The 144,179-nt window shown below is 39.5% G+C and overlaps 1 protein-coding gene and 1 long non-coding RNA gene across 17 annotated transcripts; one reads left to right on the top strand and one right to left on the bottom strand.

The window, feature by feature from the left end:
- Positions 1–25,234: 25,234 nt before the first annotated feature.
- On the bottom strand, positions 25,235–53,460 carry LOC102150322 (uncharacterized). 2 transcript variants are annotated; one of them, XR_002809162.2, is made up of 3 exons: positions 53,326–53,460; positions 28,075–28,155; positions 25,235–26,957 (listed from the first exon to the last, which is right to left on the bottom strand). It is a non-coding gene; the product is annotated as an uncharacterized lncRNA (long non-coding RNA). The 2 variants fall into 2 exon arrangements; XR_011440568.1 differs by having other exon boundaries at positions 53,238–53,378.
- ZBTB44 (zinc finger and BTB domain containing 44) lies at positions 52,340–128,534 on the top strand. Of its 15 annotated transcripts, none has more exons than XM_070272978.1 (8): positions 52,727–52,967; positions 70,619–70,752; positions 93,893–93,984; positions 97,482–98,555; positions 114,192–114,276; positions 116,714–116,877; positions 118,518–118,818; positions 121,177–128,534. In XM_070272978.1, the coding sequence occupies exons 4-8, from the start codon at positions 97,538–97,540 to the stop codon at positions 121,457–121,459; spliced, it is 1,851 nt and encodes a 616-aa protein (XP_070129079.1). In that variant the 5' UTR covers positions 52,727–52,967; positions 70,619–70,752; positions 93,893–93,984; positions 97,482–97,537; the 3' UTR covers positions 121,460–128,534. The 15 variants fall into 15 exon arrangements, with proteins under 15 accessions (XP_023500910.1, XP_023500913.1, XP_070129084.1 ...); XM_070272982.1 differs by lacking the exon at positions 93,893–93,984 and adding an exon at positions 81,286–81,453 and having other exon boundaries at positions 52,835–52,967; positions 118,518–118,601; positions 121,177–122,972; XM_070272983.1 differs by lacking the exon at positions 93,893–93,984 and having other exon boundaries at positions 52,411–52,967; positions 118,518–118,601; positions 121,177–122,972.
- The last annotated feature ends 15,645 nt before the right edge of the window (positions 128,535–144,179 follow it).

Genomic DNA, 144,179 nt, shown 5'->3' with positions numbered 1-144,179 from the left:
ATTTTAACCACGCAGACTTCTCAATTTTAATTTAGAGCAGTTGGCCAGCACCGATTGCCCTAACAGACAGTGGCCATCAGATACCTTGACGGTGCTTTATCAATCAGGTGCTCCGTGTTTGGCCAGCACGAATCTGGGCAAATGCCATGGAGGGATTTGGCATCTGCAAAGCTTTGGTCAGCAGACCTGGGACCAATGGTGATTGATGGTGCTGTGATTCAATATTTAGGAACCGTCGAGCCATCAGTTCAGAAACAATTAAACCATTGGTCAGGGAGTTGCTCTGCTTCTAGGTTCTCTGAAGGATAACTGAGCTATGTGTTACTCTGAGCATAAACATTATGCTGACCTTGATCCAGGAATTTAAACAGTGTCACTTAATGTAAACGCTAGCAAATACCTTCTTGCTGAAGTGGTCTATTTTCAGGATGGGTAGGGTTTCTTCTCTACAAAAGTACTTTGGGGCATTGGATTTTAAACTCAGTCAGATCTGCATGTCTTCTCTCAGTTACACTGCTTGGCCTTCCAGGCATCAATACCAGCTTCTAAGGTTGAGGGAGCCCTCTGCTGATGGCTTGGGTGTAACTTCACAGCACACAGCAAGGAAAACTGGGGGAAGCCCAAAGAACTCCTTAATCTAAAAACTGTAAGTGTCTAGACCTACAGCAGACTTTCGCTCTGAAAAGCCAGGCTCTAGAAACGTCCTTAATTTCCTCAAAGTATCCACCTCGTTTCAGGTTTTATTCTTTCGGGAAATAGAAGAAAAAAGGTCTAGGAGGAGGTTCTTGTCCTATGCATTGAGAGAGCTACACACCTCTGTGTGCATATGCACACACACATACACACACACACACACTCTCTGCAACCGTGGTGCTATGATCCACTACAGGAAGCCTCTGCTCTGTTATGTGTGCCCTGGAGTAGAGGAGTGGGAGGGGCCTAAGTATATATAGAATCGCAGAATCATGGGACTGGATTTAGGAACATTTACCCTTTGTAGCATGTCCAGATGAAGAACTCTGATGAAGCCACAGCTTGAAAGAGGAATTCTTCCCGGCAGCTGTGGCCTTGATGCTGGAGGTTAACAGCTTAACACCAGGGTGTGGTGCCCAATTCCGAACTCTGAAAATTAATGGTGATAAGGGTGGGCTGCCTGCCAAGGCTTGTGGTGTGAATCCCAAGAGAAGCACCATCTATTTTGAGACCACTCTCAATCCCTGGCATGCTGTCCTGTGCTTTGATGCATGCTCCACCTCTTTATCTATATGTCTTTCTCCAACTCTTTTAGTCCTAAATTTTCTTGAGCTTTCAACCCATGGAGAGTGATGACAACTTACTCTCTGGTGCATCTAATTCACCAAAAAGAATAATCATAAGGTAACATGAATCAAATACCTGACCCAGATGTCATTAGGAAGAACCAGTGGTATAACTCTTCCTTGCCAAAAGCATCAATGGAAAGAGAAAGGAAATGGCAAATAGAATATCAAACCTGGATGAAAGAGGATAAAAGCCATAAGCTCCTTTTCCTTGAGAGGGCTCTCCTGAAAAGGGAAAATAAACGTGCAATATTGTGCCACATAATATAGCCAACGCTGCCCGGTAACTATACATGCAAAAGGAGCCATCTCTGGAAAATCAAAAGATCAAAGGGACTATCCCCCGCTCATTGCCCCTATGCAATCTAAAGTCTAAGAGGATATTCCAGCTTCCTTACCTCTCCTGCCGCAACCCCTCCCTCTGCTCCAGTCTGCCCTACTCTCACTTTAGCTGTTAGGTCACTTTCACTTCATGGTTTCCCTGCTACTATTCCTTCCTTCTCCATTTGTCAGGGGCCCGCCCATCCTTCAAGAGTGAGCTCAAATGTCCCATCCTCCAGGAAGCCTTCTCCAGCTCTCCCAGACAGAATAAACTTCTCTCTCCTCTGTGTTCCCAAAGGACTTTGTTTATACCCTCCCTCCACCCCAACCACTATAGTGCTTATCAATAGTTCTTATAGTTCAGCCTCCTTTAAAGTTTATAAATTGAGATCAAGCCACATATTCATTTTTGCATCCTCTCTCAAATTCTCACCTCCACCATGTCACTCCATGCCTCACCCCCATTCCCCATACTCATTCCTCCTGTCAAGAACCTATTATAGCATCTTCCACGAAGAAGATTCTCAAGACATTGTTTGTTCCATTAAATTAAATTAATACCTAAGAAGATTAGGAGAGAATACAGTTCACTCCAAAGACAGAAGAAAGGCAGTACCATGATAACAGGCAAGTGAGATATCACTTCAGATCCTAAGTAATGAGAACTCTTATTTGTCAGTTCCAAGATGGCTCATCTGGGAGCTGCTCAAAATGTTGAATTTCTCCAGTTTAGGGTCTCTGCCTTCTATATATGACCATAGAGCACTGAGAACAATTTTTGAGCAACTGTGAATTAGGAAACCTCAACCCTTGCTTAAGACACCTTACTGCCATCTGCTAGAAATTTGTCGTGAAAACCATCCAAATATGCTATGAGCAGGAGGCAAGTGCCACTCCCTGGAGCTATGCAATGAACAGCCCTAAGTGGCCTTAAACATGGGAAGTTGTATCCAGTCCGTGTTTGTCCTTCCAGGTGCCCATGATAGTGGTGCATGGACTTTGGAGTCTGACAAATCGGAGTTCAAATCTGGGTTCACCATTTTAACTCTTAGTTTCCATGCCTCTAGAACGGAGTTAATCAAATCCTTCTTCACAGGGTTGCTTTTAGGATTAAATGAGATTTTGAATATCAAGTACTTAATGGCTCACAACAAGTGCTCAGTAAGTGGAAGCTATTATTATTACAGTAATGCTTCTATAATTTAATACATTTCTGAAAGTTCTCTTTTCAGATTACTTTCAAAGCCCTTTTATAAGCCTCATGCAAAAATCATAAGGTTTTTAAAAAATAGTTTTATATTCCTTATATTGTGCTAAAGTATTACCATGTGTGAGTTTCCATTTAATTAATCAGATTTAGCTAAAAATTATATTTAGAGGTTTACAAAAGTCAAGTGCACTGTTTAAAAAAAAAGTTTTGAAACCATTGACAGTATGTTTCAGGTACTTACGGAATTCCAAAGGCATTGTTCAAAACCTAAATTTTGTATAAAAAGCATTTACGTCTTATACAAACATCCCAGACATTCTCCACAAAGGTTAGACGCACTGTTCCTTGCTTAATTCAAATCAAAGTACGTATTGAATATGAATATGAAGGCATTTGAGAGATGACAATTTTAAAAATGAGGTCTTCTGAAGCCATAGCATAGAATCCCAGGAAACTTAAAACTATGGAAACAACCCAACGTGGAAGCTGTTAAGCTGACGCTCTAGATGGCTCCAGGGAACTTGAGTGGAGTGATCGTCTCTGAACGCCCTTTTGTACCTGAGAATAACTTTAATTATTACTTCATATTCCAATTTTCCACTGCTTAGCCAAAGAATCCTTGAAAGGTCACTGGATTCATTAATAGATACTGCCAAAGCTCTGCTTTTTCAAGAGTGTATTTTTATTCATTCAATCAATAAGAACTTCCTGGCTACTGTTATATATAGTACATAGTACTTAATACTGTAGGAGTTACAAAGAAGATAATGCATAGCCCGTGACCTCATGGGGTTTCCATTCTAGGGGAGAGAATCTAGAATTTCAATCCAAAATCTGTCAATTCTAATCAGTATATAAGACTATAAAGGATAGATCATAGGTAATATAATTACTCATTGAGTAAATAGCAGAAACAATGCATGCTATGGAGAGAAAGATACCTGTGGATGGGAGTGTTCATGGGGGCCCTGGAATGAAACTCAGCCTCAATGGATAGAAAAGCCTTCAAAGGCAGAGAGAAGGGAAATGATTTTGGGGGAAGAGACGACTACAGTAATGGAATAGTGGTATAAGTGGCCAGGAAAACAAAAAGTAGACCAATCCACTTAAATAAAGGCTAAAATAAGAATGCAGTGGTCATAAGATGGGAAATGTAGTTTAGGACCAGACCGTAAAGAATCTGAATGGCAGGAATTCATACTTCCTCCTACACAGACTAGGAAGTGACAGACTCCTTTGTACATTATAGGAAGTTGGGCAGGAGATATGGAAATGCTGAACTTCCAGTGGGCCCTTTTGACGTTAGCTCCATAGTCAAAGCGATTCACAGGCGATGAGTCTAAATCTTCTGCCTTAAAAAAATTTTTTTTTAAAAGGTTTAGGGATTAGCTGTACATTTCAGTCTTCCATGTTCACCCTGGCTTCTCTGACCAAGGGTCATCAGTAACGGGCAGCTGGAGCAGGAAAGCCGAAGAAACTCAGAGCTGCTGGTGGCTGGAAAGAAATTGTTCCTGGCAGTGAACTCTGCCCCATCTACGCCTGGGATAAAGCAGTGGGATTAGGTGGTTTGCTGGGCCCCACAGTGTGGTCTGTGGTGCTGTCAGCAGCCTTTCATCAAAACATGACGGTGTAGCACACAGTGGTGGCTGGTTTATGTTCTGGATATTAAATGCAGGCTTACGTGTCCCTCTATTTATACATGCACCCAGGCCTGCTGGATGACTGCCATTCCATTCAAGGGAGGGAAAATGAAACCCTCCCATGTAGCACGCTGAGACACACACTATGCATTCCTGGAAGCAGCAGGCAAGAAAGGATTTGACCTCCAACTGCTAAAAGGAATCCAGTAGGGGAAACCACACAGTGGCCTAACAGACCACAAAGAAATCCATTCTCAGAGTGTGGAAAGCTGGTCTTGGTAAAAACTCTGGGTGGGATTTTGAACAAACCACACCGATTTTGAAGGATGGGAAGGCAAGATGAAGGGCACTGGGGGTACCACCTGTCCCAGTCACATCAGCTTCATTGTCAAACTCTTGGCATGGAGAGACCACATAGTTTACACTAACTTCATTTCCCGATTCATCAGGCATGTCCTACAATAGTCCTTCCCGAGAGGCTAGCCCAGTTTCAACCCAAAGGAAAGCAGACTGCAGAAGTTAATGTGGTTGGTTGTATGGGAACTGGCTAAACTGAGTTTGAAGGCCCCTAGAGATACAACTGGGAGGCAGCGCGCCCTGACAAAACCCACTGCAACAGAGACCTTTAGTTCCAAACCACCAGCTGCCCGTTCCTCTCTGATTCCCCACCCTTGCAGGTGTAGACAGACTCATATTTGGTTCTAGCAGCCACCTGCCTCCTAGTACTTTCAATACTTTCCCAGATCACTAGGACTACATGCTTCCTCTTTTGCTGAATTTGTTCTAATTTCATAGCACTTTTCACAAATCTTGTTTTATCTAAGTATTTACATACACAGCTTTCCCCCCACTAGTTTATAACCTCCTGTGGACAAGATATAATTTCCCAAGGAAAAAAAAAATTGTTTTCTTTTTTTTTGTATCTCCTTCTATGCGATGATGGATGTTAACTAAATTTACTGTGGTAACCTTTTCACAGTATATGTAAGTCAAGTTGTTACGCTGTATACCTTAAACTTATACAGCGCTGTATGTCAATTACACCGCAATAAAACTCGGAAAAAGAGGTAGAATGTCCCTCCTCCCCCACATTATCTTAAACATTAGAGATATTCAATAAACTCTTATTGAAAATATATACAAAATCTGAAGTCTCAATGGGTCTTGAAGAAACGTTGCTGATTCATTCATTGACTTTTAGAGCAAAGTATCACACACAAGCAAAACATAAATATGGCCCAAAATGAAATCATGATGCAAACAGTATTGCTGTTTGGCCAAACTCTGACTTGCCTTCAACGGATGATTGGGTACTAAAATCAGTGCTATTCAAATACGAACACGGAGGGGCAGTCAGGCCTTGGGGAAGCGACTGCCAACCTTCAGGAAAGAAGTCCATGTGAGGATTCTGCCCTCCAGCTTCCCTCACCTCCAGCCCTTCCTTTTCATCGCCTTAGTCATACTTGCCCAGGCCAGTCCTCACACCCCTTTTCTCCCCCACCCCTGAGTTCAGATGCTCCCTAACTGTCCCTTGAACAGTGGCAGTTGTCTCCTAATTGGTCTTCCACTCAAATAGCTTAGAAGTTTCCAATTTTTTTCCAGATGATGTATAGTTTCCCAAACATATCCCACACATTCCCATCTCCAGGTTTCTGTTCCAAATTTTATTTATTCTTCAAAACTCAGTTCAACTGCTTCATCCTTCGTTGAGTCTTCCCTGAAATTCCCTCCTGGAAGGAATTTCTCTTTTTCCGAACTCTTGTAACACTTGGCACCTTTCTTACTGTATTTAGCACACTCTATATTACAGTTTTCCACATGTCTTCTCTCTCCAATTAAAAGGGAAATTCCTGAGGACAGAAACTTTTACCTTATTTCCCATAGCATCATGCATTGTTAATTTCATATAATATGTCCTCAATGAATATTTATTGAGTGAAGGAATGTATGAATGAATGAGGATATAAAGCAATAGTAAATACTAATTGAATGAATGAGATAGATTGTCAAGCATTTCCCAGAATTACGGAAAAGGAAAGTCACTCCAGATATTTATCAGGTTTAACCTCTTGCCTTTACTTAGTTTAGTTATTATTAGCCTCATTTTACAGAAGAGGCAACCAAGGCCAACATAGACTACTTGCCTTATAAAAATCATACTGCCCAGTGTACAGTATTCTATACCATACTGCTTTGTTGTTATCGGGACAACTCTCTATTGTCCTATGTTAGTCTCTGTTGTTTCAATATCTGGCACATATGTCATGAGACTATCTTCAAGTAGACCAGAAAAGATACCCTGTTCTTCATTCTGTTCTCATTAACCCTTTCTTAGTCCAAGCCTTCGTAGGGGGTACAGATGAACACTTACTTATAACAGGAACATGTCCTAGTCATTATCAACAAGGTAGACATGGTCTCAGTGAGTCCAAAAAGCAAAAGCCTTTCAAGATCAAAAGTAATTCCCAGATTAGAGCTAAGGACGTGGCGAGGGGGGAACTTTCATCAAAAGCAGCAGTCTAATTGTGCAGAATGTGAGAAATCAATCAATCACAGGTGCCTCATCAGCAGGCAGGGTCAGGGAAACAGCTGTCTGCACATGTTCCCAGCTCCCCTAGCCACAACACCACCACGATCTCCTTGGTGGATGGCTCCCTGGTCTTGATCCAGAGCCCCGAATGGGAATTCTTAGGGTAGGCTCAGTCTTCTCGCTGCTGGCAAACTGCCACAGAAACATGCCACCCTCTGGGCCCCAGTGGAGGCAGGCATCAAATCAAAAGAGCAGAGCACCAGCTTCCAGAGACAGAAGGGGCCCGGCTTGGTAGTGGCCCCAGGCTCCAAGAAGTGTGAAGACCGCTAAAGAGGCTGAATCCCATATAGCAGGAAGAGCGAAGCCTGCTCCTGGGAAATCTCTGGCAAATGTTCTCACAGTTTGATCTGAGAGAACAGCACTTCCTGAGAAAAGTGCAGAAACAAGATAGTAGCTATTAACACCCTTGGGCTGAGGCCTGCAAGTCTTTGACAGTCTTTCTGCGCATCAGACAAACATGCACAGAAAATCAGACAGATCCACAGGCAGGTGTGGGCGAGAGCGGCAGCCTGGGATCAGGAGGTGGTTCTTGGCTGGCCTTTTGAAGAGATAAGAAGCTAAATGGTTTTGTGTCTCTGTTTCCCTAACTGTAAAATGGGGTTGCTCCTGGGCTAGGACTGTGGTGCTTGTTCGTAAAACACTGAATCTACACTCTGTGAGTATAGGCCAAAGGTCCTCAAGCCACATCAGTCCGGAGTGAGAAGCCTGACAGGACAGCTGGTCTAGGCTCAGTTCTCTCCAGTGAAAGGAGACCTCCTCACCCTGCTTCCTCCGGGCAGCTCCTACCACTTGCCCAATGCCTCCAGGACACTGTGCCCTTCCCCTGGCTGCACTGACCCCGCTGGTGCCCCTACTCTGGGCTGAGGGGTGGCGCCGGCCCCACAAACACAGGTGTGGCACACTGGCGGGGTGCTCTCATGCTCCCCTCCAACCCTCGCCTCACCGAGGGCAGGAATCCGCTGCTCTCAGAGTGGACCCGTTCTCAGGCTCTCATATCACACAGACCCTGGAGGGGAGTATCTGGTGGTCTCTGCAGTTCGTTAAGCTTCCTTGCAGAATTGGAGGAAAAGACCACTCAAATTTCACCGTGCTATACTCCTCTAGAGTGTCCTTATCATAATGTTAAGAACATTTTTAAACATAATCATCATGACTTCATCACACTTAACAAAAATAACAATAATTCCTTAATGTCCTCGCCTACCAATCCCTATGCATATTTCCTTGACTTTCTCAAATACATCTTTTTATTGTGGACTTGTTCAAATCGGGATCCAAACAAGAGCCTCACAATGCATTTGGTTGATATCTCTTCTCAGTTTATTTTATCCTATAATAACTCATCCTCCCTTTTTCTCTAGTGCCATTTTTATTGGAGCATAATGCCCATGTGTTGGAGAAACTGGGTCGTTTTTCCTAGAGAATGTACCACCTTTCGGATTTAGCCAATTGTATCCTTGTCATTTCATTAGTTCTTCCATCCCTCATATTTCCTACAAACTAGTAGCAGTTCTAAAGATTTGATTAGAATTGGGTTCCACTTTTTAGGAAAGAAACATCATAAAAGATGTTTAGGCCAGAAACATGATAAAAGGCACATGTCTGGGCTGTCCCGCTTTTAGGAAGGCTAAGGTTGATCACACAGCATAGGTGGTGTCAGCCTGACCCTTTCATTACAATGTTCCCCATCAAAATTTCAGCTTAATAGTTTTAGCCTCATTAATTAATGTTGCCTAGATCAATTATTTCATTAGAGGTTGCAAATGATGCATTTTATGTTTTTTGTAACATTGGTATGTAACATTATATAAATTTCAGATGTACATCATTATATTTTGATTTCTGTGTAGATTATATCATGTTCACCACCCAGAGACTAATTACCATCTACTAACATGCACACGTGCCTAGTCACCCTTTTCACCCTCTGTTCTTCTGGTAACCTTCCCCTCTGGTAACCACCAATCTAATCTCTGTATCTATGTGTTTGTTGTTGTTGTTGTTATTTTTATCTTCGATTTAGGAGTGAGATCATATGGTATTTGACTTTCTCTGTCTGACTTATTTCATTTACCATAATATCATAAAGTTCCATCCATTTGTCACAAATGGCGAGATTTCATCTTTTTCTATAGTTGAGTAGTATTCCATTGTGTATATATACCACGTCTTCTTTTTTTTTATTCTTTGGTGCCAAAATCCAGGGATGATATACCATAATTTCTTTATCCATTTGTCCCTCGGTGGGCACTTAGGTTGTTTCCAAGTCTTGGCTATTGTGACTAATGCAGCAATGAACATAGGGGTGCATATATCTTTCCTCATTAGTGTTTTCATGTTCTTTGGATAAATACCCAGCAGCAGAATAGCTGGATCACACGGTAGTTCTATTCTTAATTTTTTGAGGAATCTCCATACTGTTTTCCATAGTGGCTGCACTAGTTTACATTTCCACCAGCAGTATTTGAGAGTTCCCTTTTCTCCACATCCTCTCCAACATTTGTTATTTCTTGTCTTGTTAATTATAGCCATTCTGATGGGAGTGAGGTGATATCTCATTGTAGTTTTGACTTGCATTTCCCTAATAATTAGTGATGTTGAACATCTTTTCATGTGCCTGTTGGCTATCTGTCTATCTTCTTTGGAGAAAGGTCCGTTCAGATCTTTTGGCCATTTTTTTTTTAAAGATTTTATTTTTCCTTTTCTCCCCAAAGCCCCGCAGCACATAGTTGCATATTTTTAGTTGTGGGTCCTTCTAGCTGTGGCATGTGGGGTGCCGCCCCAGCACCCCCCGATGAGCAGTGCCATATCTGCACCCAGGACCTGAACCGGCAAAAGGCTGGGTCGCCAAAGCAGAGCACACAAACTCAACCACTCGCCCACGAGGCCAGCCCCAATCTTTTGGCCATTTTTTAACTGGGTTGTTTGTTTTTTGTTGTTGAGATGTTTGAGTTCTTTATATATTTTGGATATTAACCCCTTATCAGATATATGGTTTGTAAATATCTTCTCAATTGTTAGGTTGTCTTTTCATTTTGTTGATGGTTTCCTTTGCTGTGCAGAAGATTTTTAGTTTGATGTGGTCCCATTTGTTTATTTTTTCTTTTGTTTCCCTTGTCTGAGTAGACATGGTATTTGAAAATATACTGCCAAGACCAATGTCGAAGAGTGTACTGCCTGTGTTTTCTTCTAGAATTTTTATGGTTTCAGGTCCTACATTCAAGTCTTTAATCCATTTTTAGTTAATTTTTGTGCATAGAGTAATATAATGGTCTACTTTCATTCTTTTGCATGTGGCTGTCCAGGTTTCCCAACACCATTTATTGAAGAGACTTTCTTTTCTCCATCGTATGTTCTGGGTTCTCTTGTTGAAAATTAGCTGTCCAGAGATGCATGGGTTTATTTCTGGGCTTGATTCTGTTCCATTGATCTGTGTGTCTGTTTTTGTGCCAACACGATGCTGTTTTGGTTACTATAGCTTTGCAGTATATTTTGAAATCAGAGAATGTGATACCTAAAGCTTTGTTCTTTTTTCTCAGGATTCCTTTGGCTATTCAGGGTCTTTCATTGTTCCAAATAAATTTTAGGATTATTTGTTCTATTTCTTGGAAAAACATCATTGGAACTTTGATAGGGATTGCATTGAATCTGTAGATTGCTTTAGGAAGTATGGACATTTTAACTATCTTAATTCTTCCAATCCAAGAGCATGGAATATCTATCCATTTATTTGTCTTCTTTAATTTCTTTCCACAATGTTTACTGTTTTCAGTGTACAGTTCTTTCACCTCCTCAGTTAAATTTATTCCTAGGTATTTTATTCTTTTTGTTGTAATTATACATGGGATTGTATTCTCAATTTCTCTTTCTGCTACTTAATTGTTAGCGTATAGAAATGGAACTGAGACCCACAACTGAAAAAAGAAAAATGTACAACTATGTACTGGGGGGGTTGGGGAGAGAAAAAAAGCAGGAAAAAAAGAAGCATATTGGCAACAGTTGTTAGCTCAGGTGCCAATCTTTAAAAAAAAAAAAAAGAAATGAAACTGATTTTTGTGTTGATTTTGTGTCCTGCAACTTTACTGTATTCAATTATTATTTCTAATATGTTTTGGTGGATTCTTAGGGTTTTCTTTACATGAAATCATGTCATCTGCACATAGTGACAGTTTTACTTCTTCCTTTCCAATTTGAATTCCTTTTATCAATTTTCTTGCCTGATTGCTCTGGCTATGACTTCCAATACTATGTTAAATAAGAGTGGTGAGAGTGGGCATCCTTGTCTGGTTCCTGTTCTTAAATGGATAGCTTTCAGTTTTCTCTGCTGAGAATAATATTAGCTGTGTGTTTGTCATATATGGCCTTAATTATGTTGAGGTATTTTCCTTCCAAACCCCTTTTTATTCAGGGTTTTTATCATAAATGGATGCTGTATCTTGTCAAATGCTTTCCTTGCATCTGTTGAGATGATCATGTGATTTTTATTCTTCATTTTGCTAATGTTCATCTTGTATCATGTTGACTGATTTGTGGATGTTGAACCATCCCTGCATCCCTGGAATAAATCCTACTTGATCATAGTGTATGATCCTTTTAATGTATTATCCCATTTTATTTGCTAGTATTTTGTTAAGGATTTTTGCGTGAACGTTCATCAGTGATATTGGCCTGTAATTTTCTTTTTTTGTCTCATCCTTGTCTGGTTTTGGTATCAGGGTAATGTTGACCTTGTAGAATGAGTTAGGAAGTTTTCCCTCCTCTTGAATTTTTTGGAAGAGTTTGAGAAGGATAGGTATTAAATGTTCTTTGAATGTTTGGTAGAATTCACCACAGAAGTCATCTGGTCCTGGACTTTTATTTTGGAAGAGGTTTTTGATTACTGTTTCAATCTTCTTACTGGTGATTAATCTATTCAAATTCTCTATTTCTTCTTGATTCAGTTTTGGAAGGTTGTATGATTATAAGAATTTATCCATTTCTTCTAGATTATGTAATTTGTTGGCATATAGCTTTTCATAGTATTCTTTTGTAATCTTTTGTATTTGTGAGGTGTCCATTGTAATTTCTCCTCTTTCATTTCTGATTTCACATATTTGAGGCTTCTCTCTTTTTCGCTTGCTGAGTCTAGCTAAAAGTTTGTCAATCATGTTTACTTTATCAAAGAACCAGGTCTTAGTTTCATTAATTTTTTTCTATTTTTTTTTTTTAGTCTCTATTTCATTTATTTCCACGCTGATTTTTATTATTTCCTTCCTTCTACTGATTGTGGGCTTTGTTTGTTCTTCTTTTTCCAGTTACGTTAGGTGCACTGTTGGATTGTTTATTTGGGATTTTTCTTGTTTGTTGAGGTAGGCCTGTGTTGCTATAACCTTCCCTCTTAGTATTGCCTTTGCTGTTTCCCATAAATTTTGACATGTTGTATTTTCATTTTCATTTGTCTCCAGGTATTCTTTCATTTCTCCTTTCATTTATTCATTGACCCAATAGTTGTTCAGTAGGATTTTGTTTAATCTCCACATATTTGTAGCTTTTCCAGCTTTCTTCTTGTAGTTGATTTCTAGTTTCTAGTTGTGGTCAGAAAAGATGCTTGGTATTATTTCAATATTCTTAAATTTACTGAGAATTGTTTAGTGGTCTAATATGTGATCCATCCTGGAGAATGTCCCATGTGCATTCAAAAAGAATTTGTATTCTGTGGATTTTGGATGGAATGTTCTGTATATACCTACTAAGTCCATCTGGTCTAATGTGTCACTTATGGTCAATGTTTCCTTATTGATCTTCTGTTTGGATGATCTGTCCATTGGTGTAAGTGGAGTGTTAAAGTCCCCTACCATTATGGTGTTGCTGTCTATTTCTCCTTTCATGTCTGTTAATGCTTCACATATTTAAGTGCTCCTATGTTGGGTGCATAGATATTTACAAGTGCTATGTCCTCTTGTTGGATTGTTCCCTTTATCATTATTCCCTTACCTCTTGTTACAGTTTCTGTTTTAAAGTCTACTTTGTCTGATATAAGTATTGCTGCCCCAGCTTTCTTTTCATTGCCATTTGCATGGAGTATCTTTTTCCATCCCTTCACTTTCAGTTTGTGAGTGTCTTCAGGTCTGAAATGTGTCTCTTGTATGCAGCATATAAATGGGCCTTGTTTTTTCGGCCACCCTATGTCTTTTGACTGGCACATTTAGTCCAGTGACATTTAAAGTAGCTAGTGATAAGAATGTACTTATTGCCATTTTCTTACTTTTTTCTGGATGTTTTAGTAGTTCTTCTCTGTTCCTTTCTTCTTCTCTTGCTCTCTTCCCTTGTGGTTTGATTGCTTTCTTTAGTATTATGTTTGGGTTCCTTTCTCTTAATTTTTTGTGTATTTATTATAGGTCTTTGTTTTGTGATTACTATGAGGTTCATATATAATAACCCATGTAAATAGCAATCTATATTAAGTTGACGGTCCCTTAAGTTTGACCTCTTGCTAAAAGCCCTACTCTTTTACTCCCCTCTCCCTGAATTTTATGTTTTTGACATCACATTTAACCTCTTTTGTGTGTGTATGTATCTGTTAACCTCTTATCATGGAAATAGATAATTTTAGCACTTTTGGCTTTTGACTTTCGTATTAGTTTCACAGGTGGTTGACCTGCTACCTTTACTGTATATTTGCCTTTACCAGTGATTTTATTTTCTTTTGATAATTTTCTTACTCCTATTTGTGGTCTTTTCTTTCTATTTAAATAAATCCCTTTAACATTTCTTGTAAGGCTGGTTTATTGGTGATAAACTTATTTAGTTTTTGCTTGTCTGGGAAACTTTTATCTCTGCTTCTATTCTGAATGATGACCTTGCTGGGTAGAGTATTCTTGGCTGTAGGTTTTTTCTTGTGAGCACTTTGAATATATCAGGCCACTCCCTTGTAGCCTGTAAGGTTTCTGCTGAGAAGTCAGCTGATAGCCTTATGCGGTTTCCTTTGTATGTCACTTGTTGCCTTTCTCTTGCAGTTTTTAGGATTTCTCTTTTACTTTAATTTTGGACATTTTAATTATAATGTGCCTTGGTGTGGGCCTCTTTGGGCTTATCTTGTTTAGTGCTCCCTGAGCTTCCTGTACCTGGATATCTGTTTCCTTCATTATGTTAGGAAAGTTTTCAACTATGATTTTTTCAAATAGATTCTCTGCCCCTTTATCTCTCTCTTCTCCTTCTGGGACACATATAACACAGATGTTAATATGCTTGATGTTGTCCCAGAGGTCTCTTAGGCTGTCCTCGTTCATTTTAATTCTTTTTTCTTTTTTCTGTTCTGCTTAGTGATTTCCTCTACCTTTTTCTTCAGTTCACTGATCCATTCTTCTGTATCATCTACTCTGCTATTGAGTCCCTCTAGCGGATTTTTTCATTTCCATTATTGTATTCTTCAGTTCTGATTGGTTCTTTTTTATATTTTCAATTCTTTGTTGAAGTTCTCACTGTTGTTGTTCTCACTGAGTTCATCTATTCTTCTCCCAAGACCAGTGAGTATCCTTATTACTATTAGTTTGTACTCTTTATCAGGTAGATTGTCTACCTCTGTTTTGTTTAGCTCTTCTCAGGGATTTATCCTGTTCCTTATTTGGAACATATTCCTTTGTCTCCTCACTTTGCCTATTTCTCTGTGTTTATGTCTATGTATTAGGTAGAACAGCTACATCTCCCAATTTGGGGAAGTGGCCTTATGTAAGAGATGCCTTATGAGGCCCAGCAATGTGCTTCCTTCTCATCACCAGTTCCAAATGTTCCAGTAGTATCCCCTGTGGGGGCTATGTGTGTCCTTCTGTTGCGGCAGGTACACAGGAAGGCTAGGCTGTCCCCATGGCTGGTTGGTTGTAAGGCTCAGCTGCATATGGCTACTGTGGTCCCTTTTTGTCACTTTATTGGGTGGGAGAAGCCCCAGCATGGTTGGCTGCAAGTTCTAATAGCACACACCTGCTGCTGTTTTCTGTTAAGTGAGTAGGCCCCCAGCATGGCTGGTTGTTAGGCTCGGGGGCTCACAATTGCTTTAGGCCTCTGTCCTGCAAGGCTGTTATGAGCTCTCTCAGAAGTGCAGCTGGGTGCAGCTGGCCTCAGGCAGGGCAGCACACAAATGTTTCAGGCATTGGAAGGTGGGCAGATCCCCTATGTGGCTGTTTGAGAAGCACAAGTCTGCTACAACTGACAGGCCCTACCACCCACAGGCCCACACACATGGTCAACACAATCCTGCCCTGTATGTACACCCCACCCTGCTGAAGCATACCCACTCACCCCACTGCAGAGGTCCCACACACCCCATCTATGCAGGCCCACAAGTTGCCCAAGGGCTTGGTGGTGGGAGGGACCAGTCCCTAGGGTGGGCTGCCTGCCCTGATTGAGCTGGATTAAATTGGTACTCTAGTGGGTGGGACAGATCCCTGAGCTAAGAGGCCAGGGGAAGAACTCCAATGGCGTCTGCCAGCATCTGTGTCAGCATCCCTGTACTAGGTCACAGTAATGGCTGCTGCCAATGTCTCAGTCCCTGGGGAGGTGGTCCCAGCCACCTTCTGCTTCCCTGAGAAGCAACCAGAGCCTATCAAGTGAGTCTCTTTCACCAAAGGACTGTACATCTTTCTTTCTGGTGATTTTGTGTTGCATGCCAGAATGGGTGAATTTGTGCATGGGCCCTTTAAGAGTAGGCTTTTCTTTCTCTTATGTTCCATAGCTTTTCTGGGGCTTTCCCTATTGTTATTAATAGCCAGCAAAGCCAGATATTATGACACTCATCTCAGTTGTGCTGAGTTCAAAAGCCACTTACTGTAGCAAAGCTCTCCCTCTCAATCCCTCACTCCTCCAGGAAAAGCTTCCTACCTTAAGATTGCTTCCAGCCATGAAGCATCATGGCTAGAATGTGGCTTTTTCTTCTCCAGAAAGGTATTTCTGCCTCTTCCACCACAGTTAGAGCTGTCCCTTGTTGTGAGGGTTCCTTTTATCCAGTTTCCTGTTCTCTCTTGGAGGTAATTGTTCCAAGGGTAGTTGTAAATTTGTTGTGTCCATGAAAGGAGGTGAGTTCAGAGTTCTCCTAAGCCACCATCTTCCAAACCTATTGAAAATGATGCATTTTTTAAATTGTATCGTTCCTTCTGCATTTATTAGTTGAAATTCTTCTCTATAGAGTATTTTTATCAAATATTTAGTTATCCTGAAATATAGTTGGCATAGGAAAGTTAAAATAAACTGTCTCACTATTTATTCATTTTCAGAATAATAAATTATTACCCTAGCATCCAATGGCAAAGCTATTAGTTAAGGTTTTTGTTTTGTTTTGTTTGTTTTTAGGTATCATAATGAACTCTTGGTTTTTATATTTTTGACAGATTTTAATCCATTGTAATTATTATTGTTTTTTATGCAGAAATTACCCCTCTTTGGCCAGTGGGAGCCCCTTCAAAGTGGTTCCTGTATTGTGTTGACATGACCTCAAATAGTCTGGGACAGTTTCCTTGCAAAACAAGTTGTCCATGGCTCATCATATAGATTTCTTGCCTCAGACTTGGAATCAGCCATTTCACCAAGGGAAGTGGTATTTAGAGACCTGCCTCAGGATTTTTTTTAATTAAGCATTGCAAACATAATTGAGACTTCCTGTGTGGACATCTCCCTGACCTCATTGCCCTTCTTTTTCTGTTTGAGGTAAACACTACTATGAATATATTATTTATCATTCTTGTTCAAGTTTTCATTCTTTTACTATATTTTTTGTATACATGCATATTAAATGGTATTGTTTTGCAGATGTTTAAATTTATAGAATGGTATTACACTCTGTGCATCTTATTTCCACCAGTTTTTTTTCCCCACACAATACTATATTTTTTATATTTACTCATATTGGTAGATATATTGCTGGTTCATCTTAACGACTGCATGTTATTCCATCCACAATCTTTTCTCCTGTTGACAATACTTAGGTTTTCAAATTTTGCTATTACAAACAATACTACACTGAGTATCCTTGAACACATTTTCCTGTGCACAGTATGAGAATTTCTTTAGGATATATTTCTAAATATGAAACTGCTGGGTCATATGGTATGAGCACCTTCAAATGTACCAGCTTTTGCCAAATTGCTCTCCAAAATGGTTGTGCAGATTTATACTTCCACCAGCAGTGTACACAAGGTCCCATTTTCTTCCTATATCCTCACTCAAACTTGGTAATTTCATACTTACTATTTTGTCCAACTTATCGGTGTGAGGTGATTTCTCCTTGGTATTTTAATTTGCACTTCCCTGATTGCTAGTGAGATTGAGATTCTTCTTAAATGTGTGTTGGCTTCTTGGGATGGTTGTTCTATTGAGTTTGAGAGCAAACACAGTGGTTAAGACCACAGGAACTGGAGCCAGACTCTTAGGCTCAAACTCAGCTCCACCACACTAGCTATGCAACTATAAGCAAGTTATCTACCCCTTTCTGTGCCTGTTTCTTCATCTGTAAAATGAGGATAATAAATACTTATCTCACAGGGACATAGTAAAGATTAAATGAGTTAACATATCTCAAATGCTTAGGATAGTACCTGGCTATTATTATTATCATCATCATCATCATTGGCTTGTAGGGGTTCTTTCTATATTCTGGATAATATTTCTTCATCAGATTTTGCATTGTAAATATATTTTCCCAAATGTCTGTAATTTGTTTTTTTACTTTGTTTATGGTGTTTTTTGTCATTGCAGAAAATTTAATGTTCACATATTGTAATAAAAATTTATCCTTATTTTTCCTATGTAGTTTGGGGTTTTGGTATAAAGTCTAAGAAATCTTTCTATACACAAGGTCATAAAGACCTATATTTTCTTCTAACTTTATAAAGTGAGTTTTTGAGTAAGATTTCAACCCACCTGTGATGCAAGAGAAAGATCCAATTTTGGTTTTTTCCATATGGATAATTACTTTTCAAGCACCATTTATCAAATAAACAGTCATTATTTTGCTATTGATTTGTAATTCTATCTTTATCACATATTGAGTGTCCAGATATATAAAAGTGTGTTTCTGGGCTTCCTATCCTGTTCCATTGATTTATTTTCCAATTCTTGCACCATCCCACTATTTAATAATTTCTAAGACATTTTAAAATGTCTTCACATCTGATAGAAGAAGTCCCACCATCTTCTTTTTTTAAAATGGAATCTGGGTTCTTGGCCCCTTGCTTTTCCGTAGAGTATCATAGAGCTTGCAGGACAGTGTAGACTGTGTCTAATACCTGAGAAATCTAAATGATGGTCACTGGCTGGTAGCTGTTCTGATGGCAGAGCAAAGGGACACATTAGGAAGATCCCACATTCCCAGAATTTATTTGAGCAAAGTATGGAGATATTTCCCATGGGCCAGTTGTGGGCCATAAGAAAGAGAGTATTTGCCTTTGTGGGATAACTTTAAATCCACTTAAGAGGGCTAGCTTCTATAAAGAACAAGAGTTGCTATGGGAGGAATCTAAGTAACCAGGTAGAAAAATGCATTCTCCTACATGAACAAAATTGCAAGCGAGAGATGCCCAGAAATAGGAGGTCTTAAAAAAGGCCCACAGAAGAGCTCCATGATAGAAAAAGTCAGCTTTAAACTTCTGCCCAGCCCAGGGTATTCTGATGCCAACTCATAACAGTGCTGAGCATGTAGGATCTTTCCTATTGCCCTCTCTCCCTTCCCCTGCTTCAATCCCACAGGAATGGGAGATCACCTAATCAGTGCATGAGGAGGAGAAAATCTAGCCGAGGGAAAGAGATGAATAAGATAAATACTATGCTGGCCACACCCATTGCAAGCTTTCCACCTTGTGCAGACTCAGGTTGGGGATGATGGTAAGCTATGTGGGACTGTGCATCTTATTTCATAAACTGAGAGTATTTGTCATGGCCAGAGGACTTTTTACTTGGATTAGCCAGAAAAGTCAAAGATTTTTCATTTATTCAAGGGCAAGAAAGAACTAGCCCTACAATTCACCTTACAAGGACAATAGCAAGAGGAAAATAATGAAACTTCATGACTATATCCCCTGGATCCTATTTATTTGAAGTACTTGTTATTTTTAATATACTGTTGAATTAAATTTGCTATTACTTTATTTAGGTACCTTGTGTCTACATTCTTCAGGGTGATAGAAAATTTTCTTGTTTTGTCCTCATCTGCTTTGGTATCAAAGTTATACTAACTTCATTAACAGATCTGGGTAGCTTTCCTCCTTTTATATCATCTGAAACAGCTACATAATATAAGGATTGTATGTTTGTTGATGATTTTGAAACTTGTCTCTAAAACCATCTGAGCCCGGTGACTTTGGGGCACAGGAGACTGGATATAATCTATAATTCCACTTAAGTACAGACAAGGTCTCGATTGCCTGGAAGCTAGCAAAGGATTGGGGTACCATTCTCCCTCTACATTGTGGGACACTCACGCCCTTCTTAGGACACCTCAGTTACCATAGATGGCCCAGGGCTCACAGTTGAGGGAGAATGCCAGCGTCAATTTGGATATCAAATTTTAGTAAAGCTGCATTTCTTTTTTTTTAAGATAAAAATTAATTGGAAATGGAAAAAAATGTCACCTCCCCATACACCAGTGGAACCTCTTACACACCCCATCTTTGGAGACAATTGCTCTAGAGAGCGGATTGAGCATGCTCAGCAGCTAAAGCAACTCCCTCAGACCCTCTGTGGGGAAAGGGAGAGGACAGGAAAAGGGACCAGCATTGTACACTGGCCATTGGCACAGTTTAACCCGTGGGAGACAGCACAATATTGTGCATTTTCAAACTAGTCTGATCATAAGAATCACTGAGCATGCGTGCTAACAGAGATTCTCAGACTTTAGCCTAGACTTATTGAATCAGAATCTTGGGGGGAGCGGGAGCTTGAGACCCTGTATTTTTAATAATCACTCCAGCAAGTCTTATAAACGGGCAAGTTTGGGAAACACATAAAAGGAGAATAAGCATGGGCTTTGGAGTTAGGCCAGGGTTGAATAATGACTCACTCCTTAATAGCTGTGTGGCTTATAGCATGTCACTTAATCTCCCTGTGCCTCCATTCCTTTATTTGTAAGGGGGCCAACCAAACCTTCCTGTTAGGGTAGTCATAATGATTAAACGAGAGGATATGTGTAAAACACTCCGCACAAGGTCTGGCACTCGGTAAATGGTCGTCTTTATTACAGACAGGGTTCTAGGAGAAAATATGAGGTTTAAATTACCAACCTACAAAGACATTCATTCTTGAAGTTGAGATGAAAGTACAGTACCTCAGCTGTTCTTGTTCAGCATCCAGTCCCATTCTTCTGGTAACACTGCCCGTTTTTCCTTAGGGCTTCACTACCACCTTCTACTGCTAGTTCACGTGGTTCTGGCAGATGAATTTGACTCTGCCTTTCATCTCCGGGGTGAGCATGATCAAAGCCTGGCCAATCAGCATACGCCATTCCTCTTGGCCATCATGATTGGTTCAGAATGAGGACCATGACCCAAGTTGGTCCAATGAGATTCAATCTTGGGACTTCCACTAGAGCAGTGATCTTAGAGCTGAGCTGCTGGCTGCCATCTTGGTAGAGGAGAAGGGGGCTCTAACGAGAATGCAGCAATAAAGGAAAGAGCCAAGATGTGAAGAGCCTGGGACGAAATCGTGAAGATATTTTGGAGACCTGGATTCCAGACATGCTGAAGCAATTCCATTCCAGGACCTTTCAGTTATGTGAGCCAATAAAAATTTTTGCTTAAGAGAGTTTGAGTCAGATTTTCTATCTCTTGCATTCACAAGGGTCCTGAAAATGATTTTAAAGGCATTTCTTCTCATTTAGTCTCCAGTTCACTGTATAATTATGCAAGCCCTTTTCTTGTCTAACTTTATTAGGAAGAAGCAATCCCATGGTTGTAGCATTTAGTCTTGATGGATAATGGAAATTGCTAAGGCATGATCACTCTCTGGGGATTAGAAAACTCAAATCTTTTCCATCTAAATGGCTTCTTTTCTCTCAGGGTGGGAAGGAGCTGATATTTAGGTAGGTCTCTGTTTTTGTTCTCCAAACTCTGAGAAAGGTTGCCATTAAAGGGCAACACAACAATTAAAAGCTGTTGGATATGAGAATGACAAGCTTGGCTGGTATGCAATACTGTACAGCTGAGATGATTATTCTCAATTAATGGGCAAACATTACACAATTGTCTCTTTCAGGCCCAGAGTGCTAATATATAATACACAATCAGAGGGCATTGTGCTTTGGAATATAACTCATTAGCCAGTGCCAATTCTTTACCCCCTAGAAATAAAATAGTCCGTTGTCTGTGAAAGCCACAATTTTGAGTCTTTTAAATTTGCAGCTATAGACCAGGTGAAGAATTTCAATTTGCAAAGAATCCAAATGGAACTGAGAATAGAAATTCCTGTTGGAATTCATTATTAAGGCAAAACTAGTGGTTAGTAGCATGAGGGGTTGTGGGGGGGGGTGTGGAAGGTGGACTTTGACTGCCCATGCCTCCCACCAGGAGCCCCATTCAAGGACATTTAGTAAATCTGGCTGAGGCAGCATCTGCCCTGTGAGGAACGTCCCAGAATGGACATGTCCCTGTGTGACTGCCCAGCGAATACCAAATAGATTGGGTCATTTTATTCAGACCTGGAGAACTTGGCTGCCTAGGCAGATGCTCTGCGGATGAACTCACTTTTGCTTTAGTCCCACATGGCTGCTGAAGTCTGAGCAGCTCAGACAGCAAGGGACAGAGGTGAGGAGAACACAGGGCAGGCGATCAGAGAAATCTAAGGAAGGAGATTGGATTACTGTCAGATCGCAGGGTGTGGGCAACTGGGACAGACTGATGGGTGAGCCTAAAGCTGACAGGGAACAGTTGGGTGTGCTGAGCCAGCTGCCTTGTGTGTGCATGCAGAGTGCAGGCTAACTGGGAGAAGGAAATCTTAACAGTTATAGAAAATACACAGCAGTCCATAGGCCCACCTAACTGGAAAACAAAGCTTGTTCTTTGGACTCCAAATCCCCCAAACCACAGAGATATCTACAGTGTTATCTGGTTTCTTGCTTCACAGGGCATGTCTCTATCAGTCTTTCAACAAACACTTATTAAGAGCCTTCTAAATTTCAGGACTGTGCTTGGTGCTAGAGATATTGAGAAAATCTGTACAGTACTCCCCTCAAAGGAGCTCACCACCTAGTAAACAATTACAAAAAAGGAAAAATGCAGTCCGAGCAGGGATAAAAGAGAGCACAGGTGCTGGAGGAGCCCAGGACACAGGCAGCAGAGCATGTGAGTCGTGATCTAAAGCTAGAGAGTTTGTATCTTCAAACATGTCAACCACTCTTCAAATGCCACCCGACAGTTTTCTCTCCTCCACTCCAGTCTTAAATCCATGACCTCAACATGGTAAAAACATTCCCCAGACCATTCAGTTCTAGTAGTAATTTAATGTTATGTTCTTCTCCATGGATGTTCTCTGTATGTTTTCCCATCTTGGTTGTCTTTCTTTTTTAGTGTGTTATTTAATCTTGTTGGTAGAATAGGATGTTAAAAGTTGAGGGCTTTAATTTAATGTACCATTTAGCTTCATTTGAAAGGAGAATAAAGCCCCCATGACCAGCGGTTTACCCATTAATCTGAGCCAAAGGCGGAGCGAATGTCTATTGTGTCCCCGGTTATGGGGGATCAGAGCAAGGAGACCATAGACGGTTTGCTCCACTCAAACCTGTCATCATTACCAGATATGCCAGCAATAGGACACAGCCATTTGGCAGTGGTATCATATTCATAAATAAGCGTAAAAGTATGTGTGTGTGTGTGAGTGTGTGTACATGTGTAATGTTTCACAATCTTTTTGAAGGCTGCAGAATAATGATTACTATGAACCTATAAGCATAACCCCAGATACCAACAAGGCACACTCCCTCACATCTTTCATGTCTGTGCTCAAATATCACCTCCTTAAAATGCCTTTCCCTGACCACCTCTAGAATGTAAACTCACTGAGATTGTTGTCTATTTTTCTCACTGTCCATAAGCCTTGAACTTTTAATATCATATTCTTCCAACCACTTTGAACAACACACTCAAAAAGAAAGACAACCAAGATATGAAAATATATACAGACAACATCCACAGAGAAGAATACAAACATTAAATTGTTACTAGATGTGAATGGCCTGGGGGATATTTTTACCACGTTGAGGTCATGAATATGAAACCAGATGGGGTGAGAGAAAATTGTTAGACAAGCATAATGGAAGATGTGGCATTTGAAGAGTGGTTTATGTGACTGAAGACAATCACAGATTCTTTAGCTTTAGATCACAACTTCCCTGACCTGGTGCTATCTTCTGGGTGCAGTTCCCAGAACAGTGTCTGCCACATGATAGATGCTCAGTAACTATTTATTGAATGTCTAGTGAATTAAACAATCAAGTGCTCCTTAATGAAGTTTTCTTCTATTTCTTTTCATTTAATTTCATAAAAAGTTAGTATGATGACACAGTTCAATATTTATTTCAGTGTAAAAAGATAATGCATAGTCTTAATCTCACCCCATTCCCTACCTATCCACTTCCCACATCCTGCACAGCTACCTCCCCTCATAACCATTTTTCTTAGTTTCTTATTTATCCTTCCAGGTGTTGTTTATGCAAATCAAATACAACAATATTTGCGTTTTATTATGCAAAAGATAACATACTATACAGTCTGATATTAACCTTGCTTTTTTTCATTTAATAATGTAAGTTGATGAAAGCATAAAGAAAATGTGGTGTGTATATATGTATATATATATATTCCTACACAATGGAATACTATTCAGCCATTAAAAAGAAGGAAATTCTACCATTTGCAACAACACAGATTAACCTTGAGGGCATTACGCTAAGGTGAGATAAGACAGACAAATACCATATGATCTCACTTATATGTAGAATCTAAAAAAATTGAATTCATAAAAGCAAAGAATAGATTAGTGATTGCCAGAGACGAGGTGTAGGGGGTGGGGGAAATGGATGAAGGGGGTCAAAAGGTACAAACTTCCAGTTATAAGAAAAGTAAGTTCTGGGGCTCTAATGAACAGCATGATGACTATAGTTAACAAAACTGTATTGTATATTTGAAAGCTGCTAAGAGGGTAAATCTTAAAAGCTCTTATCACAAGAAAAAGAAATTTGTAACTAGACAAGGTGATGAATGCTAACTAAACCTATTGTGGTGATCATTTTGCAATGTGTACATATATCAAATCAGTATGTTGTACACCTTAAACTAATACAATGTTATATGTCAATTATGTCTCAATAAAAATGCGGGGGAGTATAACTTGGAGATTCTTCCATATTCAACACAGAGAGTGTCTTCAATTTTTTTTATAGTTCCAGTCAATTCCATTGTATGAATGTTCTGTAGTTCATTAAACCAGCCCACATGGGTAGACATTTGTGTTTTTTCCAATCTTTCACTTTTAAAAAACAAAAGCGCTCCATACCACATAACAGGATAAATTCCCAGAGACAGGACTGCTAGATCAGTCTATGTTATGGTAATTTTGCAGATATATTGCCAAATTGCCTTCCATAGGGTTATACAAATTTATATCCTCACCAAAAATGTATAAGAATACCTGTTTCCCTCACAGTCTCACCAACAGACTATTATCAAACTTGAATGTTTGCTAATCTAATAGCTAAAAAATAATAGTATGGTTTTGATTTGTATTTCTCTTGTGACACAGAGCACCTCTTATTTCTATGAATGGATACCTCATACATTTCTTATGTTTCTATTAGGTTAATAGTCTTTCTACACTTGGCTTATAGGAGCACATTATATATAGGGACGTTAGCCCTTTCTCTGTAATGTGAGTTGCAGAAATTTCTTTCCAGTGGTGTGTTGGTTAACTTTTAACAATGGCCTCTGGGGAAAACAAACCCTGGTTTATAGCATTTGCCAAGTTCCGTGATGTAAATAGTCCCATCACAGCCTATTTCAAGCTACCAATATGACATCACTCAATGTGGAGCTGGTAAGAGATGTGCAGCAACTGACCTTTATAGGATGTCTCCGTGATACAGACACGGTAGGCATAAATCACCCCAAGAGCATGGATGATAGTAAAATGTAGTTAAACAATTAGATGAGTTTTGAGTATTTATTATCTTTGCTTGTAACATATTTTAACTATAAGTTTATATAACAATTTTAAATAATGGCTGTGTTTGACAACGAGCTTGCAAAATTCCTGAAAACTTAATAATCATTTCCTGTGAGCCAGTGCAGGCCAGCTCCAACACTCCACTGCCTTTTATTCCATTTGTTTTTTGCCTTTTGACTTTTTTTCAAATTATGCTTTTCACCATACAGAAGTTTGATTTTGATGTAGTTTTATCCATCAGTAATACTCTTTATGAGTTCAGAATATTGAATAATGATTAGCAAGACCTTCCCCATTCCAAGAGTTTTCTCACATTTCCTTCTAATTCTTTTATGGTTTCATTTTTACATTTAACTCTTTAATCCATTTGGAGTACATCCTAGTGTAGGTGGGAGCTGGGGCTCCTACTTTCACTTTTTCCCAGGGGCCTATCCAGTTATGCAGTTTTCCCATGCTAGCTGTTGAATAGTCCATCTTTTCCCACTGATTTGTAAAGCCATCTTTATATGATGCAGCATTCTTGATTTTAATGATCATGGTATTTATCATTATTTGAATGATAAGTTTTATTTATGATCGTAGTTCATAACGGCTTCCCTGTGTCCACTCCTTTGATTCTTTAACCTGCAGTGGTAGGTTTGGTAGATTACAATACTTATAATATTTTTATGTCCAACATACTTTCCCATCCTCTGCCTCCTGAATCCTTCAGGGACTTCTCCTTCCATGCAATGTGATCCTGGAAAGGCCGTCAGTTATGGTTTACTGGCCAAGTCACCGGGTTATACATGTGACCTAGGCTAGCCAACCAAAACATCCCACCACACAGTGATTGGCTAGGGTTCAGACATCCGACCTGAGCAAGGCAATATAATCTTCCCTGGGAGTGATATTTGAACACGATTTTCTGTTGGAATTGTTAATCTGGGAGACAAGTTTTTTAAATCTTCTTAACTTATATACAAATTAAAATTGTCTAAGGATAAAAACAAAAACAAGCAGAGCCAAGAAATGGAGAACTGGAAAGTTCTGAAAGTTTCCTTTGGGTCTCTGGATCCAGCCTTGCCCAAAAACAAATGCCCCTTGGACATCCAGAAATGAAAGCCTATAAATTCCTTTTTTCCATTTTTTTTTTTTTTTACCTAACCTATTTCAATATGGCTTCTTGTAATTTCCAATCAAAAGAATTCCAACTCTCTTCAATAGATATTACTGTTTCCACATTGTAGAGGAAGAGGCAGGCTGAGAGAGGTTAAACTCAATTACAGTGATAATGTGTTTCCCACTCTTAGCTCTTACTTTCTGGTACCCATCTTTCTAGCACTGGCAGCTCCCCACTTTGTGTACTGTATCCCAAAGAAGATTCTCCAAAGATGACTAGGAAGAAAGGCCACATAGAAGTTTGAAGTCTGCTTTTTAACCTCTAAAAGAATCAAGACTCTAAATTAGATCTATTCTCTTCCTGCTCATCAGCCCTTCTTTTCCTGTAGCAAGGTGAAAATCTCCCTGATCTGACTTCTCAATATGGTCAAGGTCTTGGCTTTATCCCGGGTGTCTTTGGCTGGAAAGGTGTAAATGGCCATTCTCCAATGATGTCACACTCAAATCAGCTCCAGAGCTTCTTTTCATATTGAGAGAAGAAATTTGGTTTTCTAAAGCCCTTTTATAATTTGGAATTTCTTCATACCATCTGGAGTAGAGTATACCTGGAAAACAGCAAAATATTCTGAGTTGGAACCAGGTCCTCTAAAAATTCTCTTTCCTGTGGAACAAGTAACACTTAGAGCCTCACAACTAGAATTTTATTCTTTTAGCTTGAAATATAAACTTCTGTTAAAATGCAAATAGTCCCTGGGAGGGTTTACACTCAAGTCTTTTTGGCCATGTGCACCTTAATGTGAATTCACTTAGCAGGTTATTTCTTTGGAGCATATTTTCACTCAGGGAAAAGGAGGCAAAGAAGGATAAATAGTCAGAGAAGAAAACTGAGAGGAGAGGAGAGGTACTGATGGGGGAAAGAGTGCAGAAATGGAGAGATGGAGACAATCACTAAAGGTTTACCTCCCCAAGTCACTTCTGAGTTACAGCTGTGAAGCACAGTGAAGGCCAGAGCAAGCTGATACGACAGCTTCCATTAGGAATGAAGTGAATTAGACAGATTCTCTAAGCCCTGAGGGGAGGCTCTAATTTAGTGCCAGAACCAGCCATCTCACTCCTTTCACATATTCTTCTACTTGGTCATTTTTGGCATTGCTTAAGCCCCTTCATGAGGTGGAATTAATTTGCGTCCAGAAATCAGACCCAACCATTCGTAGCATGTAACTGCAGCTGTCCCGTACTGTCAGCCAGCACCAGCTCCCTCAGCAATTTCTACCTGGACAGAACTTCATTTCATAAGCTTATCTGTTCTCCACTGTCATCCAATATCCTTGTGTATTCCTCATCTATGAAATTTTAATTCCACAAACAAGTTCTTATTCCAAGTGTCTTTACAGTGACTAACAGTGTCTTTGTTCCCATCATTTTTTTTTGTGACTGTACACATCTTCATTTTGGTTACATGCCAAGTCCTTTGATGCCCTTTGGTGAAAGTCCAAGTGAAGGCAAAACTATGCTGAAGAAGATACCAGCAAAATGTCAGACTAGGAACTCCAAGCTTTTACTTCCCCCACAGAAAAATTTTTTTAAAAGGCAGAAAATGTCTGACCCAACCTTACTGGAGCTCTGGAAAACAGTCAAAGGTTAACAGCCAACAAGCAAATACCCCATCAGAAAAAAGCCATCCTCAAAATGGTAGATAAGTTTTGTGGCATTTTTACTCACCTTTACTCTACCCTACCCCAGCGTGGCAGTGGTTTTGGTCTTGAAGTGGTGGCAGCCTGGTTCCCAGTACCATCCCTCGAACTAGGAGAAGCAGACTTTGTTTGCAAATTATTGTATACATCTTTCTAAACTGCCTGGTGGATACCTGAAGGGCTGATGCAAGGAGCTTGTCTGTTATGTCTAACTCAGAACTTAGGTGGGGAAAGTGGTGGGCACTACTTATAAAACTTGCAAGATGAGTGCAGACACAGACTTCTGGGTCAAGAGACTACAGGCGGACACATACAACAGACTATCTCAGGCCCAGAAGAAAAGTTGAGGTGAGGCAGGGAAATTAGGACATTCAAAAGCAGCCCCATATATGGAGGAAACTTGGTAAGCTCCACGCACATGCAGGCAAAATGTATGCTCAGAAAAGACCTGAGGGACCAGCCCGGTTGCGCAGTGGTTAAGTGCACATGTTCTGCTTCAGCGGCCCAGGGTTCGTGGGTTTGGATCCCAGGTGCAGATGTGGCACCGCTTGTCAAGCCATGCTGTGGTAGGCGTCCTACATATAAAGTAGAGGAAGATGGGCATGGATGTTAGCTCAGGGCCAGTCTTCCTAAGCAAAAAGAGGAGGATGGGCAGCAGTTAGCTCAGGGCTAATCTTCCTCAAAAAAAAAAAAAAAAAAAAAGACCTGAGATGATCTTAGGCTTTCACCTTGGGCTGACTGCTAGCCTCAGAACAAGCCTAGCTAAGTGTCAAAGGGACACCTTAGCACGGAGCCAACCTGCAAACACTAGGAAAGTTCCTGACACTCAAGGACATCTCTGTGAAAACATCAGCTGAACGCAGGCTAAAGGAGCAGGCTTCAGTGATCATACATGACATGTAAGAGTCTCTGAAAAAAAGAAAAAAACAGCAAGCCCTGGAGAAGGAAGTGAATATGATTTCCAGGGTCACCACGTTATAATAGTTAAATGTCCAATTCTCAGTAAAAAATCACAAGGCATAGAAAGAAACAGAAAAACATGGCCTTTTCAAAGGAACAAAATAAATCCACAGAAACCACTCCTGAGGAAGCACAGACACCAGACTTACTAGAGAAAACTTAAATATGCTCAAATAGTTAAAGGAAAACATGAATAAAAACTAAAGGAAATCAGGAAAATTGTATATGAACAAAATGAAATATCAACAAAGAGATAGACACTATAAAAAGAAGTCAAAGTTCTGGAGTTGAAAATGACAATAGTTGAAATGAAAAATTCACTTGAGGGTTTCAACAGCAGATTTGAGCAAGCAGAAGAAAGAATCAGCAAACTTGGGGATAAGATAATTGAAATTACGGAGTCTGAGCAGCAGAAACAAAAAGAATGAAGAAACGTGAACAGAGCCTAAGGAACCTGTGGGACACCATGAAGCAGACCAACATACAATTATGGGAGTCCTAGGAGATGAGAGAAAAGGGAAAAAAGATTAATTGAAGAAATAATCACAAAAAAATCCCAAATTTGATGACATTTAACCCAAAACAGTGCCCAAATAACATGGGTTTATAATTATTTTTTATGCATTTGTCTCTTAAATTCTTTACCAGAGATCTTTATTTCTTCATGCAGCTTCAAGTTACTGTCTAGCATCATTTCATTTTAGCCTGAAGGACTCCCTTTAGCATTTCTTGCAGGGCAGGTCCCATGGTAATGTCTCTCTTATTTTTGAAGAAAAGTTTTACTGCATATAGTGTTCTTAGTTGAAAGTTTTTATCTTTAAGCACTTTAAACATTTCATCCCACATCCTTCTGGCCCCCAAAGTTTCTGGTGAGAAATTGGGTGATATGCTTATTGAGGATCCCGAGTACATGAGGATTCACTTTTCTCTTGCTGCTTTCAAGATTCTCTCCTTAACTTTGGACATTTGATTGTCCAAATGAGTCTCTGCTAAATCTTTTTGACTTTAGCCTCCTTGGAGTTCATTGGACTTCTTGGAGTTGTAGATTTATGTATTATCAAATTTGGGATATTTTTGTCTCCTTTTTTCCCCCTAGTTTTTCTGGCTAGAACTTCCAATACTACTTTGCATAGAAGTGGCAAAAGTGGGCATCCTTGTCTTGCTCTTCCTCTTAGAGGAAAACCGTTCAATGTTTTCAGCATTAAACATGATGTTAGCTGTATATTTTTCATATATAGACTTTATCAAGAGGAAATTTCTTTCTATTTCTAGTTTATTAGTTGTTTTTATCATTAAAAGGTGTTGAATTTTGTCAAATGCTTTTTCTGTATCAATTATGTTTTCCCCTTTATTCTATTAATTCTATTAATAAAAGGTATCCAAATTGGGGGAAAAAGAAGTAAAATTATCTGTGTTCACAGACAAAATGATCTTATATAGAGAAATCCTAAAGATTCCACACAAAAACTGTTAGAACTAATAAATGAATTCAGAAAACTTGCAGGATACAAAATAAACACTCAAAAATAGTGCATTTTTATACAATAACAACCAAAAATCCAAAGGAAATTAAGAAAATTGCATTTACAACGGCATCAAAAATAATAAAATATTTAGGAATGAACTTAATCAAGAAGGAGCAAGAATTGTGCACTGTCAACTATAAAATGTTTCTGAAAGAAACAGAAGACAGAAACAAATGGAAAGACATCCCGTGTTCATGGATTGGAAGACTTAAGATTGTGAAGACATCAATACTACTCAAAGCAATCTATAGATTCAATGCTATTCCTATCAAAATCCCAAAGACACTTTTTGCATAAATAGAAAAATTCATTCTAAAATTCATATGGAATCTCCAGGGACCCCAAATAGCCAAAACAATCTTGAAAAGGAAAAACAAAACATTGGAGGACTCACACTTCTTGATTTCAAAACTTACTACAAAGCCACAGTAATCAAAACTGTGTGGTATTGGCATAAAGACAAACATGTAGACCAATGGAATAAAATAAAGACATCAGAAATAAGCCCTCACATATGTGAGCAAGTGACTTTCAACAGTGGTGCCAAGACTATTCAATGGGGAAAGGACAGTCTTTCAACAAATGGTGTTGGGAAAACTGGATATCCATATGCAAAAGAATGAAGTTGGACCCTTATCTTACATCATACGTAAAAATTAACTTAAAATGGATTAAATACCCAAACATAAGAGTTGACCCTATAAACTCTTAGAAAAAAATCCAAAAAATCATGATATTGGATTTGGCAATAATTTCTTGGATATGATACCAAAAACAAAGACAAAAAAGAAAAACCAAAAGCAAAAATACATAAATAGGACTTCATTAAAATTGAAAACTTTTGTGGGGGGCTGGCCCCATGGCATAGTGATGGTTAAGTTTGGCACACTCTGCTTTGGCAGCCTAGGTTCCTGGGTTCAGATTCCAGGTGTAGACCTACACGACTCATCAGCCATGCTGTGGCAGTGACCCACATATAAAGTGAAGGAAATTTGGCAAAGAATTTTAGCTGAGGTCTAATCTTCCTCAAGCAAAAAAAACCCAGGAAGATTGGCAGCAGATGTTAGCACAGGGCAAATCTTCCTCAGGGGAAAAAAAAAAAACTTTTGTGGATCAAAAGACACTATCAAGAGAGTGAAAAGGCAACCCATAAAAAGGGAGAAAATATTTGCTAAGCATATGTCTTATATCCAGAATAAATAAGGAACTCCTACAACTCAACAACAACAACAAGCAACACAACTTGAAAATTGAGGCAAAAGACTTGAAAAGAAATTTCCCCAAAGAAAATATTCAAGTGGCCAAAAAGCATGTGAAAAGATGAAAAACATCTCTAGCCATTTGGGGAATGTAAATTGAAACCACAAGGAGATAGCACTTCATACTCAAAAGGATGGCTGTTATCAAAAAAGAAAAAGAAAAAAGTGTTGGTGAGGATGTGGAGAAATTGGAACCCCTGTTCATTGCTGGTGGGAATGTAAAATGGTACAGCCACTGTGGAAAATGGTATGGTGGTTCCTCAAAAAGGTAAACACAGAATTACCATACGACCGGCAATTCCACTTCTAGGTATATATCCAAAAGAATTGAAAGCAGGGACTCAGATACCTGTACACCAAGATTCATAGCAGTGTCATTCACAACAGCCAAAGGGTGGAGGCAATCTGAGTGTCCATCAACAGATGAATGGATAAGCAAAATGTAGTATATACACACAATGGAATATTTTTTTAGCCTTAAAAATGAATGAAATTCTGGTATATGCTACACATAGATGAGCCTTGAAAGTATTATGCTAAGTGAAATAAACCAGTCACAAAAAGACAAATATTGTATGATCCTACTTATTTGACTTACCAAGAATAGGTAAATTCATAGGAACAGAAAGTAGAATAGAAATTACCAAGGGCTGTGGGGAGGGTGAAATGGGGGAGTTGTTTACCAGTTACAAACATGCTGTTTGAGATAATGAAAAAGTTCAGGAAAGAGTTAGTGGTAATCCTTGCACAACAATTTGAATGTATTTAGTGTGACTTAATTGTACACTTAAAAATGGTTAAAATGGTCAATTTTATGTTATGTATATTTTATCACAATAAAAAATTTTTAACTATATTGAAGATAAATGTGTTTTCATAGCCATCTCAAACACCCATTAAGCGTCATTTGCTTCCCTTTATTCAACTAAAATTTATGGAATGCTAACCAAATGTCAGCTCTCTAGTAGGTCCTCAGCTTTCAAAGATACACAAAATAGTCTCTGTAATAAAATATTTTACAATCTGCTTGGAAAGGCATGAAGGTAAAATTAACAGACAAAAGCATGTGATAAGTACCATGCTATTCGTAAATATAGGGAATTTAGGAAGCCTACAGGAAGGAGCATTTAGCTCAGACAGGAAATATCTGGAAACACTTTCCAAAGGATATTAGTAACTGAGCTGAGTCTCAACATGTGTGAGTCAGCCAGGGGAAAATGGAAAAGGACTTCTCAGGCAAGAAGAGCAATATATAAAAGACACAGTAAAGAGAATATGAGCAGATTGGGAAGATATGATAATATATTAAATGAAATTGTTGGGGATGGGGTGAAGAGAGGAAGATGAATATTGGAGAGCTGAACAAGGTTCAGAAAATGGATATCTTATATAATATGGGAGTTTGTACTTTATCCTAAGGGCAATAAGTAGCCATTGTATAAGATTTCAGAAAGAGGAATCACGTGGTCAGCTCTGTCTTTGGAATAGACCTCCCTGGCTATATGTGGAGAATGGACAGAGGAGGGCTTGACTCTAACCATACAAGTGAGAACTGACGAAGGGCCTGAACTAGGGCACTGGGATTGGCATGGAGACTAGTAGACAGAGTCTAGAAATGCGCGTGATAATGACTCAGAAGACTAGCTACTGGTTGGATATGGGTGAGAGGAAGACTCTCAGGTTTCTAGCTTGGGAAATTTGGTGAATGGTAGTACAATTCACCAAAATGAGAAACTCAGATGAAGAAATAGGTCTGGGGCAAGAGAGATCATCTCTCTTTGGAAATATTGCATTTGAGATGATTGAGGGACAGAAACAGACAGCTATTTAGGTGTGGAGTTAGGAAAAACGTTTGATGTACGGATACAGATTGGAAAGCCTACTGAATAGAAAGGATAATTTGCCTTAAGTCAAAGGAATTGGTGTCTAAATGTACAATCCCAGTATAAAAGTAGGTATACTCCTCCCACCAGAGGGTAATTTAAAGAATGAAGCAGCTCCTGCATATGACATCAAAATCAGTTGCCCACTCCACCTTGTCTGTAATAAGGCTTATGAGAATAAACCAATTACTGATAAACCTGGAAGCTTTCCAAACTGCTGTTTGTTTTGAAGCAAAAAGGGACTTCTAATATATATCTTGCCTATGGCAAATCAAAATCCTAAATCTCTTTTTATATTTGAGATCGATCCTTTGGGAATCTTGTCTACAACCAGAAAATAGAAGCTAACAAACAAAATAAAACAAGTGTTAGTGTGCGCTATTCTTTTTTTTTAATGGACATTCATCAATTTTTCCCATATCTGTTCTTCTTTCCTTCCACTGCTGACAGAAATTCTTCTTCCCAGCAGAAGATTCTATCTGCAGAATTCCTAAGGAACTGGATCACATCATACATGGAGAAGAAGACTGGGCTTTGAAGTGAGAAAATCCTGAGTTTGAATCCCATTTCCCTATTACGTGATCATGGACAAATTTACTTATTCACTCATTCATTCATGCAACAATGCATAGTCCTGTGTAAGTCTGTGATAAGTCCTGTGATAAGTCCTGCACTATGTACATCTAATACTGAGCTAAAAATGCATCTTTTTTGTTCATAAACCAGTAAGGAGGCAGACATACAAACACAGAATTATAGAACACTGTAATTCCTAAAGAATTGGGGAAGTTGGTACACCTAACTCTGCTTTTTAGGAAAGCTTTACTGAGACTTGAAGGAGGAAAATGTGTTTGCCAGGTAGGAAAGGTGGTAAGAAGTATGAGAGATTAAAGAGCCCTGGAGAGAAGGGAAAAGAGAATTGGAGGATTCCTAGTAGAAGGAATACAAGACCAAAGTCAGGGAGGCACTAGACAGTAAAAAGTTGGGTTCTAGGAGCTTCAAGTCATTTTTTACAGCTGGAAAATAGGGTGGGAATGTGAGTGATAGAAAGAGGTGATAAGACTTGCCACATAGGCAGGGGCCACATCTCGCACATTCTGCCTTCTTCGTTGCCTGGAGGCACCACTGAAGCATCTTCCTCTCTCCATTTAGACTCAAGAAATACTACTCTTTTGGGTAAATAACATGTTTTCGTACTATTGCTGTCTCCCACTCTTTACCTTGGAAATTCTCACTCATTATCTGGGGACTTTGACATTGTGTTCATAGGCTCCTCTCTAAATTCTGTAGCATCCTGTATTACTCAGGGTTCTCCAGAGAAACAGAACCAATAGGATATATATTTTCAGAGAGAGAGATTTATTTTAAGGAAGTAGCTCACACAGTTGTGAAGGCTGGCAAATCCAAAATATGTAGGGCAGGCCAGCGGGCAGGAAACTCAGGCAGGGTTTCTATGTTGCAGTTTTGAGACAGAATTGCCTCTTTTTTGAGAAACCTCAGTCTTTGGTCTTAAGGCCTTCAACTGACTTGATGAGGCCCACCCCCATTACAGGGGGTAATCTCCTTTAGTCAAAGTCTCTAAATACACATATACGGTAAATGTTAATCACATCTAAAAAATATCTTCACAGCAACATCTAGACCGATGTTTGACCAAACATCTGGGCACCATAGCTTAGCCAAGTTGACACACAAAATTAATCATCACATATCCCTTGAGACTTTGGACTGTCTAGATATATCAGGCAGGGGCCCAGCAGGAAACAGAATTCGATGAGATGGATTTTGTGAAGGGACTACCCTTAGGGGTATCATCAGGTTTAAGGAAACAAACAACAGATGCCAAGATCAAGAACTGTGAAGGATCTGACATTTCACCCCATTTGAAAGCTAACAAGATAGCCTGCTACAGTTTCACGGGTTCTGAGAGAAGACATGATACTCCTGGGTCAAAGATGAAGGACAGTTTATCACTCATAGGAATAAGAGAAGCTAGAGCATCAGCATTTTTCTTCTGGTTTCCCAAGTCCCAGTTCTCACAGAATGACATGAAGAGGGCTAGATAACATCTGCACAAGCAACGGGCTGAGTTACAGGACAGGAAACCCTGAGCTTAGGAAACTAAATCTTTTCTAATGGGCACTAAGTATGTGTGCCCTTTGCTTCAGAGGGAGACATTATCTTTATTATACTGGATAGTAATTATGACTGCATTTTGCTCTAGAGGGAGACATTTACTTTCTAAGGCTATTCAGTATACAAACATCCTTGAAAAGACAATCAGAAACAAAGGGCAGTTAGCACCTTGTTCACAAGATGTGCAAATACACGAGAGACTCACAGAGAATTATCTCCTGATAGTACCTAGAAACCAGTGGTGGTAAAAACCTGTTATTCATAAGGCCAAAACGCAAGAAGAAATAGAGTTATCTGAGCCCCATGAGAGCTGGAGCCATGGGAAAGTAAGAACTTCGGTCACAGAAAGACAGCTGCTACTAGAAAAGCAATGCTGAAGCAGGGAGAGAGTGGGAAAGGAAATCTGATTTCTCTCTCTCCCACTCTGATTTTTGGCCGGTGACTCCAATTGGCCAAACTTAACATGAAGCCAGCTAGCAAGGAAACCTGAATGACACAAAGGGGTCTGACTCCCTTCTCCGAGGCAGCACTGGGAGAAAATTAGAGAATCTATCTGGGATGCAGTGGAGGAGAATAATGAGCATAATATCCCTCCAATGTCTTAGCTTCAAAACTTCTTAACTTTCTGGGATCAAATTATCTTCATTCTACTCACTCTAGTCAATCAGTTTCAAGGTTATGGGGAACTTACCAAGACACAGGACTCTTCACCTCTGAAATATTAAGCCTCAGTATACCAATCCCTGACCATACTTGTTAAACCTCCAGCTGGTTCACGCCCTTTTTCCCCAGTAGACATTCTTTGCTTACTTGAGCACCACTTCTTCTTGCATTCCATTTATTTCTTCTGCTTCCAATTTTCTTCTTATTGAACTACTACCTTTAACAATGCTTTCAGAAAGAGTCACTGAGTGATAAATTCTGTCTTTCGACTATCTGAAAATGTTTTTATCCTATCCTCAGTACTGTGTGATGGTTTAGCTGGGTATATAATTCTCGTGTACCGGTTATTTCCTCTCAGAACTCTAAAGATACTACTCCAGTGTTTTCTGGCTTCCGTTCCAGTTGATGAGATACCAATGCTTTTTCCTCTGTAAGTGACCTGTGCCTTGTCTCTGGTATCCTGTAGTTTTTCTATAATGTGTTTACATAAAGACTGCTATTGATTTATTTTACTCATCAGTCATCTTTCTTCAATTTGAGCAATCCAGTCTTTTATAATTCTTGGAAAATTCTCAGCCCTGTCTTTTCGGTATTGCCTTTCCCCCATTATTTCTACTTTCTTTTCCTGGGAACTGCTATTAGATGTATGTTGGATACTAGTGTCCATATCTCAACATTTCCTTCATATTCTCCATCTCTTCTCTTTATGCAGTCTTCTGGATAGTTACCTTATAGCTATGTCCTAGTTCACTAGTCATTAACTAATGTGTTAACCCATAGTTTAACTCACTTATTCAGTTTTAATTTCAATAAAAATGTTTTTCATTTCTAGAAATTCTATTTGGTTCTTTTTCAGATCTACCTGGTCTATTTTCACAGAGTCCTGTCCTTTCCTTATGATTTCTATATCTTCTTTCTTCTCTTTAATCATTTTCAAACTATTTATTTTCTAATCTTTTCAAAACTGTTCTATAAAAACAAGGTTTTAGAGTTCTAATTCTACAGTATCTGATAAATCTTTGCATAATGGATCTTTTCCCACGTGGTTTGGAATTTCAACTAAGAGCTCAACTTCAACAGGGATTAGTTTTCCCATGTCAGTCTCCTGGATTATGGACGTGAACTACACAGTGGCTTTATAGTTGCATTTTCCAGGCACAAAAAAAAGGATTTTACCATCCAGGATAACAAGCTGTCCACAATCAGCTTTTTTTCCAGTATCTCTTCTTCAGGATTCTCATTAATGAGAATAGGGTAAATTCAGATGCAAAATCTGAACATGGGGCAGAAATACATTTTCTTGTTACTTTTCTGGGAAGTTTCTAGTTACCACTTTCACTGACGGGTAACTCTTTACTAGAGTCCAGGCTTGATTTAGAGATCTCAGTTCCAGCTTCCTGCCTTGTTCTTTCTTAAGGCCATATCTCCTATCCTTATGCGGGTGTTAGAAGCCCAGAATCCAGCCTCCTGTGTATACAAACTGTTTTGTTATTTCCCTGGCTGATGCATCAGGTTTAGATTTCATTTCCTCTTTCACTTTTGTCATCCAAGAACGCCATTTCTATGTCTTCACAGTGGAGAAGGGGTAGCAGAGATCCTCATTGCCTCATTCTGCCATAATGCAAAGACTGGCAGTCCCCCTTCATTACTAGTTTATTCATATCTCTAATTCCTCTGTTTCTCCATTTGCTTCTGGGAACCTTACTCCATTCATGGCTATCATGCCATCCCTATCCAGCCTAGAATCCACAGTATACCATTCAACCACTCTACTTCCTGCAACCTAACATTGTAGACCTCTTTTATTCTGCCTCACCCACCTCACAAACATTCAATATTGGATCTATCTGAACATGCCCGTTCTTATACCACACTCATGACAAGCATAGTGCACAGTGCAAGCATGGACTTTGGGGTAAAACAGCTAAATTTGAATCCAAGCTCTGCCATTTACTAACTAGGTAAACATGGGCAAGTTATTTAGCTTACCTAAGCCTCCATTTTCTCTCCAGTAAAATGTAAATAATAATATTTATCTCAGAGTTATTGTGAGGATAAAATAAAACAGTGAAGGTAAAGCATTCAGTACAGCTCCTGACACTTTCAATAAATGGTAGCTATTATTAAGTTCTGGAGAAAATCTCCAGATTGATACCTCAAAAACACATTTTCTTCAACCTCAGCAAGACCCTCTGTGAGGCTTAGGAAGCTTTTATGTGCTGCCTTTCCCACTTCCCACAACTGTTTTTGCAAATCTGTCACATTCTCTTCAAGCCAAGTATCACAACTCTGACCCTGCTCCCAGAGGGTAACTAATTCCTGTTTCAATGAAAACATTGAGAGTATCAGGTGCCTTCACCACAACTCAGGCAATCAATGAGAGCAATCAATCTTACTGCCCTCATGTGTGATGCATCAAATTTGGTCTTTCATCTCAGAAAAATTTTTTGAGTACATGCTGTGTGCCAGGCAGTGTTCTAGGTCCTATGGATATATCAATGAACAAAAGAAAAAAAATCCCTGCCCTATGTAGTTTACATTCTACTGGGAAGAGAAAGTGATAAACAAAATAAGTAAGTAAATTATACTGTATCTTAGAAAGTGATAAGAGCAATGAAGGAGAGCAAAATGCTGACAGAGCTGCAATTTTAAATAGGGTCATCAGGAAAGCCCTCACTGAAAAGTGGCATCTGAATAAACATGGTGAGGGAGTGAGGAAATAGAAAGTGCAGGGCCAGGGCTGGCCCCGAGGCCAAGGGGTTAAGGTTTCCCACACTCAGCTTCAGTGGCCGGGTTCACAGGTTTGGATCCTGTGCATAAACCCACTCCACTCATCAGCCATTCTGTGGAGGCATCCCACATACAAAGTAGAGGAAGACTGGCACAGATGTTAGCTTCCTCAAGCAAAAAGAAAGAGAACTGGCAACAGATGCTAGCTCAGGGCAAATCTTCTTCACAAACAAACAAACAAAAAGGGGCCAGCCCCGTGGCCAAGTGGTTAGGTTCACAGGCTCCACTTTGGTAGCCCAGGCTTTGCCAGTTTGGATCCTTGATGCAGACATGGCACTACTCACCAGGCCACGCTGAGGCGTTGTCCCACATAGCACAACCAGAAGGACCTACAACTAGAATGTACAACTATGTACTGGGGGCCTTTGGGGAGAAGAAGAAGAAAAAAAAAGGAAGTGCAGGGCCCTGAGGTGTGGACATGCCTGGTGTTTGGGAAGAGCAATGAGGCCAGGATGGCTAAAGAGAAGTGAGTAGGTAGAGAACTGTAGGAGGCAAGGCTGGAGAATTAATGAGGGGCCAGATTGCATAGGGACTTGTACGTCATTACCAGGACATTGAATTTCACTTTGAGTTAGATAGAAAGACTTTGGAGGATTTTGAGTAGAGGGATGACATGAGATTCTTATATTTTAATGGCATCATTTTGCTGCTATGTTGACAACGGACTGAAGAGAGGTAAGAGCAGATTAATTAGGAGGCTATAGAAATAATCCAGGCAAGAGATGTTGGTGACTTGTATAAAGGTAGTAGCAGTGAAGGGAGTGATAAATGGTCAAATTTCTGTTTATTTTGAAGAAAGCACCAACAGTACGTGTTAATGGACTGGATGTGGAGTGGGAGAGAAATAGAGAAATCAAGGGTGATTCCAAGATTTTTACCTCAGCAACTAGGATAGAGATCCATCAAATCAGTTGAGAAACCGAAAGGACTGGGTTTTGATAGGGAGGATAAGGATGGTCAGGAATTTAATCTTAGACATGTTAAATCTAAGATGCCCACTTGATAGCCAAATGGAGATGCCAAGTAGATCTTTGGAGTTTGATGTTCAAGAGAGATTTCCAGGCTGGAGATATCAATGTGGAAGTTGTCAGCCTATTGAAAGCCATAAGACTGAATGATGTCATCCACCAAGGGAGTAAGTGCAAACAGAAAAGAGAGAAGGTCCTATGACTGAGGAGGGAGTCAGCGAGGGTGATTATCAAAGGAGACTAAGAAAGAGTAGCTGGTCAGGAGGGAGGAAAACTGGGAGTGTGTGATGGTGTCCTGGAAGTCAGACGAAGAAAACATTTCAAGGAGGAGGCAATGATCAACTCAGTCAAATAGCACTAAGTAAGATGATGATGGAGAATTGACCATTGGCTATAGCAATCTGGAGGTCATCGGTGACCTTGACATAAGCAGTTTGGGTAGAGCGGTGGGAGTGAAAGCCTAACACTAACAGATACTTGTATGCCAATGTTCATAATAGCATATTCATGATAGCCAAAAGGTGGAAACAACCCAATGTCCATCAACAGAAGAATGGATAAACACAATGCAGTATATACATACAATGGAATATTATTCAGCCTTAAAAAGGAAGGAGATTCTGAGACATGGTACAAGATGAATGAACCTTGAAAACATTATACTACGTGAAGTAAACTAGACCAAAAAAAGGACAAATATTGGATGATTCCACTTATATGACATACCAATCGTCAAATTCATAGAAACAGAAAGTAAATGGTGGTTACCAGTGGCAGAGGGGGAGTTGCAATGAGAGTTATTATCTAATGGGTACTGAGTTTCTGTTAGGGATGATTTTAAAGTTCTAGAAACGTTCTAGAAAGTTCTAGAAAAGTTCTCAACGTGGTGATGGTTGCACAACATTGTAAATGTACTTAGTGCCACTGAATTGTTCTCTCAGAAATTGTAAAAACAGTAAGTTTTATATTATGTATATTTAACATGCAAAACAAAAAAAGAATTGAAAGAGAGGAACTCGAAACAATACAAACAAATCTATCAGGAAGTTTTCTTGTACAAGGGAGAAAAGAAATGTGGCAGTCGCAGGAGAGGGAAGAGGGGTCAAGAAAGGACTTTGTTTTTAAGAAAGGAGAAATTACAAGCTATTTTCCTGCCAGTTGGAACGATCCTGGAGAGAGGAAAAAAATGATAAGGCAGAAGACAGAGAGGAGAATAGCTCCAACAGTGTCACTGAGTGAGCAAGAGGATCAGGGGCTGGTGCCAAGTGGCAGTGTGGCCTTTGCTAGCAGCAAAGGAAGGGGCAGTCCCTGAAGGGAAGTGCTGGGAGCATGAGAGTTTCAACTACACTAACAGGAGGGAAGGCGGAGTATCTGGATCCACACGCTGTGGGGGGTGTGGGGGCAGGGAGTAGATGTGGTGATAAAGAATCTCCTCATTCTTTCTTGACTGCTTTTCTTTTCTCTCTGAAATAACAGGAAGGATGGCCATTATGGTAGTCAGAGTAATGGTTCCCCAAAGATGTCCACATCCTAACCCGTGGAACCTGGAATATGTTACCTTACACAACCAAAGGGCGTTTGCAGATGTGATTAAGGGTAAGGACCTTAAGATGGGAAGACTATGCTGGATTATCTGAGTAGGTCCAATCAATGGCATGAGTCCTTAGAAGCGGAAGAAGGGACTGAAATACTCATACATGCTACAACATGAATGAAACTTGAAAGCATGCTAAGTGAAAGAAGCCAGGCACAAGAGTACATGTTGTATGATTTAAATTGCATGAAATGTCCAGAATAGGCAAATCCATAGAGACAGAAAGTAGAATGGTGGTTGCCAGTGTTTGGGGGTGAGAAGAATAAAGGTACAGGGTACAGTGTTTCTTTTGGGGGTATGATGAAAACTGTTCTATAATTGCTTGTGGTGAAAGACGCACAATTCTGCGAATATACTAAAACTACTGAATTTTACACTTTAAGTGGGTAAATTGTATAGTATGTGAATTAGATCTTCAACAAATCTGTTACTAAGGGAAAAAAGTGGAAGAGGGAAACAGAAGGTTGGATTAGAGTATCATGTGACAATGGAAAAAGGTCAGAGAATTGCTGACTTTACAGACAGGAGACCATGAGACAAGGAATGCAGGTGGCCTCTAGAAAGTGGAAAAGGCAAGGAAACAGATTTGGAAGCCCTTGAGCTTCCAAAAGGGGACACAGCCCTGCCTACACCTTGATTTTAACCAAGTGAGACCTGTGTCAAATTTTTGACCTACAGAACTGTAAGATAATAAATTTGTGCCATTTTTACCATATTTGTAATAATTAACATTACGGCAGTCATCAATTGTGAGTGAGAGTAGAGAAGAAGGTATTGGAGGTTTGACAGAAGAGGAGACGTTAGCAAATAGTTATGTAGGAAAGCAAAAGAATGAACTGACCAGCAAAACTGCAGTATGATTACCAGCCAGCATTAAAAACACACTTAAGGGAATTGGGAAGACCTTTCTCCCCAGTCTAGATGGCTACCGTGCAAGCGTTATTTTTTCATTACCCGTCATCGAGCAATGTTTCGTTGGTCCAAAGACGATCATCTGTTACAAGTTTGGCAAATCATTATATAACACTCCTAACCACAAATGATTTCTGGATTGGGTTATTAACAAACACTGTCCCTCAAAATGAAAGCAATAGGCAGTTAACCAAAGTCTTAAGAACTGACAACAAAAATCCAATCCTTGCAGAGTGAGCTGTGATTATAGCTCAAGCCTTAAGACAAGCCCCAGCCCAAATGTATTCACCAATAGAGAGCAGGGTCACACGTTTCTTAACGGCAAAGATACATTCTGAGAAATGCATAGCTAGGCAATTTCATCATTGTGCGAACATCATAGAATGTACTTACACAAACCTAGATGGTAGAGCCTATACACACCTAGGCTATATGGTACTAATCTTATGGGGCCACTGTCATATATGCAGTCTATCATTGAAGAAAACATCGTTATGTAGTGCATGACTGTACACCGCTAAAATAGTGGAGTCCTCTTTAACCAAATCTCCCCTCAAGCTCTTTCTCAGGGATGGCGCTGTGAGATACCAACAAGGAAAATTCTCCCAGCAGAAAGAACCTGGGAGAGATGCATTGAAATTATTCCATTAATAAGGAGGTGAGTTAACAAACGGAAGCCTGTGATATGTGCTGGTCCTACAATCTGCTTTACTCACCTCCTCCACTGATATAAGACCTGTATCAGTGACCACTATATGTTGCTTTCTTCCTTTCTAAAGGCTCTTTTTAACTTAGTGATATCTTGTTTGTCTTTCATCATCTTATATTTCTTGTACTCTAGAAGAACAACATAGACACATTTAATTCATGTGGATTCCAGTGAGCTTGAGAGAGAGAAGCATAAGGATCATTTCACTCAGCAAGTGACTGCTCTGAGTAAGCAGGAGACAAAAGGCATGAATCTGTCATTTCTTCAGTCGCTTTCAGTTTCTGGGCGCCTCTCCTGGTGTGGACATTTACAGTTTGAGTGCAATTCTACAGTCTCTAAACAGAAGCCAATGACTTCCTCTGGTGCTCAACAGAAGAGTGAGCAATCTGTTCCAACACTGGAGGGAAAATCCAATGGGTTGGACTTATTGAGAGACAGCATGTCAGCCTCCAACATGGCTCATAAATACAACATACTCTGCTTGATGGGTGATTTAAGAGATTTTCAAAGATAATTTTGACCATACATGATTTTAAAATGTGTAACGTATTTGTTGTATTACTTAAGAATTTTCTATTTTGCTATAGAAAGTAAGAAAAAACAAAAAATAAGGAGGCTAGATGAAACTGAGTATAGAAGCAAATGGCAAGTGAGGTATGTTGGAAAGATAAAAATAAGTAGAGTATACATGTACTGAACTAGACAGAAAGGGAAGGAAGGACCAAGACGTACCAAATATTCATGATCCACTAAATATACATGAGGCACATAAGCATTTGACATTTATGAGGTCTTAAATCAGCTACCCATAGATGATACTATTCTTGCCCCACTGGTCCTCTGCCCAAGAAATGTAGATGAAAACCATAGCTACTCATTGGGCTAATTGATGAGGTATAGGTATGTGCCAGGCACACTTGCCCTTGAGTCTTTACAACGGACAAGTGTGTGTGTGTTGGCTCCATGCACCTTGAGTCTGTTGGAATCCTTTGCTCAAACTTCAACTCTGATCCTCATAACCCCACCATCAGAGAGGAAAGTTGACACAGCAGGGAAAAAACAAGAAGATGGACACTGTATAATCCAGATTTAGGTAGTATGTTTCTTCCACCCTGCTTGTAACTTTTTTTTTTTTGAGGAAGATTAGCCCTGAGCTAACTACTGCCAATCCTCCTCTTTTTGCTGAGGAAGACTGGCCCTGAGCTAACAACCATGCCTATCTTCCTCTACTTTATACGTGGGATGCCTACCACAGCATGGCTTTTGCCAAGTGGTGCCATGTCTGCACCCGGGATCCAAACTGGCGAACCCCGGGCCGCCGAGAAGTGACAAGTGCGAACTTAACTGCTGCCCCACTGGGCCAGCCCCCACTCTGCTTGTAACTTAACCAAAATGTGTTAATCTACTCCACCTCTTTCACCTTACTTCTCATTGTGTGTTTTAAATGTTTTTAATAAACTGTGTGATTTGAGCTTCTTAGGTTGGTCTGTGAACTCTTCTTTTCTGTAGCCTCTGTGATGGCTTTGCTTAATAAGGGTCTTGGAGGCTACCATTGCCCTAAGGTAATTTCTCGCATGGCAGGAGCTGACTTTAGAACCTTTGCAAATGATTATGACTCTACTGTTTTGAGGGCCGTTAAATTTGTCACTCAGTGTATAGGTTACAAAACTGTGTGCAACCATATCTAGACCTGATCAACAGAGATTCTGGGGATCAGAGATGAACTGTCATGTCTTTGAAAAGTTTCTCATTAAGGAGGCGAGGTATCTGTTGCTCTATGTGGGGAAACCGCATTATGTTAGACAAGGGAATTGATTAAATTGGATGTATGGGAAGAAATATACGTGTACTGTACTATGAGATTGTCTGTCCCTCACGCCCCCTTCTCTGGCAAACTGCCATTCAGCTTCCACATATCTGGCATGGAAGCTATATGTTCTTACAGTGCCCATTGCCTTGACTTCGGCTGACTGGTTTAGAGATGAGTACCTGACCTGAGCTAAGCCAATAAACCCCTTCTCTGGGATTTTTGAATTTAGGACTCAAAGAATTGAGGTCTGTTACTCTTCATTGTTGACATTTATGTGGTGTATAGATTGCAGTATGTCAGGATTTTAACTGGATAACTTGGGTTCTAGAGCCAGGTTGCTTAGATTTGAATCCTGATCCTGACATTTACTATCTACATGAGCTTGGGCAAATGGCTTAATCTCTCTTCAGTTTCCTTATCTGTCAAGTAAAGATAATTATAATATCTAATTCATAAGGTTATAGTGACTATTAGAGGATCTTAGAACCATACCTTGTACTCATTAAATGTTATTTATCTTTACTCTTTACAAATCGAGTCAAAGTATTTTATTTTTCCCAAATCTGACCTCAATTCAATGTTATTCAATTCAACATTTATTTTTTGTGCATCTACTATATTCTAAGCATTAAGTCACGCTTAGGAGAAAAAATGGTGCCAAAATAGACATGGCCCACGCCTTCATGGAACTTATAGTTTAGTGGGAAAGGCAAATATTGAACAAATAATCACGTAAAGAGTCATAATACAAACTATAAGATGTGCTACAAAGGACAAGTAGAAGGTAGTATGAGAGGTTATAACTAGAATACCAATCTAGTCTTCCTTAAGAAAGCAGTGTAAGAGTTCATCAGGGAAGAGGAAGTTGGAGAAAGCTTTCCAGGTAGAGGGGTCTTATGCAAAGGCCTTTCGTGGGTTGGATTTAGTGAGAAAAGGAGGAAGAAAGTGGCATGAAATGAGGTTGGAGAAATAGGCAGGGACCAGATCGTTCAGGACCTTGTTAGATGAGTAGGATACTGAAGATTCAAGATCTTGGAGGTTAGGTTAAGGATTTTTGATCAGGACGGTAGCGGTTGAAAATGAGAGTAGCCAGGGTTAAGAGATATTTAGTAAAAAGGATAGAATCAAGCATTTATTCTGCTTTCTTACATAAACTGCACCACTGGGTAATCAAATAATCGAAGAAAGGTGATTTGCCTTTGTAGAAATATTGCAGCTAATAAATGAAGAATGATGGAATTATATCACCATTTTAAAATCCCTAATGAATGAATTGATCCGGCATTATTGATTAACAACTGTTAACATTACAAAAAGAAAGACAAGGTTACATTTTGTGTCTCCTAATGGAAAAATACACTGCCACCTATGACGATATCTTGCCAAAATATTAAACTTGAATCTGATAAAACATCTAGATCCTACTACCAATTTACAGAAAATACAGAGGACAAGGGAACACCTAAAGTATACCATGAGTATGCAATGACAAAATCCAGATCGTGACAAAAAACTACAGGGCAAACAACCTACTCCCTTAAGTTTAAAAAAAAATTACTGGGAAAACAGAGAGAAAAAATACAGAAGACTTAAAAGATATACCATCCAAATACAGTATAGCTTCTTACAAAACAATTGAAAAAAAATCCTATAATGTTCATGAGTCTGTGGGAAATGCGACTAAAAACTGGATACTTTATGATATTAAGAAATCGTTATTTTTAAATTATGATAATGGCATTGAGAGTTTTTTTTTAAGTCTATCTCTTTTAGAGATATAGACTAAAATATTTACATGGAAAATCTTATGATATCCGGGATTTGCTTCCAAAGGGGAAAATGGATGAAGGCATGGGAGAGGTAGCATTGGCCTTTCATTGGATTTGGGGGCTTGGGTGATAAGTACAAGTTTATATATTTTTTAACTCTTCTTTCTATTTTTTTATATGTTTCATATTCTCCACAGTAAAAAATTTTTTAAAAAGTGTTTATTTTTAAAGAAATTTGGAAAGCAAAATTGACATGTTAATGATAAATTGGATATTTAGCTAGGAAGAGTGCGAGGGAGGTGTCAGGGGTGATACTAGGTTTCTGATTTTTGTTTCTGGACCTAAAGTGGTGCCCTTCAGTGATTTAGAAAACAATGAGCAACAGGCTGGCCCAATGGCATAGTGGTTAAGTTCGCATGCTCTGCTTGGATGGCCTGGTGTTTGCAGGTTCAGATGTCAGGCATGGACTTACACACCACACATCAAGCCATGCTGTGGCGGCATCCCACATATAAAGTAGAGAAAGATTCGCACGGATGTTAGCTCAGGGACCATTCCTCAAGCCAAAAAAAAAAAAGAGGAAGATTGGCAACAGATGATAGCTCAAGGCCAATCTTCCTCATTAAAAAAGAAAGAAAGAAAGAAAAGAAAACAATGAGCAAGAACCATGTTCACAGAAGAAGGCCATTAATCTGTTTTGGACATGTTGAATCTGAGGTGTCTGAGACAACCAAGCAAAGTAGAACCAGTAGGCAGTTAGATAGGCAGATCTGGAGCTGGGTAGAGAGATCTGGGCTAGTGGTATACATTTAAGAATCAATGGCTCATAGAGTTTATGTGAGGCTTTCTTCATTGGTTCTCAAACTTGAGCATGGATCCAAATTACCTGGAGAGTTCATTCAAACACACATCACTGGGGCCCAACCTCAGAGCTTCTGATTCAGCAGGTCTAGGTATGACTTAAGAATTTCCATTTCTAACAAAATGACAAGCGATGCTCATGCTGTAGGTCTGGGGACCTCATTTTGAGAGCCACTGGCCTAGGAAGACATTATAAACACTAGTTCTCAACCTTGGATGTGAAGCTGGGTATCTGAGGGTTACTGTAAATATTCAATAAGAACATGATTACCCTTGACCTTGTTCTCAACACAGACAGAGATGAAAAGAAGTTAATCTTGTTAATTTGCTGTTTTCCTGTTTAACGTGAGGAGTGATTCAAGGGTCACAAGGACTTATGAGCATGTTTTGCTGAAGAATGCCTTTAAGGAAGTTATGACCACCAAATAACCAGCCCCTAGACGTGTTGACACCTAGAACTCTAGTTGCCCAGGGGCTTATCTGGAGTGAAAGAAATAGGGGATTTCCCTTTGTTTCTCTGAAATTCTTCCTTGTAAGCCCCTTTGCTCTATAAAGACCGCCTGCTTTCTTCTTTCATTAAGGTAGCTTTGAGAGAACCTATCCTCCCACCTTCTCATTTTGGCCAATTCAGATAAACCTTTCTCCATCTCCAAGCGTCTCAGTGATTGGCTTTGCGCATCCAGCACATGAATTTGAGATTAAGAGTTTGATATCAGACACACACTGAGAATGTCAGCAAAGACAAGAAAGAGAGTGTTTTGAGTTGGGAGGAGCGCTCAAAAAGACCGATGCTGCTCAAAAGTCCACTAACGTGAGGGCGAAAAATTTTCTTCAGATTAGCAACATAGAAATAATTGGTGAGGGGCTGGCCCTGTGGCCGAGTGGTTAAGCTTGCGCACTCCGCTGCAGGCAGCCCAGTGTTTCGTTGGTTCGAATCCTGGGTGCAGCCATGGCACTGCTCATCAAACCACGCTGAGGCAGCATCCCACATGCCACAACTAGGAGGACCCACAACGAAGAATATACAACTATGTACTGGGGGGATTTGGGGAGAAAAAGGAAAAAAAAATAAAATCTTTAAAAAAAAGAAAAGAAATAATTGGTGACATTAAGGAGATATATCTTGGTAGAGTGAAGGGAAAATCAAATCAGAGGGGATGAGAAGTAAAGAAGGGGTGGAAAAACAAAGAACAGTGAGCGCAGATAATAGTTTTGAGAAGTTTGGCTGTGAATCCTGTGAAGTGGAAGAAAAACAGCCCAGGGAAAAGGGGCGTGACTGCTAATGGGTATGAGTTTCTTTTTAGGGTGATGAGACTGTTCAAAAATTGATGGTACTGTTGTTTGCACAACTCTGTGAACATACTAACAACCATGAAATTGTTCACTTTAAATGGGTGAATTGTATGCTATGTGAATTATATCTCAATAAAGTTCAGAGAGAGAAAGAGATCTGATGATTGAGAGGAATTAGCTAAGGAATGAAGTATTTCTACACAGAGAGAATAATGTGTGCATTGGAGGAAAGAGTGCGGCATTTCAGAAGATGTGAAAAAAACATTCTGCGGCTGACATGTTCATTGAAAGAGTATAATGAGAGATGAAGCTGAAGATATTAAACAAGCCCACAAGCATGGTGTTGTGAAAGCCATGCCAAAGGTTTGAGACTTTATCCTAAGAAAAATAGGAAGCCACTGTTGGGTGATATGATCGCTATGCATTATAACCCTGGCTACCACATAGAGAACGAAGAGAAGGGAGAGTGTATTTGGGAAACCAGATAAGTGGTATTACAATTCTCCAGGCACATGCTATTGATGTCTCAGATCAGGAAGGTGGCAATAGGAATGGACAAGTTCAGCAGGACTTGTTGGAGGACTTGTTGGAGATGTAGGACAGTAGTGAAGTAGGGAAGCTGACTTGCTCACCTGGGTGGACGGTGAAATGGGAATGCTAGATGAGATGCAAGTTTCAGGGTGGGGAGCAAGACATTCTGTTTAACCTGGTTGGAAGGATCTTATAATAAGGGAGCAAGGATGATTTGTGCAGAGGCAAGTTCTCCTCCTCCGGAATTATTAAAGTCAGACTAAAGATCTTTCTGTTGAACATCAGGTATTCTTGCTCTGAAATAAGTTGTGAACTAAATAACTAAGTTCCCACTCAGCTCTAATGGCCTACCACAGGAAAATGCCATTTTTGGCAGAATTTGGTCCCCCCAAACAGCTCACAGCTGAAATGAAACCCTGTGTGCCTGGAATTTGAATTCCTCAGAATCATCTACACCAGGTTAATAATTAAAGGCTCCCCATACTGTCTACATTTGTTTGTTTCACCTGTGTGCAGGATTCTGGTTTCATAAAATCCTCCCAGCAGTACTATTTAACCTGGTGTCAAAAAAAGGTGTATGTATTCCACCAATCCACAGACAAGTCTCTACTAGCCCAGAAAGAAAAAGGTGGGAGGCTGCAGAAGCCACAGAAACTGACCTTGCTCAAAGCAAAAAACAGAGAAGAGGGCTCCTACAAAGTTGATCTTTGTATTTTTTCTCACACCCTCTCCAAGTATCTAGCACTGTGCCCTTAGGGCCCAACAGCCACTTGTTGGTTAATTGATCATCCAGATCTGGGGTGGGGTTGGGTTGAGAGGATGATAAAATTTTAAAATGTAAAGTGAAAAACAGAAAAGCACAAAAGGGAAGGAAAGGGAGAGGAGACAAGAGAATAATCTAAGGAAAGCCATATTTTGTGTCAGCGCTGCTAGTCTGGCAGTAAAAAGGAGCTGCCCCCTCAGTCCCTTGAGAAACTCTTAGTAAAGACTTGTCTAACCATCTTTGACTGTCCTTTTAAATGCCTAGGAGAGGCAGACTGGATTTGTTTGACTACTGAACTCCCACCTTGATTCTTCTCCAGTCTTTACCTTGTACAGACACTTGGACACACGCCCCACCAGGACTTCAAGCTGCTGCCCCTTCCTGAGCCTTCCTCTTTCGTGCCGTTTGTCTCCCAGGGTAAGTATTCCGCCTTCTTTTTCTTTCCCTTCTTCAAATCTTGCACAAAACTTTCTGGGCCTAATTCACATCTTTTTTATTTTCCTCATCTCCGAAATGGGAATAATAAAAATGATGGTAGGAATAATAGTAAAACCTATGTATTACAATTGCTATGAGGGTTCAACGTTGTACATGGTTGAAAATTTGTTGGAAATTGGAAAGGACTAGAAAATTAGGAGTTATTTTTATTCCCATTATTTCTAAAGTAGATTTCAGTTGTTAGAATTAGGGCACTAGAGTGCTGGGCTGCTTGTCTCTCAGGGAGAGGATTAATGTAAGATATTGCCAAATGTTTCAGAAGAAAAATCCACTCTGCTTCAAGCGAGATGCTAACCCACCTTGCGCAAAGTCCTTTGGAGAGAAGTCTTTCGGTTTAAAAGCTGGAGGCGTGGGAAAACAAAGTACTCAAACGCAGAGCGCCAGCGGCGCCCAGGGCCTCCTGGCCCGCAGACCGGCTTCCCCCGGGGCTCCCTCCCACCCGCCGGCTCTCGGCCTGAGCGCACGTCCGCCCGGCCAGGGGAAGCTGGGACTTAGGGTCCCTAGAGTTCAACACTGACGATTTCGCTGTTGACGGAGAACTCTAACCCCCGTCCTCACCCCCAGGCAGGGCCGGTCACTTCAGGGTGCCGGCACACTCCCTGCCCGGAAAGCTGGGTTATTGATGGTGTCATAAAATGACAGTCGAAGCTGTGGAAGGAATAAGCCTATTCTAGGGGAACAGCTGTAGGTGGTCCGTGTTGGGGGGAAGAGACGGACTTGGGTGTGCACATCTCCAGTCGTTTCAGAACCGCACGTCCAGCCAGGTCGCCCAGGGAAATGCTACAACAATTGTAGGGTACTGAGAGGATGCCAGGCGGTGCGAAGGCGGTAGGGAATCAGGGATACCCGGCCGGGGGTCGGCCGCGGCAGAGGAAGCGGGCGCGGAGCTCGCCGGCTCTCCACGTTGCCCACCTGTCTTGGGGGAGGGGGACACCTCTTCGCAGGCCTCAGTCTCGGAGTGTGAAAAATGGGCAGACTACAGCTAACCTGCCTCACCGAGAAAAGGGGCTGGGGTGTTCCGGTTCAGCGCCGCTACAGAAACCACTCGAGAAAATACAGGACTTTCTTTCGTTTTTAGTTCAAAGCAGGGGAAAAAATGCAAGAAGCGTGAAGCATGCACAGAAATGCTTTTGTCATTGTAAGCGGGGAGCTGGCTGAGAGGTCGGCTAGAGGAAGGACAAATTGGTGAGTGCTCATGCAGCCTATGAATGTAAATCTGCACGCGTGCACACACGCCAAGAGGAACCGACACCAAGACCCACGCTGTGTAAGCGGACCGAGTCGCTCACAGTTCAAGTTCCGACGACCTGGAGTTGACTCTTCTGCGCTTGCGCAATAACCGCGTTTCCCCACCCCCACCCCTCCGCGCCCCGCCCCCGAGCTCGCGTCGTCCCGCCCACTTTCCCTCCCCTTCCCCAGCCCGGCCGCCCGCGCAGAGCATTGTGGGACACAAACAAAGTGCCCCCAAAACAGGCAGGAGTGAGCGGAGCGGCGACGGCGGCGGCGCCGGCCCGCACGCGCGCGGCGGCGGCTCCCTCCCAACCTTCCCCCTCCCCTCCCCTCACTCCCTTTCCCCTTCCCCACCCCGCCCCGCCGGGAAAACGCGAGCCGTCGCCGCGCTCCGCAAACCGCTGCCTGCCCTCGGCTGCCCGCCCCCAACGGCCGCCCGCGCGCGGCGCCCCGGCGCCCTCGCTCCTCCCCTCAGGCCGCTCCGCGCGCCGCGGGGGCTTCCCGCCCGCAGCTTCGCCCTCTCCCGCCTCGCGGGCACGCCGCGGGCTGCGCCGCCATGCCCCGGCCGCAGGCTGTCCACGGGCCTGGGCGCGGCGGCCCGAGATAGGGTCCCCAGCCTCCCGGGGGAGGAGAGAGGCGGCGAGCCGCGCGCTCCGCCCCCTCCCCCCGGGCTGTCGCCTCCGCCGCCGACGCCGCCGCCTCAGCCTCAGCCTGGCGGGGAGGAGGAGCAGCACCAGGCCTCCGGGCCCCGGCGCGCCGCCCTCAGGTAACGGGGACGGGAGGGCGGGTTGGGGCAGCCGCCGGCCGCGGTCGCCGCCCGGGCCCTCGCGGTGCGCTCCCCGTCTGGGCGCTGGACGGGAGGGAAGCCTGGTCTTGTTGCCCCCGTCCGCTCCGGGAGACACCCCACAGAGTCCCCTCAGTGGCGCCTAATCCTTCAGGGAGGCGAGTGGCCTGGGCCGCGCAGTTGGGGAGGGACGAGCCGGGCTCCCGGGGCCGGGGTTCGCGCGCCGCCCCTCCCCCGGCGGGCGCCCCTCACCTGGCGGGCCGGGCCGCGCTGTCTGCGGCGCGGGGGAAGGGGGCACTCCTCAGAAGCCGCGGAACAGAGCGCATCCTGTGCTCCCTACCTGAGGATCCTTCTGCGTCGCGTCTTTTCTGCTGGCCTAACCAGAAACGGGTCACCTGCGAGGGAGATGACAGCACGTTGGCGCTCGGGCAGGGACTGCGTCCGTGCGAGCCCCGAGGCTTCGCCGGCGTTTAGCAGAAAGCCCGAGGTGGTGTGCTCTGTCGGAACCGACAGAAAGGAAGACGAAAACTTACATTCTTTTCAACATATGAGCAGATTACCTGTGGTCAGGAAAAAATCCTCTAACTTTCGCTTATTTCCTGTTTTATTCGGGTATAGGCCAGTACCAAAACAAGCTTCACAATTTGATAGATGGCAAATAGTTTGGATAGGTAAAGATTTTTATGGTTTCCTTTTGCTGAAGATTTCAGTTGGAATTACTGGATTTAATAAAATATAAATCTTCATTTCCTCTGTTACTTCATGTTGACTGTCAATGAATTAATATTATTTAATTTTACCTAATGTAGTTTCCTTATCATAGAATGTGAAAATAATGACAGGCATGTTTTCCTATATTTCAGGATGATTACATTCTTTAATTATGAAAACCAGACTTATTTTGTGCAGCACTGCAAGGCATTTTACATATGTGATCTTATTTAATTCTTAGAACAACCTAATGACTTAGATATTATTACTTGACTTTTATAGATGAGACGGAAACTTAGTGATATTAAGTAACTTGCTTTAGGCACCACAACTAGAAAGAAAAGAGGTAAGGTTTGTACCCAGATATATTTCCAGCTCAGGTGTATTTTCTGCTGTACCTCTCAGTACAGATACCCTTTTTTTAAACCTTATGAAAAATTTCAATCTTATGGAAGATGAGAAAAAAAATAACAGTGAATACTACACTACCTAGGTTCCATGATTATCATTTATTGTTTCCTCCTCTCTTCTCTCCTTTCTGTTTGCGTCTCTCTGTGTGTAACCAATGGAAAGTAAGTTGCAAAGGTTGTGACACTCAAATATTTCTGCATGCATTTCCTAAAAATAAGGACATTCTCTCACCCCAGTATCATTATTGGCACCTGTCTGAAATAATTCATATGCACATTTCCTCAGTGTTCCAAAGTCTCTTTGGGAGTTTTTCCCCCAGCTATATTCAATCAAGATTCATGCGTTGTGTTTGGTGATTATGCCTGTAGTCTGTTTTTAAAAAGAATAGTACCCATTTCCTTTTTTTCTGATACTTAACTGACCAAACCAGTCTTAAAGAGTGCTCCCACGTTCTGAACTTAGCTGTTTCCTCATTGTGTCATTTAATTCATCCTTCTATCTCCCTGAATTTCCTGTTAGTGGAAGGTAGTTCTAAAGAAAAGCTTGATTAGCTTAAAGTGAAACTTTCTTTGGCAAAAATATTTAATAGGTGATGCTATGTAGTTCATATTGTGTCATATAGGAGGTACATAATGTCAGTTTGCCACACTGTTAGTGATGTTAGATGTGACCATTTGATTGAAGTGACTACCAGACCTGTTATGAAGGTGTGGTTTGCCTGTTTGTGATTTGTGTGTAATCTTGGGGTAATACTTTGACATCAGGCAAATATCCTGTTTCTGACTACATTTTGCTTAGTAATTTTAGCACCCATTGATAGTGAGTCTTGCTTAAATCAGTTATTTTATTAGAGATTTTCTGTAAGGAAGATTTCCTTCATTAACTAGGGGTGAACTAAAGTTTCTCCTAAAAATACAGAGTAAATGCTTAATTCCTTCCCTTTAATTACCAATTTTCAGAGTAAAGAGCTGGGGAAATAGTCTCCCCCCAATGGTGGCAAATGAGGGGTTTTTTTCTTTTTTGTGGGCATACCACTGTGGACTCATGGGTTTTAATTTGTTCCTTTTTTTTTTAATAACCATTACAATTCTTTTTCTTTTTGGTGATCAAACTGTCCCAAATTTGGACAGTAGGAACCCTTTCAAGCTGGCTTCTGTGTCTTTAACACTTCTGCTCGCCATTAGTCTTGAAGTACTTTCTAGCACAAGATATGCCAGGCTTGCCTTGTTACTCTCTTCCCTCCAGATCTGGAATGGGCTGCTTATCCAAGGAGTTGTAGTTCTTTTCTGGTGAGAAGTGGTGTATAGAAAGCAAGATCTGGATGTTTGACATATTCATTTCTGCTGGACTGTCGCTGCTCTAGGCCCTTTCCAAGGAGAAAACCAAAAAATAGTTTTTTGCTTGTTTGCTTAATCGTTTCCAGTTCAAACATAACTTAGCAGATTTTTCCTTAACTTCTTTGATTCTATATTTGTCTCTTTTGTCTTAAGTGAAAATCTTGGTGCCCAATAAAATTAATGTATTTACTTGCTTTATCCTACTATGTATACATAAAATTGTTTCAAAATTACCTTACCAATATTACTATCATAAACTTTTGAAAGTTCAAAATTTCTTTGCATTTATTTTTGTCCTTAGAATATATTATATGAAAGATGTATAATCAGAGTACTTACTGTGTTCAAAAGTCACTTGAAATACTTTTCTCTGTTTGGTTATGCTACCAATTTGATATGGTTCATTGGTTTCATTTTTTGTTTTAGAGTTTTCTTTTTAAATTTTTATTTTTTGAATTTGTAAAATATATACATGGTTCAAAAGTGAAAATAATGTTTTAAAAGTATGTTTAAAGAAGCCTCACCCAGATTAGTTTTTAAGATGAAGTATTTTTTACCTTTGCCATACCTTTTAATATCTAATATATTCTTATATATCTTAACTGCAGAAGGATTAGCAGTAGACAAAGTATGTTACTTACTTGAAGCAGTAGGGGAGTACTTTTAAATTTTGCGATTCGATTCTGATTCCTCTGGCAAAGAGAAAGCACTAAGACTAATCTTCAGAGGTGAGCAGAGAAGTAGATTTCAAGCTTGCTTTTGCAAGCTTTACTTGAAAATCGCATTTTTAAAGAGGCACGTAGTTAGTGGAAGTTTTGTGAATCCGTCTACTTATATGCCACACAACAAAACTGACATGCATATGCCATCTGCAAATATAAAAGACATTTGGACATGTGATCAGTGAAGCCAGCACATTTTGTTTGAATTGGGCAAAATTTGGTAGAAATGATAATTGTGTGTTCAGATGAGGGGTTTTTTTTTTTGTTTTTTTTTTTTGAGGAAAATTAGCCCTGAGCTAACATCCACACCCATCTTCCTCTACTTTATACGTGTGACACCTACCACAGCATGGCTTTTGCCAAGCAGTGCCACGTCGGCACCCGGGATCCAAACCGGCGAACCCCGGGCCGCCGAGAAGTGAAAAGTGCGAACTTAACTGCTGCCCCACTGGGCCCGCCGCCAAATGAGGGTTTAAGAGGGAGCAATGGTTGTCTAAAAGTATGCAGAGCACAGTTAGGCAATTTATCAGCTGCCGCTCACCCAGGTGCCGAAAAGCAAAAGATGTGCCCGCAGTGTGTTTTCCTCAGTGTACACCACTACTGATTTGGGTAACAGAGTAGAACCTCTATTTCCTTCAGGGAGTGGAGTGGGAAAATGGAGAATGCATATGCTTTGGCCCCATTCACCTTGGTTCTGTCTTTAATCTCAGTAAAATAGACTGCCTAAGATTATTAGAACACAAAGTGATGAAAAGAATACCACAAACAGTAGCTTAGGTGTGTATAACCACATAGCAGCTAGAGCCTATTGTGGTAGGCTGAATGGACTAATACAGTGATGATGATAATTGCTAACATTTGTTGATCCCTTTCAAAAAGCCAGCAGTGTGCTAAACGTTTATACATCATCTCATTTAAATCTCACATTAACCCTTTGATATTGCTGCTACTATCTTATTTTGTAAGTAGGGAAACTGATATCCTGGTTTCAAACTCAGGTCTGTCTTCAGAGTTAGCATTTAAAAACTACTTTGCTACACCTAAATGTAACACTAAATATAACATGTAATAAAATTGAATATATTTTCACTCACTGTGTGTTAAAGGAACTACATGACTGATGTTTGTCCTATAGCAACACTGAAGGTTGCATGCCAAGCGCCCCATGTGCTTGTCATGTTTGTTACACATCCTTAGTATATCAGACCTTGCTTCAGAAACTACATTTAGGGGCCAGCCCCATGGCCGAGTGGTTGTTTGCACACTCTGCTTCAGTGGCCCAGGGTTTCACCAGTTCAGATCCTGGACACAGATCTAGCGCCACACATCAAGCCATGCTGAGGCAGCATCCCACATCACAGAACTAGAAGGACCTGCAACTAGGATATACAACTGTGTACTGCTGGGCTTTGGGGAAAGAAGAAGAAGAAGAAAAGAAGATTGGCAACAGATGTTAGCTCAGGACCAGTCTTTTTTAAAAAAGGAAACTATGTTTAGGTATTTTAATAGGCATTTAAATTGTAGAGCATCAGCAATCAAGATGGATTGATGGATGGAGAAATGTGATAAAACAAGTTTACTAGAATTTTCATGGCATTTACCTGTAAAAGTCTTTAAATTTTGCTATACCCGGAGTTTTTCATAGTAAAATGTTGACTATACATTCTTCTTATACATTATTGACAGCTGTGTTAAACCAATAATAATCTCTATCCTCTGTGTCTACGGTGGTCCTCTTAAACTTTTAAGGGATAAAACACTCTTGTCACTAAAAATGGTCAAGTATCAAAGACTATTGTAAAGGGATTTCCTTTATTAGGAGGCTCCTAATTAATTAGGCTCCTTCCAACTATGATTTTTTATTATCTTGGTAAATATTACATATATTGAATATATATATTTCCCTGTAGTTTCCTGATATTTCGTAGACTGCTATTGAGCATACTCTATTTTTATAAGCTTTATGGGTTTTTACTTTAAATGCCGCCACATTCACCACTGAAACAGATAATTCTCCATCTACTTCAGAATGATTGTTTGAAATTTCTCCTGTTAAGCTGAAAGCCACCTTAGTTTTTTTTTTTATTTTTTAATATTAGAAATACTTCACCCCATTTTAGGCCATGAGCTGAAAATCTCTAGATGCTTAGTTACAAGATCTAAAGTAGTGATTGTATAAGTGCCTTTAAAAATATAAAGATACGGTAGATTTATACTATACTCCTGCTTGAAGGGTACATTAAGTATTATGTTAACTTTCTTTAGTAACATCATTATTAGTGCCAAGGGTGACATTTTACGTAGCCAGCAAATTTTTCCATAACTGGTCCTGAAGTAAATCACTGATTTGTATCATCATGGTATTTCACATTGATAACTCTGCCTTAGAGTGAAAATTGGTGGATGAAACTTATTATTGATGTCTCACTCTTGGCGAACAGCATCTTCCTTGTCTCTACATTGAATGGTGTTCTATTTTAATAATTTTCTTGTATGGCTTTTTAAAAAATCTTAAAATTACAAGTGTTTGGTACCCAATTTGCAGCTTTAGTATTTTGTATTGCTATCCCTCTATAGGTATTAGATGTATTTATTTCTTTATGTTGACGTGATTTGCTATTCATCTGGTTTTGATACTTTTTGATACATTCAGCATAAGTATACAGACATCTTGGGGTAGCATATAACCAAGACTGAATCTCTGGAATCAGGATTTTGTGGAACTACTACCTCTGGTTTCTGAAACAACTTTAGATAATTCCTTTTTTAAATAATTTCCTCTAGGGGCTGGTCATGTGGGCAAATAGTTAAGTTCTCACACTTGGCGGCCCAGGGTTTTGCCGGTTCGGATCCTAGACGTGGACTTGGCACTGCTCATCAGGCTATGCTGAGGCGGCATCCCACTTAGCGCAACCAGAGGCACTCACAACTAGAATATACAGCTACGTACTGGGGGGCTTTGGGGAGGAGAAGAAGAAAAAAAAGAAGATTGGCAACAGTTCTTAGCTCAGGTGCCAGTCTTTAGGGAAAAAAAAATTTAAATGATTTCCTCTGAATTCAGATCTGAACCTGCTAAATATCTGTTTCTCACCTACTTTTAGCAAGCAAGCAAGCATATTCATTACTACCCTCTATTAAATATTCTATTTGTGCTCTTTGATAAAATTGGGAAACTCTTCAGTCCAAACAAAGAAAATAGGAGTTTTCGGGGACTCAACTATACTTGCTTTGCTTCTGTTACATTTTTCTCTCTTAACTCGTGTTGTTTACTGGTGTGTGTGTGCACGCATGCTCATGCACCTGTCTATGTGTTTCTTCCACTTTTACCTTTTTCACTCTTTTACATTTTGACTACCTGGGTCTTACTTTTTCCTTGGCTCTTTGCTTTTCTCCCTTTCTGCTTTGGATATTCCAACACTGACCATTTCCTTTTTGTGACTTTTCATTACTGTATGAGGACAGTTTATTTTATCTTTGGTTCCTTTTACGTTCCATATAAAACCATACAATCCATACTTCTATGAGAATTATTTCTATTTACAGGAATCACTGCCTCGTTGTTTTTTGGCCCACCTGATTCTGTTTCTTCCTCCTTTCTACTTTTTTCAACTAGGTTTAGTTTGCTTTACTGTGCGAGGCAATACTGCATAGTGTTAAGAGCAAAACTGAACATACTACCTGGGTTCAAATCTTGACTCTGATACTAGTGGTGTGGCCTTGGGCTAGTTCCTTAATTTCCCTGTGTTTCATTTTCCTTACTGGTAAAATGAAGATATCAAGTGAGACCTCTCTGAAAAGGTGGTGTGAAAATTAAATTATTTAATTTGTAAAAAGTACTTAGAACAGTGCTTGGTACATACTGAGTACTATGTAAGTATTAACTAATGATTATTGTTATTATTTTTTTAACAACTTGTTCAAAGCCATTGATTATTTTTAACAGCTATTGAAATATAATTCAAAAGCCGTAGATTATTGCCACTACAAATTTGTGGTCTCCATTTTCACTTGGATCTTCAGTACCTCCTACCCATCCTTCTGTTTTGTTTGGGTTTATTTCCGCACACATTTCTCATATTTCATTTTCCTCAGAATTCTGCTTTATCTCCTCTCTTCTCAGCAGTCTACTTGTAACTTCAAAGAGAAATAAAAGCTAAAGCTATTAGACAAGAACTCCCACTACTTCTCACCACCCCCTGTAAATGTAACTGTAACTGCACCCTTCCTTTCCTCTTTTTTCCTGTCACTGGGTTTCCTATTTAAGCTAATTCTTTCACTCATGGACTAAATCCAGTTTCTTTCTACCTATATAGGGAACTTATGCTATCTGTTAGCACCTGTTTGCTCTATCTTTAACTTTTCTTCTTCTCTGAGTCTTTTCTAACAACAGTCAAAACATTCTCGGGGCCGGCTCCGTTGGCCGAGTAGTTAAGTGCGGGCGCTCCGCTGCGGCGGCCCAGGGTTCGGATCCTGGGCACGGACATGGCACCTCTCATCAGGCTACGTTGAGGCGGTGTCCCACATCCCACAACTAGAAGGACCTGCAACTAAGATATACAACTATGTACAGGGGGGTTTGGGAAGATAAAGCAGAGAAAAAAACAAAAAGCATTCTCTATATATTTTACCACAATAAAAAAATATATATCTGGGGGGAAAAAGCATTCTCTAGTTTCTCTCATTCTCTAAAAATGCCAATATCCTCCCTTTAGCCTTTATTTCCCTCCAGCTAACCTGCTTGCTCTATCTTTAGAACCACACTTCTTCTAATTGAATTGTCTGTGTTCACAGTTTTCACTTCCGCATTTCTGTATACTCTTTATCTTTGTCTATTACAATTTAACATCTGACCCTACTCCCTCTCCCTTATGTGCTATTATAAGACCATCAGTGACGCCTTGTGGCTCAATTGAGTAGGCTTTGGTCTGTATCTTATTTGACTTATCAGCAGCATTTGACACTGTCAATCACTACTCCTTCAAATATTCTACACCCTTGATTTCTGAAACGTTGTACCGTCCTGGTCATTCTATTTATCTGTTTCCCAGGTTTTCCTTCTACTGCCCCCCTTTTCTTCCTTTATCCGTCTAGCTAAAGGTTTATCAGTTTTGCTTAACTCTTCAGAGAACCAAGTTTCGGCTGTAGTTTGTCTATTTTTTGTTTCATTTATGCCTGCTCTGTTTCCTTGTATTTATTTTGGGTTTGTCTTACTCTTTTTCTAGCTGCTTAGTATAGAAGCCTAGACCGTTTATTTTTTTTTTAATTATAATGAAATATGTGTAAAAAATTTACCACCTTAACCATTTTTAAGTGTACAGTTCAATAGCATGAAGTAAATTCACATCGTTAATGCCACCATCACCACCATCCATCTCCAGAACTCTTTTCGTCTTGCAGCACTGTAACTCTGTACACATTAAACAATAACTTCCAATTCCCCTCTCTCTCCCCCGCCTGGCATCTACCCTTCTACATTCTTTCTCTATGAATTTGACTACTCTAGGGACCTCATATAATTAGAACCAGGCAATCTTTATCCTCTTGTGACTGGTCTTTTTCACTTAGCGTAATGTTCTCAATATTCATCCATATGAATGGATGTATCAGAATTTCATAGCAATTTTTGGAGTTTCTTTCCTTTTAAAGGCTAAATAATATTCCATTGTATGTATATACCACATTTTGTTTATCCATTTATCTGTCAATGGACATTTGGCTATTGAAAATAATACTCTTAGGAACATTTGTGTCTGAATATATATATATGTTCATGTCCCTGCTTTCAATTCTTTTGGGTATATACCCAAAAGTAGAATTGCTGGATTATATGGTAATTCTATTTTTAATTTTTGAGGAACTGCCATACTGTTTTCCACAGTGACTACACTTATGCTCCTACTGGCAGTGCAGAAGGGTTCCATTTCTGCACGTCCTTGTCAACACTTGTTATTTTCTGTTTTTTATAGTAGCTGTACTAATGGATGTGAAGTGGTAGGGTGTGTGGTGGTAGGCCATTGATTTTTAGAGTTTCCTTTCTAATATATATGTTTAAAGCTATAAATTTTACTCTAGGTGCTGTTTTAGCTGTATCATACAAATGTCGATAATGATGTATTTTCAGTATTACTCAGTTAAAAATACTTTCCAATTTCCCTTGGTGATTTCCCTTGGTCAGCCTATGGATTATTTGGAAGTGTGTTGTTTTATTTCCAAATATTTGGGGTTTTCTTGATAACTCATTGATTTCTAATTTTTTTGTGATGAGATAACTCTGTGTACATTCATTCCTTTATAATTCGGTAAGTTTTGCTTTATGGCCCACCATATGGTCTTGATGAACATACTGTGTTGCACTGGAAAAGAATGTATATTCTGCACTATAAATATCAATTAGGTCAAGGTGGTTGATGGTATTGTTCAAATCTTTTATGTCTTTACTGATTTATATTTATTTTGCCCAGTTCTACCAATTACTGGGAAGGTATTAAAATTTTCAACTGTTATTGTGGATTTTCTTTCTCCTTAATTCTGTCAGTATTTACATCTCGTATTTTGAAGCATTGTTATTAGGTGCATACACATTTTTTATTGGGGCTTTTTTTGTTGTTTTTGTGTGTGTACGTGTGTGGAATATTAGCCCTGAGCTAACCTGCTGCCAATTCTCCTCTTTTTCTGCTGAGGAAGATTGACCCAGAGCTAACATCTGTGCCTGTCTTCCTCAACTTTATATGTAGGACGCCTGCCACAGCATGGCTTAATTAGCAGTGCATACGTTTGCAACCGGGATCCGAAACGGCAAACCCCAGGTCACCAAAGCAGAGTGCACGAACTTAACTGCTACGCCACTTAGCTGGCCCCACATTTTTTTTTTAAAGATTTTATTTTTCCTTTTTCTCCCCAAAGCCCCCTGGTACATAGTTGCATATTTTTGGTTGTGAGTCCTTCCAGTTGTGGCATGCAGGATGCCGCCTCAACATGGCTTGATGAGCAGTGCCATGTCTGCGCCCAGGATCCAAACCAGCAAAACCCTGGGCCGCTGAAGCAGAGCGTGCAAACCCAACCATTTGGCCACGAGGCTGGCCCCTGACCCCACATTTTTTATTGTTATACAACTCTGTATCTCGTGATATTTTTTTGTCTTGAAGTTTCCTTTATTTGGTATTAAATATAGAAAACTCCAGCCTTCTTATGCTTATGGTTTGCACAGTATATCTTTTAATATAGTAATAAGTATATCTTTACCTATCCATGTCTTTTTATTTAAAGTGGGTTTCTTATGAAGAGCATATAGTTGGGTTTGCTTTTTTAATCCCAGTCTCTGCCTTTCAGTTGAATGTTTAGTCCATTAAAATTCAATGAAGTTAAATTTTACATTATTTTGAAAAGCAGATGTGTATTAGTTTGCTAGGGCTGCTGTAACAAAGTACCACAAACTGGGTGACTTCAAGAGAAATTTTTGTGTGACTGTTCTGGAGGCTGGGAGTCTGAAATCAGGGTGTCGGCAGGGTTGATTCCTTCTGAGTGAAAGAACCTGTGAGGGAAGGATCTGTTCTATGCCTCTCTCTTTGCTTCTGCTAATGCCTTGGTTTGTGGCAGCATAACTCCAGTCTGCATGTGGCATTCTCCCTAAGTGTCTGCGAATTTTCCCTTTCTATAAGGGCATCATAATTACCACATTTTAACTTGATTGCCTTTGTAAATAACCTGTCTTCAAGAAGGTAACATTCTCAGGTACTGGGGGTTAGAACTTCAACATATTTTGAGGGATGCAGGGGGAGACGGTTCAGTCCATAACAAAACACATTTAAGATTGGCAACAGTGCGAAGGCGTGTTGGGTAATGCCACTGTACTTGTGTACATCTTTTAAAAGATGTGCAGTGGAACTCTTAGTTACTTGATTTGAACACTTAAAAACTCTTCATGGGAAAAAAAGAGGTCTTTAAATGCTAATTGAGTAAAACTAACTTGAATTTGACTTGCTCATGTAAGGATCCAAAAGAGTGGGTAAGATACACCCTTTCTTCAAGCTAGCTTTCTAGTAATAATGATTTGATGTTAATAGCTGATATCCCTTAAGTACTATGATTGAATTCTTGTAAACAGCAACATGGGGTGGGGAGAAGGGACTGGAAATTTGAATTTTTTAGTCAGACCTGTTCAAATCCTAGTTTTATTACTTAGTATTTATAGGACTATGGGCAAGTTAATTTAACTTTCTGTTTTCCTCATTTATAACTGGATTTTTAAAATCCTTTTCTCAGAATTGTGAGTCCAGAATGAGAGAAAGACATTTGGTGGGCATTACTCAATATATATTAACTTCCCTTGATGTAGAAATTAACACTCAGCATGACTCTGTAGCTACCAGCAATGAGAGGAAATTCTAATAGTTTAATGTAACCGGTTTAGTTGATTTATTGTTTAACTCCAGGTGAATCTCAAATCTCTCTTTCTCAAAGCTCTGAGCTAGAACGGACTTTTTGTTTTGTTTTGTTTTGTCTTGTTTTGCAGGGAAAGATTCACCCTGAGCTAACATCTGTTGCCAGTCTTCCTCTTTTTTTTTTTTCCTCCCCAAAGCCCCAGTGCATAGTTATATATCGTAGTTATAAGTCCTTCTAGTTCTTCTATGTGAGCCACTGCCCCAGCATGGCAACTGACTGACAGGTGGTGTGATCCCACAACCAGGAAACAAACCTGGGCTGCCAAAGTGGTGAAAGCGCTGAACTTTAACCACTAGGCCATCAGGGCTGGCTCTAGAAAGGACTTCTTTTTCTTTCTTTTTTTTTTTTAAGGATTGGCACCTGGGCTAACAACTGTTGCCAATCTTTTTTTTTCCTTTTTTTTCTGCTTTATTTCCCAAAGCATACCCCCTCTCCCCCCACATAGTTGTATATCTTAGTTGCAGGTCCTTCTAGTTGTGAAGAAAAGACTTCTTTATGTAGTAAAATGATTGAAATCTTTAGTTGATTAAAAAATGTCTAGTTGGGCTGACCCAGTGGCACAGCAGTTAAGTTCGCAGGTTCCGCTTCTCGACGCCAGTTCTGATCCTGGGTGCAGACATGGCACTGCTTGGCAAAAGCCATCCTGTGGTAAGCCTCCCACGTATAAAGTAGAGGAAGATGAGCATGGATGTTAGCTCAGGGCCAGTCTTCCTCAGCAAAAAGAGGAGGAGGATTGGCTGTAGTTAGCTCAGGGCTAGTCTTCCTCAAAAAAAATAATAAAATAAAAAAAAATGTCTAGTTACAAAAGTTAAACGATTTTTTTTTGAAACTGAGATACAGTAATCCATTTGGAATTCTTCCTGAAAACTTAATAAACACATAAGGAAGACCTTTGGGAAATAAAGCATCATCAAATAAAGATCGCATACACTTTTATTAGTGTATTTATTCAGAGAAAGAGTAAAAGCATGTTCTCAAATGTGAGTACTCATGTGAATCCATTCTAAACAGTGTCGTTTCCTTCATGGAAAAATACAGATAGTTGTTTTTGCTTAGACTAAACAGAGTGATAAGTTTTCTTAGAACAAAATTTAAAATATGAGGTACTGTAACATTTGTGAAGAAAAAACAACTTGATTCTAAAGAAAATAAAAGTGGAAAGCATCTCATTTTAACTTAATAACTTTCTGGAGAAGGAAATTGTAGGAGTTGTAATTTTCACTCAGAAATTTTCTGTGAAATTTTGGCATGAAGATTTTACTTTGAGTTACAGCTCTTCCATTCTTAAACCAGCTATATTAACAAGTTTTCTATAAAATGTTTGCATGTTGTATATGTTAAACTCTTTAGAAATATTTATTTCATATATTTTGTCTCAAGTTTTATTTTGTTGTTTATCATTTGCAATTATACTTTTATTAATGTTGTGATTCAACATAAAAGGATATGCTTATTCCAAAAACAGGCACCATAAACCACAGACATTTATTTGACATTGTGTGTGTGTGAGAGAGAGAGAGAGGAAAATTCTCCCTGAGCTAACATCTGGTGCCAGTCTTTCTCTATTTTGTGTGGAATGTTGCCATAGCATGGCTTGACAGGTGGTGCTAGGTCTGCACCTGGGATGCAAACCTGCAAACCTTGGGCCGCTGAAGTGGAGCACATGAACTTAACCACTACACCAGCAGGCCAGCCCTATTCAAGATTTTTTAAATGCCCTCTGTGTTAGGCCATTGTAGAATACACACAGGCTCAGCCTCTTCCCTCATAGTAGCATACAGATCTGTCGGAGAGCAAGATCTGTAAAGAACTAGTAATTGATTACCTAGTATACATAAACTGCTCTTCTGAGTAATAGAGCAGTGATCCTTTTGTGGCCATAAAGGGATGCCCAGTTGAGAATCACTGCACTATAATAAGCAGTGTTATTGGTAAGAGTATAACCCATGTAAATGGTCTAGAAACAGAAATGGTTAAGAACCTCTGCTGATGTGTCCACACAAAGACTTGTACACAAGTGTTAATAGCAGCTTTATTTGTAATAACCCCAAACTGGAAACAACTCAAAAACCTATCAACAGTTAAATGATAAATAGGTTATGGTACATCCATACAATGGAATAGTACTCAGCAATAAAAAGGAACAAAAAATTCTTGAGCCCAACAACATGGATGAATCTCAAAATAATTAGATCCAGTGAAAGAAGCCAGATGAGTAAGAAAATATATACTGTATGGTTTCTCTTACATAAAATTCTGGAAAATGTAGCTAATCTAAAATGAAAAGCAAATCAGTGGTTCCTAGGGAGGGGAAGGAAGGAGAGATTTTGAAGAGGTACAAAGAAACTTACAGGAGTCATGAAAATGTTCCTTATCTTGATTGTGGTGATGATATGTATGTCAAAATTGATCAAATGGTACTCTTTAAATATGTACTGTTTATTGTATGTCAGTTATATCTCAAGCAGTTATAAAATGATTTTTAAAGAACACAGGTATGATTGATTCTGTAAATATATTGGAATTATCCTTGGAGAAACAGGACATATACCTTGGTTACCTAAATTGATACTATATCAAATGCCAGATCAATGGTCAAGACAGAAGATACTATAAGAGTTCAGTGGAGGGAAAGGCAGCATAGTTTAATAATAAAATGAGGACAGGATTTAAGTAAGTTCCTGATTTTGAGCCCCTTTTAGGCCACTTATTTTCTCTGATCTTTACTTTCCTTGATCTTTAAAGAGTTTCCTCATCTACTTCATAAGATTTTTAAGATCTAAAGAAAATATATTTTAAAACACATTGTAATCTGAAAAAAGACATACAAATGGAAGGTATTGCTGACATCTAGGGTGGAAGGAGAAACAAAATAGAGTAGCTTTTGACCTGATGAGAGCAATAAAGGAGTAGTTCCAAAAAGGGACCAGAGGTGAGGAAGCAGAAATATGTGTATGTTTGGAGAGTGAGTCAAAATCAGTTTGGAACAAGAGTTCATGCTGGAGAGTAGGGAGAGAAAGATAGCAGCCTACAGCGCCCGAAAGCATAATAGAGCAGACAGAGTATGAGATATATAGTGAAAAAGCTTAGGATCAGGATGTAAATTGCTGTTTACTAGCCCTATGACCTTGGGTAAGTGATTTACTCTGAGTGTCAATTTCCTCATCAATATAGTGGGAGCATGATAGTCTGCCTTATCTCAAGGATTTTATATATTAAAATCAGTCTGTATCTGGGAGCTGGGCCGGTGGTGCAGCAATTAAGGGCCACATTCCACTTCAGTGGCCCAGGATTTGCCGGTTTGGATCCTGGGCACGGACATGGCACCACTTGGCTAGCCATGCTGTGGTAGGCATCCCACATATAAAGTAGAGGAGGATGGGCACGGATGTTAGCTCAGGGCCAGTCTTCCTCAGCAAAAAAAGAGGAGAAATTGCAGCAGATGTTAGCTCAGGGCTTATCTTCCTCAAAAAAAAAAAACAAAAAACTATCAAATACATATGAAAGTGCTGAAAAGAATGAAGTGCTGTTAAAAGTTGGTCAGTGTGATGACTAAGGCATAAGGTGATAAGTGCTGGACTCAGATGATTGTATTTTAGAGAATATTTGAATAATGGTGGAGGATTGTTTCGAGGTTGGTGAGATTAAAGACAAGGAGACCAATCATGATGTTGTTTAAGTACAGTCATGCCCACATGACGATGTTTTGGTCAGTGAGTGACCGCATATACGACAGTAGTCCCATAAGGTTAGCACCATATGTCCTAGATGTGTAGTAGTCTGTACCATCTAGATTTGTATAAGTACACTGTGATGTTGACACAATGATGAAACCAGCTAATGACACATTTCTCAGAACGACACATGACTGTAGTCCAAGTCAGTGGTTAACGGAAAAAGGAAAGGATGTATTTGAGACAAGTCTTAGTGACCAAGTATGTGTTGGAAGGAAAAGGGAAAGATAGAAGTTGTATTCATTTGCTGTGGCTGTTGTAATAAATTATCACAAAATGGAAGGCTTAAAACAACATTTTTCTCACAGTTCTGGAGGCCGATTCAAAATCAGTATCACTGGATTGAAATCAAGGTGTTGGCGTGCACCCACTCACTTGGGAGGCTCTGGGGGAGAATTCATTTCTTGCCTCTTTCAGTTTCTGGTGGCTGCAGGCTTTCTGTGGCTGTGGCCACATCACTCCAGTGTCTGCCCCTGTCTTCACATCACCCTCTTTGATGTGTGTGTCAAATCTCCTCCTACCTTTCTGATAAGGATGCTGATCATTATATTTAGGGCTCACCTGGACAGTCCAGGCTACTCTCCCTGTCCCAGGATATTTAACATAATTGCACTTGCAAAGTCTTTGCCATAAAAATAACATTTGCAAATTTCAGGGATTAGGACATGGACATATTTTGGGGAAGGGACCTTTTTTAGTCTACCACGAAAGTCAAAGGTGACTTCCAGGTTTTTTGCTTTTTGGAATGCTGGTATCATTGGCCAGAGAATTTCAAGAGGAAGAGTCATTTGTGAGAAATGATGATGAATTCAGTTGGATCTGTTGAAGTACCTATGGCACATCTGTATGTGGATACTCATTTTGTGTATTAGAAAACCTTGAATCAAGTGGCTTAAACGCTAAGGATGTTTATTATTTCACACAAAAAACAACAAATCCTGGGGTAAGGCAGCTTCAGAGTTGGTTATTCAGCAATTCAATGACATTATCAAGGACCTAAATTTACAATTTTTTGCTCTGCCTCCTTAGGCCAGCTCTCCTTAGGGTTCCAAGATGGCCCCCCACAATTCTAGGCCTTAAATCCAGAGATGAAAATACCTAGCTGACCTGTTTTGTGTGGGTTTCTTTTTTAAATCAGCAAAGAGACCTAACCTAACCCCTGAACCTCCCTAACAGACTCTATTCCTCCTGGCCAGATAAACATTTTAAACATTTTCTTGACTATCTTTCACCTATTGTATTTACATTGCAAATTTGTGGAGATGGGTTCCCCCCCCCACCGCTGCCCCCCCGCCAACAGACACACATACAAACACACACTCTGGACACTCCTTGTTTATGATATCTTAAGTGACAAGTGGATTTTACTACTCTGTGATGTGCAAATTTGAAGATAGGAATCATCTTCCTCTTAACTTGGGTTAGAAGTTTCAACAGCAGCCCCATTCACCTTGCTTGGCATTAAGATCTCGTTTACAAATTCCTAGCCATCTCTTGATTTAGCACTAAGAATTAAGGCAGTGGTTAGTATGGTGTGGGCGCTCTCCTGGGGATCCCAGAACCTTTCAAAAGGTCTACAAGGTCAAAACATTTTCCTAACAGTATTGTAATATTATTTGTTATTTTCATTCTTATTCTCACGATGTACAGTGGAGTTTTCCAGAGGCTACTTGAAATGTGATAGCACAACAGACTAAATGCAGATGCAGATATGAGAATTTAGCTGATCTAATAAACCAGACTTTAAGAGAGAGCAAAAATCAGTGCCGCTCTTGCTTTTTCTTTTTTGGTTTGAGAAAATGTAGTTTTTTGAAAAACATGTGTTAACATATAATGGGCTTATTATTTTTAAATGAATCAGTAATTAATCTTTTACATTTCTAAGTTTTATAATATGGTAAATGTTAGTAGATATAGTTCACGTAAACAAAAGCTCTTTGGAATTCTCAGTAAATTTTAAGTGTAAAGGGGTCCTAAGACTTTATAAAGAGTTTGAAATCTTATCATCTAGTGTTGATGCTACTCTAACCACATACACCAAATTTTTCCCATTTCTCCAATAATTTTTCCTTGTCCCTTGTAAATTGTTATCAGTTATCATGTGGATATAGCTCTCATCTTTGTATGATGCAGGATTTGTTGAACTTCACAGTCATTCATAATGTTCAATAATTTATCCCATTCATGGGGGCGGCATGCTTTCTCTTTATTGGTATGTTTAGGTCTGCATTTTATTTGCGCCATAATCACATACCCCTGTTTATTAACTTTTTCAGGTTTTGTGCTTATTGACCATGCTGGACTTAAAAATATCCACAACTACAGCAAAACTAAGCAGAGAGCAAACTAATGAAGACTAGAGAGCAAAGACTTAAGGACCATTATTATCATCTCTTGGGAGTGGGCATAGGTAATACTTGCTCTGGAGAATGATTGTGACTTGTCAGTAAACATTCATAAGTAGGGGAGTATCTGTAATTTTCCTAAATTTGCCTGTGAAGCGGGAGTAGCTCCAGGAAGATTTCCAGGTTTTGTCAGGAGGTGGGGGATAAGAGTGGTGAATCAAAAATGAGTACTAGATTTTAGGCTCTGGGTGACAGGGCAATTGAAAGCATCCATCACTAACAGATTAGAAAATCTGCAGTGGCGTGTCAATTGAGGAGAAAGAATTTGAGTTTAGTTTCAGATGGTGAATTTGAAAGATGGCAGACACATTCAGATGGAATTGTGTAGCACTCTAGCTGGTCATTAGAGGCCCAGAATTGAAGTTCAGAAAGGGTAATGGGGTTAGAAATTTGAGGTTAATTCAGCCAGAGGTGATAGAGTCAGAGATCTATCAGTAAGTATACCTCATCTATTACTCAGTGCAGTGTCACGTTCTTGTATATACACTATTTGCTAGGCACTGGTTGCTTTCTATATATTCATTTACTCTCATCTAACCCTTACAACAGTAAACTTATTTAAGTTTATCCAGCAAGTTCAGTGATATAGCCATGATTAAGATGCAAGTCTGTCTGAACTACAAAGGCATTGCTCTTTCCAGTATATACACTGTCTCTGGGCAACATTAATGTATTTATTGATAACTGAATTAAGTATGTGAAATAAATAAAGCCTAATTGTAGATGAGGTGGAGAAATCTGTTACTGGGTTTGGGTAATATGAAAAAACCATAATTCTTTTAATTAATGCATACTACTGTGTCAAAAGACTCAATGTGTTTATCCTTATAGCAGTCTTCTGTAGTTCAAAGGGACAGGGATACTAAGAGTATCTGTGTCGTATCTAGAATTAAAAACCTTAATAGGAACTTAGGAGTTATGATGTGAGATATATGAAATCTTCTTCACTGGGAAGATTTCAGTTAGTAAGTTTCTAAGAAAATGCAAATTAATAGGTGGTTTAAAAAGACTTTTTCTTACTGAAGATTTTTATATTTATAGATTGAAAAGTTGTAACTGTAAACATGTATTTTTCTGGGACATTTGGATAATCAGAAAAGGCTAATGTTTGGTATTTTCACAGTCACTTATTTTCTCCAAATTGTTTTGCAGCAAATGCTGCAACTAAGACAGCTTTTAAAATTCTGGCCCAATAGAAGTTTCTTTTGTTTCAAACATCTTTTTGTTATAGAATTTGCCTTTCTGTCAGTTTGACAATTTAGAAAGGTATTTACTGTAACAAGCCTTACCTTCTTCAGGCTACCTCAGTCAGGTTTTAATTGTATAAAAGCAGTTTGTCACTTTCAGGATAGTAGATTGCTAGTTTGAACAGATTGACTATGAGTTCTATAAGTAAAAGTGGAAAATTTTGTTCTAATAAGAACAATTGTACCTATATGGAAACACAGTTATTCTTACACTATTATCAAATTAATAGAGAGAGTACTTGTAATTTAGGAGTACTGGCTCCAGGTCCTGTTTTTAACTGTGATTTTTGTACAAAGCAGTGGACTCCAAGAATCAAGTGATCTTCACTCCACTCCCATCTTCCGTTGAGTTACTGACTTGCTTAACCTTTCTGGGCTTTTTAGCACAATATCTATCACTTAATAATGTTTGTTGAAATAAACTACTTTTCTTAAAAATAATTTCCTAAATCCCTTTCAGCTTCAAAATTCAAATTCCTTTCTATTCTATTCAAAATTCATTCTGAGTTTTTTTTCCAGCTGAGGGGAAAAAGATGCCTCTTTTTAATCTGTTTCTCCATCCTTTATCTCTTTAACCTCTAAGGTAATGTTCAAGCCATGCATAGTAATATCTGTAGTACAAGAGAATGGACACCATCAGTCCCAGAGTCATACCTCACCCTCTAGCATTTGGGTCTCCTGGAGACACTTAATATAGTGTTGACTGTGTCAAAACACAATGTTTTTCCATAGTTGTCTGTCTCTACAAAGACAGGTAATTTCCAGAGTTACTGTCAGAAGTACTGTTCTTGACCAACTTTAGTCATGGTCCTCAAAGGAGCAGATCTTACCAGAGGTTTTGTAAGGAACAATTACTAATGTACACTACCATTAATAGTTGTGGCAGGGGCCAGCCTGGTGGCACAGTGGTTAAGTGCACACGTTCCTCTTCAGCGGCCTGGGGTTCGCCAGTTCTGATCCTGGGTGCGAACGTGGCACTGCTTGGCACACCTTGCTGTGGCAGGCATCCCACATATAAAGTAGAGGAAGATGGGCACAGATGTTAGCTCAGGGCCAGTCTTCCTCAGCAAAAAGAGGAGGGTTGCCAGCAGTTAACTCAGGGCTAATCTTCCTCAAAAAGTAAATAAATAATTTTAAAAAGAAAGTTGTGGCAATTATGAATTATTGAAGTGTTTGTGATTATTACAGTTGCTTCACATTTTTTATATCCATGAATAAATTTTTAATGAGAAGGATGAGTAAGCAGAGTGTTAGTTGTATATCCATATTGCCTGTAAGGAAGAATGATACAATGAAAAATCTTGTAGTAACATAACATAAAATGTGATTCTATAAATTTTAACTACTTATTTGCGTGCCTTTTTAATATTATCTGTGAAGTAGAGAATCAGAAAAAAAAGTCAAAATTCCTTCTTTTCAAATAAAGTTTAATTTTTAAAGGTGAGATTTAACATATTTATTTTCTTTACATAAAAGCAAAAATTTTTTGATACATTTAAATGGATGAGCTTATTTTCTTTCACACCTTTTAAAATCCTTTTGGGAATATTATGCCAAAATAAAGTCTGTGATGCTCTTTACTTTGTTTCCTGTACTTTTGAGTGTTGTCAAAATCTGACCATGCCTATGAAAAAGTTTTGGAAATAAGTAATGGTGCTGTTTGCACAGCAATGTAAATGTAGTTAATGCCACTAAACTGTACGCTTAGAAATGGTTCGAATGGCAACTTTTATGTTATCTATATTTTATGCAATTTTTTTTAAATCTGGCCTTGCCTGTGGAGGTGTATCACACATGTGAACGTCATCTGTCATGTGTCATGGCTAAATAAATTACTTAAAATACTGATAATAATTGCTAAGTTGGAAAAGAGAAATGTGGACAATTTAAAGTAGTGACCACCCTCACTCAAGATGATACTATGAAATACCAGAATTTTATGATTGTAATAACTTCCATCAAATGACTTAGGAATTAGAAGGATGTGGAACTACATGACTTCCAAGATTCCTCTCTACCTGGAGATTCTTTGAATTTGTGAATAAACCTTGCTTTTGTTGGTTAAATAGGGGATTTAAAACCTGTGGAAACAACCCAAATGCCTATCAATAGATGAATAAACAAAATGTGCTATTTACATACAATGGAATATTTTGCAGCCTTTAAAAAGGAGGGAAATTCTGATACATGCTACAACATGGCTGAACCTTGAAGTCTTTATGCTGAGTAAGAGAAGCCAGTCACAAAAGGACAAATATTGGATGATTCCACTTCTTTGAGGTGAATTTACTACCTAGAGAGTAAAATTCATAGAGACATAAGTAAGAGGGTAGTTACCAGGGGCTTGGGGTTGGAGGAGATGAGGAGTTATTGTTTAATGAATACTGAGTTTCAGTGTGGGATGATGAAAAAGTTCTAGAGATGCAGAGTGATGACAGTTAAACAACAGTGTGAACGTACTTAATGCCTCTGAACTGTCCACTTAAAATGGTAAATTTTATGTTGTATATATTTTGCCACAATTAAAAAAGACCTCAGTTAACTGCTGTTAATTATTTAATTAACTTAGATGATATAGGCATTTTAGTTAATAGAATTTTGGAGAGCTTTTTTTAATAAAGTGATGTAGGCACATTACCAATACAGTAAGACTGCTTTTTGCTATACTACTTGACATGTGGCTAATGCAACTGAGGAACTGAATTTTTAGTTTTATTTAACTTTAATTAATTTAAATTGAAATAACCACATGTGGCTAGTAACTACTTCATTGAACAGTATAGTTCTATGTTTTCTTCATTTTTTTTTACTTTGAACCTACCTATATCATTATATTTCAAGTGAGATTCTTATGGATGTATGTAGTTGGCTCATTTTTTTAACATTCACTCTACCAATCTATATTTTTTAATTGGTTTTATTTGGACTATTTACATTTCAATGAAATTATTGGTATGTTGAGACTTAAGTCTGACATTTTTATTTGTTCCCTCTGTTCTTTTTTTCTGTTTTGTTTTTCCTCCCTTCCTCTGTGTTACTTGTACCTTTCTGAGAATTCCGTTTTGATTTATCCATAGTATTTTCTGAGACTTCCATTTTGATTTATCCATAGTGTTTTGAAGGTCTCTCTTTGTATAGATTATTTTGAATTTGCTCTAGTTATGACATTATACATAAATAACACAGTCTACTGATGTCAACATCTTGCTAGTTTGAGTGCAGTATAGGAGGCTTACCTTCCTTTAAAGTCCCTTTACCCTCCCATTTATAATATACGTCTTAAATATTTCCTCTACTTAGTTTGAAAAGTACATCAAACAGTCTTTACAATTTTTCCTTCAATTATATCAAATATAATTTAGGAAAGTCAGAGAAGGAAAAACTATTGCCTATACTTTTATTTTTTCCATTGTTCTTTCTTCCATTTCAAGAATTATATCCATAGCCATTTCTTTTTGGGTGGATCTGCTGACAACAGATTCTCTAGTTTTCATTCATCTGAGGATGTTTTAATTTCCCCTCTATTTCTGAAGGATATTTTTGCTGGATATAGAACTCTTGTTGATACTTCTCTTCTTTGAGTGCTTAAAGAGTGTTGTGCCACTTCCTTCTGGCCTCATGGTTTCTGATGAGAAATTTGAGTTGTTTGAATTGATTTCGTCCTTGTAAGTGAGGAGTCATTCCTCTCTTGCTGCTTTCAAAATTCTTCCTGTCTTTAGTGTCCAAAAGTTTGATTATGGTGTGTCTGGGCATTAATTTCTTTAGATTTATCCTGCTCAGGTTTGCTGAGCTTCTCAAATCTCTACATTTAGGGTTTTTGCTAAATTTGGGAAGATTTCAACCATTTTTTTTTAAACATTTTTTTTTTTAAAGATTTTGTTTTTTTCCTTTTTCTCCCCAAAGCCCCCCAGTACATAGTTGTATATTCTTTGTTGTGGGTCCTTCTAGTTGTGGCATGTGGGATGCTGCCTCAGCGTGGTTTGATGAGCAGTGCCATGTCCGCGCCCAGGATTCAAACCAACGAAACACTGGGCCGCCTGCAGCCGAGCCCGCGAACTTAACCACTGGGCCACGGGGCCAGCCCCATTAACCATTATTTTTTTGGATACTTTTTAAGCCCCACCCTCTCTCCCTCTCCCTTCAGGACTCTGAGGATATGAATGTTAGATCTTTTTTTTATAGTTCCTTAGGCCCCTGAGGCTCTCTCTATCTTTTTTCAGTCTATTTTCTCTCTGTTGTTCAAATTGAGTAATTTCTGATCTTTTATCATCAAGTGTGCTGATTCTTTCCCCTATCCTTTCCATTCTCCTGTTGAACTTGTCTCTTGAGTTGTTTTTTTTTCATGATTTTATTGAGATCATATTGGTTTATAACATTGTATAATTTCAGGTGTATATTATTATATATCAGTTTCTTTATAGATTGTTTAGTGCTCACCTCTTTTGCCCAGCCTGTATCTCCTTTCCCTCTGATAGCCACTAACCTGTTCTCTTGGTCCATGTGTTTGTCTTCCACATGTGAGTGAAATCATACAATGTTTGTCTTTGTCTAGCTTATTTCACTTAACATAATGCCCTTAAGGTCCATCCATGTTGTTTCAAATTGCACAATTTTGTCTTTTTTATGGCTGAGTAGTATTCCATTTGTCTGTGGTGTGTGTGTGTGTGTGTGTGTGTGTATGTATGTATGTATATACCACATCTTTATCCCTTCGTCCGTTAATGGGCTCTTAGGTTGCTTAGGGCTTCCATGTCTTGGCTATGGTGAATAATACTGCAGTGAACATAGGGGTGCATAAATCTCTTTGAATTGTTGATTTCATGTTCTTTGGATAAATACCCAGTAGTGGGATAGCTGGGTCATATAGTATTTGTATTTTTAATTTTTTGAGAAACCTCCATACTGTTTTCCATAGTGGCTGTACCAGTTTGCATTACCTCCAGCAGTGTATGAAGGTTCTCTTTTCTCCACATCCTCTCCAACATTTGCTGTTTTTTCTCTTGTTAAATATAGCCATTCTGATGGGTGTAATATCTCATTGTAGTTTTGATTTACATTTCCCTAATAATTAATGACATTGAACATCTTTTCATGTGTCTGTTGGTCATCTGTATATCTTTTTTGGAAAAATGTCTGTTCATATCCTTTGCCCATTTTTTTATTGGGTTTTTTTGTTGTTGAGTTGTAAAAGTTCTTTATATATTTTGGAAATTAACCCATTGTCATATATGTGATTTGCAAATATTTTCTCCCAGTTTGTGATCTGTCTTTTCGTTTTGTTAATGATTTCCTTTGCCTTGCAAAAGCTCTTTAGTCTGATGTAGTCCCATTTGCTTAATTTTTCTTTTGTTTCCCTTGCCTGAGTAGGCATGGTATTCAAAAAGATGCTGCTAAGACTGATGTCAAAGAGTGTACTGTCTATATTTTCGTCTAGGAATTTTATGGTTTCAGGTCTTACATTCAAGTCTTTAATCCATTTTGAGTTAATTTTTGTGTATGATGGGGGATAATGGTCTGCTTTCATTCTTTTGCATGTGGCTGTCCAATTTTGCCAACACTGTTTATTGAAGAAACTCCTTTCTCCTTGTATGTTCTAGGCTTCTTTGTTGAAGATTAGCTGTCAGTAGACGTGTAGTGTTATTTCTGGGCTTTCAGTTTCTTCCATTGATCTCTGTGTCTGTTTTTGTGCCAGTGCCAGGCTGTTTTTATTAGTATAGTTTGTAGTATATTTTGAAATCAGAGTTTGTGATACCTCCAGCTTTGTTCTTGGCTATTCAGAGTCTTTTGTTGTTCCATATAAAGTTTAGGATTCTTTGTTCTATTTCTGTGAAGAATGTCATTGGAATTCTGATTGGGATTGCACTGAATTTGTAGATTGCTTTAGGTAATATGGACATTGTTCTTCCATTCCCTGAGCATGGAATATCTTTTACATTTCTTTATTTCTTCTTCAATTTCTTTCAATAATGTCTTCTAATTTTCAGTGTGTAGGTCTTTCACTTCCTTGGTTAAATTTATTCATAGATATTTTATTCTTTTTGTTGTGATTGTAAATGGGATTGTATTCTTGACTTCTCTTTCTGCTACTTCATTATTAGTGTATAGAAATGCAGCTGATTTTTGCAAGTTGATTTTGTACCCTGCAACTTTGCTATAGTTGTTGATTATTTCTCATAGTTTTCCGATGGAGTCTAGAGTTTTCCTTATATATGGAAGCATGTCGTCCACAAACAGCACAAGTTTCACTTCTTCCTTTCCAGTTTGGATCCCTTTTATTTCTTTTTCTTGCCTAATTGCTCTAACCAAAACCTCCAGTACTATGTTGAATAGGAGTGGCGAGAGTGGGCACCTTTGTCCTATTCCGGTTCTCAGGGATGGCTTTCAGTTTTTCCTCATTGAGTATGTTGGCAGTGGGTTTGTCATATATGGCCTTTATTATGTTGAGGTACTTTCCTTCTTTACCCATTTTGTTGAGAGTTTTTATTATAAATGGATGTTGGATCTTGTCAGATGCTTTCCATGCATTTATTGAGATGGCCGTGTGATTTTTTATTCCTCATTTTGTTAATATAGTGGATCACATTGATTGCTTTGTGGATGTTGAACCACCCAAGTTTAACCACCCTGGTTTAAATCCCACTTGATCATGGTCAATGGACCTTTAAAGGTATTGCTATATTCTACTTGTCAATATTTTGTTGAGGATTTTTGGATCTAAGTTCATCAGTGATATTGGCGTGTTGTGATATTTGTGTTGTCTTTGTCTGGTTTTGCTATCAGGGTAATGTTGGCCTCACAGAATGAATAGAATAGGAAACGGTCCATCTTCTTCAGTTTTTCAGAATAGTTTAAGAAGGATAGGTATTAAATCATCTTTGAATGTTTGGTAGAATTCTCCAGAGTAGCCACCTAGTCCTGGACTTTTGTTTTGGGGAAGTTTTTGATTACTGTTTCCTTGTCTTTACTTGTGATTGATCTATTCGGATTCTCTATTTCTTCTCGATTCAGTTTTGGGAGGTTATATGAATCTAAGAATTTATCCATTTTCTTCTAGGTTGTCTCATTTGTTGGCATATAGTTTTTCGTAGTATTCTCATAATCCTTTGTATTTATGTGTTATTTGTTGTAATTTCTCCTCTTTCATTTTTAATTTTATTTATTTGAGCCTTCTCTCTTTTTTTCTTAGTGAGTCTGGCTAAGAGTTTGTCAATTTTGTCTGTCTTCTCAAAGAACCAGCTCTTAGTTTCATTAATCCTTTCTGTTTTTTTCCCTCTCTATTTCATTTATTTCTACTCTAATTTTTGTTATTTTTCTCCTGCTGACTTTGGGCTTTGTTTGTTCTTTTTCTAATTCTCTTAGGTATAGTTTAAGATTACTTATTTGAGATTTTTCTTGTTTGTTGAAGTAGGCCTGTATTCCTATAAATTTCCCTTTTAGTACTGCTTTTGCTATACTCACTAATTTGTGCATCCATTACCACAATCAATTTTAGAACATTTTCATTACCCCAAAAAACCCTGAACCCCTTAGCTGTCACCCCCAAATTTCCCCCATCCCCCAACCCTAGGCAGCCACTAATCTACTTTCTGTCTGTGTAGATTTCCGTATTCTGGACATTTCGTATAAATGGAATCATACAATATGTGGTCCTTTGTAACTGAGTTTTTCACTTAGCATAATGTTTTCAAATTTCATCCATGTCATAGCGTGTATCAATATTTCATTTCTTTTTCATTGCCAAGTAATACTCCATTTTAAGGGTATACCACATTTTATTTGTCCAGTCATCAGTTATGGACATTTGGGTTGTTTCCACTTTTTGAGTATTAGGAATAATGTTGCTGTACTGTACATGTTTCTATGTGGACATGTTTTCAAATCTCTTGGGCATATACCTGTAGGTAGAGTAGCTGGATCATATGGTAACTCTTTGTATAACTTTTTGAGGAACTTCCAAGACTGTTTTCCAAATGGCTGTACCATTTTATATTCCTGCCAGCAGTGTGTGAAGTTTTCTGTTTCTCTGTATCCTCACCAACACTTGTCATTTTCTCCCTTTTTTGATTCTAGCCATCCTAGTGGGCATGAAGTATCTTATTGCAGATATTGTATTTTGTCTTTTTTACTGAGACTGGGGCTTTTATCCCCAGCTCCTCGCTTGGCCTTCTCTGACACAGACTAACGGGGCAGGAGTGCCTCATTATGACTGGGGGAAGGTGGATTTCTCAGCTCCTCATTTGGCCTTTGTTGGGGGTGGGGCCACAGTTTTTTCTGTGGTCTTTAGCTGAGTGGAGCGATTACTGTCTTAAACATTTTCTTTCTTACTAGGCTGCCCCTTGCCTGGTCCTTTGGCTATGAAGAGCAGGCTTTTCATGGGACATATTTTTTTGTTTGCACCCCCAGCATTGTTTGGTTTGCCAGCTTCTATATCACCTAGTCCTGGATATAGCAGGCAATTAGAAAACTCAGGGAACTCACTACTGTCATTGTTTGTGTCTCAAAGTCTCTAGCTAGTCTACTTTGTTTCCACCTTTCAAAGTTTTCTTAAGTTTATTTTATATATAATGTACACAGTGCTTAACTGTACTACTGTAAGAATAGGGAGAAGTGCGTCTGTTTCACCTTGGCCCAGAATCAAAAGTTGAGTCTCTTGCCCATTTTTTCATTGGTTCGTTTGTTTTCTTACCATTGAGTTGTAAGAATTCTTTATATATTCTGGATACAAGTTTTTGACAGATGTGTAGTTTGCAAATAATTCTCCCAGGCTATAGCTTGTCTTTTGTTCCCTTAATGTAGTGTTTTTCACGCAGCAAGATTTTTGATTTTGATAAAGTGCAATTTCTCATTTTTTTCTTTTGGTTGTACATTTGGTTTAACATCTAAGAACTTTTTGCCTAACACTTGATCATTAAGATTTTCTCCTATCTTATAAATTTCTTAAAGGTTTAGCTTTACATTTAGATTTATGACCCATTTTGAGTTAATTTTGGGGTAAGGTGTGAGGTTTCAGACAAGGTTCATTTATTAATTTTTTGTGTATGGATATTCACTTGTTGCAACATTTATTGAAATGACTATCTTTTCTCCATTGAACTGCTTTTTCACCATTATCAAAAATCAGCCATATTTGCATGGATATATTTTTGGACTCTGTTCTGTTCCGTTGATCTCTAGGTCTGTCCTTTAGCAAATACCACTCTGTCTGGATTACTAACTTTATAGCAAGTCTTTAACTTAGTGTGATTGCTCTAACTTTATTTTTCTTTTTCGAAATTGTTTTGTCTGTTCCAGTTTCTTTGCCTTTCTACATAAATTTTAGAATCAGTTCGTCTCTATCTACAAAAAAGAAAAATTCTGCTGTAATTGTAATGATAAAGCTGTGGATCAGTTTGAGGAGAACTGACATCTTTACTGTGTTGAGTCTTCCAATCCACTAACATAATATGTCTCTCCATTTAGGTAGGTTTTCCTTGATTTCTTTTATCTGTGTTTTATACTTTTCAGCATGTAGATCCTATACATGTTTTGTTAGATTTATATTTAAGTATTTCAGGTTTTTTCTGGAGCTACTGTAATGGTGTTGAGGTTTTTTTAAATTTAGGTTTCCTGTTTTTCATTACTATTATATAAAAATACAATTGACTTCTTTACGCTGACCTTATATCCTGTCGCTTATTAGTTGTGGGAGGGTTTTTTGTTTTTTTTTTTAAGATTCCTTGGGTAAGATAATCATGTCTGAATAGAAATAGTTTTATTCTTTTTCCTTTCATATATGTGTGTGTGTGTCTGTGTGTATGTGTATACTTTTTGTTTCTTTTCCTGGCCTTTTTCCTGATCTTAGGGGGAAAGCATCTAGTCTTTAACCAGTAAGTATGCTAGCTTTTTTCTAGTTGCCCTTTATCAGGTTGAAGAAGTTCCCTTCTGTTCCTAGTTTCCTAAGAGTTTATCATGAAGGGATATTGAGTTTTTTCAAATGCTTTTTCTGCATCAATTGAAATCATCATGTGATATTTCTTCTTTAGACTATGACTATGGTGGATTAAATTGATTTTTTAAAGTATTGACCAGCCTTTTAATACCAGGATAAACCCCACTTGATGGTGATATTATTCTTTTTCTTTTCTTTTTTCTTTTTCTTTTTCTTTTTTTTTTTTTTTTTTGCATTGCTACATTTGATTTGCTGATATTTTGTTGAGGATTTTTACATCTATGTTCACAAAAGATATTATTCTGTAGTTTTTTTTGTACAGACTTTGTCTTTGGTATCAGAGTGGTACTGGCTTCATAAAATGAGAAGTGTTCTCTCATTTTCTGAAGGAGATTGTATGATGGGTGTTAACGTCTTTAAATGTTTGATAGAATTCTCTGGTGAAACCATCTGGGCCTGAAGATTTCTTCTTTAAGAGGAGGATTTTAATTATGAATTCAATTTCTGTAACAGTTACAAGATTGTTCAGGTTAGCTGTTTCATTTTGGTTGAATTTTGTTTGTGTTTATCTCAGAAATTGGTGTATACAGTTGTTCATAGCATTCTCTTACTGTTCTTTTTTTTTTTTTTTTTGAGGAAGATTAGCCCTGAGCTAACTGCTCCCAATTCTCCTCTTTTTGCTGAGGAAGACTGGCCCTCAGCTAACATCCACGCCCATCTTCCTCTACTTTATACGTGGGACACCTACCACAGCATGGCTTTTGCCAACCGGTGCCATGTCTACACCCAGGATCTGAACCGGCAAACCCTGGGCCGCCGAGAAGTGGAACGTGTAAACTTAACCGCTGCGCCACCAGGCCAGCCCCCTCTTACTATCCTTTTTATATCTGTAGTGTGTTAAAGGAAAAATTCAACACTCATAAATTTTGAAAGATGTGCTTGGCTTTATTCAGTGATTCATGAATAGAGCAGCATCCAGTCTAGAGATAGAGTAGAGCTCCAAAAAGCAGTACAAAGCCAGAGGGTTTTATAGACCAAAGTGAGTAGGAACAAGGAAGTTATACTGGACATTTGCTGATTGATTAAAGCAGGGTTACTTTCCTTTTATGGAGCAAAGGGAGGTCTTGGAACTTAGTTAGGTAACTTGTGCTGAGCAGGCAAGCCCTGATTGGTTGACCTAGGCCTTCCTTTTCTGGGAGAGCTGAGCATAGAAACTTAGTTAAGTTCCAGTTTGCTGTGGTTAGCATAAGCGACTCCATCTTGGGCCTAGTCTGGATGCTTTAACAATTGATATCCTCTCTTTTGTTTCTAATATCAGTGATTTGTTTCTTCTTTTTCTTTGTCTTACTAGAGCTTTATCAATTTTATTGGTCTTTTTAAGGGACAAGCATTTGGTTTTGATGATTTTTCTTTTTATTTTCAATTGTATTGATTTCTGCTCTTTATTAATTCCTTGTACATGCTTTGGTTTTATTTTGTTCTTTCTAGCTTCTTATGTAGAAGCTCTGGATTACTGATTTGACACCTTACTCCTTTTCTGATATAAACTCTTAATGGTATAAATTTCCCTCTTAGGGGGTTCTGCACCCAATTCCAATGTGGGGGACATAGAGTGTCCCTATACCAATAAGCAGTGATCTGACACCAGCTGGGTGTCCTAGAATTCAACTCAATTCTAACACTATTTACCCAGAGATAGTGTCAGATCCGACCAGTTAAGGAATCAGTCCTATATGACTGCTGCCCTGCGCCACTCCGCTTCACACCCCAGTTATAAACACAGGTTATGACCTGTGCTTCTGACCAACCAGCTGTGCATTGGAGGTTCTAACAATCCCCTCCTTGAGTTTGATTAATTTACTAAAGAGGCTCACAGAACTCAGAGAAATGTTTACTTGATCAGTTTATCATAAAAGGATATAATTCAGGAACAGCTAGGTGGAAGAGATGTGTAGGGCAGGGTATGGGGAAAGGGGACGGAGCTTCCATGTCCTCTCTGAGCTTACAGCTCTCCTTAAATCTCCACCTGTTTACAATCCAGAAGCTCTCTGAACTCTGTCCTTTTGGGTTTTTATGGAGGCTTAATTATATAGCCATGGTTAATTCAACCCTCCAGCCCCTCTCCCCACCCTGGAGGTCAGGGGGTCGGACTGAAAGTTCCAAGCCTCTAATCACATGGTTCCTTCTCCTGGCAACCAGCCCCCATCCTAAGATGCATTCTCAAAGTCACCTCATTAAAACATAACAAGAGACACCTTTGCTACTCTCATCACTTAAGAAATTAAAGGGTTTTAAGAGAACAGGGCCAGAAACAGGGCCAAAGACCAACTATATACTTTTTATTCCAAATCACAGTATCACACCTTTAAACACTGTTTTAACTATATCTCATAAATTTTCATGTGTTCAGTTTTTGTTCAGTTCAGCATGTTGTCTGACTTCCCTTAAGTCTTGCTCTTTGATCCATGGATTACTTAGAAGTGTGTTGTTTAATTTCCAAGTGTTTGGGGATTTTTTTATCTTTCTGTTATTGAGGGGTTTTTTTGTTTGTAGGATCAGAGAACACACATTGGAAGCAATATGTATTCTGTTGTTATTGGGTAGAATGTTCTACAAATGTCAGTTTTATCCAATTGGTTGATGGTGTTCAGTTCTCTATCTTTGCTGTTTCTATCTGCTAGTTCCATTAATAGCTGAGATAGGAGTGTTGAAGTCTCCAAATACAACTCTATTTCTCCTTTCATTTCTGTCAGTTTTTGTTTCATGTATTTTGAACCTCTCTTTTAAGGTGCATACATGTTTAGAATTGTTTTACGATTGAATGAATTGACCAACTCCAGCTTTTTTTGATTAGTGTTTGAATGGTTTATGTTTTTTCCACTCTTTTCCTCTTAACCCATTTAAAATATATTTGAAGTGAGTTCCTTCTAGACACAATGTATTTGGATTGTGGTTTTTTCTTTTTCTCTTGTTTTTAATCCACACCTTTTAATTGTTGTGTTTAGGCCATTTATGTTGAATATAACAATGAGTGCAGTTCAGAGATGGGGCTTCCTTCCTCCACTTATGGAACCTTGGGCACAACACACTGAGAATACTGGGACCCCAGTCATCCTTGCCCATCTTGTGAAGTGGTTGTTCCATGCTAGACAAGTCAAGCCTAGAGGAACTCTGGCTGCTGTCTCACCTCCACCAGGGCCTAAGCTCCTAGAGCAGGGGTGTCACTCATTGCAAAGCTTGTTATGATCTCCACCCCCAGCTCCCAGAGCTCTGTCTGAGAGATTCTTCCTGGAGGGAGAAGCATACCATAAAACAGATAACTTCTAATCTCAACAGCTAAGTTCATTTGCAACACAGTGTGTAGAACTTTAAAGCTACAGGTGCTCTCAAGAACAATCGTAGTTGTGTTGAAAGACAATTGGGAGAAGACTCTGGATTTAATGAATATACAGCCTAGACCGTATGCTGGCTAGTCTGCATGAGAGAACCAGCTGGGAGGAGACCTCGTGTGATCAGAACAAATATCAAACAGGGATCTCAGAAACTTTTCCTTCAAAGAAGCCACAGTTTGACTGGATTCATTTGTAGAGCAATTTATGACCCAGGGCATTGTTGAAAAACAGTAGAGTAGTAGTGGAATTTAATACCTGGTGTGGTAAGGGAAAGAAAGAGAGCTCTACCAATATTACTGGAAGTCTAGGGTAACTGTGGGCATACTCAAAAATTCACCTCCTTAAGGAACAATGTTGGAGACTTGACATTGTGGGGATTAGGAAGGCATAATAGACTTCACTTAAAATAGTTCAGCTAGTCACTAAAAAGTAAACATGCAAATATCAATAACAAATACCAGAAAGTAGAGCTTGGGGACAGTAACTGAAGTTGTTATAATATATTATCAATTATGTCTAGTTTCCAACAAAAAATTATGAAGCATATAGAGAAACAAGAAAGTGTGACCCATACACCAGAAAAAAAGGCAACACAAAAACTGCCTGTGAGAGAGAGACCAGATGTCAGGTTAAAAAGGCTTAAAGGTAGCCATCATGAGTATGTTCACAGAACTGAAGGCAATTGTGTTTAAAGAAGTAAAGGAAGGTATGACAATTTTGCATAAAATAGAGGCTATCAGTAGTAGATAGCAATTGTCAAAAAGAACCAAGTGAAAATTCTGAAGTTGAATAGTACAATAACTGAAATAAATAAAAAATTCACTAAAGGGGCTCAACAGTAGGCTCAACCAGGCAAAGGAAAGCTTTAGCAAACTTGAACATAGCTTAGTAGAGATTATGCACACCAAAGAACAGAGAGAAAGGAGGATGAAGAAAAATTAACAGAGTCTCAGAACAATGTGGGACACCATCAAGTGCAATAACATATGTGTAATGGAAATACCAGAAGGAGGAGAGAGAGAGAGAGAGAGAGAGAAGAGATAGGAGTAGAAAAAATATTCAAAGAAATAATGACTGGAAACTTCCTGGATTTCTTGAAGAACAATAACCTGTACATCCAGGAAGCTCTATGAACTCCAAATAAGAAAAATGCAGAGATTGACAGACACTTCATAGTAAAAATGCTGAAAGTCAAAGAAAATCTTGAAAACAGCAAGAGAAAAACAACTCATCACTTACAGTGGAACCACCTCCCACCCAGAATAAGATTAACAGATGACTTCCTGTCAGAAATACTGGAGCCCAGAAGGCTGTAGGATAACATTCATATTGCTCAAAGGAAAAAAACTTGACCAAGAATCCTATACTGTCTTTCTAAATTGAAATCAAAATACTTTCCAGATCAACAAAAACTGGATTTCTTGCTAATAGACCCACCTTACAAGAAATCCTAAAAGAAGTTTTTAAGATTGAAAGCAAATAACCCCAGATGGTAATTTGAATGCACACAGAAAAACAAAGAGCACTGGTATAGGTAAACGTCTAAGTATGAAAAACAGAAATGAATATCTTTTTCTTCTTTCTTCTCATAACTAAAAAAGCATGTTATAAAATATGTATATAATGTAATCTTGGGCCTATAACACATAGAAATGTAATGAATCTGTAATATATTTGCCAATAACAGCACAAAAACGGTAAGTGGGAGCAAAGCTGTATTGGGCTACACAAATGACTACAGATAGTAAAGTAGTAGTCATAATAATGTGTTGTGTTTGTAACGTAAATATAATATGTATCATAATATAAAAGAGGGGGAAAGAATAGAGCTATATAGGAGTAATGTTTCTGTTTGTCACTGATATTAAGCTAATAAAAATCTGAAGCTGATTCTGATAATATTTATATGATAAACTCTTGAACAACCACTGAAAATGTAACTCAAAAAAATAGTGGAAAAATCATTAAACAAATTAAAATGCTACATTAGAAAATATTCACTTAGTGCAAAAGAAAGCACTACAGGAAGAACAGAGGAACAAAAAAGGCATGAGACATACAGAAACAAAGTAGAATGGTAGGCATAAATCCAACTATATCATTAATAGCATTAAATGTGAATGGATTAAACAATCAAAAAGCAGAGATTGTCAAACTGAGCTAAAAATAAAAAACCCATGATCTAGTTATATGCTATCTACAGGAGACACACTTTAGATTCAAAGATAGATAGACATAGATTGAAACTAAAAGGATAGAAAAAGATTTATCATGCAAACAGCAAATACAGGAAAGCCAGAGTGGTTGTATTAATAGCAGACAAAATAGACTAAAAAAAAATGTTACTAGAGACATTTTATAATGATAAAAGCATAATTTCATCAGGAAGATATACCAATTATAAACATTTATGCACTTAATAAATGCAGTACCAAACTACATGAAACAAAAATGGACAGAAATGAAGAGAGAAATAGACAAATAGCCTTCAATTCACTATTTTCAATAATGCAAAGAATAGCTAGTCAGGAAACCAACAGGAAATAGACACTATAAACCAGCTAGACCTAGCAGACATCTGTAGAACACCCCACCTGACAAAAATAGAATATATGTTCTCAAGTATACATGGAACATTCTCCAGTGTAGACCATATGTAGGCCCTAAAACAAACCTCAATAAATTTTAAAAGGTTGAAATAATGCAAAGTAAGTTCTGAGACCAAAGTGGAATGCAACTAGAAATCAATAGTGGGAAGTTTGGGAAACTCACAAGTATGTGAAAATAAAACAACGCACTCCTACATAACCAATGGATTAAAGAAGAAAACAGGAAATCAGAAAACATTCTGAGATAAACAAAAATGAAGATACAACATACTAAAAATTACGGTATGCAGTTATAGCCATGCTTAGATAGAACTTTATAGCTATAAGTGCTTATGTTAAGAAAGAAAAAAGACCTCAAATTAATAACCTTCCACCTTTAAGACACTGGAAAAAGAAGAGCAAACTAAACTTAAAGCAAGCAGAGGAAAGAAAGAAAAAGACTATAAAGGAATACTATGAGCAATGAACTGTCAAAAATGAAATTGAGTACAATTCTATTCACAGCATCAAAAAGAATAAAATATTTAGAAATAAATTTAACAAAGAAAGTATAAAACTTAAACACTTAACACTACAAAACATGTTGAAAAATTAAAGATGGTCTAAATAAATAAAAAAATACCCTGTGTCCATGGATTGGAAGACTTAATGTTTTAAAGATGGCAGCACTCCCCGAACTAGTCTACAAATTGAGCACAATCCCTATCAAAATCCCAACTGACTTTTTGTAGAGATTGACAAGCTGATTCTAATATTCATATGGAGTTTCAGGGAACCCAGAATAGCCAAAACAAATTCAGAGAACTCACACTTCCTGATTTCAAACTTACTCCAAAGCAGCAGTGATCAAGGCATTGTGGTACTGACGTAAGGATAGACACATAGAACAGTGGAATAGAATGAGAGTACAGATATAAACCCATACATCTAAGCTTAACTGATTTTCAGCAAGGCTGCGAAGACCATTCAATCAGGGGAAGAATAGTCTTTTCAACAAGTAGTGCTAGAACAACTGGAAAGCCATATGCAAAAGAATGAGATTAGACCTTTACCTCCATTATATATAAAAACTAATTCAAAGTGAATTAAAGCCCTAAATTTAAGAGCTAAAACTAAAAAATTTCTAGAAGAAAACATCGCGGTGGATCCTCATGAAGTTGAATTTGGCAAAGACACAAGCAACAAAAGAAAAATAGGTAAGTTGGAATTCATCAAAATTAAAAGCTTTTGTGCTTCAGAGGATACCATTCAAGAAAGTGAAACCCATAGGATGGGGGGAAATATTTGTAAACTATATAGCTGATAAGCAGCTTGTATCTAGATTATATAAAGAACTTTTTCAATTCAATGATGAAAAGATGAATAACCCACTTAGGGGCCAGCCTGGTAGCATAGTGGTTATGTTTGTGCACTCCACTTCAGCGACCCAGGGTTCACAGATTCAGATCCCAGGTGTGGACCTACACACTGCTCAGCGGCATGCCACGTACAAGATAGAGGAAAACTGGCACAGATGTTAGCTCAGTGACAATCTTCCTCAAGCAAAAAGAGGAAGATTGGCAACAGATGTTAGCTCAGGGACTATCTTCCTTACCAAAAGAAAAAAGCCAAAGCATCTGAATAGACATTTTTCCAGAGATGGTATCCAAATAGCCAATAAGCACATGAAGTTGCTTGACATCATTAGTTGGCAGGGAAATGCAAATCAAAAGCATAATGAGGTACTCCTTCACAGATACTGGGGTGGCTTAGGATCAGAAAGTCAGATGATAAAAAGTGTTGGTGAGGATGTGGAAAAATCAGAACCCTCATACACTGGGGGACTGTAAAGGTGAAACCACCTTGAAAAACAGTCTGGCAGTTTCTCAGACAATTAAAGAGTTACCATAGGACTCATTTCCACCCATAGGTGTATACTCAAGGAAACTGAAAACATACGTCTACACAAAAACTTGTACATGAATGCTTATAGCAGCATTATTAATAATACCCAAAAAGTGGGAACAGCACAAATGACCAACTGATGATTGGATAGACAAAATGTGCTATATCCGTACAATGGAATATTATTCGGCCATAAAGATTAATGACACATTGATACGTGCCACAGCTTAGATGAATCTTGGAAACATTATACTAAGTGAATGAAACCAGCCACAGAAGTTCACGAATTATGTGATTCCATTTATATGAAAGTCCTGAATAGGGAAGTATAGAGAGACAGAAAGTAGATTTGTGGCTGCTTAGGGCTGGCAGAGGGGTGGAGGGTCATAGCTAATGTACACAGAGTTACTTTTTGAGGTGATGAAAATATCCTAAAATTGACTTTGTTGCGATTGTTGTACATATCTGTGAAAATACTAAATCTTTGAATTGTACCCTTTAAAGGGATGAACTGCGTGGGATATGAATTATATCTCAATAAAGCTGTTTTATAAAATATATAGTGATGTTATTATCACATCAAAAATTAACAGTAATTCCTTGACATTATCAATACCCAATAAAAACAAATTTCCATTATCTCATAAATTTATTTTTCTGTGTTAATTTGTTTCAAATAAGATAGGCACGGTGTGATTGGTTCATAAAATCTTCTGTTTCTTTTACTCTGTAAGTTCCTGTTTTAGATCTCCCTTTATCTCTCTTTTTTTCCCCTTACTGTTTATTAGTTGAAAAAACCAAGTCTTTTGTCCTATGGGGTTTCTCACAGTCTGGATTTTGCTGTTTGCATCACAGTGGTTTAGCTTAACATATTCCTGTCACTTTTTCATTTCCTGTGAATTGGTAGCTGGATCTAGAAACTTGATCAGATTTTGTTCAGTCTTTTTTGCAATGTCTTATTGCTCTCCTTTTGTGAAGTTATAAACCATTAATGATCAGTGCCTCTTCATTGAGGGGGGAGTGCAAAATAGTGATCTTCTAATTCTGATATTCCTTCTTCGTTTATTAGTGGGAATATTTCTATAAAGAGAAACCTCCTTCATATTCTATTTGACCCAAAAATACCGTTTGTATTGGAAAGGCAGGATAGATGCTTTCTTTATTCTTTTCCCTTTTTTAAAACCAGTTTTCAAAATAATTGTCATAGTAGCATCTTTTAAAGGTGATGAATTAGCTTCATTTTTGTTTCTAGTGTCATATCAACTCATAAATTTAAACATATTTCGTGTGTTTCAGTTTATTCCAATTTTGGCCATTGGGAACCTCCTCCAGTTGACTTGAGTTTTCACACACCCCTACTAATCTTCAATAGCTTTCTTGCTACCTGCTAGGATGTTCCAAGTGGACATTTACTGTCCCAGAAGTGCAATCAGTCATTTTTGTAAGAAGCCGTAGTTCCTTTTAGTGGGAAATGGAATTTGGAAGCCAGTCTGGGTGCTAGGGATAGTCATTGCTGAAGATTAACTACATTATGAGTTCTTACTGGTGCTTTTAGTTCAAATTCAAGACTGTAAATTCATATTGCAACTTTTTCTTCACCTTTTAACCACTCTTAATGAGTAGATATAGGCACTTAATATAGCCAAACCAGAAATAGAAATTTCATAACGCATATTTATCCATTCACATATTTCAGTGTCTCTTTTTGTGTGTATTATGTTAAATACTGGACAGGATCAAAAGATAAGTTAGACACCATATAATGTTTTTACTGAATCCTTTTGTTCTGCCTGCTCCTAGCTTCTCCCAATTTAGCTTTCTGCGCCTCTTCCCCACATCTTCTTTGGATGTCTTCAGCTCTAACAAATCAACAGAATGAAACTTATCATGACTTATGTAAAATCCAGTACTTAGGTCCAGGTCTAACCTTTCCCTTGAGTTCCAGACCAGAATGGGCAGCCACATATATGAATTTATACTTGGATATTCCTCTCAGCAGTATTTTGAATTCAGTATGCCTAAAACTAAAGTATTTATACTTTCCGTTCAGCATTAACCCCTGCCAAACCCAGCTCTTCCTCTTTCATTCTCTGTCTTGTCTGGTGAAAACGTCATCAACTCAGTCATCTAGGTGAGAGATCTAGGATCAGATTCTTCTCTCCTAGCTACTCCCCTACTCCACCCCCAATACAAAATCATGCCCAGGTGGTTTTACTTCCTAAATTTTCTTAGATGTATTTTCTGTATCCTCGCTGCCACTGTCTTAGTTCAGTTTTATTTTATCATATACTTGTACTGTTGTAATAGCCACCTTCAAATCTACCCTCTGTATTGCCGCCAGGACATATCTTTTAAAAATGTAGATATGACTGTACAGCTCCCTAGTGGCTACCCATGCCTGCTGAATAAGGTTCTAGTTTCTTAGGATGGCGTAAACATAAGTGGCCTTGAAACAAAGTAATATTCCAAGTCTCAATTTCCTCTGTAAAATCAGGATATCATCATCTTACCTCGTAAGAGATATCTAAAGCTCCTAGCTACACAGTAGACAGTCAACTAGTACAGAGAACTTCATATATAAATTTCCACCTGGATATTCCTCTTAGAGGCATCTTAAACCCAATATGTCCCTCTCCTGAACCTTCTTTTCTGTCCTTGATTGGTTTTTTAATTAGAATATAGGGTGGAAATGAAATGATCTCAGTTCAGCTTTGGCATAATTAAAACCTTATTAGTATCATTTGGAAAGTTAACGTCCAGTTTTGAGATATGGCTGGATGTTTAAACATGGAAATTCTTATTAAATATCAAGTTTTCTCATTCCCCAAATTACTTTCAAGATTAGCAGTCTCTCATTGCTTTATTTCAATCATCTTAGGCAGCCACCTCACTTTGTATGCTAAGAACTACTCCATTTTAATCTCAAATCCTCTGATAATTTTCATCATCTAATCTATATATCAGAATACACATATTCAAGATGTGGTCTGTGTCCTATGTAAGAAATAGATTAGACATTGTGAAATTTGGTCTCCATTTCATTTTTGTTCACTTTTTCTAGAGTAATACTAGTGACTAACATTTATTGAATGCTTACTTTTTGCCAGGAATTGTGCTAATTTAGTTCTCTTGACTATCTTAAAAGTATAATTTCTGTTATTCTTGTTTTGCACATGGGAAAACTGAAGCATGGAGAAGTGAAGTAACTTGACTGAGATTTAATACCAGCCTGGTAAATGGAAGGCTCAGAATTCAAACCCTAAGATTTGTCTATCCCGTACCTCCAGCTCTATCAGACTTTGTACCATCTGTGTGTAACCATCACATTGGACAAACATGCCTTCCACTGTCCATTTATAGTTATTCTGTCAGCTTAGTCCTCCCTCCACCTCCATGAAGCACAGCTCTTAATAACTTTTCTGGTCGCGTTCAGGAGATGAAAACTTTATTTTCAAGAACTAATAAACTTAATTCATAATTAAAGGTTTCCCTCCTTTCCCCACTCAGGCCTACTAGAGGCCTGTAGTGAAAAATAAGATTTATTTGGCTTCCTTTTTCTTCCTGTTTTTCCCCTCTTTGTCCTTTTACTGCTCTTCATTTGCTGACTGGTTTCTGGCACCTCCAGAGTTGGGAGAGGCAAGGGTTGAGTCAGAAGAGAAAGTTTGTAATAGTAGTAGTAGTTGCAGTAGCAGCAGCAGTGGCAACTAATGTTTATATAGCATTTATTTTGTGCTAGGTACTGTTACAAGCATTTTACAAGTATTAGGCCAATTTATCCTCAGAACTCTTTGAGATAGGTTCTATTATCCCTATATTACTGCTGAAGAAATTAAGGTACAATTTAGTGACTTGCCTAAGGTCACACAGCTATAAATGGCTGAATCAAAATGGAAAGCCAGTGTTCTGGCTCCAACGTCTCCTCTCAGCCACGTCACTGTATCGCTTTTATATACTGTGGGGAGATAGTAGACATACTTCCTGGTCTTGGCCAGAGTTTAAATCAGATCCGTACCTTTTTGATTTTTTCAAGTGTGATGTACATTTTCCATAGACCTGAGACATGCCTCATCCGTTTTCCCTTGCAGGGGAGTAGGAGGGAGCGGGATAGGATTTGGACTACAACACTGATCACTCTCTGAAAAAATCCTTTTCTGTTATTTAACTCTGAACATTGCAGGTGAGTGTAACTAAAGGTTGAAAAATAGTTCTCCACTCCTTCCTTGCGTAAGTGCCCTTGCACCTCACTTTGGAATGTGTATCTGTTGTTTAGGGTCTCCACCCAAACCAAGACGGAAGTGGTTTCATTTTAACACCCAGTTGCACATGTCCTCCAAATATGCTGTTTAATTTCTTGCCTTCACACCTGTGTTGATGCAGATGGTCCTTGGATTAAGACTATGTCACTTGCTCTGATGGCATGTATCCTCCCTGAACCACATGATACCAGTCAAACTAAGCACTCTTGATGGCCAGGCTTTTAAAGAAGAAGCCAGTTTACTGGGGTGCAGCAAATGAACAAAAAACTTGAGTATAGCCCTCCTGTTTTCCTCCTCTTCATCTCATTCCTGTGAAAGAGAAATCAGCAAATATGTTAAATGGTGGTTTACTTAGACCAGTCCTAGCTACCCAGTGTGTTACTGTGATTACTTGTCTTTGGGAAGAGGATATGGCACAGGTTTATATTTGAACTGTTATCTCTGATTATGGTCAAGATAATTATTTCAGTGACCTTACCTGGCTCTCCTGGCACAGGGCTTTGTGCCTTTTATCCTTTCTATCGTGTTATCAGACAGGGAGGAGTCCCAGATTTTTTGTCTTCGCATATTAGAATGTTCAGTGACCTTTTTGCATTTATTCAGCTGGAAATCTTTAGGTTTTTTATGTTCTTTTTTCTTTTCCTCTTCACATATACATTTTCCTGCTTAGAACATTCAAAGCAATGTTTATGTAATGGATTGTTTGAGTTTGAACTGACATTGCCCTCTGCATGCTCACATTTAGACTATCTTACAGTGTCCATTAAGAAGTGTGCCAATACAGTACGTACATTGTACGGGGGAGACACATCGGGATGATGAGCACTCCCTGAGATTGTGTGTGATCGCCATGATAGCCTGGAACTCCCTTCCGCTTAAGCACCTGGCAAAATCCTGCTTTGGTTAGGCCCTGTCCTTTGTGATGTCTCTCCCACCTTGCACATTTAGAATTAAATATTCCATTCTTTGCTTTCACATAACACTGCAGCACACCTCTTATAGTCTTAGTTAGGCACATATGTCTTCTTTCATAAGGACTCTAAGTTTATTGAGGCCAAGGACAATGTTTTATTTGTACTTGTGTTCTTCCATTCACATAATAAAGTACCTCACATCTGGTAAGTCAATTACTGAGTTAAGGTTTTGATAATGTAAACAAAGTCAGTCAGTGGTATGATTTGACTCAGACTACCTGATTTAGTCTTACTAATATTTGTGCCTGGAACAAGGGAGGTAAAAATAGCAAAGTTATGCTCAGTTATTATCCTACCATACCTATCATATTGGGTGCAATTCTGGGAACCAATCTTAAAGGAAAATCGAGGAGTGAGATTGTTCAGAGCAGAGCAATCTGGATAGTAAGGACATTAATCAAATTTTGAGGAGCACTTAAAGGGAGTAGGGATGAGTAGTTTAAAGAAGAAAAACCCTAGGGAAGGGTGGGGTGTGATATCCATCTTCAGGAAAGAAAAAATAGACCTACTCTGTATGATTAGAGTTCCAACCAAGAGCACCTGAAACCCTAGGGTTTTGCAGCAGTTTGCTGTTTTTTAAAAAGAAAAAAATATGTTTAAGGAGCAAAAAGAGAATAAACACCCATACTCCTACCAATGATTCCCTTGAATGTGATGAAAGCTATTATATACACACACAGACATCATTCTGTGTGCAGTTTTAGAAGGATCATGGCTCCCTCAGGGAATTCATGAATCTCTGGTTAAAACCTCATATTGTCTTGTAAACAAAACATATACGCACATACATATATATATATTTCACAAAGATGGGATCATAGTCTGTATACTCTTTCATTACCTTTTTTCAAAACATTAACACCACTAGGGCCCGGCCTAGTGGCCGAGTAGTTAAGTTTGCACACTGCACTTCGGTGGCCTGGGGTTCACCGGTTTGGATCCTGGGCGCAGATCTACCTACCTCTCATCAAGCCATGCTATGGTGGCATCCCACATAGAAGAACTAGAATGACTTACAGCTAGGATATACAACTGTGTACTGGGGTTTTGGGGGAGAAAAAAAAAAGGAGATTGGCAACAGATGTTAGCTCAGGGCCACTGTTCCTCACCAAAAAAAATATTAAAAAAGAAAAAAAATCACCACCACTACTGAGGGTTCACTGTATGTCAGTAGTTGTGCATTCATTTAATACTCAGAACTAGACATTTTTTCAGGTCCATTAAATATTCATCATCTTTAACATTTTAAATTGATAGCTGTATATTTGAGGCATTTGAAATATTTTTTATCTAGGGCTAATTTACAAAAAACATTTCCCCAAATTTGCTTTGTTTTGCATTTATTTCAGTACTAACTATAAAAAAAAAGTTATTTATCTTAGATAACATAATTGATGTACATAGTTGTGTGTTTTTGCATTGGGAGAGTACTGTGCTCTGAGTCAGAAGACCCACAACCGGGCTTTGGTTGCCATTGATTAGTCACTTCTCTGAGCATTAGTTCTCTTATCTTTATCAAGGGGCTAATATAAGCCTCCCTGACTTCACATCAAAGGGGCAAAAAGAGATTAGAGGAAACATACTATAACAACGGAAGAATTATTAGATTTGCTAAATTAAAAGTATTTGAAAGTGTCCGTTTTTTATACTTTTAGTAAGAAATCTGATAAAGGCAAACCAACTATCTTTTTTTAAGGGAAAATTCAATCAGTTGATCAATTACTAATCATTATTATAAATTTACTTCCAAAAAGATTGTTTTATTGTATTAGTAATATAAACAAAAATAACTGCTTTCATTTGTTGAGCATTCGCAAAGTGCCAAATATTGTGCTAATAAGCATTTACTACTTTTAGTCCTTATGACAACCTTGGGAGAATTGTTGAGGAAGGAATCCAGGCCAATCACCTTCTAAAACTTGCACTCTTAACCACCCATATTTACTCACTTTATATCTTAAAGAGGCAGTGGATAGCACTAAGGTTAAAAGTACAGGGTCTGGAGGCAGCCTGCCTGGATTTGAACCATGGATCTGCCACACAATGACTTTTCGACCTTCGGCAAGGTAGTTAACCCTTTTCTGTTAAACAGAGATAATAATGTACCTACTGACAGATAGCATGACAGTCAAATAAATGACCAAATGCGGGTCATTTAGAACAGTGTCTGGCACATAGCAAGCACTCTACAATTGTCATTATTTACAAATTGTTATTATTTAAACTATGCAGCTCATTAAAACATTAGCTCACAGACTCCACTGATTGGACATTTTAGAGGACAAGTAGGGGAAATGTATTTTTATATATCGCCTACCTTAAACTTTCTCACTGCCATCTTTCAGCTTTTTTATTTAGCCCAGTGGCCACATGAAAGCAATCTATATGACCTTCTATTTCAACTACTAAACCATCAATTAATGCTTATTTTATGTATTTTTTAGGACATATCTGATTCATTTGCATCCTTGAAGAGCATCTCTAGAAGAGGAAGGAAAAGATGGGTGTGAAAACATTTACTCATAGCTCCTCTTCCCACAGCCAGGAAATGCTTGGGAAGCTAAATATGCTGCGAAATGATGGACATTTTTGTGATATCACTATTCGTGTCCAGGACAAAATCTTCCGGGCACATAAGGTGGTACTAGCAGCTTGCAGTGATTTCTTTCGCACCAAACTTGTGAGCCAAGCAGAGGATGAGAACAAGAATGTGTTGGATTTGCATCATGTTACAGTGACTGGCTTTATACCCCTTTTGGAATATGCTTACACAGCCACTCTGTCAATTAACACAGAAAATATTATTGATGTTCTGGCTGCAGCCAGCTATATGCAAATGTTTAGTGTTGCTAGCACCTGCTCAGAGTTCATGAAATCAAGCATTTTATGGAATACACCCAACAGCCAACCGGAAAAGGGTCTAGATGCTGGACAAGAAAATAACTCTAACTGCAATTTTACTTCTCGAGATGGAAGCATTTCCCCAGTGTCTTCAGAGTGCAGTGTGGTTGAAAGAACCACTCCTGTCTGCCGAGAATCCCGGAGAAAGCGCAAAAGCTACATTGTTATGTCTCCTGAAAGTCCTGTAAAGTGTGGCACACAAACAAGTTCTCCCCAGGTATTGAATTCTTCAGCTTCCTACTCAGAAAATAGAAGTCAACCAGTTGACTCTTCTTTAGCTTTTCCCTGGACTTTTCCTTTTGGAATTGATCGAAGGATTCAGCCTGATAAGGTTAAGCAGGCAGAAAATACCCGGACTTTAGAATTACCTGGCCCATCTGAGACAGGTAGAAGAATGGCTGATTATGTGACTTGTGAGAGCACAAAAGCTACCTTGCCTCTGGGTACTGAAGAAGATGTCCGGGTCAAAGTAGAAAGGCTAAGTGATGAGGAGGTCCATGAGGAAGTGTCCCAGCCTGTCAGTGCTTCTCAGAGTTCACTGAGTGATCAGCAGACAGTGCCAGGAAGTGAACAAGTCCAAGAGGACCTTCTGATTAGTCCACAGTCTTCCTCCATAGGTATAATGTCTTCTGTGTTTTTCATGATGCTGTAAAGTCAATTCAAGCATTTCTAAGTGCCTATTAGATAATTTCGGCCTGGGTTCTGTAGGAAATATTAAGAAGAATAAAACATGATAACTGGATTTTTTTAGATGCTATTATACTGTAATTTTTTTTTTTTTTACAAGTTATGCACTGGGGAAGAAAGAAAATAGTTGAACAATATCTGATGGGTCAAAGGCAGATAGATATATAAATTGTGAATTACTTTCAATGCAAAAAACACCAGTTTTAAGAAGTCCAGTTAGTGTTTTATTCTTTATTAAAATATTTATTGAAAACTTACTGTGTGCCAAACATTCTGGAAACAATGAAAAAGACATAGTCCCTGCATCTGAGGAGTTAACAGTCTAATTGAGGAAGCAGATGTGTAAATCAACAATTAACGCTAGGCTAGAGGTAAGAACAAAATGTTACAGGTTCACAAAGGAAAGAGCAAGTTAACATTGTATATTTGAGCTGGACCTTACTCAGTAAGTAGGAGTTTGCTCAGGTGAAGGAATGACATTTCTTTGAAAAATGTATAAAAGCGTGGAGGTGTGGAAGGGCATTGCATGTTTGGTAAGCGGTGAATTCAGTGCAGAATGATGTGAATAAAGCGTGGAAGCCTACTAGTATGGGGAATAATGGGAGGTAAGACGTAATGAGCCGTTGAGAGCATGTTATGAAGAGCCTTGAACACTAGTTTCAGTTAGGATCACATTTAACTGCATATAACAGAATCCCTTCAGTATGGCTTAAACCAAACAGGATTTTATTTTTATCACATAAACTTGTTCAGAAATAGGAAGGCCAGGACTAGTACAGTGGCTCTACAATGTAATTAGTGGCCTAGGCACCTTGTATATTTATAATCCATCATCCTTAGTTTGTCCATTTTATCCATGTGCGTATTGCTTCATAGTTAGAAGATGCTTGCCTCATCTTATTTAGCTTCATATTCTCAAAAGGGGCAGTGCTTGTATCAGGAAAGTACAAATGTTCCCAAAAATCCTTTAAAAACTTCTGCCAGATTATGTCACGTGGTCTTTCCCAGCTGCAGGGGAATCTGGGAAGACATGTATATTAGTTGGGTATGTAAGTGCCTCAAACAAAATTAGAGAAGAATGGATATTGTATGCAATTAGCAATGTCTGTCACAGCTGGGCCAAGTAAGCTTGGATTTTATTCTAGTGGTAATAAGGAGTCTAACTTAAAGGAAATAAAAAATAAAATGCTTACAAATATTTTAGGAAAATTAACTTGTTATTGGTATGCAGAGGGTTTGGCTGGGCAGAGACAGTCTCAGAAGCCAGTTACAGTACAGTTGGCTTTGTACGAATGCTTAGAGTAAACCTATAAAGAAAATGGATATTAAGAGACTTTGTAAAGGAAGAATCATTACTCCTGATGATATTGAATATGTGGATTGAGGAAATAGGAGCTGAGACACAGGGTTGACTGGATGACTGGAAAAATAGGATAACATTTTATAATCATTGATTGAGTCACAGTCTTTCACATTTTGTCATCTCTGAATCCAGATGTGTTATAATTAATAATCTTTTACAGTTACTTTTTGTTTCTTAATGGTACAAAAAATGATGGTAATCACATTATGGATAGGAGTCTATTAAATGCAGTAATAACTACAATATGAAAATTAGTGGAAGGAGGTGGGAACCCAGACTTAAGAGTAGGTCAACAAGGTCAGTTCTGTGTGAATTATGCTTGAGTAATCACCAAGCAATATCATGCCACAAAGCAGTTAAAAAGGCAAGTCTGTTGACTGAATCTCAACAGGAAATAGATATATATAAGAGCCAAAACCAAAGGACTGATCCTTGAGAATTATCTACACTCGAGGAGAGAAGAAAAGCCAACAAAGAATAATAACGAGGATTTCTCCAAAAGATTGGGGAATCAGGAAGGCCATAGTAACTTTGTTCGTTTTTTGAATTTTGACCCACTGTAAGAGTTTCCCATGCTGCTACAACAAAGTTCCACAAACTGGGTGATTTAAAGTAACAGAAACTTATTCTCTCACTATCCTGGAGGCCAGAAGTCTGAAATCAAGGTATCTGCCTTGCCTTGCTCCCTTTGAAGGCTGTAGGGGAGGATTCTTCCTTGTCTCTTCTTAGCTTTTGCCAGTTACTAACACTCCTTGATGTTCCTTGACTTGTAGCATCATCTCTCCAATCTCTCCCTCAGTCTGCATGTGGCCTCCCTGTGTCTCAGCTCCAGCTCCAAATCTCCTCCTTTTAACATGGACACTGGTCATTGGATTAGGGCCCACTCTGCTGCAGTATGACCTCACTTAACGTGATTACATCTGCAAAGACCCTATTTCTAAATAAGATAACATTCACAGGTACCTGGAGTTGAGACTTGAATATATCTTTTGAGGGGACATAGTTCTGCCCACACCACCAACTAAAGGTCGTATTCCTGAATGTCGGTCAAGATGCTTTTGAAGAAGTCAAGTGACCGTACATCCAATAAGGTATTTGATGGCAGGAGATCATAGCTATTTGTTGATATGACCAAGTTTTTGCTTAAACTACTGGAGTCTTTAATCCTGAAAACACCTTGGTACCTTCTGAATCATGAACTGTTTACTGAATAATTACTGTTTTAGCCATTTTTTCAAAAACTTAGAAACCGAATATTAATCTAACTGAATATCTTGCTAACTAGGCCTGTGAAATAGTCTTATTTTACCACTCAAGTATATCTAATTAGCTCAGATTTTGCCTTTACTGTCATATTAATATGATTAGTGAAGTTAGAGATGTAAGTAGAATAAACTTTTCAGTTGTATAATTTATTTCCAATATATGCTATTATAAATGTGGATTCTGTTATAAAATAGACATGTGAACAACTCTGATCTCAATATCATGTTATCAAATAATGCAAGTGTTTTTTGCCTTGCCTTCATAGCACATGTACTTATCACTCTCAACTAACCTATTTTGACTCAAAATCTATACACTAAAATAAAAAGCCTTACAGGAAAAAGTTAAATTCCTGGAGTATAGTAGGTGGTCAAAAAATGTGGGAAGGAGAAGGGATGATGTAGATAGTACTTTTTTTTTTTTCATATTTCAGAAGAATACTTCAAAATAGTACTTAATTTTACTTACTAATTTATTAAAGAAGATAGCTGAGAGGTAGTTTGTCATCTTAGGGACTGAGAATATATTTATTCATTGTTATGAAATCCTAAAATAATAACTTGATTATCCATGAAATTAATTCAAATAGGATTTTACCTGTTCTTTTAAATTCCCTTTATTGCCAGTTGGCCAGCAAAAGCTTGTAAAATCTGACACCCCCCCCCCCAACTTAGGGCAAATAGAAGCAATAAATGCAGCAAATTTAAAAAAGGAAAAAAGACTGTCAAGTTTAGATTGGTTCTTGTTACTCAAAAAAAAGACTTATCATTATCTGGTATAGTTTCAGGGAAAATTGGTAAGTGAGAAGAACTTTATGATATGGCTTCATTATTTATCTTGCAATATTCAGTTATCTTCATGCACCAAAGACAAATATAAATAGTTTGAGATAATCCACAGTTTACTGTATTACCAAAGGAATTTGGGGCCGGCCCAGTGGCGCAGTGGTTAAGTTCGTATATTCTGCTTCTTGGCGGCCCGGGGTTCGCCGGTTCAGATCCCGGGTGCGGACATGGCACCACTTGGCAAAAACCATGCTGTGGTAGGCGTCTCACGTATAAAGTAGAGGAAGATGGGCGTGGATGTTAGCTGAGGGCCAGTCTTCCTCAGCAAAAAGAGGAGAATTGGGAGCAGTTAGCTCAGGGCTAATCTTCCTCAAAAAAAAAAAGAAGAATTCAATTTTTTCTATAGACTCTAAAATCTGCTGTTAAATGAAAAGTGATTGCTATGGGGGTAGTTAAGATAGTAAGAAATAATTTGACAGTTTTCTCAGTAGCAGTAGTGAATAGATAAACTTGTTGAGGTGTGAACAGCTAGAATAATGGTGGAATTGCCACATTTATCATATGGAGAAGCTGTATAGAATAATGATTAAAAGTTCAGGACTTAGAATCAGACGGATCTAGATTCTGCTATCAGCTTCTGTCACTTAGTAGATGTGTGACTTTGAGCAAGTCACTTAACCTCTCTTAGTTTCCATTACTATAAAGTAAGAATAATAATACCTATCAAGTATGTCAGTGCCCTCCAGCAAAAGACCACCATGTGCACACCTGTAGCTGGACAAATGGGATGGTAGTTTAAATATCTGAAAATCTCTTACAGTTACTTCAGGTACACAGGATTAGTTAGTATGCAGCAGGCACGTGTAAACCTCACATCCACATAAGTAGTAGTATTGTAGTGGTGGGAGTATTGGGAATGTAAGTACCAGCCATTTCAACAGAAGTGAGCCAATTTTGTGTCCTTTAAAATGGACATATTCCTTGAGTGGAGTTAAGCAGTTCTTGCAAACCAGGGTGAAGTGTCTCTGAAGAGAACAAGCAGACTATCATAATCAGGATAGCCTCGATATCAGTGTCTTTTTCCCCACCTCCCTAAAGCCGCAATGCATAGTTGTATATTCTAGTTGTAAGTCCTTCTAGTTCTTCTATGGGAGCCACCACCACAGCATGGCTATTAACAGAGGAATGGTGTGGTTCTGCAACCAGGAACCGAACCCAGACCACCAAAGTAGGGAGAGTACCCAAACTTTAACCACTGGGCCATCAGGGCTGGCTCTATTAGTATCTTTCTGATTGGATAAGGTTTTCTGATAGCATTGTAATGACTTCAGCAGAAGCATTTTGATGATGTGAGGTCAAGGTCCACTTTTTTTGCAAGGCTGAGGGCTGAGATATCATATGAGGCGAGGGATCTATAAAAAGGAATCTCCTGCTGAAGTATTTAAAGGAATAGTTATTAAATTTTTGGCAGCCAGATCAGGTGGAGGAGAATAGACCCAGTGATCTGTTAAATTCAGAGTGGTAGCTCTGATCTGGAAAAAAAATATAACAAGAGTTTTGTTTTTCCTTAAGTGGCAGAAGGAGATCTTAAGGATCTAAAACAATAGGATGAAGATGAGAGATCATATTAATTGTAATAGGAAAAATTAGTGTGATGAGTGGTAAAGGGACAGAAAGGAGTACTGAAGAATCAGAAAATCTGACTTCATCATCTTGGATAGAAGCTGTCCGCTTTTGATGTCAGTATCTTCTGGAGATTCCCTCAGAAGGAATCGGTACACAGTAGTCAGAAGGATGTAATGTATGTCATTTAAGTTGGGAAACATGAATCCAATGAACAACACCTTGAAGTTTTACTGCTGAGTCAGTTGTTAACACTATCTGGTCAGTTGCTTTCCATTGATAATCAACTGCAAGTTTTCTTTGACGGCATCTTTTCCAGAAGACCAAAACTCCAGACTTTAGATCATTCAGAAGCTGTTTTGGTGAGTGTTTTCAAAATGCAGCTCATATCTGTTTGTGATAAATCTGGAGGCATTATATGAATCTCCTGTAATATTCAATTGTATCAGCTGGTAATAGGGTAGAACTTAGGATTTAAATTAAAATTCCCACGTTTAAAAGGCAGCCCATTATTAGCTCATAAGGAGTTAACTTGTGGGTCCTAGAAAGGATTTATGTTATTGCCATCAAGGCTCTTAGCTGTACTTGAGGCTGAGGAAGTTTGAGGATTTTTAAGCATCTTGATAATTAGAGTTTTAGAATTCCATCTGTTTATTTTTCTTGAAGTTTGTGGATAAGGACAGTATAGAGTCTGTAAAAGGTAACATAGCATAAAATAGATAAGTAAAGATAAAGCTTATGGAGTCCTTTAATAACATATTAGTGAAATATGAGGTCCTGTTACCAGAGAAATAAATTGGAATTTCCTTAGGAATACAGAATCTAGGAACTTTTTTCCACAATTAGAACACAGCTCCTTAGCATGAGAAAGCCTCAATCCACTTTAAAAGTAAACAATAACCAAACAAACTCGTAGCTCATTCAGAGGTCTACCTCAGTGCTTGGTTCCTATCCTTGTCTACTAAGATTATGTCATTGACAGGAAGGCCACACATTGCAAAGCTCCATGGCAGTACCTCTTAAAATCCCCACTCCAATGTTAGTATAGTATTGATGCACCTTAAATAAATGATCTTGTGCATGTCAGAAGCTCCCCATAAAATGTCCACTTGCCAGTTTGCCAGTGGCCAAATTGTCCTTGGTAAAATTGAGTCACTTGAGAGATGTACACAAGTTAGTGTTACAGTAAGAAAACATGGAAGAAGAGCCAGCCCTGATGGCCTAGTGGTTGAAGTTTGGTACTCTCACTGTTTCAGCAGCCCAGGTTCATTGCCCAGTCACAGAAGCACACCACCTGCCTGTCAGTTGCCATGCTGTGGCAGTGACTCACATAGAAGAACTAGAAGGACTTAGAGCTAGGATATACAACCCATGCACTGGAGCTTTGGGGAGAGAACAGAGAGGAAGATTGGCAACAGATGTTAGTGTGAATCCTTCCCTGCAAAAAAAGAGAAAACATGAAGGAAGCAGATGTTTGGCCTGGAAGAGGTATAGGTGTAGATTGACACAACCATGAAGACTGCAACGGTCTGTAAGAGTAATGCTTGTGTAGCTTGATTTCCTGGGCTTGGCAGGAGCCCAGTTGTCATCCATCAGATACCAGACAAAGCCTCCTGATTCTGGGCCTATGAAACTAGGTAAAGCAGTTCTTTGGGACACAAAGTTGACAAAGTCCTTATAAGGTTTTTTTTTAAACAAACATCTTCATTGAAATACAACTTACGTATCATAAAATTTATCCATTTGAAGTGTATAGTTTAGTGGTTTTTAGTATATTCACAGAGTTGTGTGACCATCCCCACAATCTAAGTTTATAACATTTTCATCACCCCAAAGGGAAAACTTGTACCCCTTAGCAATGACTGCCTGTTCCCTCCTAGTCTGAACCCTAGCCCTAGGCAACCACTAATATACTGTCTCTGTAGATTTGCCTATTGTGGATATTTCATGCAATATGTGGTCTTTTCTGACTGATTTCTGTCATTCCATAATATTTTCAAGGTTCACTTGTGTCATACCTTGTAAAGTTTTGAAATATTTTTGCCAGTCAGAGAACTTCTGAACTCAGCCTCTAGGGCCAGTTCAGATGGCTATCCTCTCGTCATAGTCTATTCCTCTTGTATATAAGAGTCAACACACTAGACAGACAGATCATAGGAGCGGGTGTTAGAAGGCTAGAAAACAGTTTCACCAGGGAACAATGACAAATCTGATTGGATAACCAAAGTATTCCCAAAAGACCTTTTTCTAGGAAAACAAAATAAATCTAACACTGAAGAGCTTCAGTGAAATATTTGAGCCCAGTTCAGCATGAACTTACCTACCAGCCAAGGGCAGATTGCACCTCAAAAGGGATTTTAGATGTACACTCTCTTATCAAGTTTCCCAGTGCAAGGAAAAGAACTTCAGCTGAATCTCAGTGGGTCCTCCATTTCTGCCAATGCCCTGTTGCCAGAGACCACCAGGAGCATACCTTTAATTGAACAAGTTGAGTTTATTGCTTGTTTGCAAGATGGGAGATCATACACCATGGGGTCTTTAGGGCTTCTTAATAAGAGGGTTTTAGAAAGAACTTATGAGAGAATTTGGGCTTGTGTTAGGTGGTTTCGGGGAGAATTCAAGGAAATGGGATTTGCTTAGAACTGGTGATGTCAGAAAGCAGGGATAATTCTGTGATTGCGTATCTTAATGAATACCTAGTGATGCAGACTAAAGTGACCCCAAAGCAGCAGTGACTGACGTTACCTAGAGAGGGGGATATTTGATATTTTTGTGGTTGTGCAGTGACCTTGTTTTTGTAAGTGCTTAAACGAAATTAGGTGTTTTGTATCAGACCAGTGTGACCTGATGTTGGTATTCTGTGAGATTGTTTATGTCCAACAGTAAAACACCAGGGCCTAGCTGTGAACACCAGGCCCACTCCTACACATCAGTGTCAGGCCAGTTCCTGAATGCTAGGGACTGCTTTTCTCTTAAGTATGAAATGAGATGCTGTATTTAAAATGTTTAGAACAGTGGCTGGCACGTGCTAAATGCTCAGTAGTGGATGGGTATGGTAATTATTTGTCACCACCAAAAGGGTTTTTGTGTCTTGAGTACTTAAACAATAACAAAACAGGAGTCAGTTTGATGCAACAGAAGCTATCCTACAGCACTCCTTATTGGTGAAAGAGAGTAGACTCTCTTTTTTTTTTTTTTTTTTTTTTCCTTCTGCTTTTTCTCCCCAAATCCCACCAGCACATAGCTGTATATTCTAGTTGTGGGCCCTTCTAGTTGTGTCTAGATTCTCTCTTGATAAGGTAACCCTCCCTATATAAAGTTGATTGTCTTGTATCAGCTTTGCTGTTTCATAAGGTGAGAGAGTTCTGTTTAGAATTCTTAGCCCTCATTACCACTGAGAGCAGAATCCCCATAATGTAGAAAGGAAACTTCATTTTAATAATTTAAAAAACATCACTGTCGCCTCAGAAAATTAATATTGCTTGCATATCCTGATATTAAGTTAGTTCAATTAAAATTCCAATTCATATAATACTTGTGTTATCATTGGCAAAAACCATTGTCTCAGGAAAAAGTTTATGATTGATTTTTGCTGATAGTTACAAAAGTGATACACTATGTTAATGTTTTAACTCAATTTAGCTTGGAGTGGTTTTTATTTTTAGCTTTCAGTGCAGTTAAAATAGCTATGGATGAGAAGCGAGTGCCCTTTGTTTTACCTTCCATGCTCACTGTCCATCAAATTAGGGATCTAGAGGCCAAGGACTATATGCTGTTTTAAAATGTGGAAATGGATTTGTTTTAAGAGGGACCATCCGGGAGATAGCCCAGTGGCTCAGCGGTTAAGTGTGCACATTCCACTTCAATGGCCCAGGGTTCGCTGGTTCAGATCCCAGGTGCAGACATGGCACCACTTGGCAGACCATGCTGTGTTAGGCTTCCCACATATAAAAAGTAGAGGAAGATGGGCACAGATGTTAGCTCAGGGCCAGTCTTCCTCAGCAAAAAAAAAAAAAAGGAAGATTGGCAGCAGATGTTAGCTCAGGGCTAATCTTCCTCAAAAAAAAAAAAAGAGGGACCATCTACTAGATGCTTCTTAAACTCCATTTTAGTTCTTTTTGACTAGCTTTTTATTAAGTCTGCTTTATTTTATATCAGGGTTTTTTTACTGAAGTATAGTTGATACAGTTTTGTGTTAGTTGCAGATGTAGAACACAGTGATTTGACATTTATATACATTATGAAATGATCACCACAATGTCTAGTAACCATCTGTCACCCTACAAAGTTATTACAATATTATTGACTGTATTCCCTATGCTATATATTACATCCCCATGACTTATTTGTTTTATAACTGGAAGTTTGTACCTCTTAATCCTCTTCACCTGTTTCACCCAACCCCCACCCACCTTCCCCTCCGGCGACCACCAGTTTATTCTGTATCTGTGAGTCTGTTTCTGTTTTATTTGTTTTGTTTTTTTAGGTTCCACATATAGGTCAAATCGTATGGTATTTGTCTTTTCCTATCTGACTTATTTCACTTAGCATAATACCCTCTAGGTCCATTCATGTTGATAGAAATGACAAGATTTCATTCTTTTTTATGGGTGAGTAATATTCCAGTGTGTGTGTGTGTGTGTGTGTGTGTGTGTGTGTGTGTGTGTCTGTCTTTATTCATTCATCTTTATTCATTCATCTCTCAATGGACACATTGCTTCCATATCTTGGCTATTGTAAATAATGCTGTAATGAGCATACGAGTGTATATGTCTTTTCAAGTTAGTGTTTTTTGTTTTCTTCTGGTAAATACCCAGAAGTGGAATTGCTGGATTATAGGGTAGTTCTATTTTTAATTTTTTGAGGAACCTCCATGCTATTTTCCATAGTGGCTGCACCAATTTACACTCCTACCAACAGTGCACGAGGGTTCCCTTTTCTCCATCTTTGCCAACACTTTTTATTTGTTGTCTTTTTAAAGAAACTCTTGATAATACTAGTTTCAGTATAAAGCAGAGTGGTTTTTATTTCCACCACAGCAAGACTCTGCCCCCTGCTAGAAGTAGTATAGCTTGCCTGATGGTGAGGAGCAAATGTCAGTTAGATCAATCTTCCTGGTCCTCCCTAATCACACCTCCAGGCCTTTTTTGCAAGTCTTTGCCTATAAACTTTAATGTTGCCTGCATTCTGAATAACTGCAGAATACTGCTATAAAGTAGATTTTTTTTCTGTTCGTGGTGACCAGGTCCAAATATTGGGACTTTTTCAGTTTTTATCCCAGGACACATTGAAATGTTAGTGTTTATTTGCCTTTCTTTAAGTAAAAAAGTGAGAATGGGAAGATACTGACAAGTGAACAGTTCTTTCTTAGACAAAATGCAGCATTATCTGGTCTCCCAACCCACGTTGGATTAAAAACAAATAAGAAGGATCAGGAATAAGTTGGATAAGTAGGCATATACAGGAAAAGCATAAATGTCTTTTGATAGTAAGGGAAAGAGAACAAGAAAAGGCATGTACAAAAGTGCTAAATACACACCAGTAAGGGTGAGATAGGGGGCCAGGAAGAATGAGGGTGCAGTTGGAGACGAATATAAACACACACAGTCCTGTCTCCTTTCAAAAACCTCTATCAGTGTATTAGAATATAGTAGACTAATTGGTGTTCTTGATGATGCCGTGAGTCATTAAGAAACAAAAAAGAAATTAATATTTCTGATTTAAGAAGTCAAAGCAAAATGTAACCTTGTCACAAATTTTCTAGCACAAATGATTTAATAAAATAAGTTTGGTTACCTTTAAAAGGGATTAGGTTAGTTTTTTGGAAAATTTTACTTAAGTGGAAAATGTATTTATTCCCTAATAATGTCGGCTGATTCAAGTGTTGCAAAGGGGAAAACTGAAGTATAGGATTCTAAATTTTTGTCAGGAGGAAATTTCATCCTATGGGTCTATTAACAGGTGTTATTTATTAAATGTTCATATGTATATGATGTTGTGCAAACTGTTGAATTTTTAGTACATTTTAGCTTTCATTAAAATATTACAACCAAAAGCTTGCTTACTGTTCACAACTTCAGTGGCTCAGATTTATTCATTTGGTGCAGCACAGCTGATTTGCATACAGTAAAGACATTGGCAAAGTTCAGTACCTGGTGAGAATAGGCTAGATTGTTTGGCTCTACCCTCCCACTAAAAACAACAATATGATTTTTAAAAAGTCACCTTAAAAGTACTTGAAAAGATAGGGAACTGCCGGGTTAAATTTAGGGAGGAAGCCTCATGCAGAGAGGTAAGTAGATACCAGAGCACTAAAACCAGTTTTTCCATAAGACATTTTCCAAAACACAAATGGGCTTTGCTTCATCAACTCCAAGAGCAAGAGAAACAGAAGTCAAGGCCCAGAACATGTGAAAGTTGTGAAGTCTTAGAGAAGTTGGCCCACACATTAAGTAGGGACCTCAAAGGACTGTACCACTAGAACTAAACCTGCTCCCCTTCCTCCAGACTCTAGAGGTCTATAGAAACAGCCACATTGGCAGTGAGCAGACTTGAAGATGAAAAGGAAAAAGGAGAAAACACATCCCTGAGAAGTTGTGGCCACCAGCCAACCCTCTTGCAGGTTAACATCCTGATTATTCCTTGCACAGTAGGCCAAGGAATCTCAAACAGTGAATATGGTTTAGGTAGTGCCCTCCAGGAACCTAGCAGAAGCAAACAGAAAGCTTCTTTGGAAGAGGGCATATTCATCGTAACCTCAGCAAAACAGTCCCCTGCAAATCATTTTCAAGGGCAATAACCACTGTCAAAAACAACCAGGCACACAGACAGCAGAGAGAGAACCAACAGGAAGAAAAAAGAACATGCAGGAGAAATCAACTGGCATAACCAATTGGCATAGTTTTCACACACAGATATAAAACAAATATGCTTACTATGTTTAGTGAAATAAGCTTGAACAATAAATGCAGAGAACAGTAAACTGTAAAAAGTGATGTAACAGATTTGAGAAAAAAACAAATAGGATTTCTAGAAAACAAAAAGATAACCAAAATTTAGAAACTAGGTCAACATTTTGGCAGCTGATTGGACTTAGCAAAAAAGAATTGGTGAATTAGAAGATAAGTTAGAAGAAATCACCTGAGTGCTGCACAGAGAGAGACTATATTAGGTTCCCCTGAAAACAGAATCAAGGAGATAGATAGAGATATATAGAGATTTATTAGAAGAGAGTCACTCACATGATTATGGAGGATGAGAAGTCCCACAAACTGCCATCTGCCAGCTGGAGGCCTAGGAAAGCTGGTAGTGGTAGTTCTGGTCCAAACCCAAGGCCAAGAACTGGGGGGCTGATAGTATAAGTCCAAGTACAAAGGCCCAAGAACTGGGAGCACTGATGTTCAAGGGCAGGAGAAGATGGATATCCCAGCTCAAGCAGAGAGAACAAATTCACCTTTCTTCCACCTTTTTGTTCTATTCGGGAGTCCACTGAATTGGATGATACCCACCTACTTTGGTGAGGAGGATCTTTATTACTCAGTCTACCAATTCAAATGCTAATCTCTTCCGGAACCACCCTCACACATGCACTCAGAAATAATGGGCATCCTTTAGCCCAGTTAAATTGACACAGAAAATTAACCATTACAGAGACAATGGTAGAGACTACAGTGGAGAAAAGGATAAAGGTTATGGACAATACAAACATAGGTTTTGGTGGAAGTCCTAAAAGGAGAAGAGCAAATGGAATAATAAGGAATAATAAGAAACACAGTCCTAGACACATTATAGAGAAAATTCAGAAGATTAAAAAAATGACATTACTTTCAGAAGAATATCTGACTTTTTAATAACATCAGAAAGCAGTAGAATGACATCTTCAGTGTGCTAAAAGAAAATATCTCCAAATCTAGATGTCTACACACAATGAAAATATCTTTCAAGAATGAAGGTGAAATAAAGGCATTTTCAAAGAAACAAAAACATAATACATCATCACTAAAGAAAATTCTTAAAATTGGACTTCAAGCAGGAGTAAAGTGAGCACAGATGGAAGGTCTTACATACAAGAAGGAATGAAGAACAAGAAAGATGTAAATATGTGAACAAATGTGAACATTGCTTGTATGAAAGTAATGTGGGGCTTTATCAAAACAAGTAAAATATCAGACAACAATCTGTAAGTTGCAGAAAGAGTGTGTGTGGGAAATGGAGTTAAAGTACTCTAGGACTCATATTATCCAGGAGGAAGTAAAGGTTTGGTTTGACTTTTAGACTTTGATAAGGTAAGTATGTATCTAGTTTTTAACGAGTAAAAAAGAATAGGATAAGATCGAGTGATTTCCAAACTAATGGGGAGGGGGTCAGGGATGGGGATGCAAAGGGCCAAGAATAGCCAAGATGTTCAGGAAGCAAATGAACAAGGTATGAGAGCACTTGCTTTATCTGGTATCAAGGTCATAAAGCTATGGTAACTAAAGGTTGGCATTAATACAGGTACAAACAAGCAGATGGAACCAGTAGAGAACCTGGAAACAGACCCAAGCATTTATGTACACTTGATATATGACAGAGGTGGCACTACAGAGCAGAGAAGAAAAGTCAGACTTTTCAATAAATGTGTTCTATCACAAAATCAGCTCCAGGGGGATTAAAGAAAAGACCTAAATGTCAGAGGCAAAACTTAGATCTTTCTATAAGACAATTTAAGATAGAGAAGAATTTCTTAAAACAATACCAAAAAGCTATACCCAGAAAGGAAAGGATTAATAAATTCAATTAAAATGTAAAACGTTTGGTCATAAAAAGAGTAAAAAGGCAAGCCATGGAAGAGGGAAGTATATTTGTAACATGTATCACTGACAAAGGGCTTGTATCCAAAATATGAAAAGAACTCTTAGAATAAAAAGCAGACAGCTTGGGGGGCTGGCCCAGTGGCATAGTGGTTGAGTTCACACACACTGCTTCGGTGGCCCAGGGGTTCGCCTGTTCAGATCCTGGGCACAGAACTACAAGCCCCACTATGGCAGCATCCCACATTGGAGAACTAGAAGGACTTACAACTAGGATATACAACTATGTACTGGGGCTTTGGGGGAAAAAAAAAAAAGGAAGATTGGCAACAAATGTTAGCTCAGGGCCAATCTTCCTCACCAAAAAAAAAGATAATAAGACTTGAACTGGCATTTCACAAAAGGAGGGGTTTCAATAAATAAATGAAAAGGTGCTCAATCTCATTAGTAATAAGGGAAATGAAACTCAAACCACAATTAAATATTGCTACACACCCACCAGATTGGCAAAATTTTAAAAATCCAACAATACCAAGTTGGTGAGGCTGTGGAGCAACAAATCTCTCATATATTGTGGGTAGTAACATACAATCACTTGGAAAAGAGTTTAGCATTTTCTAATAAAGTCAGATACACGTATACTATGACTCAGCAATTTTATTCCTAAGTGTAGGTACCCTAGGAAAAAAGCATGCATGTATGCACTAAGTTAGTTGTACAAGAATATTCACAGCATTTTTTACAGTAGCCTGAAACTGTCCATCAAGAGTGAAATGGATAGATTATGGAATATTATGCAACAATATTTAAACTTCACTTACATGTAACAATATGGATGAGTCCACAATATTGAAGGAAAGAGGGAAGACACAGAATACATGGATTGTGATTCAATTTATATAAACTTTACAACCAGGCAACACTGTACTGTTTATAATGTGGGTATGGACTTTTCCCTAAAGGGCATGCATGGTAGTAAATAGCTTAGACTTAACTGCCACATGGTCTCTGTGGCAACCACCACCACTCCACTCGGCCACTGCAGTGTGAAAGCAGCCCTAGACAGTATGTGGCCATGTTTCAGCAAGAACCAGTCCCTCATCTATGAGCACATGGATTTGAGATAAAATTACTTTTAAAGGTGGGATAAGGAAAAAAAGAAGGAAATGATAACCATAAAAGACAGGATAATGAGTATCTCTTGGCAGGAGAGGTTTGTGATCAGGGAAGAGTAAATGGGGCCTTCTAGGATGCTGGCAGTGTTTTAGTGGGAGTTGTGTGGAGGTTGCACAGGTGTTCACTTTATAGCTATCTTTTTAATTCTATGTAAAGTTAAATACTTGTGTGTACAATAAGTTGTATGTCACAATAAAATAAGTTTTAAAAAATAAAAATGGTCACTGTTTCCTTAAGTAATTGTTATACATTTAATCGTATGTGAATTTTTGTTTAGTTTACATTTGAACTGCTCTACTTGTTTCTGAAACTTAAAGAAATACTCCTAAAGGAATTTAAGTAGTAATATAAGGCAATTATCTTATATGTGATTTCTTTTTAAATCACATAAACATTTAATTAAAAGTGAAATAGAACACTACTACTTTTGATTAGTAATTCAGGATATATGCATTAGATAATCTGTGTTTAGAGGCTTAGAGATACAGCTTGCAACTTGTATCTTGGCTTATTTATACTAAAGTGTTAACAGCTGTCCTCTTTTCTTTCTTTTATTCACAGGCTCAGTAGATGAAGGCGTCACCGAAGGGTTACCTACACTTCAAAGCACTTCTAGCACTAATGCTCATGCAGAAGATGATGATCGGTTAGTATTAAGAGAGTGTGTAGTTTCCTTGTAAGGGCTGTGCTTGCAACTCTGAATTCAAGCATTTTATCTAGGAATTATATAAGAAGTTTATCAGGACCTCACTTTAGTATATTTTATATGTATATTTAATATATTTAGTATACTTCAGAGTAATGAGGTAGCATCATCACGTCTAAATTAGACCACCTATGCAAGGTTTTTTGACATTTCTGAAACTAGTCCCATTACTTTAAATAGTGTCTGTATCAGGGGTTGACAAACTATGCACTGCAGGCCAATTCCAGTCCACCACCTTTATTTGTAAGTCGAATTTTATTGGAACACACCCGTGCTCATTTGATTACATATTGCCTGAGGATGGCAGAACAGAGTGGTTGAATTAGAGATCATGTGGTGTGCAAAGCCAAAAATATTTACTGTCTTATCTGCTACGGAAAAAGTTTGCCAAACCCTCATCTGTGTACCCATAATTCCCAAGTCATTATCGTCAGATTGAGCCTCCCTGCTTGATACTTCCACAAGGATGTATAAGGGGCATTTCAGACTTAACATGGCCAAGACAGAATCTAGACTTCTAACTCCCTTCAAAGCCTGTTCTTCCAGTCTTTCCCACCTCAGTAAGCAGCAGCAGCATCCCCCTAATTTCTCAAGCTGTATCTCTGGCAATTATTCTTGATCTTTCTTTCCCTCACCACTCTGCATTCCCCTTCCCCATATTTAATCTTTAGGCAAATTCTGTCAACTGTACCTGCAAAATATGCCCTCATCAGTCTACTTTTCATCCATCTCTACTACAGTCACCCTAGCTCAGGTTACCACCATCTTTTGCCTTGCCTACTGCAGTAGCCTTCAGCTGGCCCTTGATTTCATCCTCCCCCTATGCCAGTCATTAGCCACATGGTGGCCAGAATGATCTTTGTTTTAATTGTCAAATTATGTTGCTGTTTTAAAGCAGTAGATTCTTAAAATTCTCCAATAGATTCATTCTTAAAATCTAAACTCCTTGCTATGCCTTTTAAAACCCTACGTGATAAGACTTCTGCGTAACTCCCTTCAGACATTTTCCTTGTTTGCTACCTTCTAGCCATATTGACCTTCTTTCAGTTTCTAGAATATTCCGTATCCCTGCTTTTGGGTCTTTCTGCCACTTTAGGGCCTTTATTCTGCCTGAAATACTTTATCCTGATTTTCACATTTTCCTTCTTGGCCTCCAGATCACTGTCTAAATGTCATTTCTCAAGGAAACTTTTCCTGATCACCTCTCTAAAATAAAACAGCACCAATTGGATCACCCTATTTTAATTGTCTGTTCTGATAATTTTCTTGAGTATTTATTGTCTGTTTCTGACAGCTGAATATAGACTCCACTGAATGAACTCCTCATAGAGTGTCCAGGACAGACTTTAAAACTCTATTTGTTGAAAAATTGAAGGGTTCAAAGAACTTAAAGTTTATTGTTCTTGAATAGCTAAACCTGGTAGAGCAGATTATGAACCAGAGTCATTTAAAAATAAGTTAATGAAGGTATAAACAAACAAATGTGCCTAAATTCTTTAATTTTAAATATTAGTTGTCTGTTCTGTACTGAATACTGTGCTAAATGGTGGGGATGTAGACGTGAAATGTGCAGCGCTTGCCCTCAGACATCACACCAATTTTGGGGAATGGAGAGAGGTTGAAGATAGACAGGTAGACAGATAATCATGAGTGATCTGCAGAGGGTTCTGTTGCTCTGGTTAGGAGGCTACCTACCTAAGCCACTGATAAATCAAAGAAGGCTTCCAGGAGGATGAGGTGACTTCTTAGCTACATTTCATAAAATGAGTAGGCATTATCTAGGCAAAGAAGGTAGCCAAGTTAAATGTGCAAAAGCATAGCATTGAGAGAGAACTATTAGGAACTGCCTGGTAGAGGATATGTTTAGGGAGTATGACAAGAAATGAGGTGGTAAAGTACACAGAACCCAGATCACAAGGAGCCTTGTATGCCTTACAAAGGGGTTCAGACTTTATTCTGAAGATAACAGTGAACCATCACAGGATTTTAAACATGTGGCTGATTTAATCAGAGAGATCGCTGTGAAACTAAGAAGGATGGATTAGAAGGATGCAGGGTAAAGAGAGGGAGTTATGAATTCAGCCTTGTGTTGGTGAGGGCCTAAATTAGAGCAGTGATAGGAAGGAAAGGGTTAGAGAGATTAAGGATCCCTAAGGGAAAGTCGTTTCTATGTTCTGTGGCCATATGTCTTTTCTTAAGATGCTGACCATGCTGGACAGGAACATTGTTTTCATATAATTGTAAATGGAACTTGTGATCTAACAGTTAAACTGTTTCAAGAAGTCTTTGTTTTTCTTTTGTTTATTTAAAGTTGTGCAGAAATATTTATTCAACTTAAACTTCAGAGCCTGGTTGCCTTCTTTGGTCTGTTTTTTAGATTGGAAAATGTTCAGTATCCCTATCAACTCTACATTGCTCCCTCTACCAGCAGTACAGAACGACCAAGTCCAAATGGTCCAGATAGACCTTTTCAGTGTCCAACTTGTGGGGTGCGATTCACCCGTATTCAGAACCTGAAACAGCACATGCTCATCCACTCAGGTAATGTCGTTTTCCCTATTGTTGCATAAATGAGTACTCTAAAACATTTTATTTGGGGATCCCAGTTAAAAATAGTAAACAGGTGTTTTCGAGTTTAAAAAGAAAAGGTATCTCTGGCAAGTCAAATGAGAACAGATAAGCCTACATCTGTTGCTGAAGTGGTGCAGTGTCACAAAGCTGTTTGCTAAACACATTTGCCACCACAGCATAAGTATTCTGATTAAGACTTGGGGGGGCGTGTAAAGTATGTAAATTTAAAAGATATTGGATATATTAGGTGTGTGCATATATGTGAGAAAAGTACAAATACAGATGGTAAAGCAAATGGGGTTAAAAGGGCATATATTGGTGGTCTTTGTACTATTCTTGTAACTTCTCTGTAAGTTTGAAATTATTTCCAAATAAAAGTATTTTTAAAAATTTACTAACAATAATTTAATTTTAGTTCTGCAATCCTAAATTTCTCTGTGCCCTGATTAGTCAGCTTTGTAGTCAGCTTTGTAGTATTTTTTTTTTTTTAGTGTAAAAGAGATTTGGGATAAATGATGTATAAAACAGATTTGAAACTTAAGTTCACTGATCACCTAAAGGCAACACAATTCTTGTGGGTTGAACAGGGACCTCTGCTGAGCAGGCAGTCTGCTCTGTTCTCAGCAGGAACCATCTCACTTTCCTCTCCTGTACAGAGGTCTGATAGTCCCTGTGCTAACACCAGTTCCCTACGACTTTGTTAAATCAACAGATTGTATTTTGAAGGTTTTGTTTTTTTTTTTTACCAAAGCTATGAAAATGAGTTGGAGGAAACCATTAATATACTTTATAGTTCACATATTAATTTCTACATATTTTTTCTAGGACTACTACAAATCAAATCCCTGAAAACTCAGTTCATCAAGTGCTAATTCTATCATGATCATTAATTATGTTCAGGAATCTTAGAATTTTCCTTTTTTCTTCTCATTTCTCTCTGAGATAGGGAATGAAGAGTAGGTACTAAACATTTTCACATCTTTTCAATGTAAACCTCACTAGTGAAATGAAATAGTAAATGTGTTATATGGGGATTTGGGTTCTGTTTAAATACTGTGCTTAATTGTGTTTCAAAGTCTGTAAAATAGATGATTTAGGACAGTATTCAAAAATCAACTTAGGGAGCTGGCCCTATGGCCTAGTGGTTAAGTTCAGTTCACTCCACTTCAGTGGCCCAGGTTCAGTTCCCAGGCACAGGCAGACCTACACCACTTATCGGTGGCCATGCTGTGGTAGCAACCCACATACAAGATAGAGGAGGCTTGGCACAAATCTTAGCTCAGGACAAATCTTCTTCAAGTAAAAAGAGGAAGATTGGTAACAGATGTTAGCTCAGGGTGAATCTTCCTCAGCAAAAAAGAAAAATCAACTTGGGTATATATAACCTAGTTTCCCCCTCCTCCCCGTGCCTTTCTTTTCTTAAAGCACTAGTGACTTTTCAAATGTTCTCTACCTTTTCTGAGATATTGAATTGGAATATTTTTTGCTGGTGATTTTTATCTCTTCATATTATCTATTGCTACAAAATTCAGAATGTTCAGAAATGTGTGTGGTTTAGCTTTTAGTTTATTTTGTTTTTAGATAATATTTTGTTTTCCTTTATTTTACAGGAATTAAACCATTTCAGTGTGACCGCTGTGGGAAAAAGTTCACCAGGGCTTACTCGCTAAAGATGCATCGCCTAAAGCATGAAGGTAAACGCTGTTTCCGGTGCCAGATATGTAGTGCCACTTTCACTTCCTTCGGGGAATATAAACACCACATGAGGGTTTCCCGGCACATTATCCGCAAGCCTCGGATTTACGAGTGCAAAACATGTGGCGCCATGTTCACCAACTCTGGGAATTTAATCGTGCACCTGAGGAGTCTGAACCATGAAGCGTCAGAGCTAGCAAACTACTTCCAGAGCAGGTGAGGTGCACAACGAAGCCAAACCAGGAAAACTGCTTTCTGAACTCTCTTCTCCTGCTTTCAGGGCAGCCTGCCGCGTTTTTATCAGGTTGCCAGCTAATCAGTCACATTCCTTTTAAATTCCCACTATCCATACTCTGATCTCTTGATCTGATAAACTTTTGTTGAATCTTCTAAGTATGTACAATTATAAATATTTTTATAGTTGGTATTAGAAATCTTTTTCTACAGAAGTAGACTACTTACCCTCTTGTTTGTTTGTTTGTTTTAATAATATGAGGTTAAATTAATTCTGTAGTGGATCTTAAAAATAGACCTTACTGGAAAATTTACCATGCCAGATGATATTTAGTGATATTAGATTACTTCACACCCTTTGGATATTAATAAAATTCTTCACCACTTCTCTCATTTTTTTTTTGAATTCTATATAAAAGAATATACATTTACTAATAAGAGAGAAACTTCAATAGCAATTCTAATGGATATGATTATTTGGATCAAGTGAGGTTTTCTTTTTTTCTTTCAGTTTAGAGCTCAGTGCTTTTAATGTTAGTAGGTTATAATAGAGTTCCCTTTCTGATTTATAGGATATCCAAGGAAATCAGGTTCTCGTTCTAACTCAGCCAGTAACTGCTGTTAGGATTACACGTGTCACTTTACAGATGAGGAAGCTTGAAACTTAGAGATCAAATGTAAGCCTTGAAGGTGATTTCTGAGGTCTCCTCTACATGTAAAATTCTGTTGTCTTTTTTTAATACTTTATCAGAATTGTACATCTATATGAGTCCTTAGTTTCTTATGAAATCTTTCTAAATTTTTGCATTTTAACCCACCTCTTTTTTTAAATCTTATTTTTCGATAAATGTCAAATGATTCCTGAGCCAGCCCTGATGGCCTAGTGGTTAAAGTTCTGTACTCTCTCCACTTCAGCTGCACAGGTTCGTGTCTCGGTCACAGAACCACACCATCTGTCTATCAGTTGCCATGCTGTGGCAGCAGCTCACATAGAAGACTAGAAGAATTTACACCTAGGATATACAACCCTGCATGGGGGCTTTGGGGAGGAGAAAAGAAGAAGATTGGCAACAGATGTTTGCTCAGGCGAATCTTTCCCCGCCAAAAAAATTCAAATTGTTCCTGTGTATATTTTGTTTTTCTCTTCAAACCAGACATTCATTTTGTTTAATGTCGTCATTTATGGCTAAGCGTCTGGTTGTCATATCACTAAACCTAGATTAGATGTATCGTATCAAACATTGTTTGTTCAGGACTAAAATAGGATCCCAGTTGACTCCTGTTGTCGGTCTCTTCCCTGTACAGGGCCCTCTATCCTCTACTGCTCTTGTCTGACACCTGAAGACTCTTTAGAAAGGATAACATAGGACATTGTAAATTGCTCTGCAGATGAGCAGATTTTAATTTTTTTATTAATAGTGGACAATCAAATTATAAAATTACCTTATTAAGTGTATTAGTTATTGACATTCCTAGTATAATGAACTTTTTTAGTTCAACAATAGACTTAAAGCATCTAAGGTAAGACTTACTTCATAGTGCTTATTGTTTTAACTACAAAAAATGCTTATAGTAGAAAACTTAGTAAATATAGAAAAGTATAAAATATAAGAAATTAAAAATCTTTCTTGATCTCACCACTCAGAGATAATTTCCACTGTTGTGAAAATTTTGGTGTGTTTTCTTGTCCACACCCAGTAATTAAATACTTATTTAATAGAATATTAAATATTTCCAATATCAGTAAATTCTTTCTGAGGACTAACGTGTGACCAGTTTCATGGCATTCATTTCCAAATTCTGATTCAAGATAATTTATTAACTCTTTTCATATAGCAAATCTAATAAGTTACACATAAATTTTTGTTTTACATTTCTCTATATAATAAATTATGTATAAGATCATTTATGCATAAGGATTTATTTTCTTAGCTAATTTATATCCAGGAAGTACTAAACAGCTAAGTTTATATACCTCTTAATTAGTGTATAATCCAAGAAAGATTAAGCATAAGTTATTCAAATGATCTTTCCTTAAGTGGGCATGCTAATCATATTTGTCAGTCTTTCAGAGTGACGCTGAAGGTGACAGTTCATCTCATCAGTTGGTGGTAGGGAGAGTTGAGATACTTCGGTTCTGATGGATGCCTTTGGTTCATATTTAGGAAAGTTTACAAGTTGAAAATTCCTGAGTTATAATCTTCATTCAAAAATCTTCGTTCAAGAATTAGAGAAATGAAAAATCCCAATCTTATTTTACAAATAAGGTCTTTTTATTATGTCTTATTTGTTACTGGTTTGAAAATTAACTCCCTTTTTCATCCTTTGCCTCTTATCTAGTGATTTCCTAGTACCGGACTACTTAAACCAGGAGCAGGAAGAGACCCTTGTTCAGTATGATCTTGGAGAACACAGTTTTGAAAGCAACTCCTCTGTTCAAATGCCTGTAATTTCACAGGTCTCCTCGACCCAGAATTGCGAAAGCACCTTTCCCTTGGGGGCTCTTGGTGGGCTGGCAGGAAAAGAGGAAGAAATGCCAGAGCAGCCAAAGACCAGTGCTTGTGCTGAGCCAGCCAGAGATGACCCCCCAAAATCAGAGCTGTCTTCTATAACTATTGAGTAATTTCATGGTTGGGCTTCATTTTTGGTTTTTGGAAAGTGCCTGTGCTTGGTCTTGTACATTTAAATTTAATTTAATTTTTTAAACAAAAAAGGGTTTGGGAAAGAATTTCTCTTTTTACTTTGTAAGCCCTGCAACTGATGTTTTATTTTTTCATGACTCAGAGATTGCTTTTGTAAGTACACAATAATGTGATGTTGAAATACAGTAGAAACTATGAGACTTAAGGAGAACCAGTTGACTTAAAACATCTATCAGTTTCTTCTTCCACTGTTGAAAATAGGCTAACAGCAGATCATTAGTTAAAGAAGAAATCAGATGATTATTGACCTTCCTGAGATGAAAGGGTACAACAGAAACAAATTACTAAACAATGACAACTGGCCTGAATAGATGTTTACTCCTATACACAGGACAGTGTACACTATTTTGTAAAGCCTGTTGTTTTTGCAAGTATTTATGGTAAGCTTTCTTAAAATTTATTGGGTGAATACTTCTGAAATCCAACATACTCTTTTTTTATTTTTTATGCTTTGTCATTTCTATTATGATTTTTCATGGTGAAAATTTGCATAGGCTTTCCCTGTACCTTTATAATACTGCTCCTCCGAATAATCTTTCTGTCTTCTATGATAGAAGACAAAGAACCATGACTGAGAATAGTCAAGCTGTGTGTGAAATGACCAGGAATGGAGAATGTAGTATGTAAATCCCAGCTTCATAGAAACTCTTTAATATACTGCTTTTCTGAGTAAAATTGTTTACCTGGTCTTTGAATATTAATGCTTGGCTAATTAGGTCATTGTGTACATCAGTTTTCCTCTTGCCCCATCAGCAGTCTTTCTCTTGAACATACTGGAGTGATGCCGTACAAAGGAAAAATATTGGAGATATTATATATTTTATATATAGGTTTATGTATTGTTCGGGATATTTTTATTGTACTGTTTTGGACAAAATAAAGAATTCTCTGTTAAGGCTACATTCTTAACCCAGCTAAAATTGTTTACAAAATTCCATACAACAGTGAGACATTGTCCTTGTTCTGAGATATTTTTAGACATTGCCAAGTTAGTATAGTTTTTACACAATGTAAGCAATAATGTAAAAGATAAGAAGAGGCTATAAAATGATGACTTGTGACTCATAAATTTGTTTGGGAAAAAAATTAAGGCCAAAAACCTTAAATTAATGAATATCACCTCTTTTGCTGCTAAAAAAATGAAACTTCCTGGTTTATATATAAGTTGGAATTTATATGATACTCTAGACTGGAGTATCCTTTTCATTTGCTACCATTAAAGCATCACTGACCTTGATCTTAAATATTCATGAGTCCATGAACAATGAACTTTTGAGTAACTTTTTTTCTATGTATATGCCCAAAGTTTAATAATTATAAAAGCACCTGATTAGATTAGAAAAAAGAAGCAAAGTGTGATTTCTTATTCAAAACACAAGATCTGAATTTTGTCTGAGTGCTAGATCTTAATAAAAAAAATATATTTTTAAGTTATAGTGATTTAATTGTTTCATTTTTTTTAATTGGCTAATTCTGTAGTTGATTTCTCCCCATGAATGTAAAGGAAGGGAAAGTAAACTCACTGAAGATTTTTTTAAGTTCAAGTTCTTTCTGTCTCTTTCCATATTCTATCTTTAACTTGTTTCCATCTCTTCTCTCAGTTGTGAACCTGTTTTTCCCCCTTGGCTCTCAAACATAGGTGTCTCACCTTCATAAAGATCAAGATACCCAGGTTAATGATGGGTTTCCATCATTTATGCTTCCTTACTCATAGGGTTGAATTAGTTTCTGCAGCAGACTGTGATACTTAGTACTGCTGTGTCTCAACTGGAAAGGTCAGAAATTTTTATTTTTGATGTCATATATATTCTTTGAAAACTGTTATGCCTACCAGTAGGTAAATCTCAAAGTTAGTGTTAAAATCTTAATATGGGCAAGACAAAGAATAGGTAAAATTACGACCAGGAATCAATTGTTGCCTTCAGTTCTAAGAGTTATTTTTTTTAAAAGTGAGTAAGTAAGAAAAAAAAAGAAGGAAAGAAATAGGCATAAAGAAAAGAAATGTGTGTGAATCGTTTGGGGATTTGTTGGTTGAAAATGTTGTGGCATATCCCCTATCCTGAGAACACTACGTGAAGAGAGCCTGTACAGTTTTGGCAGCTCTGAGGTATTCTGTGTTCTCAGAGTGTAGGATTACCACCACTGGCCATTGTTTCCCAAATGGAAACTTTAGATTTTCATTGGTAATTATAAATTGCACAGATTTCCAAGTTTTATGAAAAATTTGAATGTACTGTGAAAATGCATACTTGGTTAGTTGTCTATTCCCCAAATTTTATCAATACAGGTAACTAGTATTTGACATAAAGTGATATAAACAAGGCTGTCTTTTTTCTATTTCATTAAGACTCTACATTTTTCTTGATACACAATTTAAGGGTATTTAGCTTATGAATCTGTTTTAGGAAACTAAGCTGCAAGGGATATAATTGTATATAGTGTTATTTAGTTTTATTTAAAATTCGTTTAAGAGAAGGATACATGGATGTATAATTTTTACCAGAATATATGGAAAACATTGCAAAGAGATGAATGCCAGTTACAGCATCCCATCCATTAGAAATTACTGGTGTAACTGAACGTAAAAATTTCCAGGTTTGAATACTTAGGTACAGCTGCCTTTCCTAAGGGCCAAAAGGGTAATTTTGTGATATTTAAAGGGCTTAAATTTCAGGATGCAGGATAAATTGCCTTTTAAAACCAAGTATTTTATACAAGAAAAGCATTTGCTTTCAGTTTTTAAGCTACCAAACAGGTGGGACATAACTTTAGAAATGAGCAAAGATGTTTGCCATGGTCCTGGATGGTACAGCTCCTGCAGTCATTTTTTCATTTTTAAGGGTGTATTCTAACGGTGGAAGCATTTAGCATCTCAGTGATTATCCTAATTCAGAAACAAACAGATTAATACTGGTTTTTATTTTTTTGAATTTTAAGTTTTCTATAAATGGATGCAGATGGAGGTTATCACCCACAAGTATATTTAAATGGATTTTTCTTAATTTGAATTTCGAGTAATCTTTTTGATTTTTATTTCATATAGTTAGTTACGCATTTAGTTACAATGCCACTTTTTAAAGTTCTCAATTTCAGTGAGACAAATGATACCAAAATGTTTAAATAGTTTCATTCAGTCTTACATTCTAATATTTCAGCAATCATTCTGGCTTACAGTAATTTGGTTCCGTATTATGACACTTGCCCATTGGTTTTAAAACGAACAAAAAAACTTCCATTTTCTTAAGATATTTTACCAAATGGAATGGACTGGTCAGCACATCTAATGTACATATTATTGGTAACTCTGTTACCTTCTAACTACTGAGCCAGACTCTCCCTCTGTATAAGTGGAGGCTTTGGAAGCTGTATTAACTCTTTCAGTCTCTTATTTTATTTCTTTTTATTTTATCCTGTCCTTATCTTAATCTAAATGGAGGCAAATTATCTATTTTAAATGTGGCTTTATTTTGAAGATTCTCAGATCATGTTTTAGTCTCTTAGCTTTGTAGTCCCTGAAAAATACATTACTGTATAATGTAATGGCGGTTCTGTACGAGTATACCACATGGAGAGAGTTACTCTTATTACTTGATGAATGAATAATCCTAAAATTGTGGTATTCTAACTGAAAGGAGTTTGAGATTTGAGGACTTCATGAAGAAAAGAATTAGAAACTTCCTGTGGCATTTAGTCTATTTTCACTCATCTGCAAAATGTGAAGTTATAACTCTGAAATACACATTTCAGTGTATGTGAGGAAGAATAAATAGTTCTCTAGATGGTAATATTAATTGGAGGAAAAAAATTAATAAAGTTCACATTTGGAAATGACCCAAAGTTGCTAAAAGGTAATGAATGTGGTTTTCACTCTGTCATTGACATATTTTATTTATAATATATTTAGATTTTAAAAGTTACTGAGAGAAGAATGCCTAGAGCCTAGATTTTCTCTTCTGAATCAGTGGAGCAGCAGTGAGGGGAAGGTCTGTTATAGTAAACACATCTGTGAGGAATATTCCGCTAAGCACACTCCTACAGGCTTTAAGCTAAAATCATCAAAATTTAAGTTATTCCTTATTTGGCCTATACCCGTTTTTATCTTTCAGTGTCATTTTTGCTTGACAGTATGTGATGACGTAGGATATTTTTATTTGGAAAGTCCTCAGCAAGACAAATTTGCCAAAAGCAATAATGGTTCAGATTAAACAATGAAGTGGAATTGAACCAATTTCTGGGTTCAACTAAGGGACACACTCTGGACATTTCGATTTTAGATTATAAATATGTTGCGATTTGTTAATAAGGAGTTAAGCCTATGTGAGATTATGGGTTGAAGACTATTAGTGACATCAGAGTCGTACTTTTTTTTTTTTTTACCTCATACTAAACTAATACAGTTAGATGATTCCACTACATTGTAGTGATTATATTTTTATGACAGAAAAAAACTAGTTCCATGTCTTTACAAATAGTGTCTGCAGAGATGTCAGGCACTGTCATTGGAACCTCAGTTTGGCAGTGTCTAAAAAGTGATCACGTCTTAAAGTGCTTGTGCTGCTTCAGTTGAGTGAGCTCCCTCTGCACAGGACCCAGGCCAGTTCCAACTATACCAAGGCTTCTGTGTACATACTAGTTTACAGAGAAGTGAAGAGTTCAGACCACTGATTGAAGAAAAAAAATTTTTTTTTTAATTTTTAAAAACTTCAAAATTTTTTATTTCAGTTTGTAGTGCCTGGTTTATAAAATCACATTCTTTGATTATTGCCTTTCTCTTTTAAATGTACTAGTTTTCTGATTAAGCTTAAAGCCATGGGCTCAATTGTGATGACTTTTTGATAAAATCGATGCTTCATGGTTTGAGGGGCTACAGTGTTATGACTTTTATGAAATTCTGCTTGTTTTCCCAAATGCTGATCTAACCCTTTCCATATTTCATTATTCAATTAAATAAGTTAAAAAGTCATCCTGTAAATGAATGTTCAGGTTACCAAAGTACATCGCCTGCTGAGGAAGGATAAATCTTCCCTTTAAGAGGAAGCGGGTCATCTCCTCATAACACACATCGTTTCTCCTGGTGTTAGTGGAAGCTGTGTTCATTTAAAGATGGGAAGCCTTTGGTGCAGTTCCTAGAAACACCTATTGTCTAGAGAGAACCTTTTCTTTGATTAGGTTATAAGTGTGTTTTAATCTCAGAGCTTTCTTTTATTTCAGTTATCAATTTAATTTTCAAGTTGACAGATGTTACGTAAAGTCTCTCATACTGAGAGTAGTCCAGTAAATTATTGAAAGTTGCACTGCTTTTCATCTTTCAGGTGCCTGAAATGAATGCCATCAGGTATTTGGAAGGAGTAAGATCATAAACTTGATTCATTTTCTTCTTTGTACAGTGTGATGGCTTCTAATGCTTATATTTCAAGATATTTTTTAAAAAACAACAGTCCCTAATAGAGTAAAATTTGGTTTTGATCCAAGTCCCAATAATATGTTTGATTTTTCTCTTGTTACTGATGCCTCCTGTTGCATCAAAGAGAGATTGCCTGCCTCTTTGTAGGGCACCCTTGTGGCACCTTATGTCTAATTGGAGGATAGTATATGGCTTATTTGTGCCTCTACTATCTTTTCAAAAGCCATTTTATAAAAATCCTAGGTGTAGCCTATTTTAATATTTAAATATATATATTTGTGAGAGATACTTTTAGAATAGACTTTTTTTTTACTTTAAAATTTCTGTATTCCCATTTTTAAGAGTAAAGTTAAACTTTCCAGGATTAGGACTTGTCTTTTTCCACAGCAGCATAATGAGAAAGTCACATTGAGATAACAGACCATAATTCATTGATAGAAGAAATTGATGTCTGGTTAAAGGAGACAGATGTGAAGGAAGAAAGTTGTTTTGATGTAACAGAAATGAATTTTTAAATAAAATGTTTTTCTTTCTGTTATTTCATACTTGCTGCTATAGTAGCTCGGTGTTTTACAGAGCTAACATATAAATCTGGCTCCATTTAAAAAACGGAGTACTTTCTAGTATCACCAGCCTAGGAGGAAGCTGTGCACCACAGTCCTCCAGATGGGTGATGACTGCTTTGTTGAGCTGATGCATGCTGTAATATTTGCCCACAGCTCAACATCAAGGAAGTTTGGGGGAAACTTTTTTACCTTGCTAGTTATGGCTTTATGATTCTTTTTGGGCACTGGCATTTTGTGAAACCCTTAAGGGAGGAGGGTAATGCTGGGGAAGAAATGTGAATTAACTTATGTAGATGAGTGTTTCTTTGTCTTCTGTCCCTCTCCTAGAACCAGTACAACTCTAACTGTGCCAGTCCCCAATTCACCAGCTTTGTATCCAGTTGTCATCTCATTCAAGTATGGCTTCACTTGGTGACGGTGGCCATAGCTAAGTTATTTGGCATGTTTGACTTTCAACAATAACAAAAATGGTTTTGGATTTTATTTCCTAAAAATGTATACAATGTCAGAACTTCAGATTTTATATAATAGTATCTGGCTATTAGTATTTTACAGGAACCATAGTTCTTGGTGATTACATATATATATATCTATATATTTTTGTGACTTTTTTGTAAACTAAGTGCCGTTTCAACGTTACAATCATTTTTAGAGTTATTGTAATCAATGTGAATATCATGTTTTTTCAAATCTGTTCTGAGCCTATAGTGTTTGCTTTGTGAACATATGTGTATTGTATATATTCTGTATAGTTACATTGTACTGAAATATTAGCTTGTTTGATATAAGAAAAGTATGTATTGAGTACCTTTTTGCTAGCCTGGTTGTTTAATCTTTTTTAAAAAGTTTAAACTTTTTAAAAAAAATCTTTAGACTGGCCTTTATTACATGGTCACATATTAAGTTGCAGTTAGAAGGGATGGGCAGGGAAAAACTAGTTTTGAGTGTCTTTGAATAGAAACATAAGACTAAGATGTGGGTTTTTTTCCTCATTAAAATATCTTATTAATGCTTTGTGGAGTAAAACTTCCTGCTGTTGTTGTTTGTTGTTGGCTGGAAGGAAAAATTCATGGTGGTGTTTGAGGTCCAGTGGATAAGAAGTCATCAGAATAATGCATGACTTAAGTAAACCTCCATTGAGTGTGTCCAGACTAGAGAGTGTTACGTTCGACAGCACATGTCAGCTTCCTGGGCAAGTGAGATGAGAGCTGAGAGTGCAAAGATTCCACAAACACCATCCCTAAGATTGGAACGGGTCTAAAGGAGGCTGGTTAGAGACGGGCATCAAATCCTAGAGCTGTTGAACCAGGTTCCTGTGCACATCTCCTTCCTGAGTGGTGAGTTGCATCTTTAGAAGTTGCTCTGAATCTTTCTGAAGTTATGCTTTATTGATTACAGAGCTATTGGTGACATTTCAATAATATCTTACAACCAGGGAGTAGAAAATAGATACCTGGGGAAAGCAGCTCATTGCATATGGTAATGAGTCTATGAGAACCTCAAGGAGGGGCTTTGTAACTTTAGATTCATCTTTATGTGGATTTTGACAATAACTAGTCTGTAGAATAACAGGCAAAGAAAATTATTTCGTTGACCCCAAGCTACCAGGATGAGTTTAGAACAAAGTTCGGAGAGGAAGAGGGTAAACCTTAAGAAGCATCCTCTTCATTCAGTGAATGTATTGAGTGGTTTTAACAATGGTTCACCAAACCATTCAAGGTCAGCAAACTGTGTTGGGTCCTCAGTAGCCTCAGCCACAGATGACATACGTAAATGCAGAATGTAGAATTTAAAATAATTATATCCTACAGTTTGATCTGCATATTAAATCACATACCAGAAGAATGATACTAGAGATATTAACCGAAGGTGTGTATCTCCTCAACTGATAGAGTTGAAATAAATGGTTTGGGCATTCTCTTTTGAACAGAAATGTTTGCTCTAAGCACTAAACTGAGAAAATTAAGAATAAAATATACGAATATACCAAGAGTTTAAGTGGGGGGAACTTGCTTATAAACATCAAATCCCAAAGTTTAATGTAAATCATTTTTTATATGGATAAACTTTTATGCAGATGGAAAGACTAAGATAGGGCATATTCAATCTAGAGAGAAATTCCTCATCAGCAGACTGATTTAGAACTAGAGTTTGAACAGCCTTAGGGACAAAGGGAAAGCTGTTTGTTGTTTTTGTAAACTCTGATTGATTTACTTGAATTTTCCTACCAAAAAAATTTGAGATTTCTATATTACCCTTATAGACCAGTGAACAGGGCATTGCAGAGGCTATGGGCTGGGTTGGCATTAGAATCATTTTGCAGGACTTCCACACATAATCCCACACTCTTCCTTCTATCCCTGCCTAATTTTTTCCACAGCTGACATTTCTGGTGGCCTTGGATGGAGGTCATTTAGTGAATGAGCAGGTCTCATTGAACAGAGACCTGAAAAGTTAGACAGGCTCAGCAGCACATACACACAGACCCCCCAGTAAAGGGCTAGCCTCAAGTGAATTGCCTCTCATGATTCTTGCTGTCTAGAGACCTCTGTGGGGAGAGTTGCATTCAAACATAAGAAGAAAAGATGACAACCAAATAAAATTCTTGCAGTCTATTTTAAATTGGGTTAAGGCAGGTATGCTCTCTGGCGATCCAAGCATCAATAATACATATGGTAGGACCTGTGTACGTGATAACTCTTGTCCAGGAACAGAATTCTTTATTGAAAGCAAATGAGTCTACCAACAAGATTAGTAAAAATTCCTTTTCAATATGTTTCATAGTTTATAAAATGCCAGCACTTTTAGTGATTTGCTCTTTAAAAACCCAGAGAGATAGCAGGGAAAGTAATAACAAATCTGTGGTCCCCATAGTTAGATAGTGCCCTTCCTGCCAATTCTAGGAGGGCGTTAGATCCACTCTGAAATGTCCAGGCCACTAACAGGGCTGGAACCTCTGGGGTCTTGAGTGGGTAGAGCCTGCATCTGTGTGGGCACGGTACACAATGATTGGAACGGAAGCCAGGAACTTCTATCTTGCCAGTTCTAGCAATTATGATTCTTTTTGCGTGGGCACCAGCATTTTGGGAGACCCTTAAGGGAAGGTAATGCTGATGGAATATGTGAATTAAATTATGCAGATGAATGTTTTTATGTCTTTCGTGCCAGGATCTGGTTCTCTTAAAGGAGAGTCAGAGGTTAACTTTTTCTTATAATGTGAAAAGAATTGCATGTGACCTTGTTCTAAAGTGGACTGGTCAGTTTTTTCCTTATGTGCTCTTACCTACTTAATACCTCCACTCGGTTATCGCTCCCCCCCTACCCCCGCCCCACGCTCACCCCCCCCCCCATAACATTTCCCATCATTTTCTCCATCCCTATTGCTGCTAGCTTAATTCGAGCCTTTGTTGTTTCTGAGCTAACATAAACAGCCTCCTAACTGTTCTTCCCTCTCTCCAGTTGGGCCTCCTTGAGTCCATCCTTTACATTGCTACTAGAGTCCTCTTTCTAATCAGGCCACAGCCCTACTTAAAATCTGCCCCTCTCTCCCTGGGATACTCTCCCCAGCCTGCTCTGCCTGGCTCATTGCAGTTGGACTTTGAGGACACAGATCGGGCTTCACCTCCTCTAGGAACCCACCCCTCAGTCCTCACTCCCACCTGCTGCCTACCTCGCATAGCAGTTTAGGGTGAAGGGTCCCTCCTGTCTATTCCGTGGCAGATTTTGTTTAGTTCCACCAAACCACTTCTCAATCACACTGCCGTGTAAATCTGCCTCATGAGGTAGTTGTGAGAATTAAACAAATTATATGTCAGATACTTAGACCAGCACCTAGTGTATAGTAACCACTTCGTAAGCCTTGCTGCTAGTATGTCTCCCTCACCTGACTGAATGCTTGCTGTCAGGGACTGCGTCTTTTATCTGTGTATCCCCTGTAGTATCCGACACATAGAACTCAAAAAATGTTGAATGAGTAAATGAGTGTTGCCAAGAAATGGTCATAAACTCAATTTACCAGAATGCTCAGAGGACTTACCAAGGAAATTTTGGGCAGAACACCTAGAAGTATTTTCATCATGTGACCTGATGATTTGCCTCAACTCTTCACCATATATATCAAAATCTTACTCATCTTTAATTGAGGGTCTGAAATACAAGGCTATAGGGGATTATGAGTATTAACTTTCAGTCTAATCCTCAGAACAACTGCCATCAGCCTGGCCAAAATTTCCCCAAATCGCTGGTTTTGCCATTTTCCTGTTTTCATCTGGTTTACTCTTACATCAAGTCCATACCTGAGTATCACTTCTTAAAGATGCTTTCCTAGAGCCTCCCACACTGGGTGGTTGTGTTCACATAACATCCTGTATTTTTATTACAATGGCAATTCACTAATTAAAATCAGTTGGACTAAACTCCATTGGGTTAAGTTCCGTTAGGACAAGGACCACAACTGTCTCTTGTACCAAGGTGTCCCCAGCCCAGGGTTGGCTGAATGAATGAAGTCTCTGACCTTGGGAGATTATGGTTTCTAAAGTAAAGAAGAATTATGCAAATAAAACTAGTATAGAAATAACTGATTGCCATGAGAGAAACACCAAATAATGTGCTTCGCAAATTTGAAGGAGGGAGAGACCTGGCTGAAGGGACCGGAAGGTACGTGGAGGAGGCAAGCTTTGAGCTGAATCTTCTTGGAAGAGAGGTCGAGGACTTGTACAGGCAGAAATAAGAGGAAGGCAGACTACCCAGGAAAACTCTGAGACTCAGATGTAGAGACCAGGGAGTGAAAGTAGTTTAATTTGCTGAGCATTACAGGATCCCTGAAGGCGAAGAATGGAAGAAAATGTTACAAAGTAGACTGCGACCAGATCAGAGAAGACCTTGAGAATTTGATCTGAATCTGGTAGAAAATAGAGAACCGTCACACGTTTTCAGGCAGAGGAACAAAATCAGAGCTTGCTCTAGAAAGATTAAGAACAAGCATAAAATAGATTAGAGGGAAGGCGTACAGACTTAAGAGGGATCACTTAAGAATTACTTCACTAGTTCAGGGAAGAGCCCGAAAGCAGGTAAGGGGAGTGGGACCAGAGGAGGGGAGTGTGTAGGAGTTGGGGAGGGGGCTTGGTGAGAGGTGGGCCTGCGGTCTGAAGACCAAGGCTCATCTCTGAACAGTGGGTACCACCTGCTCTATTCCAAGGCCTATCGGTACTACTGATTTGACTTTGTCAGATACTTAGGCAACCTCTCTTTGTTTTTGAGAGGGAACTCTGTGTTCTAGAGAAAATAGGGTAAAAATTAGGCAGGTTTCAGAGTTGAGCTCAGATTTAGGCTGAGGGGAGAGTTTTCTTCCCTAGGAAGAGTCAAGCAAATTTTTTAGCTGGGTGGCCCTTTCTAGCAGAACTCAGCTACTGCCAAACCAGGTTGGTGGGGTTGAAAGTTCCAAAGACATTTCTCATGTCCTAATTCACTCCACTACTTAGCATTGCTTCCCCTGCTTCCCTTCAATCAACATCGAGTGTCTGCTACACCAGACACTGTTGTAAGCACTGCAAATACAGCACGGAAAGAGCAGGAATCTTGCCCTGATGGAGTTTCTATTCGTGGGCAGGGAAAGGATTGGGACAGGGGTATGACTGACAACAAGATAAATGGAGTGTGTCAATGGGCGGATGAGTGGTGGTGGGTAGGATAGCCAAGGTGAGAGAATGACACGTAGATAAAGGTCCAAAGGAAGTGAGGGGAAGAGTACTGCTGGCAGAGGGCGCAGCGAGTGCAAGGGCCCTGGGGAGACCTGCGCCTGCCGGCATTCTCAATAGCAGGGAGCCAGGACCCCCGCCCAGAGGTATTTTGTTTTGAGGCCTCTGTGGGAAGAAGCCAAAGCAGAACAGGCAATGCCAGAGTGAAACAGATGAGCCTGTCCTGATAGCCTAGTGGTTCAAGTTCAGCACACACTGCTTTGGTGACCTGGATTTGGTTCCTGGGTGCAAAACTTGACCACTCCCCTGTCAGTAGCCATGCTACAGCGGCGGCTCACATAGAAAAACTAGAAGGACTTACAACTAGGATATACAACTATGTCCTGGGGCTATGGGGAGAAGGAAAAAAGAGGAAGATTTTCAATGACGTTAGCTCAAGGAAAATCTTTCCCAGAAAAAGAAAATAATAAAAAAAGTGAAACAGAAAGAGGTTTGTTTCCAGGTTTAATATCTGTCTTCTGGACAAACTCAGAGGAAGCCTATCTCCCCAACACAGGACAAGGGGCAGGTTGTTCTGAGTTAGAGCAGCTTAAGGGCCAGGCACTGGCAGCAGTTGTGGGTTTGATGTTTTTATATAGCTGAGCTCATGCTCATTTTCATCTTCTATGTGACTTTAAGATGCCATTTAAAAGAGCTCTGCATATGTCAAATGCCTGGACACATCCTTTCCTACAGGGGACCCACCACACACATGCTCCACATGTGCAGAGCCTAGACGTGCACACACAGGCAGATGACCTCCGTCAGCAGCTACGCGACAGTCACCCAGGAAATGTGACGCGGCTTCTATAGGACAGTTTCTCTTCCCCAAGAACTTCCTGACAGGTGAGGAGATATGCATAACTGCTCTGGAAAACTGTTTGAAGTACCTTTTGAAGAGGTGCAGCAAGGAAGGCCTATTTAAAGGGTGAGAATTAAATGGGGGAAATGTGCGTTTGCATGGAAAAACGAAGCACTGACTTATCCCATGGTCTCCAAGGTGTGCCACCTACTTTTGTGCATAATTTCTGTCCAGAGCTGGGGTCCACAGCATCCCAGGCTTCCCACGTACCAGTATATGACACCTATGAGAATTCAAATCTACTGTCAGACATGGCCGGGATTTCCATGTGGCCCTAGGAGAAAGAGACTGGCACAGATCTGCTTTGGGGAAAAGTTAGTTCTAATTTTGCCTTGCATATTGTAACAAGTGCCCTAGAAAACACACACACACACACACACACACACACACACACACACACGTATATATATATAACTTCTCTCAATGACAAGTAGGGATACCTGAAGAAAGGAGGGCATCTCTATTTCAGTCAGGGGGTACATTTGTAGCTCCACTGTTCCCCATGTCATTGGAGCGCTGCCATAACCATTGGTCATGCCTGCCCAAGTGCCTGATCTCCAGGACACCTCCCAGACCCTCCGTTGTGGGGCTGTGGGGCCCAGAGCCTCCATCCCTGAAGCGCATGGGACCAAAAGCCATTTCCTGGTCCGTGGAAATGGGTGTGCTATCACCCGAGCCTGACACTCCCTTCTCCCACTCCTTGCTGTCAGCAACAACCACCATTTTAGAGCCAAACAAAAATGCTAGCTCCGTATTTGCCTCTATTTCCAGGCACCAGGTGTGGAAGGATTTTTCCCAGTGTGCTGATTCCCTTCCCACTAGGGCCCTTTTACTCGCAGGCACTGGTTTATCCCAGCTTTTACGTGCATCAGCGGACTTTCCAGTTCCTCTCTCACCATAAAGCGTAGGTTGGGGGAGAGGGTGGAGGGGATGAGCAGAGCCAAGAGCAAAGGAAAAACTGAGCAGCTCAGTCTTGCCCAGCAACCCCCAGTCTCCAATGGGAACCAGATGCCTCATCTGGGCCAAGCCAGCAGTGCAATGCTCAGCACCTGAGTTCCTAAACCATGGAACATGGGCCTCCTCCCCGGTTCTCCCCACGCATCATTCCAAGAGGCCATGTCTAAATATGCTAAGTAAGAATTTGTATAATCTGTTTTCAATGTTGACAGGAAAGTTTGGTCCTCGCTTCCCAGAAGTCATCTGTAAGGCAGTCGCAGGAATAAGCACAAACTAGAAGAGGCTCACTAATCCCAAGAACAATGAAAAGTATCTGGGGAGGTCAAGGCTGACTGTAATTCAGACTCAGTCTAAGAGAAAGATAATCTAGGGTAACAGGTACGTGTGGTAACAATATGCTTAGTTTTCCAGAGCCACAAACTCATCTTTTAGTGGTGGGCTTTGATGAAGTCTTTCAAGAAACACTCAGTTCTACTCCCTGCCTTTCTAAGGTTCTTTTCTTCCTTCCTGTGGTAAATGGCACAGGATGGGAGAGCACTGTGTGTAGAGTCAGGAAACTCGGAGTCCAGCACATGAGCAAGTCATTCAACTTCCCTAAACCTCACTTTCCTCCTGAGTTCTTTTGGGATCCTCACTGTACCCCTAGTGCCTAGGACAGGCCCAGCACATGGTAAGAAGTCAGTATATATCCTTTGAATGAATAAACGAGGAGGTGTGAATGTACACACTGGAAATGGGTCCATAGTAATGGCAATCTCTTGAGGTCACAGTTAATTTAAAAAAAAACAAGTATAACATGAACCTCCACACACTTCCTACCTCTGTCATTTTTCCTCCTGATAATGAAGAGACACCTAATGATGAGCTGTTCACAGAGGCCAGCTCTCCCTCAGCTGCCCTCGGACTTGGTGTGAACATGACTGAAAAACTCGAACATCACAGCAGTGAAGAAAGCCTAACGAGGCGAACGGGATTTCACCGTGGAGAAGAAAGCCTTAGAGATGTGAAATGTTTCCAGAGACATGAAATGGGATGAAATCCAGCTGTGGAAAGGTGATGTGAAGAGCTGCTTGGGGCCCTCCAAACCCCTAAGAAGAGACAAAAGAGCATGTTCGGTTCCCCATGGCAGTGACCCTGATCCCAGATTTCCTCAGCTCCCCCATAAACCTGTCCAGCCTCGGAATTTGCCAGGGACTCTTGCGTGATTCCAACCCTTAACACGCTCCAAGTTCACATAAATGAGGCCTGCTCCACGTACAGAGGTCGGCCATCTGGTTCAGGAGTTCAGGAAATACTTGTGGGACTTACAAGCGCCTGCCAGCCTGTCCACAGTACAGTGAGTTCTCCCACGGTGTGCCGAAAACAACTGGCAATCTCCCATTGCCTAGAGTATTCACACCTTGAGGTCAGGGGTTGGGAAGAGGCCAGGCAGCACAGCCACTGGCGAGCCGCCTTCACCACAGGGCCAGACCGGGTGTTTCCCCCCCATGGGAACACAGGGGCTCTACCTTTGTGCTTCGCCAAGGCGTTCCATAAATTGGGTAGGAGGCGGTTGTGGAGAGAGCTGGGCTGCCTAGAACTTCCTTCTGGACTGCTACTGCTGCGGCTTCAGCCACGGTCTGATGAAACACGGTGTATGAGCGCCCCCTACTGCTCTCACCTAGATGAGCCCCAGGGCAAGGACTCAAAATCTTTCTTTGCCCTTAACCCAAACTTACAAAATATTTTTTTAAACCAAATTAAAAGACTTTTGTTTAAAATAAACACCCAATGAGACAGTTCAAACTGTTAACCACTCATTTATTTTTCAAAAGCCTTTGAACCAGAACAAAATGAAATTGTCTTTTCAGCTCTGGTTGCTACATTCTCCCTGGTCCCAGTGAAAATCGTCAGTGGTGATCCAGAAATATCTCCATGCCCCACACAGGCTCAATTTGTGGGTCGTCTTTGAGACTGGAAAATCTGAGCAACAGGGATTTCTCTGGGCTCAGAGGGACCCAGTACACGCTCCCAGGCCCCAGCAGGATTGTTATCAACCCTCCTTTTCCAGTCAGTGCTCCAGGCTGAGTACCCCCATCGCTTTTGGCCTCTGTTTCCTTTACTGAAGCTTCTCCCAAGGCCAAACAGCCTTTAGCAGAAATGAATGGCTCAAGGGAGGAAGGTGAGGGGCAGAGGTTGATCTTTCTGAATCACAAGTCAGAACACATTGTTCTGCTGCCCACAGCCAAGACCTCAAGGAAACATTGTCTCCCTCCAGACCACACTGGCCCCAGGCAGAGGAATAAGAGAAAGCAGATGGTTTGGCCCCTGAGAGAGGGAAATGCCCAGGGGCTGCTGGGGGTGGCCAAGGAAATGGGCCTGGGAAAGATTTTGAAATGCTGAAGGAGCCATTTCAGAGCTCAGCTCGTGAAAGTTCCTTTTGGCCTTTTCCACACGTGCCTCAGCCAGTGAGTTTACTTGGCAAGAGAGGTCCTGGGTCCACACCTCACAGCTTCAGGTGGAGTGCACCTTGCTCCCAGAAGTTGGGACAGGCCTAACTGCACTGGTTTTGGAGTCCGGCAACGGGGTTCGCATCTTGCCTCTTACTAAGGAAACCTGAGCAAGATACAGTGCCATCTCGGGCCTCGGTTTCTCTCCTGTAAATGGGGATGATAGAATCTACCTCGTAGGACCCTGATGAGGATGCAATGAGATGATGTAAGTAAGGCACTCAGCGCATGCCGCGAGTTGTTACTGACACTTCTTTTAATTCCTGGAGCAGATGGTCTGCCAGATCCTATCCAGTGCAGATACTCAGTAGGAGAGACAGATGTCAAGATAACTGTAACACCATTTGGCAGGGCGGGTGTACAGAGATGTGTGGAGGTGCGGTGAGGTCCTCGTCATTAGGAGTCTGTCTGTGCTCTCACATCCTTAAGGAGGGGAGGCAGAGTGCTCGGCTACGGGTTGGCTTCCGTGATGTTTCAGACCCTTGCCAACAATGAGATTGATGGTGGTATTCTTTCCAGTTCTAAAAGGGACCCTCACACAGCTGTTATCCCAGGAAATACTTCCCACTGAGCAACTGGAGGATCATGGGAAAGTCCTGGCACAGCCTGAAAAGGCACCAGGCACAGGCCCCCTTCGCCTGCACTGGCCCAGGCAGGTAGCCAGCCCTGACGTCACACCTACAGCCCCGGGCCCTGGACGTGCTCAGGTCCTGCTTCCTAAGTGTCCGCCTAGGCCGGGGCCAGAGGAGCCTGAAGCAGCCCCACATCACACATCAACTGCCCTTTTCCCCAGCCACAAATGACACAGAGTGGCCCTCGGCAAAAGCTTGTTGAATTAATGAATGACTTCTTTTCCTTTGGCTTATATAAATAAGCACTCAAGTGTTTCAAATATACATTTCAAGTTTTTTCTAATCTGTTTCTATACATTTTCCCTGTCCTATTAGGTATTTGGACAGTACTCAGATTAAGAAATTCAAAGAGGTATCCGATGCCCTATTTATTTTGGGAACTGTTCTCTGAACGTAATTCTGTGACTAAATGAGAGCGGCTTCTCTCCCGGACCTGGTGGCCCCAGCCTGCCCCCTCCCCACCCACACCCTGTGTTCCTGTGGCTCTTTGGAAAGAGAGCACAGGCTCAGGATGGAAGAATTTCGTTTTTGAGTTAAACAAGTCCACTCGAAGTTCCAGAGGAGGGGCCTGGCAGAGACCGCGTTCTGATCATAGGGGCGTGGGCGAGGAAAACTCTGATAAGCTCCACGGTGAAGGGGTGAAGGAATCGGCAGTGGGAGAGCAGAGCGCCAAGGCAAAGGGAACGTTCACTTCACACCCGGGCAGCCCTCCTGTCGGGAGATTCTGAGACAACGGAACAGACAGACAATGGGATTGAGGCCACCTCCGCCCGGAACCACCCTGGACAGCGCCCTTTAGGAAACAATTGGAGGTGAGGGGAAAGCTCGGGATAAACCCACGGCTCCAAGCTGCCCACGCAGGCTGACGGATCCTGGAGGATACACCCCTCTGAAGAGAATAGGAGGCAACCAGGAAAAGGATGAGAAACTAAGTGAAATTCTAAATTAGGGTTTCTTCAAAATGGTGTCATCACGGCAGGCACATCAGACCACAAAAGTGATCAGCACCACTTTCCAGCGCTACCTGGAGAATCAAAGGGAGCCCTGAACATAAAGACGGACACGGGCTCCCTTTACGTCCCGCCCATGCCCAGGCCCCGCTCCCTCCCGCTTTTCCAGCCGCGCCGTGGCAGCTCCCCCAGCCCTCCGTCTCTACCCCGAGTTCAGACGGGCTCATCCCAGAGGAGACGGGGCCAGGCCCCAAGGCCGCCAGCTGGCTGGTGGGAGCCCGGCTGCCCAGAGGCACAGAGAAAACGGACACCTGCTCAAAACCTCTCCGCCTTCTCCCTTCCCTGTGGTCAATGCCTGTTTGTCACCTTGTGGAAGAACAGCGTGAACCGTCTTCTAGATAAGCACAAGATATAAAGGCAGGTGACAAATATTCACACTCCTGCTTTGGAGTTCAGTCTCATCCTTCTCTGTGGTTTGGTGGCTTTCCAAGTTCCCTTCTCGACTGTCCCCCTGAGGAATTCCAGCCCAGGGCCCTGACCTGAGATGGTGGTTTTCCCCACCTCCTCCTGACACACACTATTCTCCCTCCCCGCCCTCAACCAACGTCCTTGCTAATGAAAGTCGCCCTCCCTCTGGCTAGGTGGACCTAGGGACTCAATAAGCAGCGACATTCCCCACAGGCTGGCAAAGCAGATGGAAAACAAGTGCATTACCAGCCTAGGGCAAACCCCCAGCCCAGATAACAGGTTTTATGGCAGGAGGGTCTCATGGCCAGAAGGTTTGTCAGAATTCCCAAAAGAAAGGGGGACTCATGCTTAGAGAACAGCTCCCAAATACTGGTCCAAGGTTTTCTAAGAGTCTGGCCCAACTTCATTCTACATGCTAAAGTTAGTTATTATTATCATTATTGTAATGAGAAAGATTGGCCCTGAACTAACATCTGTGCCAATCCTCCTCTATTTTCTGTATGCGGGATGCCACTACAGTGTGGCTTGATGAGTGGTGTGTAGGTCTGCGCCTGGGATCCGAACCTGCGAACCCTGGCATGGAAGTGGAGCACACGAACCCACCCACTACACCACCAGGCCAGCTCCAAAGTTCTTTTCTGTATGAGGTGATGGCATATGAATAACATATAGTGTGTGGTGGGCAGTATCTCAGAGTGCTGGCTCTGGAGCCAGATGAACAGCACCCAAATCCAAGACCCAGTATTTCCTAAGTGTGGGACCTTGGGCAGCTGTGTAAACTCTTGGTGCCTGGGTTTTCTCTCTGTAAATGGGAATGCCCACAGAGCTGCTGCGAGGCTTAAACGAAATCAGACACGTAAAGTAGAACACTCAGGCGATGTCTTCACTGAATGTTAGATGTGGGTTCTCTTATTCACAGTTCCAAGAACCATTGTCTAAGGAACCACTAGCTGAAAGGTCTATCCAGTTCCCCTCACATGTGATTGCAGGTGTGCAACACACACACGTGTGCACACACGCGCACCCATGATTACGAGCCTGGAAAAGCAAAAAGTATCATTTCATCACAAAAGGGTTGAGTCTCCCTAAATGAGAGTCTGTGGGCACCTCAGGTCCCCTTGGGAGGGAGAGGGTGCCCTGGTGTAACAGCCAGGTCACGTTCCTGTGGCATGTTCTCATCAGTTTATTCCCAGGACCAGGAGTTGATCCCTGAAACACACACCCTGCTCTTCCCCCCAAAATGTCAGTCTGTGCATGTGTGCATAGAAGCACACACCTGCCCCGCATGGCAGCTGTCTGCCAACCGTGTTCAGTGGGATGATGTTGCACACTTGCAACGCTCAGAGATCACAGACCCCTCCTGCCCACGGGTCACCTCTCTGTTCTCATCAACCTCAAAGCCATCTTTTGACCCTGCCCTGGGAATGTGCGGCCACCAGGTCCCTATGGCTGAGGGCCCCAGGTCCTGACTGCAGACTGGAGGCTTCGGGGACGTCCCTAAAGGGGCCAAAAGACCGGTCAGGAACGGCTTTGTGCCAGGGCCTCCTGCAGGTTCGTCCTGAGAGAGGGCACTGGTTTTACCGCACAAAAAGTGACGGGAAGGCAGCGGAAACCCACCTTCCGAGAACGTCTGGACCTGGCTGCTTCCCCTCCCACTGCACCACCCTGCCCCCAGCCCACCCTGTAAGGCAGTCCAGAAGGGAAAGCCTGTGACGCTCCCTAGTGGTTGAACACTTTCCGCCCAGCCCTTTAGGTTCTCTGGCTCTGGGTCTCTGGGGACTTGCAAACTGGGCTCTTGCCTTGTCTATAAAGTCCATCCTAACTAATCCAAATTTCATGGTCACCTCTGCAGAATCCAGTCTGGGTTCGACTCCCTGTCCATGCGATAGGATTAAACATTCACTACACGTGAATTTATGTCTTCTTGATTGGTCCCTAAGACAAATGAGAGACAAGGTAGTTTGGGGCAACCAAAGAGATGGATTGTTTCAAGATCCTAGCAACAAAGGCAAGGCTAGTCAGTCAGGAAAAGACCCCACAGGATTTCACTGACCTGTAGGGGGACCCAGCCTACAGCACTGGGCCCTTCCCTTGGAAGCCTGGGGTTGCTGTGCGTGGGATATGGGCGCTGAGGTGAACAGAAGTCCCACCTCCTCAGTCTCGCCCCTGCCCACCTCAGCTACACCTGAGTTGCAGTGGGGCCCCACACCTGGGGCAGAGCACAGGATGCCAGGGTCTCCTCGCCAGGTCTGCTGAAGGGGCCTGCTGACCCCCAGAGCCCACAAAACAGGGCAGCAGCGAGGGGGTTGGGAGAAGACCATTCCACCTGCCGGTGGACTCCAGGCCTCACTCCACTACCTCAGAACCTCCTCAGCCCCTACCCTCTGCCCAGGTCACACCCCATAACTACCTAGGATGCCTGAGAACAGCCATGTGCATAACGCTGCAAGACCAGCTACGTGATCTCTGGGGCCCCTTGCTCAAAAATTATTAAGAATTTAATGATGTACGCCTGAAATTCATACAATGTTCTAAACCAATGTTACCTAGAAAATAAAGGAGAAAAAAAGAGAATTTAAAGAAGGCAACACAAAGCACGAAACCAAGTCAGGGCCCTTCTGAGCAGGGCCCTGTGCGACTCCCAGGTGACAGCCCTGAGCAGCCGTCTGCAGTGGGACCCTATACTCCAGGGCGCGGCTCCAGGAACGGGTCCACGAGTGCATTGCTCATCCCACACCCTACGCTGTGGACCAGGCTTCAACCCACAGCATCCGGCACAAAAAGTGAATTTCCTGTCACACACTTGGAGCTGGAGATCTTGAACTGAAAATGCAAATGTGTGCAAAACGATTTTGGCCATTAGTCCCTCGCCCAGCCGTCACCTGGGTGAAGGAAAGGCAGGCCAGCTGCTGGCCCAAGCAGTCTGGCAGTGGCTGTGCCTGTGCCACCACTGCAGGCCCGCGCTGCTGTCCTCAGCAGGGAGGAATGGACACAGGCCAGGTGTCACTCCCTTTGTCAACTCAGACTGCACCAGCACCTCTGTCTTCGTTAGCACAGTCTGTGCCGAGCCTCAGGGTGACGAGCTGGACCTCCCGCTAGTTACGGATCCTTGGCCTGTTCTCTCTTGTAGGAGGTAACACTGGATTCAGAGTCACAATCGTTTTAAAGGCTCTGACACTTGCATTTCCAGGCACCAACGTCTGAGGCTCGCAGGAGCCTGGGGCCTGCAGGACACACGCCCTCCAGGGCTCTGGGCGCCTTCGGGGCCGTTGGTGGAGCTGGTGCTGTCAGCTTGTGGACACATGGCTGACACAGGGATTCCCAAACTGTCAGTGCATTAGAACCACCTGGAAGCCTGGTGAAGCACAGGCTGCTGCCCCCACCGCGTCCCCAGAGTTTCTGATGCAGGAGGTGTAGGTGAAGTGTGACAAACCTCTGAGACTTCCCCGGGGGTGTTGATGCTCCTGGCCCAAGGGCCACACTGTCATAGAGGACACGTCCAGTCCCCACAGACATATCACTGAGATGTCCTGAGGCGGGGGGCAGTGGGGGGGGGGGGGCGAGGAACTAACCATCTGCATGTGTAACCCACTCCCCAGGTGGAGCCGTGAGCCTGGGAACCACAGGAGACTGGACGGCGGCTACAGAGGGACTCTGTGCCTTCGGGGACAACGGCATGCTCCTGTGAAGTCTCCTGACGACCCTGCCTCCATTTCTGGCCTGGGGAGGGAGTTTTCAAGACAACACCGGCCCATGGCAGGAGAATGAGGGTGCTGTGGGCAGGCCTGGGCCAGGCCGGCCTCCCTGCACCCCACTGTGTGGGCAGCCACATCCACAACTGGGCCAAGGCCCAGCTGCCTGAGGGGCACAGGACTTAGGAACCGGACCACAGGGGAAGTTCTCCCTCCATGTCAGCCATTTACAGCACAGCACCATGTGCATAGCCTTCTGACAGCGCCTTCTCTACTCCCCGCACCGTGGTAAAGAACAGATACCCATCCCCTCCCCTGGGAGGAAAAGCCAACACAGACACCTGTCGAAACTTCTCCCACCCTCCAGAGGTAAAACCCTCAGGTTAAAATGAAAGACACATCTCACCCCCTCCAAGAAGTCTGTTCAGATTGCTCCAATCAGACTGTATCTTTCCTCTCTTTGCTTTCTAAAACTCATGGAGGGCAAAGACCATTCATCAACAAATATGTGTTATCATCTTCTAGGAGCCAGGCCTGAGCTGGGGATACAGCAATGAGCAAAGACCACCCTGACTTCCCTCAGGACACTGGCCATCTGATTTTTCTTCCTAGGTCCGCTCCTCTCACCCAGCCCAGCTCATACAGTGCCCAGGCATACAAAAGCCCTCAAATGTCCCTTTGAGAGCTCCCTAAGCCTCCCCAGAACCTTGACACTGTTCCTCTGGGTCATCCCAAGCACGGAGAAAGAGAATACTTTAAATAAATACATAAAAATCAGAGGAGGATGGCTCTAGAGGCGCGAGAGCCCTCAAGCAAGGCAGCAGGCCCCCTCCAAGCCTCAGGACCCGTGCACGCACCCCACGCTGGACAGTCATGAGTTCAGGCA

The sequence above is a fragment of the Equus caballus genome, chromosome 7 (assembly GCF_041296265.1).
Source record: "Equus caballus isolate H_3958 breed thoroughbred chromosome 7, TB-T2T, whole genome shotgun sequence".
NCBI classification, from domain to species: Eukaryota; Metazoa; Chordata; class Mammalia; order Perissodactyla; family Equidae; genus Equus; species Equus caballus.
The sequence above is the reverse complement of the archived record's forward strand: the minus strand, read 5'-3'. Positions and strand labels throughout refer to the sequence as shown.

Coding starts and splice junctions, on each gene's coding strand:
- ZBTB44 (XM_023645142.2), top strand. CDS start 97,538: ATGGGTGTGAAAACATTTACTCATAGCTCCTCTTCCCACAGCCAGGAA. Junction 98,556..114,191: donor TCCACAGTCTTCCTCCATAG/GTATAATGTCTT, acceptor TTTTATTCACAG/GCTCAGTAGATGAAGGCGTC. Junction 114,277..116,713: donor CATGCAGAAGATGATGATCG/GTTAGTATTAAG, acceptor TCTGTTTTTTAG/ATTGGAAAATGTTCAGTATC.